A 144,179-nucleotide genomic window follows, 5' to 3' on the forward strand; every position below is an offset into this window, starting at 1 on the left:
ACATCTAGAATGTTATGGATTGACTTTTAGCTGTGTTATGTATAATAAATGCCGTCGACGTTTTAGATTGAAGTTTACTAGTTTTAATTTTTTCTTAGATGCTTCACGCTGCATAATGAGAGGGGTCTACGCTTATTGACCGTACTGTTATTTATTATATCAGCCTTGTAATTGAAGATAGCGGAATTTGAATTTAGATCTTTTCTTGATTATGACTCCCCGAAAATGTACTCTTTTAATTTTACGGTTATTGAGTAAAATTACGTTTAAAGTCCAAGATAATGCATATAGTTCATTCAACACTGTAGCTATATGAGACACAGTTTAGCGGTGTTTGCCCATAGGTGGGTCTCCCGCAACTAAAACGTGTACGTTAATTGCTTAGCAAGGAACATGTTTTATTATTATTACTTTTAACAGCTAGGCTGTATGAGACATGGACCTATATTTTATTATATTTGTGAACCACAGGAAGTAAGATGGGGGACCTCCACCGTGCTAAAACCGTATATGCTACCCCGAGGAAGCTTAATACTTTATAGATGATATCTCTTTTGGATGCATGTAAAATTAAATTTTATGGGGAGGAGCTTAAATGAAAGTAGAAATTGCGTAGAGCGAAATAGCAGATTTAATTTATTGGATGTCAGAAAATTTAGTGTGATACAAACGAATAGATTTATGACTTTTCAAAATAGCGTAATACAGGTAGCATTGACACTTAAGGAAATTGGATAGAGTGTATGAACTAAGGTAATTAGTTTCTTAAATGGGGAACCTCCAGTGTCTGAGACATAAGTTTCAAAGTTATGGCTATTTGAAACATGACCCTCCAACGGTATGATTATATGAGGCAGTTAATATATATACACCCGTATATTATTGAATTAGTAGCGCTGCTTTGTTTGGATTGAGATCCTGAAGGCTGTTAGTAATTTTAAAAATGGACGGCACACATGAATTTTAAAGTTTGGAGATTGGTAGAACAAATTTAAAGAATCCCCTTAACTTTGTTTACTGCACCATATTGTTTTAACATTTTCCCCCGGGAAAACTCACAGTTATAGGGATCTGGGGAATAATTCCGACTTTTGCAATTATAGTTGCTAGCTTATGAGGGAGACGGTGATGGTTTTGCTCCTTTAAAATAGATAGAACCCCTAAAAATCTATGGACATTGTTATGATGCCATAGCTTGCTTTCGAAGTAAGCACTCTACCACTGATTCCCCACAATTAAAGAAATATAGAAAATATTTTGGTATGAAGACAAATTGATCAATACTGAGGCTATATAAAGGAGGAGTTGTACTGATTTGCTATTTAGACTAATTACATTGTATTTTAGTTTGTAGGTTACATTTTTATTAAAAAGTAGTGATGATTACAGGGACCGTAGACACAATTTTAGATACAACAAATTATAGTACATATATTTTAGATAGTAAGCTTTTGTAATGCACTCTTGAATTTTGTTTGTTAGCGTACTATATGACTTTATTGAATTCAACTTGAAATTAGTATTCCCTGAAACTTAATTTTATTTCAGACTTATCAAATTAACTATTAGTTCCGTATTTGTGTAAAATAAGTTGAACGGTATACATAAATTGTCTTTTTCGCAGTCTTGTTTACAGTAATATTTGAATATTAGCGTACCCGATTTGTTTTGTATCTATTACCGTTTGATAATACAAATGAGAAATCGTTTAGGCGGACAAAAAAAATTTAAATGAAATTTGATAATTATCGATTAGAGTCTTTAGCTTCTTTAAAATATTTGACGCCAGCAAGAAAATGTTATAGCACTCGACCATACTTGTAAAGTTGATTAGCGGGATGTTCAGGAATACTCAGAAATAGATATAGAATTGGAATCAAGATTTTAGATTTCTAGGCTTCCTTGGATAATTACTTATTTGAGGACATGTTGAGACTTGTATATTTTGACATTTAAAATGCTTAGCGTACAGTAGGTTTAACTATACAGGGAAGAAATACATATAGTTTAGGGAACGATATCGAATATATTTAATAGAAAAGTGCCTGAAATGTTATGTAGACTAAATAAGCAGTTATGTAAGGCTGGGTTGCATACAACTAGGGATACTACCGTATCTCAACTTATTCTTTGAAATTTACTATTATAATGAGATGACATATTTTAGTTTAGCGTCCCGCAATTATGACTTTCGTAGAATACTCACCAATCTTCTTTCAAATGTAAGCCAAAGGGGTGGGGTCCCACCACATTTTATATAAGATTTAAAGTGTTATGAAAACACTTGACCGGACATGAACGCTTTAGCACCCCTAAAATTGGGACAGAGGGAATTTTGTATGCACTTGTTAAAGAATCAGTATCTTTTAGCTTACGGTGATCATGAGAAATGAATCTTTTATATTGACTAGCAGCGTTCACCCCGCTTCGCTGCGGTCACCCCGGAACGCAATAAACTTTGTTACTTAGATAATTTTTACTTTTTCGCTTTCAAGTGATATGATAAAAACCATAGAAGATTGCAGTAAATCTTAACATTATATCGCCTGTCATTTATGTTAACCCGCCCCGCTTCGCTGCGGTCATCCCGGTGCTGGCATATTGTAAAAGTGTCTGTAAAAATAAGCAAATCAATTAAAAAATTTTAAACAGAAGATTCAAGCTATTTTCCGCTGTATATCGCCTGTCATTTATGTTAACCCGCCGAGTGACACGGTCATGCGGGTTGCATATAAATACGTTTATTTTTACCTATGATGAACTAATAACAAAGGATTTGTACGTTATGGACACTTGAATGGTCAATTATCTCAAGACACTGGTAATTAAAAATTAAAGTGATATGATAAAAACCATCTAGGGTCCAAATCCTAATAACCCCCCAAAAATGAAAGAAATTGGTTCAGCCGTATTAGCGTGATGAGCGGGCAAAATTTTGTACGTTCTCTTTTATATATATAGATTTGCTTCTTTTATATTGATTTGCTTTACAAAGAAAGCTGATGAAAAAGTATATAGAAAGTGGAAGGAAACTCCGGGAAAGCTACGATTACGCTGTTTGTTTACCACAATTTATACAAAACACTTGCTTTTGTCATGAGAACGCTACAGGATTTGTTGAACCAAGAATTCCTAGCACCGGCCCCACAATTTTACTATTGAGTATGTCATGCATTCGAGTTAAATGGACGCAATTTTAACTATAAGTAGGATACGCATTTAGTTAGAAGATTTCAATATAAGCATTGACGGAAGAACTGCACGCTGTTAATATTTGTGAAAGTATAGGGAGTAGTCAATATGAATAATAGAAGCAGAAACAATTGTTTCAGTTCAATGTGAATACTATTGTTCAAGACACTGACACATGTAAAACTAAGAAAAACTGTTTCATTTAGTTTTCAACTTACATTTGCAGATTCTATTGAGAACAGTATTAGGGCCAAGTTATTGATATTGTCAGAAAATATAGCTGATACATTGTAAAGACTCATTTTCAAGCTTACCAATAATAATTATTAAATTTAGGCATGCCTTTTTTCTTATAAATAGTCACTAATTTAGTTCAATGTAGAATGCTTACCCTGGAACCCTACATTAGATAAATGTTTACCCAATGAGAGTCTACGTATATGGAAACTTATTGTATATGTAACAGAAAGTATTTAATTAAAAGTAAATCTGTATTAGCTGAGGCCGTTACATATGTATTTACCTTGTGTTCTTAAGTAACTAAGTTTTGAATTACAGATACTTTATATATGTAAAACACATGATCGTTGAAGCTACATGAACTCCTATTATTACTACTATTACTATTGCTACTCCGCTACTACTATTACTACTACTACTAATACTACTGCTAGTACCACCACTACAACAACAACTACTACCGACTACTAGTATTACCATTGTCACCAGCACTATTGCTACTAGTACTCTATTAGTACTACCACTGCTACTACCACTATTACTACTACTACCTCTACTACTACTATTACAGACTACTAGTATTACCACTGTCACCGCCACTACTGCTACTAGTATTCTACCAGTACTACCTCTGCTACTACTACTACTACTAATACTACTGCTAGTACCACCACTACAACAACAACTAATACTACTACTACTACCGACTATTAGCATTATTACTGTCACCATTACTATTGCTACTAGTACTCTATCAGTACTACAACTACTACTACTACTACTACCACCTCTACTACTAATATTACAGACTACTAGTATTACCAGTGTCACCGCCACTACTGCTACCAGTATTTTACCAGTACTACCTCTGCTACTACTACTACTACTAATACTACTGCTAGTACCATCACTACAACAACAACTAATACTACTACTATCGACTATTAGCATTATCACTGTCACCATTACTATTGCTACTAGTACTCTATCAGTACTACCACTGCTACTACTACTAATACTACTATTAGTACCACCACTACAACAAAAAACTAATATTGCTACTACCGACTATTACTATTATCACTGTCACCATTACTATTGTTACTAGTACTCTATCAGTACTACCACTGCTACTACTACTAATACTATTATTAGTACCACCACTACAACAAAAACTAATACTACTACTACCGACTATTAGCATTACCAGTGTCACCGCCACTACTGTTATTACTACTCTATCAGTACTACTTCTACTGCTACAATTACTACTAATACTACTGCTAGTACTACCACTACTACTACTACTACTACTACTACTATTGGTTGCATGTGAACTATCGAGTATCTGCTACTGCTTGTTGCTTTGCTGTTATTTCTTTTCTTCCGCTTGTAATCTAACCTTCTTTCTTCTACTACTATGTCTACCTTTGCATGTATGCCTCTCTCTCTCTCTCTCTCTCTCTCTTTCTCTCTCTCTCTCTCTCTCTCTATGTTTGTCTTTGCATGTATGCCCTGTTTCTAACCAAAATTTCTTTTCTTTGTGTTTCTTCTTAACTATTTTTACCTATTTGCTCTATGCTATTAGATTTCTATTTCACCTATTGTTCTATCTGCACCCATTTATTTATTTCTATTTCACTCCTTCATTGATCGGCTTCTAAATTGTCTCTTTCTTTCGTTGGTTTATTTCTATTGAATATTTCTCTTTTTTCTCTTGCATGTCTGTCTCTTTCTATAGAATAATATGATGAAGTAGGTAAAAACTAAGTAAAGTCCTTTTAACAAACCATCTCTTACAGATTAGTATCTTCTCTTGCATGTCTGTCTCTTTCTATAGAATAATATGATGAAGTAGGTAAAACTAAGTCCCTTTAACAAACCATCTCTTACAGATTAGTATCTTCTCTTGCTTGGGTCTGACGACTTTCTATGTAACCTGTCCTAACCTAAGCTATTCTAATTACCCTAATTTTGATGGCCTTCCAATTAAATTTTACATAAATTACGTCCTGATCCGCTCTTTCTTTGGTGTCTTTCCAACTATGCTTTAGCTAACATATTCTTGCTTCTCTTTGATTAACCCACCCACCTTTACTTGTTAGGTAATATATATCTGTCCTTCATTGTCTCCATGGTATGAATCGCTAAATATTTTCTTTCTGTTTGTCGTCCTACATGATTTCCTCTTTTACTTTGCCGCCACTTCTATTCCTGCTATTATTGTACTTCCTAATGTGAACTAAATTTAATTTATTGTATTTGTGCTTTGCCTCAGTCGTCAACCGCCAATGACCTATAATACTTATTAAACGCCAATACGGTCATGATCTGAATAATTTGTTTTGAAATAATTTAAACTTTTAAGATCTTGTCCGCTTGAAATGTTTCCTAAACTAAATGACTTGAGCTCATGTTCTGCTTTTACTCGCTAACTAATTAGTTTGTTACTTTTTAATTAATGCTAGACCAGTGTGGTGCTTTTAACTATTGCATACTCAAGTTTATGTTTCTATCCTGAACTAAGCTTAAGCTATTTGAAAGTTTTTTTCTGCCCCCTTGTTTGCTATTATATGTCTGTTACCAATTCTATTATTATTAGATGCCTCTTAGAATTTCTAATTGTGCGCCCCTTTGTAGATGTCTTTTAACACTGGTGTATGTGTTCTTTATTGTGCTGGCATTATATATTTCTTAACATGGTTGGTTGCTATTCTATTCTGTTTACTATATTCCTTACATGGTTTTGTAACGTATTATGGCTACTGCTATTTCTTAAGATGTTTGCCCGCTACTGCAATCTATTAGTATCCGCTGTACGTGGATTCTTATCCTTTTTGTCTGTATATCCTATGCCTTTTTATGTTTCTGTATGTGCTTGTAACTTATTTGATATTGGTCTGTATATCCTATGTCTTTTATGTTTCTGTATGTGCTATTGTTTCTTTTTATGCTCTTATAACCCGTTTCTTATGTTTTGTCATCTGTCTTTATGTATGCTATTGTTTCTTTCTATGCTCTTATAATCCGTTTCTTATGTTTGTCATCTGTCTTTATGTATGCTATTGTTTCTTTCTATGCTCTTATAATCCGTTTCTTATGTTTTGTCATATGCCTTTATGTATGCTATTGTTTCTTTCTATGCTCTTATAATCCGTTTCTTATGTTTTGTCATTTGTCTTTATGTATGTTATTGTTTCTTTCCATGCTCTTATAACCTGCTTCTTATGTTTTGTCATTTGTCTTTATCAATGCTTTTGTTTCTATGAATAATTGAAGTTTTTATGTATGTATGACTGCTTCTGACTTCTCTCTTAATATTGTTTTGAACTCTAGCCATGTTTTCTAAACTTCTATGAATGTTTCCTTTAGGTCTCACACTCGTAGGGTGTGAATTTACAAAATTTCATTGCCATCTAGTGTGCTTACTCACATATACATTATTCATCTTTTGACTGCCCAACTGTTTCAACCTTATTATCCCACTACTCCTATTTGAAAGCAGTGTGCGAATTGAAAAATTTTCCCAGGGGGGGATGAATGTCACCCATATGCGCAACCAGTCCTCCCACACACACAGACACACACACACACACACATATATATATATATATATATATATATATACTAGCAAGTACAAAACAGTTGAGATGTGAGATCTTTCATAAATTTTCACTCAAGTAATATTTAGGTTAGCTACGCAAAGTAAGAATTGTTCCTTTTTCTATCTTATCTTTATGCCAATTTAAAAATACTCCAGAGGGGGAAAAGTTATCCCTGCCAGGGATAAATTTTTTCTTCTCCAGGGTGGGAAAGATTTTTGTCAGGGGGGGAAATCCCTGGCATCCCCCCCGCCAATTCGCACCCTGTTTGAAAGTATCACAGATATATATTATGAAATAAACAACTTCATTCTAACCTTTACTTATATAGAACCAAATGTAACTACAGTCGCTTCCGAAATATATCTTTAGATAACTGCATGTCATAAATTAGCTAATATAATCTTAGTGCCTTTATATATACGCATTAAACATTATCTATATTTCAACAATATACATATGACAACATATTGTATACTAGATATCAAATATATATAGTACAAAATATCATTCTAACACATGTTATGTTATATTTTAGGTTACCCTTTGCAAACTGTCATAAGTGACCATCAGAAGTCTTAGAGGAACAGGATATTTTTCTGTTACCAAAGGTATTTTTTTTATTCCTTTGTACTTAAATAGAGCAACTATGTTGCTGCAAGAGTATTATTAAATATAATACGAAATAGTAAAATAAGAAATTTTTGTAAGTTTAGCTGCTCTTAGGAGTATGCTCTGGCATACGAACCAATAAAAATAAGAAGCGATCAAATTAAAGTTAACAATGAGTTTGCACACCAAACGAACAAATAAAATAATCACAGCGTAGCTGTTCTAGCGAGTATGCTTTGGCATACGATCTAATAAATAATTAAAAACGAGCTTAGTTAGTATTTTCGAAATTATTTGTAGGTTCACACTACAAGTGTTCTGAGATTTCATAGAAATCGAACCAATAAATAAGTTGGATTTGCTACGCAAATGAACCAATAAAATAAAATAACACGAACAAATAAAATAATCACACGAAGTGTTCGAGTAATTTATTACGAGAGGTTAAATAAGGAGTTTTCACAGAAAACAATTCGTCAAAGTTAAGAAAAGAACATTGAAAGACAAAGTAGAAATAGTTAAACATATAAGAAAGAATATTGAAAGACAAAGTAGAAATAGTTAAACATATAAGAAAGAATATTGAAAGACAAAGTAGAAATAGTTAAACATATAAGAAAGAATATTGAAAGACATAGTAGAAATAAAAAGGTTAGCTTAAGTTAGGTTGAGTTAGTTTGATTAAACATTCTAATATTCACAGCAATGTTGTTCCGACTAATTTACAAGTTCTCAAATGAAATTTGCTCTTTACAATTTTAAAAAACGAGTTTGTGTAACAGACGAGAGAATAAATAATTAATTTTCGGAACATCATTAGTATGCTCACATGAAATGTTCGAGTAATTTATTAGACGAGGTTAAATAATTAGTATGCTCACACAAAAAGCTCGACTAATTTATTAGGAAAAAATAAGAAACAATTCATAAAAACTATTAGGAAAATAAATTACAAGTGTTACTTAGTAATGTTTCTTTTGTTTCAGGGCAACTAATTGGAGATAACCTTCAATGCAAGCAGCTACTAAGTAGAAGTTGCAACGGAATTTAGAATTCCAAAGTATCAAAGTTCACAGAAGTAAAGTAAGTATCATTGACAACTTACATAATAGTTTGTGCTTAAGAATTTTTTTTCACATGCATTATTTTTTTTGTAACGAAGTTTGTAGCATGTACATTACTTTTGAAAGAATTATTTTTGCATCAGTTATTTCTTTGAAAACGCATTATTTTGTAGCAGTTTGTAGCATGCAGATTACTTTATGAAAGAATTATTTTTCCATTAGTTATTTCTTTGAAAGCGTGCATTTGTTTGCGCAACATAAACGCTGTAACATGTTTCCGTTTACAACATAAGGTTTTTTTGTCATGCAATTTGTTTTGTGCTTGTATTTTTCTTGCATAAATCTTTCTTTGAATTTATTTTTGTTCACAATATACATGTAAGTTTATTCAGCATGCAGTTTTTTTTGTTAACACCGCTTAAAAATTTTTTGTAAGATGCACCATAATTAAATGCTTGCAGAGTAATTTATACAGTTTAGTAATACACATTTTCAAATTTTTATACTGAAATATAATTTCATAAAAAGTAATATTGTCTTTTCTTTATTATTACAGCATTCAAGTGTTTCATCATCAACTGTGAATTTACCACACTCATATTTTATTCGTCATCTAAGAACATTTAGATAAGAATTTCCTGTCTTCCAGCGGCGGTAAGTGTTCATACACATTTTTTTGTCAAACTGTAAACTTGTTAATAAGCAGAAATAAAAATATGTTACTTACATAGATGAATTAATAAAACAAGATTTTATTCTAATAAAAAACAAATATAAAGAATATATAAGATGATTAATTACACAAAAATAACAATTATGAAGAATTGAATTTTACAATTAACAGAATTTCATGAACGTGTGCAGAAAAATTTTTTTCAAAACATTTTTTTTTATTTTTTCAAAGATACACTTTTAATTTCGCAAATTTGATTTTTAACTTTCCATTTTACATTTTGTGTTTTTGAAATTGCATTTTAGTTTTGACAACTTGCATTTTCATTTTGACAACTTGTATTTTTAATTTTGAAAGTTACAATTTTAATTTTGAAAGTTACAATTTTAATTTTGAAAGTTACAATTTTAATTTTGAAAGTTACAATTTCATTTTGACAAGTTGCATTTTAGTTTTGACAACTTGCATTTTTAATTTTGAAAGTTACAATTTCATTTTGAAAGTTACAATTTTAATTTTGAAAGTTACAATTTTATTTTGACAAGTTGCATTTTAGTTTTGACAACTTGCATTTTCATTTTGACAAGTTGCATTTTTAGTTTTGACAACTTGCATTTTCATTTTGTATAATGTAAATACATTCTTTATACTATAACAATTTCAAAGTATCGCTACAAGTAAATTAGAAATATGAAAAGTTTTACTAATACATGACATTCTTAATTTTATCAGCTAGAATATAAATGGCTATTAAAGTAGAAGATACAAATATCATTAACAGTTACTTAATGAAAACTAACATTACAAGTGAATAATATTTTTAGTAATAAATAAATCATGCGTTACAAAATACATTAAAACAGAATTTAAAAATTGTATTATAAAAAAAACTATATTATCACAAAAATATTTAATGTGTTTTACTTTGTTTACTTATACCTTTTATGCTAGTTTTACAATTTAAATTGGTACGCTTCCTATGAACTGAAATTCTGAACAATCTATGATTCTAATTATTTTATTCGTTCACATGTATAACATGTTCGAATAATATGTGAGTGTACTAAAATAAACCCTGACCAACTTTGTTGGGATCCAATAAATATTTCGTTTGCTACACAATCCTTGGTTATTTGTTTTTCGTACTATTTATTTTTATTGGATTATCTGTTTTGCAAATTCAAAACACTTAATGTGAACGTTTTAAAATAGTTGTTAAATGTTTCGAAACTTGTTAAAAGTTGTGAACTGCTACATAATTTGTTTAAAGTAACTATGCTTTTTTCCTAACCTTTCTTCTTTTTCTTATTTGGTTTCAAGTTCGTTTATTCTCTGCTATTTTTTCTATACTATTGCTATTCTATTAATTTCTTTGTTGTTGGTTGGCCTTTAACTTCGATTTGTAACAATTAACTATCTAAATGCTATCTTTTGCTATTCTTTGTTGAATAAAACTGCATTAACTATTTCTATGCTATCGTTTGTTTAATAATTGGCTTAATTAAATATACCTTTTCCTAACCTAACTTTACTAGATTTCTTTATTTCGATTAATTATGTATATTTCTTAATCTCTGCTATATTGTTTGTCTGATAAAGTTCTGATGCTTTGAGTCATAAGCTGTTCTGAACCTTTTTCTAACCTTTTATTTTTTTTCTTATTCGATTTTTGCTAAATTATTTCTTCTTTGATATGTTTTCTTTACTATGTTATTTTTATTAATTTGTGTTTCTATTTACTACTACTTTGTTCTTTTTATTGCGAATGTTATTTTGAAATGATTGTGATTTTATTCTTTGGAATGTTCACATCGGATATGTTCATTTTTCAAATATGAAATAATACTATCAGTAAAATTAAATATTCGGAAACATTCGGTTAAGTTCGGGAAACTTCGTGAATGTAGTAAGAAATCACCGCAATTTAATATAATTTAAATAATATATGATTTTAAAATAGTATTATTACTAATTACTTTATAAAATATTTTCCTTGATACATGATTTAATCCGACTGGGTACGAGACTTTGAACTAAGTGTGTTTGGGTTAGAGATTACATTTCCGAAAGTATAAATACGGCGCAGCAAGCCGCGGCGGTTCACTATAGGAGAAGGACTGCTGCAGTGAAGACGTTCCTGTTTGTACGCTGTGTGCTGCAATTGCAAAACAGTTAGATTAATATTACAGGATTTTGCCATTTAGTGTTATCGGAAACTAAGTGAATTTGACGATTCTGTAAACTCAAAACTTACTGAGTCAAAGTTATCAGGATTTGCCGATAAACATTTAATCATATTTTCATAAACAGTGCTAGTATAGGATTGCTATTTTAAAAAGTATCGAGAATCTTCGGCAAACTTCGTGTTGAATTCTTGGAATTGAATAGAATTCTCGGAATTTATAATAGTTACGTCTATATAAGAGTGGAAAATTGCACGGTCAGTTAGTAGTAAAAATCAATGAAAAAAGTGAAGACGTCCCTGATTGTAGTCATCGTGTTGTGATCAACAGTATTATTGCGGGACATTGCGAATTGTTGTTGGCGGAAAGTACTGACGGATTTGCCGATAAAGTTAAACATTGTGTTCGGTAAATTGAAAAATTAAGTTGCTGATTTGAAGCACGGAAACTTTTCATTATATCATTAGTGCAAAATTGTGTAAGAATATTTAGAAAGTTCTATCGAAAAACTAAAACTACGTATTTTATTTAAACAGTGCTTGAAGACTGAAAAAAAATGGAAGCGCGCAATGTTATTTCCACCATGCTGGCAGCCCAGGAAGCTCGCAGCTATGACAATGCCGAAGAAGTGTTTTTTACGTGGGAAGTGTTGACACAATGCCATGCTACGGGTGTGAGGGTAAACACTCTGTCATATGTAAAGTTATTGCAAGCGGTATTTGTGCACTTTGGCTGTGTGCCAGCTATTGTATTGAAGAGTTGCAAGTCCGCAAAGGATATTATTGATCTGTACTGTGTAGGCTTCTTTCGTCAAGACAATATGCTGAAAGCTACGTGTGAAAAAATTAGTGAATTTGTGTCTGTAGGGAAGACTACGGGCTTAACTGCTGATGATTCCGACGAGTTAATGGGTGTTTTTTTCGGGGTTAGTACGAGTTTTGCACCAGAACATAGTATATGTTCTACATTGTATGGTACAGGCACTCGGGATTACTTTCGCATTGTTAATAGTAGAACTAAGCACTATCCTTATTTTGGTCTGCGTGGAAAGGAAGTTACCATTGAATGTATGCACACTACTGGAATTGAAGACCCGCAAACATATGTTCGTTCATTATTCGAATTTGTACAAGAATATAGGATAAATGACGTCAATGATGATATTTTTATCGGTATTACTATTGAAAGTTCTGTCGAAAGTATTACTATTGAAAGTCGAAATTAAACAAACCGGTGTACATGACATGACATCCTAAAAAGGAATTGAAACCCGATGTATTGTTACATATAGTTGAAAATGTTTTAAATAGTAATGAACATTTTCTTTTTGGGAAGAAGGTAAATTTTAAGATCCATATTGCTAATCCACGTAAGGGAAGGGGTCGAACCCGTGGTTCGGTCAAATATGAAGATTATGCAGCGCTTCGGAAAAAGTGTTCCATCCCAATGGAGAAAAATGTCTATTGTCTTCCTAAGGCTATCATCCTCGGAATGGGTAGGGCTGATCAGCGTCGTAATTACGTGTACGAGCTAAAGAATCACCCTGAGCGATTGTTAAAGCAGGTCAAGGATTTGTGCGATGATGCTGATGTTACCATTGAGCATCAAAATGGGTGCACTATTACTGATGCGAAGAAGTTCCAAAACAAACTAAACCCCGAATATCAAATTGTCATTTATGAGAAGAACAAACTGACTCGGGAATATAATATAATATATCCGGGAATTCATGCAAGCAAACAAATCTTAATATTGTATACAGAAGGACATTATGAGCTGATTACCAATATTACTACACTTTTGGACAAGTACAATTATTGTCACTATTGTCTGCAAGGATATAATAATGTACAATGTCATAAGTGTGCATATAAGTGTCCTGCGTGTGAAAAATATCATGAGCCTTGTGGTGACGATATTAAACGCGAGTGTAATGATTGTTTACGACTGTTTCCTTCGCAAGAGTGTTTTGCCAATCATAAAAACGTAATTGCGCGCGGTAAGACAATGTGTGAATTAAAGAAAGTTTGTCCCAATTGTGGTGATATGTGCGATATGCGAAACAGGAAGTCTGAACACAAATGTGGTGAACATTTCTGCAAAGCATGCTACATGCATGTGGATGGTGACCATATTTGTTTTGTTCAAGCTGCCAAAGTTGAGCATGTCGACACATTTTTGTACATTGTTTTTGACGTGGAGACGATGCTATTACCCAAGAATGAACGGGGAGAACGAGAACATTGCGTGAATTTCGTGAACTGTATTAATATTTGCCATAAATGCAAAGACACAAAGTTGGATGATCCATGCTTTGTGTGTGGAGATAAAAATGGATCCCGTAAGTTTGATTTCCAGGATATTGACGGATTTATTAGTCACGTGCTAATAAGTCGGCCAATGTTCAAAAAGATCATAGTACTTTCTCATAATGGAAGTAACTATGATATGCAGTTCTGTGCAAGAACCTTAATAGAAAAACATGATCTTGTACCTGATGTAATAATGACGGGCCAAAAAATTGTAGAAATGAGACTTGGAAATAAAATCTATTTTCGTGACACATATTTGTATATGGGAGTCAAATTGTCCCGGCTCCCAGAAGCGTTAGGTTTATCTGGCAATTTGCGAAAGGGATATTTCCCCTACTTATTCAACACATCCGAAAATCAAAATTATGTAGGCAAAATTCCGTCTTTAGAGTATTTTGATGCAGACAGTCTCAGCCCAAAAGAACGGGGACAATTAATCGCCTGGCACCAAGAACGTGCTTTAAGCGGCGAGGAGTATGATCTCCAATACGAGATGATGGAATACTGTAGGAATGACGTTAAGATTCTTGCAGAGGCTGTGATTAAGTTTTCGAACTTAATCGAGGAAAAAACGAATGGTATCCAGTGTTTTATTTCCTCCCCTACAATTGCAAGTTTGGCAATTCTAACTTATCGGTCCTTATATTTACCAAATGAGGTCATTCCAATTATTCCGCCTTATGGGTTCGATCATCGTGACCGGCAAAGTCTAAAAGCTTTGTATTGGTTACGGTATTTAGAACGTACCAAAGGTAATAAAATTGAACATTCAGGGAATGGATTGGAAAGGCGTATTGGTAAATATAAAGTCGATGGTTATGATAGCAAAACAAATACAGTTTATGAATTTCATGGGTGTTTTTTCCACGGGTGTAACCGCTGTTTTACAACATTGCGCCACGTCAGTCTCGATTCTGCCTCTAAGGATAGTGCATCCCTACAAGACCGCTTCGAAAAGACCATCATAAAAGCTAATTACCTCAAGAAACGAGGTGTTAATCTCGTTGAAATGTGGGAATGTGATTGGGACCACATGGTGAAGAATAACAAGAGTTTGCAAGAGTTTATTAAAACTCAATGTAATGATCTTGTTGATCACCTTGTACCCAAGGACGGTTTTCATGGTGGTCGGACGGAGTGTTTCAATGCTTTGTACGAATGTACTTCCGATGAGTTCATTGCATATTATGATGTAACATCATTGTATCCTTGGGTAATGGCACGTAAACCAATGCCCGTAGGTAAACCAAAAATATACAAGGGGCCGGACTTCCCAGATGTGGGAAGTATCAATGGGCTAGTCAAATGCACCGTTTTGCCTCCAAATGATCTATTTTTTCCGGTGCTCCCATATACGTGTAACGGTCGACTTATGTTTGGCTTATGTCGCACGTGTATGGAAGAAGGTATCAATGATTGCACGCATTGCGACGCCGAGCGTGCCTTAACAGACACATATTGTACCCCAGAACTTCATAAAGCGTTAAAGGCCGGATATAAAATTCTGCAAATAATTGAAGTATGGGAATTCGAACTGTTCGGTTCTGAGGATGGTAATTCGTGTAGTTTGTTCCGCGACTACGTGAATTCTTTCCTCCAAATGAAGCAGGAATCTTCAGGATTTCCTGCTTGGTGCAAAACCAAAGGAGACAAACATAAATACATAGCAGATTATTATGCCCATGAAGGCATAGAGTTAATGGAGGATAATATTGGATTGAACCCTGGTCTGAGGTATATCTCCAAGATATTCCTCAACTCGCTTTATGGGAAATGGGGACAAAGAACGGACTTGTCGCAATCTGTAATTGTTAATACACCGGAAAAATTTTTGTATTATCTATGGGCACCACAATACGAAGTACAAAGCGTATTACCCGTTGGAGATAAACATCTTATTCTTACTTTTCATAATACGGAAAATAAGAATAAACCCTGGAAATTTTCAAACGTTGTTCTTGCGGCGTTCATTACGTCATGGGCGCGGTTAAAACTGTATGACTTGATGACAAGTGTAGGGCGTGATAAGGTGTTGTATTGTGATACTGATAGCATCATGTTTGTACAACGCCGTGATGAGAAATCTCCGCTTACATTAGGGCCTTATCTGGGTGAACTTACCGATGAAGTAAAAGACGGGTGGGAAATAGACAAATTTATAGGTCTGGGGCCAAAAAATTATGCGTATAGGTTGAAAGAAATTGGGACGGGAAATTTTGATTATGTGTATAAAATTCGGGGTATCACTTTGGATTATAGAACACGCGAAGAAATTAATTTTGAGCATTTCTATAACCTGGTTCGTGGAAAAATTGAAAGGAAAACAATAAACATCCCAGGTAGGATTACCCGTAAGCAGGGATTTGTCATCGTTTCGCGTCCTGAAACAAAGACCCATCAAATGGTATCCAACAAAAGACGTCGATTAAATCCTGACAGCATGACTGACTACAGGACATTACCCTTTGGGTACCGCGCATAATGGTTGGCAAATGTGTGAATGTGTGAGTGCATGAATGCGATGTAGATATTTGTATATATCTTGTTACTATGTAATAAAATGAACATATAAAAACTGTAAATAAAATAAATGAATGAATGAGGAAAATGTAAATAATGGTATAAATGAAAGGAAACACGTAACAATTATACACTGTATCATGTTATTCCCGGGTATGTTATGTTATCAAATTCTTTAAATCTTTCATGACCCCTCACGCCCTAAGATCTACGGCTTCAAGTGTAAATAATATTTTTCAAATAATTTATATTGTAAACAGTATTTATATATTAGGTATATCGTATTTTAAGTCATTTCTATCTTATTGTAAATAGTTTTCATATATTATGTTGTAAATAGTTTTTCATAATATGTATATTGTATATAGAATATTTCAAAGCTTAAATTATTTTGTTAATTCAAATCAAGTATAAACAAACCTATGTAAACAAATATAGATCAATATATAAATCTTGTATATATACCGCTTTCCCTATTTTCAAAATACTTTTTTATTTTTTTTCTTATTATATGTTTACAATTTTTTTATTTTTTTATCATATATACAATTTTTTTTAATCATCTTTTTTTTCTTAAATTTTCAATAAATTTTTTTTTTAAACTTACATCCCTGCATTTTATTTCTACATCCTATAAAATTAAAAAGGTACTTAATACAAATAGTATGTGTATTCTGTATAAGATAAAGGAAGAATACATATGCTTCATATACTATTATATAAACTTATTTACGTACATTAATAACATAAGTATGTGTATTCTGTATAAGATAAAGGAAGAATACATATACTTCTTATGCATAAAATAGAGTATCAGTTATCGTATTAAAAGCATGATATTCTGTTTAATTTTTAAATTATAATACCAAAATTATTACATTATTATTTTATTAAAAGTAACTGATATTCTATTACATCATAGTTTATCATCAAGCACAAAGATTCAACTCAGAATCTTTCCTATATCGTGTATGAAGTATTCGTCAAAGAAAAAATGAAACCAACCAATCAGGAAAACGAATTTTGGCGCCAAGAATAAATGTGAGTAAGGTAAGTAAGTAAACACCACTACAAGGTAATGACGTCACGTGTATGATCAGACGCGATTACATTAATTCTACGAAATCATATGTGATTGAATAAATTAATAGGTATTTGATTAAAGGGGTAATCATTTTAATAGGAGTTTAATTAAAGGGTTAATTTGATATAATTAAATAGTACTATAAGGTAATAACGGTACGTATATCATCATACGCGATTACATAAATTCTACGAAATCATATGTAATTGAATAAATTAATAGGTATTTGATTAAAGGGGTAATCATTTTGATAGGAGTTTAATTAAAGGGTTAATTTGATATAATTAAATAGTACTATAAGGTAATAGCGGTACATTGAATAAATTAATAGCAATTTGATTAAAGGGGTAATCATTTTGATAGGAGTTTGATTAAAGGGTTAATTTGATATAATTAAATAGTACTATAAGGTAATAGCGGTACATTGAATAAATTAATAGCAATTTGATTAAAGGGGTAATCATTTTGATAGGAGTTTGATTAAAGGGTTAATTAAATTGATATCAAAATTTAATTAAATTATATCTTACAATGTTGCCTGATTTACACTATAAATATGCAAAATATAGGGAATTTCAACCCTTTTAGAGCCTAATTTGGCAACACCGCGTCGCTAAAACCCCGTAATACAGCGTGATATCAGTTTAATTAAACGTCCGCCATCTTGTTTTCGTGACGTTAGGACATATAGCTACTCGTGCCAAGTTATAAATTCTGATCCGAGGATTCTGCGAATGTATCTGAACAGTTTTTTTTTTAAATGAGGTTGTTAACCTCGTACCAAATCCCAAGCTGGAGGGACACCCCTTGTCGCCTGTCCGCGACTGCTTACTCAGTATATTCGCAGCTAACCTCTGAGGCCTTCTCCTCGATTCAAAACCTGAGGACGCGCCATGGTGACAGGAAGATTACATTTCACGAAAATTAATATAGCTATATTTTAGAAATACAATAGGCACTGAAAATCCGAACACTGCTTTAAAGCACACAGGAACATTCACTATTCGCGGATATGTGGATGCATATTAAGACTGTGTAAGCTTGTGTGCTGTAAAAATCGTAAATTAGGAACAGTCTAGTGTCAATGTAGTATTTCATGAATGCATCATACGTTTGACTCAGGCTGTTCGAACTGTTCTTGATTTCTCACAATGTTTTATTTTATAGGTACGTAACTTGATACATATTTTCGTATGTGATTATACTCTTTACCTACGTGTTCTCTGACAATAGCAACTGTATGAATTTATAATAAAAACTGGTATACAGAAGAACAAAAAAGATTTAAAAAAAGTGATATTTCGCAGGCACCTTATGTAAAAGGCGCCTTGTACGCTTCACATGTTTTTTATAAGCAGCCACTATTTAAATTTATTATACAAACCTGGTATGCAGAACAACTAAAACAACTTATCTATAATGTTGGTGTTTCGCAGGGCGCTTTATGTAAAGGGCTCACTGTACCCTGGACGAGTTCTTTACCAACAGTAACTGTAAATATTTTTTGTACAGAACTGTGGTATACAGAAGAATAAGTAAACTCGTTCATCATTGATGTGGTTTCGCAAGGGCGCCTAATGTAAAGAGCGCACTGCACGTTTCATGGGTTCTCTACCAACAAAACTGTAAGTAGGGATGCGTTCGAGTCGAGTCGAGTCGAGATTTAAGCCTGTCTCGACTCGACTCGAGAAAATGTTGTCTCGACTCGTGTCTCGACTCGAAAATATGTTGCTGTCTCGACTCGTGTCTCGACTCGACAGTCTCTGTCTCGACTCGACTCGAATTCGAGTCGAGACGTCTCGAAATTCGAGTCGAGACAAAATATACGAGTTAAAATATACACACACATCAGCCAGACCGTTATGACTACCTACCTAATTGTTAGTATATCCACTTTTTGGCATGAATAACAACGGCAGCGCGTCTTGGCATGGTCGCAATGTTCCTCGGTGGGTCGCTGGAGAGAGTTGGCACCACATATGCACACACAGGTCATCTAATTCTCGTAAATTCCGGGTAGGGGGTGATGCACCCTCACGTCACATTCAATCACATCCCAGATGTGATCGATTGGGTTCAGATCCGGAGAGTTTGGGGGCCAGCACATCACTTGGAACTCGCTCCTGTGTTCCTCGAACCACTCCATCACACTCCTGGCCTTGCGACATGGTGCATTATCTTGTCGAAAAATGCCACTACCGATGGGAAACATGGCCGTCATGAAGGGGTGTACGTAGTCTGCAAGCAGCGTGCGATACCTCGGCCGTCACGGTGCCTTGCTCAAGCTCCACTAGACACATAGATGCTCACCTGAATGTTCCCCAGATAATAATTAAGCCGCAGCCAGTTTGTCTCTGTCCCGCAGTACAGATGTCAAGGAGCTGTTCCCTATGAACACTACGGATTCGCACCCTGACATCGTCATGATGAAGAAGATATCGGGATTCATCAGACAATGCAACGTTCTGCCATTGTGCCAAGGTCTAGTGGCGATGGTCACGTGTTCATTTTAGTTATAGTTGCCGATGTCGTGGTGTTAACATTCGCCATCGTTAGGAGTGTGTGTTCAGACTAGTGTTGTGAAGGCCTGTGAAAAAAACGGAAATTTTGGGTTTAAAAAACAGTTTTTTTTACTGTTTTTCCGAGCTGGGGAAAAAACGAAAAATTTGGGTACTATCAGAATCATCATTTAATCACAGAATCATTTTAGTTAATATGTTAAATCAAACATATATTTCATAGAGATATCTTGATTGTTCTATGTAAAATTCCGGAAATTTTGAAACCATTAGAAAAAATCGTTTGTTCGGAAATATTGGCAAAAACAGGAAAATGTAGTTTAAAAACTATTTGTTAGCCTGATGCTAGTAATCTTACTTGCTGTAACATGTCTGCAACATATGCAGTGGGAAGTCGAAAATCCGAACTAATTGGGACCACAGGTATTCGGATTTTCAAATTGTTCGGATTTTCGAAAATGACCAAGAAAATGCCATTTAGGCTTACATACTGTACGGTATGTTCTTCTATCGATACAGTGGTTATTCAGTACATACAGTAATTACAATACCGTACGTAAGGCTACTTACATTTAATGTTTCTGAAGAACTTGCTTGTACTCTAAATAACACTGTTCTTGTAAGTCACACTTAAAACTTATAGGCCTAAGAAAAAATAAAAATAAAAATACATGACAATTACATATAAATGAACTTTTGTAAAAACATTGACTTCACATAACGTCGATGGACACGCTATTGTTTGTTTATCGCTAGCGTTAAGACAAAATGTAAAAAGCTTCTAGGGACCGCATAAGGATTTTTGACGTTAGGATTATCGACGTCCTACTGTATATACAATGTATTTCGCTAACGGAAAAATACTTAAAGCAACAGGTTTTAATTCTACTTTACACACACATATACCGCACAAGTGAGTAAATTTGAGCAGCGAGAAATATATTAAATGAAACTTCCGTTAGTTATTATCACAGACTAGCAGAATATCCATTCTTCGCACGGGGAGAATACGTTTCATTTTGGACACAAAGGGCACCAAAACTGTCACTAATGAACTTGTGGAGCCCCAAAACTATGAATTTGACATTAATATCGATAATTTTCAATTATCTTTACATGCCACCATCCTCCTTAGAGTACTAATGGGGCTGAATTTGTGGATTTAAACGGCATCTTCTGCTCATCTCAGCGAGTATGGATTCGAGGCCATTTTCTATCATGTATATATATATATTTGGTCTAGGAATTAATTCGTGCGGGTGGACAAGAGATGGCGCAACGAACGGAGCGTCTCACAGTTCCGTGTATCCACACATGTGTTGCAAACCCCTGTCATCGCGTATCGTTCGTAGTATAGGGCAGTGGATTAAAGCGTCAACAACACCAGTTTGTAGTTAAGTGAACATGGCGCAATTTGTGCCTGATAAAGTGTTTTTGCGGGGTGTCCTGCTGCATTACTTTAACATGCAGAAAAGTGCGACTGAAAGTCATCGTATTTTGGTGGAAGTGTATGGTGACTATGCTCTAGCTGAGCGAACGTGTCAGAAGTGGTTTGCACGGTTTAGAAGTGGTGATTTCGGCTTGGCAGACCAAGAGCGAGCTGGACAGCCAAAAAAATTTCAAGACGAAGAATTGACAGCATTGCTCGAGCAGGATTCGTGTCAAACGCAGGAACAACTTGCAGCAGCATTAGGCGTTGATCAAACAACAGTCTCCAAACGCTTGAAAGCCATGGGAATGATTCAAAAGATGTCACATTGGGTTCCACATGAATTGAAAGACAGAGACGTTGAAAGACGAAAAACCATTTGCGAATTGCTGCTTCAACGACAGAGCAGAAAGGGGTTTCTGCATCGAATTATTACGGGTGATGAGAAGTGGATCCATTACGAGAACCCTAAACGAAAAAAGGCCTGGGTGAAATCAGCTGAACCAGGTCCATCACAACCAAAACGAGATATTCACTGTGCAAAGGTTATGCTGTGCATATGGTGGGATATGAAAGGTGTGGTGTACTATGAGCTGCTGCAACCGGGTGAAACTATGAATGGAGAACGTTATCGACAACAATTAATGCGTTTGAAGCAAGCTCTGGCCAGAACACGACCAGAATGGGAGAACAGACATGATAAACTTATTGTTCAACATAATAACGCTCGCCCACATGTCGCAAAACCGGTCAAAACCTATTTAGAAAATGTCGGATGGGAAGTTTTACCCCACCCGCCGTATTCACCAGACGTTGCTCCTTCGGACTACTACTTGTTCGATTGCATGAACAACGATTTGATTGGACAGCGGTTTACTTCTTCAGAAGATATCGAAACATGGGTCTCTGACTGGATCGCTTCCAAGGATGAGGACTTCTTTCGCCACAGAATCCGTACATTGCCTGACAGATGGGCGAAAGTGGTGGCTAGCGATGGACAATATTTTTCTTAAGGTATTTATGTATTTTGTGTTTGTACTACAGCTTCAATGTGTGCGTACCAACCGCACGAATTAATTCCTAGACCAAATATATATATATATATATATATATATATATATATATATATATATATATATATATATATATATATATATATATATACAGAGGCGGATCCAAGGGGGCTATAGCCCCCCCTTCACACTCAAGTATACACTGCATAAAATGGGCTTCAATCCTGCTTTACACTGGATAAAACTGCAAACTATGGTTTAGCCCCTCCGTTGATCATATCCTGAATCCGCCACTATATATATATATATATATATATATATATATATATATATATATATATATATATATACTGTATATAACGCTAAAAAAAATTAGGGGTTCACCTGAAATATCACACAAGACCTTAAGATAGTGTATGAATAAGCTTGTGTTTGACTCATATATATCATACAAGAAGGAATGCTTTAAGATACACTAGAAAAATGGGGCACATACTGGTGTTGGGGCACGGAAAACCTTGTTCACATGGCTCATGACACAAGACTGTTATGTGTGCATCTCTCGAACTGCCCATAAACAGGCAAAGCAACAACACTGATTGTTCCTTAATATGCCATATGATCACTTCGAATAGCCAACAGAGCCTCGCACCTGCGTGGCATGGATTCAATCAGATTATCGATGAGTTCTTGGGATGTTGTGCCACTCATCCAGAAGAGCGACTTCCAGCTCTGGAATGGTTGTTGGATTTACTGGCCTAGCGGCAATTCGTCTGCCAAACATATCCCAGACATGCTCAACTGGAACGAGATCCGGAGATCATGCTAGCCACTTCATCCGAGCGATACCCTCAGCATCTCATCCACTAACCGAGCTCTGTGAGGACAAGTATTGTCATCCATAAAAAGGAACGAATCACCAATGGCACCAGCATAAGGAAGAACAAGAGTTTTCATGATCTCATCCCTACATCTGAGAGCCGTCAAAGAGCCATTTCGGATGATGTGGAGCTCAGTACGCTCACCAATGCTGATTCCTGCCTACATCATCAGTCCACCACTATGATACTGGGATCTTTCTCGCACAAACATGGAATTGTGTCGTGTTCCACACTCTCTCCAGATGAAAACACGTCGATTATTAGGCTATACACTGAATCGAGACTCGTCAGAGAACAAAACATTGCCCCATTCGTTGCGTCCCCACCCACGATGTTCCTCCGCCTACGCTCTTCGATCAACACGGTGTCGTGCAGTTAATGGGACACACACCATAGGCCTACGTGCGTAGAGACCACCTTCTCGAAGGCGATTGCGGACCGTTTGAGTAGATATTATGCGTCCTGTTGTTGTTCGGTAGGCTCGCGGTAGCAGAGTTGTATTCTGGTTTCGACGGGCTGTTAACAACAGATAACGATCGTCTCTGGCTTTAGTTGCTAGTGGACGGCCCTGTCCTTGTCTTCTTCGAACACTTCCAGTTGTTTGAAATCGATTCCACAATCGGGAAATCACACTTTGTGCCACTCCTATGGCATGTGACACCTCCCGCCATGACTGACCAGCTTCCAACCTCATTGGGGGCCGCGGTGGCTCAGTGGTAGAGCGTTCACCTCTGGTGTTTGGGGTCCCGGGTTCGATTCCAGCCCCTGCCAAGTGAACTTTGTGGTGTACAAACACCGTGTGCGTGGGTTTTCTCGGGGTTGTCCTGTTTCCTCCCACTTTCTTCATTCCACCCTTTCACTCATCTCTCATCATCACCGTCTCCTTTAGCCTAACCGGCATAACCGTGGGACGTAGAAACTTAAAGACTTTTCCCGGTCCGCATACAATTATAGCTGAATTTGCATATCATCGCTAATGGAATTGTCACCATTGATTTCAGCGACTGCGAAAACTATGGATTTGACACTAATATCGGTCATTTGGGATTACTTTTACTTGTCTCGGTATCCGATCCCCCCGGTGACCCCCGGCCCGAATAGGGTGAATTTGTAAGTTAATGTGATCAGAGTTTTCAGCGACCGCGAAAACTACGAATTCGACAGTAATATCGGCCATTTTCTACCACTTTTACATGTCCCTGTAAGCGCCCCCTGAGACCTCCTGGTCCGAATTAAAAAAAAAAAAAGATTCGTCTTCATCTGGGGCCTGGGCCAGGATACCCCTGACTAGAATTTGGTAACTCTCGGTCCACTCGTCTGGTCCCCAGGCCGCATACAAACAGACAAACACAAACAAACTATTTATTTTATATATATTAGACTAGATAGATTCTTACAAATTATGCCAGATTTTCATATTATCTTTCCGAACTAATTTTAAAGACCCTCTCCTACTTATCTTTATATATATATATACGCAGTATCTCTATATTTATATCTATCTATATCTATATATGTATATAACAAACGTAGGAATTACACCTTCAATAACGCTCCTGGAGGACCCCTTTCTCAAAAAAAAAAAAAAATGCTGGGGAAACACTTGTAGAAACTTCATTTTTCGTGCCAGACGATTACCGAGACCTGGTGAACAAAAAAAAAAAAAAAAAAAAAAGCGATCGAATTAAAAAAATAGTTCTCCATAATAGTATTCACTGAGAATATTGTTATAAAATTTAAATTTGATGGGTAAATCAGTGGACTTTGAATACATCCACATCGTATCCACTGAGTTGCGAAATTGTGTACCTCCAGACATGGGCGGCCGAAGAAAATTTTCTAGGGGGGCATCTTCAATGTTTGCTATATTAGTCTGGCATTTAATGTGCATGATTTGTTATATTACGTGTACATTTTCGTGAGCCAGGGAGGTTTATTCTTATCAAACACGGAGATTATGAAGGAGCAGATCTACTGCACAAAATATAATAAAAACATCTCTTTCGGATTTCTATCATCCCGCAGTCCAACCCCGAGACGGAAACATAAGAGATAGGCTTTTTTTTTTTAATCAAGATAACGTGCCTAGCGAATGCTTTACATTGTGAAGATTATATTAGTGAAAATTAAACGAATATAATTTTACAACTTAATATACATATCACTAAATGTTGAGCTCCCCGTTGCTATGTGGTTAGCGTATGCGCCTTTCTCGAACGAGGTTTGATTCATGGTAGGAGCTCATGTGTTTCAAATCCGACATTAAACTGTACGTTCACGTCTTGTAGAGCTTTGCTCCTGAAAACGACGCTAAACTATAATCTAATTTAATATTACTAAATATTACAAAATAATGACTTACCAAGGTGACGTCAATTTGGCAGTCATCAAATCCATTTTATACTTTCACTTAATCCAGTGGATATTAATATAACAATTACAAGACACACGTCATCATCTTCTCATGTATCTGCATTATTTGATTCATCCATAGATTTGTTATTTGTACGCATCATTCATTTTTGCATTTTCGGGAGGGTTCAGGGTTCTTTCTTCATTTAAAGAATCGGTTCTCTGTATTGGAAAGAGAATCAGGGGAAGAAATATATACAAAACATGCCGCTTCCGACGCAGCACTGAAGCATTTCTTTTAGCGGTCATACCCCCCTCCCCTCTCAAGTTGTAAAGTGAGAAGGGACAGAAACATCCCAGACACTCAGGGTTCAGTTGACATAGTAAACATCTTGTACAGAGTCACGTTTTGCTTATTTTTGAACATTTCTGTGAATTCAACAATACAACAGCGGAAATACTAACTGGTTTTATTACTCCAACCATCGCTTCAACTAAGGGTAATTCCCAACGCTCAGTGAGCCATCTAAATTTTCGTTCTTTTTCTGTTCTCCAGGGGAAAGAATGAGATTTTGCCAAGATGCTAAAGTCAAGATGCTAGATGCTAGATGGGAGTGAATTATACTAGATCTAGCACCAAGATGCTAGATATGGCTTCACTGGCGGGCTTCGATATCTACAGAACTTTCTGCCAAAGCATACAAAAAAACACAAAGCACAATAGTTTCGATAACATCTGTGTGGTCCTTCGGTAGGCTACACATCCGGTAAGAAGCTCAATTCAAAGAGTAGTTTGCACTGCACCGTAGCCGGCTAACAAAAGACTCGTAGCCGGCTTGTATAGATAATTGAGTTCAAATTTTCAAGTTTCCATTTACTGAATGCCCATATCGTGTATGCATGCATTTGCATGCATTATTTAATAAGTAAATAAAGTACACACACAATTAATTATGTCAGTGATAAACGGTGTTTATTGAAAAAAAAAAAAAAAAAAAAAAACCTCTCCAACTCTCCAAACAATGAAGATTAATCTTAGACTGGAGAAATGGTTATCCTTCGTTTTCATTATCATTTGGCCATGAAACAAACGCTTGACAGATATACAACCCCTATATACAACTATGTGATGTTGGAATATATAACTCGTAGGGTATGATGCTTTACTTTTTCAAAAATTTCAGTACTTCTAGTGAAATGAAATCTTTAGTTTTACGTCCTACGGTTATGCCGGTTAGGCTAAAGGAGACGGTGATGATGAGAAATGAATGAAATGGTGGAATGAAGAAAGTGGGAGGAAACGGGAGAACCCCGAGAAAACCCACACGCATGGTGTTTGTCCACCACAAAGTCCACACGGCGCGATCTGGGATCAAACCAGGGACCCCATGCACCGGAGGTGAACGTCCTACCACTGAGCCACCGCGCCCCCACAATACTTCTTGTGTACCCCTATAAATGCAATAAAGAACTAATGGCCATGTTTTTTTTTTTTTTTTTTTTTTACAAAAATATTCAATTAGAACTGGACAATTTACATAAAATTTGGAATCGACAAATGAAAACGGCACGTTTCTAGCACTTCTGGGTTCGAGGTCTCATTGTTGAAAGGATTGGAGACAAACATATAAACTTTTCTGTGAATAGAAACATATACGCGTAAATCTAGTATTTTAATATATAGATAATAATTGGAATAATTTTATTTTCGAGTGCTATTTTTTAATATTCGCAATATTGAAATTTTTGAACTTAAATTTTTCCAGTGTTTGAAAACAAAAAGATATCATTACTAGTAAAATTAACCTAATACAAACATATTTATTTTTTTCAATTTTTCCAGAAAATCGAAAAAAAAACGTTTTAAAAAAAAACAGGTTCAAAATTTCCGGAAATTGACAAAACTAGTTCAGATACACTTGTACTTTGCCCGGCATTAAACTCTGATCTTAGTTCCGACGCAGTTCGCTGCCTGTTCTGTTTTACCAATCTGCCCAGACTAGAACGTTCGACATCTGTAATGAGGTGGGGGCACCCAACCCCTCGACATTTGGACGTCTTTTCCCCTTGGTTTCGCCACTTGCTGAAGACAATCACCACAGCACTCCTCGAACACCTGACAAGTCCTGCAGTTTCCGAAATACTCGTGCCGAGTGTTTCTGAGCGAGCACTTTCTTCAAAATAATATTAAAAATTATAGAAAAATTTTCGAGACATTCGAGTCGAGTCGAGATTTTTAGCAGCTGTCTCGACTCGACTCGAGTCTCGACTCGAAAATTCGAGTCGAGAAATACGTTTGTCTCGACTCGTCTCGAATTTTACAAAGTGTGTCTCGACTCGAATCTCGACTCGAATTCGAGTCGAGTCGAGTCGAGATTCGAGACATGTCTCGACTCGAGCGCATCCCTAACTGTAAGAATTTATTGTTAAAAGCTTCTACCTTTATTTATACTGTGATGTTTCGGAGGGCGCACCGGGACATGTCCCGGTATCCCAGTGGGCCAGCACGGGCCTGATGGTTAGTTGGTTACAGAGTAACTGAATTTTCATGTTTCACAAGGCTTTCAATGTTGCCAACAACCTTAAGCCTGCCATATTTTTTCATGAGAATACCAAGGATGTTATAAAATAGAGGATCTGCCCGTACATATCTTCATCCTATGAACTTAATGAAGCCAAAAAAACATCCGAGCATCGTTTGGGCCGGCACGTTTGATTGGCTTTCTCGTTTCCGCCATGATTGTTGGCTCGAAACGTTGCGATTTTAGTGGCGCGGAATGGGCAGAGTAGGTGTGGCAGAACTGTGACGTATGGCTTCACGATTTTGTTGTATGGATAGATCCTCTATTTTATAACATCCTTGAAGAATACGGTACACCTTCGAGCCCCACCCCACCCCTACCCTCAAACTTTCCAAAACAATCGGATAAACTCTAGTTCTGGTTATGAACAACAGTATGATAAGCGGATGTTCCGTCAGCTGCAGCTACTTTTCTATCTTCTTTCCCTGCAATTAATTGTACGGAGTGAAGGTATTTACAATGCAACTAGAGAATACGGTACACCTTAAAAACTCAAGATGATGTCTTATAAAAATGTTTTACGGTAAAACAATATGCAAATAATCTCTTTTCATCCAAATCAGAGATAAAATGCACCTTCAATTTTCTTCGCGCGTTTATTAATATTTATTTACGTGGCTGTAGCTATTTCCCAAAATTACGTTTGTCAGTTTAATCTGATTAAAACTTAGTTGATTTTTCTCCTTGCGTCGTGTGTGATTGTCAGGGCCGCATTTGCACATATCTGAACCCCTAACCAGTGGTGCTATTCAGCCGGTTCGCGAGAACCGGTTGTTAAAATTTTTCGAGTTCGCAGAGCCGTTTGTTATACCCAGACATAAACACACACACACACACACACACACACACACACACGCAAGACCTAGCCAAGAGTGAAAGAAAGAAGCCAAACGAATTTGTGGAAACACCTCCTTATTTTACCGCTTGCTTGCATTGTTATGAAAGGATGCAACTTTGAATTATTTCAATTATTGGCAGGCAGAAACTTGAATACGAATTCCGGAATTTCGTCCGGAATAGGCCTGTGACCTGTGAGTGCAATGAATGTGATACTTATATAATGCCTACTATGTGTGTTGCCTATTTGTTTTTCCGATATCTTCATCAGTTCCGGAGATATGTGTCATCGATGATCTTTTCATCGATATCTCGAAACGATTGCTTATCATGACACATACTGTCATTCCTGAAAACACGGTCTTTCCTGGTGGGATAGTATAAGTGCCTACAGAGCTAATTCACTTTTCCACGTAATCACCATGCTATTCCAAACACTTTTCGTAAAGCTGCACCATCTTTGGTAAACCCTCTGAATAGAAGTTTGCCGCCTGGGATTGGAACTAGCCTAGATGAAACGGCAGTCTTGAGATCCTCGTCGTTTTCAAACCAAGCCACCGTCTCAAATGCAACAAGAGGAAGTAATCATTGAGGTAACGTCGGGACTGTATGGAAGGTAGTCGAACAGGTCCTAACAAAAATATTGAATCCTATTCTCCACGATGGCAGTGGTATGAGGACGCGCGTTGTCGTGAACGAGGATGTTTCCGAAAGACAGTTTCCCGTGGCGTCGATTTTGAATCGCACGTCGCTGTTTGGAGAGCGTGTCGCAATACACGTCAGCTGTAACTGTTGTCCCTCGTTCCAAGAAATAAATCAACAGGACGCCCTTGTCGTCCCAAAAGACGGTATCCATCAGTTTGTGACTCGAGTGCGGCGATTGCTTAAATTTTTTTGGTTTGGGGAAACCTGAATGGCGCCACTAAATGGACTGTTGTTTGGATTTGCCGCTGGTGTACGAGATCTAAGTCTCGTCGCCCGTCACAATGTGGGAAAACAAATCATCTCCGCTGTTTTCATAGCGATCCAATAACTGTCGTCAGTTCATATTCGTTGCTCTTTATGCTGGTCTGTTAGCATTTTCGGCACTCACCTTGTACTGAACTTGTGATATTCAAGCGTTTCTGTGACAGTCCTGTAGATAATGGTTCGTGCAACGTGGGGAAAGTCATGAGCCAGAGCAATGATTGTCAATTACCGATCACTTCGCGGTTTTTGGTTCACTTGCTCCACAAGATCATCCGTCTGAACACTAGGGCTGCCACTCCGGTCTTCATCGTGCACGTTGGTGCGACCATTTTGAAACTCGCGACACCATTTGCGAACCTTTTCTGCACACATTACTGTAGGTTCATACACTAGGCACAATTCCCGATGTATATCAGCAGCAGAAGTTCCTTTTGCAAGCAAAAATCGTTTCACACCGCGCACTTCACTAGAAGAAACAATTCTGGCGGCCATTACGGCTGCCAAGCTCCTACTGACTCAAGACAACGATATGCAAATAATCCCGGCTGCATATCCTACTGGCTGCAGTGGCTTCGTCAGCAATCCGTCGTTGGCGCTGCATGCGTGAAATTGTGTTCCGGCCTACCTCCATTTCACTTTACTTCGACGGACCTTTCTTCTGGAATACCCCTCGTGTATATATATATATATATATATATATATATATATATATATATATATATATATAGAGAGAGAGAGAGAGAGAGAGAGAGAGAGAGAAGCGATTGTTAAAAAATAGAATAGCACCACTGCCCCTAACCAAAGCTCAATTCTACACCCCTAGCCTATTATTTATAATTTCTGTTAATTTCCACCGTATGCAGTGCAAATGGTGTCATGGAAATAACATGGCAAATGTCAGTCAACTTGATACTTCAACTTCGTTGCTTTAAGAAAACGTGCACTTCTGTTGAGGCATTCTCGTTGATACGATATTGGAACACTTCACTTGCAATGTAGGATTATTATCAACAATCGCTATGAAATCAGACGAGGGTGGTGTGATAACTTGCTCCAAGCTGTTACTGCATATCACAGCTTATTGTTCATTCACTAACAAAGTTTCCCCATCCAATGTCATTTTTTTTTTTTTTTAACTTTTCGCTAATGTTAAGAGCAGAAATGGGACGGGATCAAAATACGGGACATTTGCCTGCTTCAACTAAATTTACGGGGACGCGGGACACTCGGGTCCAAAATCGGAACTTTCCCGTTTTTTACGGAACGTATGGCAGGCTTAAACAACCTCTGAATAAAATAGGGTAGATGACCTTCAGAAGTAAGTTTTTTTTTTAACGCAAAAATGGCTAGATTTTGAACTGCTAACCTATAACCAAAATTGTGAATTTTAAAATACGGTACCTTTTTTTTTTGGGGGGGGGAGTATAAGTGAGTTATAATAAAATTGGAAATGTTGAATTTTATTTACTGAAGACTAACAAGTAACATACAAGACTTTAAATTACAATAACATCCATCAACAACTCATCTAATTTGTGAAAGTCAACAGCCATATTATCAGTTGAATTGAAATAGGTCATCATGAATGACATCGCAGCAAACCGAGACGCCACCATGATTAAATTGTGGATTGGTTGTATTTGTGTAGACTGCCAAGGTCTCACTTTTTAGAAGTATACTTCTTTCGGCAGGTCATAGTACTTACAAACACTTCTTATTTCTCCGTAAACCCACACGAATCATCATGACTGCACTGAAAATTTTCAAGCTACTTAGATATTCTATTTATTTCCTTTAATAGACACTTCCTTTAATAGACATAAAACAATCTCTGTGGCTTGAAGAACCGCACAGTTTACTAAATTTGTGTTAGGAAACTTTCGTCCTTGCACTGAGAAGCGAAAATTAAAATAATTAAAAAGTAGCAAAAAGGGTCGTTATGGGAACGACATTAAAATTCTTTCTGAGTCGATAAACACTGTTAAGTAGTTGTAAATCTGTGGGTGGGGAGAGAGAAGAAGAATGAAAAATAAGTGTTTGTTGTGTAATAATCCATCTGTTTAGAGAAATCAATTAATACGATAATATATAATGGCAAATAGGCTATTTAAAAAAAAAATAAATTACGCTTTATTTTCAAGGAAAGAGTATTTTTAGAATTAATTTAACGGCTAAAATAAAAAAGGCAAAAAGAGTTTCACTAAATAAGCTATATTTAAGGCTATAAGTATTTTGTAGATTTGTATGGCTAAATGCCTCTCCAAATAGGCTAGATTTAGCCAAAAATAGGCTAAAGTGGCATCACTGGAGGCTTTACTTTTCTAGATACACTGATTAACGTCTTTCAACTTCTTTTCCACTGGTGTTTGTTATTATTGCTGATTTCTAATGATTTCGTCCTGAATTTGTCCGCAGCCTTTATCTGGAAATTTGTTAAACGAATAACTAATAAATAAATGAAACAAATTAAAACTTTTGAAGGAATGATTTCATTAACGCTCCCACATGGATCCCTGAATTGAATTGGCGGGAAATATCAATGTGAGAATTACGTTATTTATATTGGAGGATAACACGAGACGAATAGGATACAGGATTTCATTCCGTACCAGACTTCGCTGAAATTGCAGAGCGTAACGCATCGCAGAGTGACGCAAAACATGTAAAAATCAATTGTAACTACTACGCATATTATTGCAACCTGAAACTCAAATTTTGTGTTACGTTGACCCATACGATATACACAAATGCATGTTGACTTGAATGGAAAGAAGCTCGCTAACGCTACTCTTCTAGTGACATTGAGAATGAACTTTGTGATCTTTCACCCTACTTATCTTAAATTAGCGTAACTTTTCATTGTAAGCTTCAAAACGAAAATAATAATAATAATAATAAAGTTAATTACAATATGACGTAATCTTTCTTTTACAAAGTTATAATATCTACTGCTTAGTTCCTTTCGTCTTTAGGAAATGAATGGACCTTGGACGATAATTGAAAAAAAGAAAAGAAAACTCAGCTACTACGTAGAAGACTTGATTAGGCTATTTGAAGACAAATTAATAACATAAGAATAAGACACAATAAACATTGCTCTTCATTTTGGCTATTAATTAATTACAGCAAATTTAGGGTTAGACCGAAGAATGTCGTAGTACCATATGCCTACAATTGTCTGTATATATTTCAAACTGGATTAAGTCAAACATTTTCGGATGATACAGTGGCAGATCTAGTTCGGGGCCAGGGGTCTTAGCCCCGTTTCCAGTGGCGGATCTAGGCCAGGGCCGGGGGGTCTAAGCCCCCCCAGTTTTTTCAGTGACAAAATAATTGAAGCTATTATTTATAAAATTTTGAAAGTTTTATATACCTATCATAGTTTGGGTACTGGCTGCCCCCAGTTTTTACCTTCTAGATCCGCCACTGCCTCATCCAGTTTCTTGAGTGACAAAAATAATTGAAGCTATTATTTACAAATTTTTGAAAGTTTATAGTAAACTCATGATATGCCTATCATAGTCTGGGTTTTGGCTGCTTCTCACCTTCCGAAGTATTTCTTGTTTTCTTACAAATAACGAAAAGGCTCTAGCTGTTCTGGCTGGTTGTTACTTAGATGATGTGTGGTCAGCACACCTGCTGCTCTCATTATCTCTTAGTCAATGTCCTTTTCTAAGCTCACACCTACTTATTGTTGAAATTTGGTGAATAACTGAAAGACAATATGAAACATATTACGAGCAGGGAAATAAGCCAGGCAATGCCGACATAATGCTATTAAATAAAACCGTTTCCAAACCTTTTCTTATAGACCAGAAATTTAGATGTGCAGTTTACGACGACATCCAAATTTATGTACTATACAGAGTCAGTGGCGTAGCCAGGGAGTTCACTCGGCTTAAGCCCCCCTCCCTTAGTGCAGTGACATTTGTTTGTGGATTGTGCTTACATGCAATAGGCTGTGTTCTATTTGTGATCCCGCATGTTAGGACTTCTTTTTAGCTCCCGGCAGAAGCATATGGGAGCTTAAAGTTCTGTATGTATGTGGTACCTTATTTCTCGGTAACTACTGGCCAGATCTGAACCAAATTTAATGGCGGTAAATAGCCAATCGTCTAACGCAGTGGTCTCCAAACTTAAGAAGATTCTGAGCTACCGTACCGTTTTAAGTTCCTACTGTGAGCTACCAACCAAAAGAACTACCAATTTTTTCTTATTTTTTTAAATCTTACATTAGAGTCAATCCATACGAAGTGGTCCAGAGCAGGTTTCTCGACCATCTCCCAAAATTATAAAAATTTTGAGTGTGATGAACCTTGTATATGAGAAGGTCAATAACACTACTCACGTTGTCGTAGGTATGATACAAGTGTGTCTGAATAGCGGCCATCTTTGTTGTGGGTGGAGTGCTAATTTTTGCATTTGCAAGCGTGTACGAAAACTACAGTTGCCCAGGACGTTCGAATCAGTCGAACACCAAACAAAAACGAATGTTTATAGGAGAGATTGATGTACATGGAGAATATATACTCTTACTTCTAAATAAATATGCAGGGTTGCAAACCAATGACATCACCAGAAAAAGTACAGAAAATTACAGTTTTAAAGGGGATGTATGTTGGAATAGTATAAAGTGGGGAGTTCATAAGTTTTGTGCTGAATACTATTGCATAAAAAGAGGCTGCAGAAATATCCACAGCTATGGTACTACTAGTGCCGTAAATTTATGGGGGTCCGAAAGTTGAAGTTTGTGATTTTGATGCTATATTTGGGGCGTAATGTCTCAGGAGGGCAAAGTGCTAAAAAAAAATTGCTGCCTAAGCCACAAAGTAATTTTGTATGTGAATAAAATATTGCAAAAATATCAGAACTGATATTAGATGGAGAAAAAAGTGAAGAAACTACGTGCGCGACGATGGTCGCAGCTGAGAAGAATTTAAACGTTTGCATATTTTTCATGTTAGATTACAAGAACTGCGCTTGGTTCAGCAACTATGCCCGCTTTCGTTTCTATTCAGTTGTGCAAAAGCTTGCTAGTGGCGTTTGCTAGGTCTTTCCAGCTCCATGATAATTATCATGTCTATATGGGAGAGGGATTTAGCTCCCCCTTGCACCCACGACACCCTTCGTCTAATTGGACCGCGGTATAATGGCAGTTAATGCATCAGCAAAGTATCATTGAAACCCAATCCCAGTTACGGAAGTTAATGTTCGAGTTGGATTTAACGTCCCTTTCAGCAGCGAGGCTATATGAGACGTGGACCTACTGATTAACGTGGAATCCGAACCACATGAGCTCCCGCCGGGACGGAAGTGAATGTGTTCACATGGTTGCGTTATATAGGATAGATGTAAAGCACTTCTATTTATATTTTCAGTAAAAATTATGGAACTAAATTGTTTTTATAAGAGAAATAGAAAGAGTACATATGAAGAGTAAAATCAAGTTTTCGTGCTACTTCAATCATTTCTCTGTTAAACAAGTACCACGTTCTGCAGAGTCGTTTTGACGTATGATTATCATGATACTAAAAGCCTGACTACTGCAGGAAACATATATTAGTAGAACTCTTTAGTATGGCACTAATCACGCTTCAGAACGACTCTGCATAAAGCCCTCTGGAAAACAACTTTAAACCTTATGAACTGAAATACACATATTCTTACATTCATTAACGATTTGCGTCAACACAACAGTAAACCTGCGTTTAGTTTGCGATAATAGACGTAATTAGAATTTATTTTTGCACATTTTGCGTTGTATTATTGACCGTAATTTTTTGCAAAGACTGGTACGTAATAAGGAATTCACATTACACACATGTTCGCAAAATTTTGTAAACCGCAGCGCAACGCACAAGCTGCAAGAGGTAATAGTAAGTATTACCTGACCAGGGTATCAGTGCGGTTTTTCGCGGAAGGCGCTGCTGTTGTGTTTACATCAGTTTCACGGTAAGCGCGATGGGACAGGGGAGCAGAGAGCGTCACTCTGCAGTGTATCCAACGATTTTTAGAAGTTGCAGTTTACATGTTATAAGTAGCCCAATCTGTTTCGCTTAATAAAGAACTCCATAAATTATATAGTTGTTATTGAATGCAGGAATGGTTATTCCTACAGTAATGCAGATGTATTGTGGATAATGACATATGCATGGAAATTAACAATTTAAGAACAACATAGCACGCAAGTGAGCTTCTACAGTGTATTAAGCAGATTGTATAAAAATGATTGTTTTATTCGATTTCATTATAAAACAGGAGCTACCTTTAAAACGTAGGAATGACGATGTCAATGACTGAAAAAATTAATTAAGGGTTGATAACTTAGATACTTGCGCAATACCTTGTAACTGTAAGTTTAAATCGATTAAGGCTCGCGATGCTTCAGTTTAAATGTGTGTTTATCGGTTGACAAATAAATTATTTTCTCGAGTTTTAACCAGGATAGAATTCCGATATGTTTCCGTTCAAGAACTGTATATAGAAGTCCTCTCCGTTGGTCTATTGGCTAGCGCATATGCCTTTGCTGTACGTGGTTCTGGGTTGAAATACCAGTGAGAGCCCAAAAATTAATTTTTCAATCCTTCAGTTTCACTAATCATCATTACCATAAAGAGCATAATCATGGGACATTAAACTAAAGAAATTTCATTTAATTTTTTTGATGAATGTGAACCCTTTGACGGAAAAGGAAGTGAAGAAGAAATTTTTCCTTCATTTTTTAGAGCTATGGGATTGGATAGCTTGCCTTTCGGAATTGACTTGTAAAATCTGATTAGAGTGCATCTTTCTTTTAGGATTATAATCGTAATCGAGTCGTGTTGGTAAATGTGGAATAAAATATTGATAAAACATCAGTGTATGGGTAATGTAAGCGTAAATTAAGTATCATTACTTTAACAAATAATAAATTCATAAGTTTTATTTATGATTACGAAAATTCCTCTTGAACTCCCTTTGAATTTCTTTCAGACTCTTGGTCTCAGGTGACAAAGAATTAATTCTACTATCTGTTCTTATACACAATGTAATTTTGAAAATTGGAAGCCTAGTGTCTGTAATACATAATCATTTGTCGATTGACCTCAGAGGACTGAGTTAGCCCGTAAGCACAAGTTACATATAATTCAAACATATCAGATGTACGGTCTTGTTTAATAAAACCTGCCCCTCCCCATTATTTATCTGAATAGCCCTGTATTGTTATCCACATATGAAATTCAAAGACAAAGGCAATCATCTTTAAGCAGCTGTATTTTTATTTCAAGTCTAAGTATTAAAATGTGCTACTTATGGCTGTAAGAGGTTGGGTGGCTTTTTTTTCGATAATACTGAACTTAGGTACCTAACATTGGCATTCATATTCTTCTTCATGAATCGATATAAGAAGCGACCGCGTGATTTCCGGCCAATTGTTTCATCACCGGTATCTTTGAGCAATGAGATAATAGTGGAAGACAAACTTCGTTCTTCTCAAACTTGATAGTTTGAAAAACTTACGCACGTGGTTTTATTATTCAAATACATGCATATTATGTATTCACTCTAATCAGTTTCAGAAGTAGCATTCATTTTATAATAACATGATGTAATAGTTACCCTGAAAATATGTTTTGTATTTCTTTTTTAATACGTAATTCAGTTTTTTTCCCTGAATTTCACTTGAGTTATAAGGAACCTTCAATTGTCAAGAACCCCACTTTAAACGTTATTCGCTCCCCTACCGCCCCCAATGTAACATTGTGTATATTTCTTTTAAATAAAATTTTCAAAATAAAACAGAAATACTTAATTTTTTATAATTACTAAAGCATGTTAAATAATGATAGATTAGACATCAGAGAATATTATCTTTATCTACCATCTCAATCAGGGGCGGATCCAAGTCTCCTTCGGAGGCAGTGAAAGATCTTTCTTACCGGGCTTTTGCAGCACATCCGAAAATGATCTCAATGCAAAATAATTTTGTTACTCAAGACACTGTTTAGACAATAGATCGGAGATCACATGATCCAACTTGGTCGCAATTTCGAAGACGTCTTATCTTAAAACTACATAATAGAACTTGCTTTAAACTATGAAAGCGAAGTTGTCAAAGTATAACTTTGATTCACGAAGGTGAACTTCGATGTTTTGTTAATAGAAGTAGGAATTCTTTACACTCGAATGCTACGAAGTTCTTAGTGCTTCTTTGTACAACACTGAGGTTAGTTTCTTCGCAAGTTATTGTCAAATGAATATAGAGGGTGTATGTACTCTTTTGCAATTCCTTAAGTGTTCTGAAAATAACTTTCATAACTTTTGAAACTGAGTTTGTCTTAACTTGCACATGTGCGTGAAGTGGTTTATTACGAACAGGACAAAAATAACTGTGATAGATTAATTACAAGTAATCCGGTTAGAAACACTGTTGTTTGTATTTTAGTTCCAAACCCGGCCTCCCGCACTCGTTCGCTGGTCAGGTAATACTATACCGCTTATCTCAAACTAAAATATATGTGTTGCATGGCGTTTACTCAAATCCATACTGAAAGAGACGCACGCTGAGAAAAGAACAGTTTTACAGTAAACAACGTATTTCCGTTTAGTATATTATTATATCAAGACTCTGCCACATTGCAAATTGGAAATATTGCGGGAGCCTAGCAGACGATAGATGTAGACAATTATGAATATATTATCATTAGATAACAGGCACTTGCAAAACGTAAACGTTAAGAAAGAAAATTTATTATTTAAGTTAGCAGATTTTGGGTAGAAGCTTGTTTTACACATCTACTGACGAAGTTAAGCTTGATTAAAATAACAAGTGAAGAGTGAATTCCGCTCAGTGTCACGTTGCTACACGCGCGCTCTTTATCAGCCGACGGAAAAAATTAAGGAGATTGGTTTGGATTGGGTAATGTAACGATGCTTAATGTATTTCCAAGGTCAAAGGATTTCCATGAGGCTACTGTCATGTCAGCGTGGTCCAGTTTTAGGAGGGAAGATGGTGAAAGACGTAGTGAATATTGTTTCTCAAGTGCCGAGTGCCGGAGTCTATACCAAAGGACACATTGGTAGTGTGGATTATGAAGTAGGTTGATTTTAATAATTGGTGAGGTGTTATCTATGATTTTACTTATCATTGCTAAGTTCACCGTAATCTAAGAGAATAATTTCATGTTAACAATGAAAGGTTTTCATAGGCCTAAGTTAAATTCAGCATGCAAGTTAAATAATAGACTTCGGTTTTTGCGATACTTCATAAGATCTGCAATCTGATTGCAATTGACGGAGTGTTACGTAACTTAAGATTGATATAATTGCCAGCACGTGAAAATGTGATAAAGTACAAACACAAAAGAAAATGTACATATACAGCCCTCATTAATGTGTATTTTCACCTTCACATCAGAAGTTTTATTTATAATCATCTTTGATAGACTTTGAACTGTTTTATTTTTTTTATAGCGTTTATGCGCAGAAATAGATTAGCATCTAATGAATTGAAATCAAAATCTAGCTTTTGTAAAATTTATAGAAAAATTTGGGCTAGTCTTTAATTTGCCCATTTCTTTGTCAAGAGCAGAACACAACCAACCCGTGCGGGGCTACTTACCCGTTCCTCCTCCTCCTCCTACTACTATTACTACTTGTACTATAGATCTGTATAGTAAAGCTTTTTCTTTCTTTCTTTCTTTTTTTTTTCTTTTTTACTATAAGATTCTTCTAAGGGAATAGAGTGCATTGATCATACAAAAATTAATAGAGACGATGTTTAGCAGAAGGGGCCCAGGTATTTTTTTCTATAAAAAAAAAAAGTTAAAATTTCGGTAGTTTCTGTTCACATTAGGTTAGTTTTGGTTGGGTTAAGCTAGTTCGTTAGATTATATTAGAGTAGGCATATTAAAAAAATAGAATTTCCCTTATTAATATTAGGCTAGTTTGTTAGTTTAGATTTGGTTAGGTTATGTTGGGTCTAAATCTTCCATTTCTCACATAAATTTTGATTTTTACGTGCTTCTGGACCATTCTGCTAAACATTTACCATTAATAGTGTATTTACTTTTTCTTCATGAGGGGCATGGTGGCTCAATGGTGCCGCTTACCTTTGGTGTGGTGTCCTTTGTTCGATTCCTGGCCAAGTAAGTTTGTGATGGACAGCATCGTGTCCATGGGTTTTCTCAGGGTACTCCCGTTTCATCCCACATAATCATTCCATCAGTGGCGGATCCAGAAGGACGATCGGGGCGATGCCCCCCCTCAGAAGAGGGAAGTTTTTTTTCTTTATTTTATATATAAATAAAACGCATTCCAGAGTTTGAAGCTCTTTAAAAGTAGCTCTAAGTAGCAGTATTACAACCCACCGCTCCTTCCCCCAGAAGTCCGTCCTGGATCCGCCCGTGTCTTCCATGATTGATTTGACTGAATCATCGTCTTCCTTAGCCTAAACGGCATAATCATGGGACATTGAACTGAAAAATTTCGTTTATTTATTCACTAAATGCGTTCTTAGTATCTTGAATAATGGAAATTATATTCCTGGGTACAGGTTTACTTCAGGAGGGCTTAACTGTTATGAATATTAAGAAAATTATTTTCCTTACGACTGTGTAGAAGATCACTTTGACTTATATTTAATTTTACACACAAAAGGGTTCGTATCTCGAGCCCACGTCGCGCGAAGCGTAGATAAGGGGTACCATGCGCCGAAGGTATCATATTTTCTTATAGATACTTGTGCAGAGCTTTCGACATTCGATGTACACAATGCGTGCAGACGAAAGGAAATAGAACAAACTGATTTTACCTTGTAATTCAATATTTTGTGCAGAATATACTTCACTACTTTCGGTATTTTATTTTATTTTGGAATCCCTTTCGGCATTGGTGCTGTATCGCTGGACCAATTTGAAAATAAAATTTTAAAAAGTACAAAAATGTACTGCATTCGGTTGTATTTGGTTGGATTGCATGAAGTTACGTTAGATTACGTTACATTAGGCGTGCAGTATTACTGTGCATATCCATAATATAAGTAGTAGTAGTAGCAGAAACGGGTTAGAAACTCCACAGGGATTGGTTGGGTTGTGTTCTCGATATGAAATGGGCATATTAAAGACTTGTCCAAATTTTTCTGTACATTGTACAATCTATGGATGTGTATAGTAAAACAAGTGTACCTCTCCGCGAAATAGTCCATCCACCTCCATATACAGTGCCGCTTACATCAAAAGCAACCAACAAATACAACCGCTTTCTTAACTTTTACTATTTCCCTTGCCTGACTTTCACTCATTCTTCCTCACAAACTTAAATCAATTCTCCAATTGACCCGGTAAATTTCCTAAAATTGCACCGGCGATACAGCACTTAACTCTCCCTTTCTCTCAAACACTACGATTGCACATCATGAGTGAACGCAGTGCCTTCACTTTGTATTGCGTGCCTTATAGTTGAATGAATACTTAAAGCCTCTCGGTTTTGTAATATATTTCTACGTTATTACGCGTGTCACCGGTAAGATTACCACACTTTTTATGAAAAATAATGCTACCCTAAACCACTGGTTCCCAATAAATTTTCCTAAAGGATCCCTTCATACCTTCGCCAAACTTTCGCGGACCCCGTAAAATCCCAAATCGATTTCAAGTCATAAATTAAAATTCTAATAACCACTTACTGAATTGAACATAATTATTTACTTCCCGAAATATTATCTATTTTTACTTTTATTAATTTAGTCTGGTCGTTTGTAAGGTGGCGGCAGTCACAAAATAAAACAGTAGTACCTAAAAATGAGCCTAAGAATGAATATCAATTTGACTGTTTTTCTTAATACATAACTACTGGAAGCTAGCTTAAGATAAAATCTAATTTCCCAACAATAAATCGTGGACCACTTGGTGACCTCCCGCGGACCACCTTTTGGGAACCATTGCCCTAAGCTTTACTGGCACCGAAAGTAGGTTTGAGAAACAAAATCTGGAGAGACATGGAGTCGCATGCTTAACGAAATTTTATGTTACTCTAATCTTTGCTTTGAAGAGGCGACCGTTTATTGTTGCAATTAACTTGATCGATGTAACTTCCCTATTGTATTATTCAGGGAATAACGCTAACGCTGTGTGTGGGGGTTTTCTGGGGGTTCTCCCGTTTCTTTTCACTCTCTTCGTTCTATCTTTTCATTCGTTATCATCGTTTTCCTTGGCCTCGATTCATAATCGTGGAACGTAAAAGAAATAACTCATGATAAAGTACAGCGCGATATAGTATTGTGTAAGAGTTTACTTGTGGTTAGCATTGGAGATCATGTTCAAATCTCACGTTAAGTTGTAGGTCCACGTATCACCTCCGCGATGCTGAAACGCTGAATTTCAAATAAACTAATTAACTGATATTGTTCGTTATTTGTTAAGTATCAAGAGTAATTTACTAAGAAATTTTCTTGTGTATTCTCTCCTGGCTATACTTTCAGCACGGAAGATGCGGTGCAATTCCCGGTGGAAAGTCATGTGGTTCAGATGCCACGTTAAGCTGTTTTTATAGCCTCAGTGCTGAAGGGAAACGTTCAACACCAAATCAATCAATAGGCGGTACAGATTAAGAGTATGGGGGCATTTTGAGTTACAGGTAAAACCTATAAAATGAGAAAAGATCTTAATTATGTAGAATGGGAGCATGAAAATAATAATAATAATAAACTTGCGAACAAGGAAACAGCTTTTAGAATGATAATGGTATGTAGCTGTAATGCAAAGCTAGCGTGTAACAGTTGGTGCACGTTTTCAGATTTTACGGCCAGCCGCATCCTCGCTTTACTACTCGAGTTTTCCAGCTTCGCGCTACACTGAACCTGGATAGATCCAATGCTAGTTGCAGTGACCACTTAGCACATGATGTTACTTTTTTTTTCTCCAGTAGTAGCTGGTTTGATGTCGTGTAAGTTTGTAGCCATATTATAAATCTGTTTACAGTTGGTGGGCATATGTTAATAAAATAACAATCTACAAGATATGATATAATTATTGAAGAATTTGAAATTTTTTAGACAATTATTTCTAGTGGCGCTCTTCAAATTTACCTTGATCGGGATGAACCGTGATATAGAAGGCATGGGGGTAATATTTCCTGGAAGAAATGTAAGTTTCAGTGTTGTAAATATTTGGTCTTTTTTAACGTCTTATCATTTTGCACCTAGGAAAAGAGAAATGGTGATAATGGTAAAATGATGAAAATAAGATGAAGCTGAACTCCGAGGACACCCACAAACCACAGTGTTTTTCTGCGAAGTCCACTTGGCGCGAGCTGGAGTTGAACCAGGGATTTCCGCGTCAGAAGAAAACTTTTTACGAGAAAGTTCCCTTTCGTAATCTTTAGTTGTGGGTCTTCGTATGAGGCTAAACCTCAAGTAACGACCGGGTTTGGCAGACGAAATGGCTCTCAGTTGGATGATGCGTGATAATAATACAAATGATTAAGTTAAGTCGGTCCTGGCCAGTGATGTATATTTTCCGGAAAATTTTGAAACGGAAGATTTTCTTAAAAATTTTCCGATTCATAAAAACATACTCCACTTATTCCTACATCGTTACACCGTCGTTTAGTCGTAAAATTTATTGGTAATAGATATCGTGTGAAAAAGTTTCATGAAATGAAAATTTAAGGAGTCTTTATTTGTACAAAAATGTTTCAAAAACTTCAATGTGTTCTTTCCTCAGAATTCACCTTTGATCTCACAAAATCATATTTCGTCAGTTTAATACGGGTAAGACGAAGTTTTCTTGTAGCTTTTCTGGATTTACATACTTGCAACATATATAAATAAGTAGAGATAATATAAAGTACATACCGTACTGTAAATTTTTGACTACCCAAAATTTCACTTTAAGTAACTCATGAAAACAAATACTAGACATTTTCTGGAAATAAACATTTATTTATTCATATATTCAGACGAGAAAGTAAAATGTAACTAATAAGCAAGGTGGCTTGTGTAGTTGTTCTTCCAATAATATAACAACAGAAATGTAAAAAGCTGCGCTATTAGTGTTGCGTTCTAAAAGCAACAAGTAATTTCATTTACAAAATTATATATATATATATATATATTTGTTCTATCGAATACATTTTTATACATAATAATGGTTGTTTTACAATACAAAATATCTGCTCTAAGATATTGATTATACAAAACTCCAATATTGGAGTTATAATTCACGAGTGTTAAACACAATAAAATCAAGATATTTCTTTTTATTTTCTGTTACAAACATAATTTTCATAAGGAACATTTTTGTAGTTATTTCATCACATAGACAGGCCTGTATATGAAGAAATAGTGGAATTTTCTGTTTTCGAAATAATTAATAAATTCACAAAGATTTCTTTTTGATTTCTTGTTGCATTTTAAACAATGGGATGAGATATTTGTACTCTGAACTCGATCTGTGTTCCCTCCACTTTACACACACACACACACACACACACACACACACACACGGAGCAATACTATGTGAACTTTTATTTGCCAACTCGAAATATTGGAGGGGGGCGCGGTGGCTCAGTGGTAGAGCGTTCATCTCCGGTGCTTGGGGTCCCTGGTTCGATCCCAGCTCGCGCCGTGTGGACTTTATGGTGGACAAACACCGTGCTCGTGGGTTTTCTCGGAGTTCTCCCGTTTCCTCCTACTTTCTTCATTCCACCATTTCACTCATTTCTCATTATCACCGTCTCCTTTGGCCTAACCGGCATAAGCGTGGAACGTTAAACTTAAAGATTTCATTTCATTTTTCGAAATCTCGGAAACTTTCCTCTGTAGGAATTCAGTTTTATTGCTCAATATGCAGTTAAATATAGCGAAAAATATTTCACCTAACATCACTATACGTAATATTCAAAATTGTCCTGCTTGTGAGTTTTTCCACTTGTTTTTACATCTTAATGAAAATTTTCCGATCCATGAAAATGCCTTTCACTTGTTCCTACAGAGCAATAAAACTTTCCAATTCACAAATAGTTGTTTTACTTTTTGCTTCCAAATGATGAAAATTTTTCGATTCATGAAAAATTTTCATTTGTTCGTACATAGTACTGGAAAAATTTTCTGAACCATGAAAATTTTCATATTTAAAAGATCTTTCACTTTTTAACATTTAATGAATTCAATCATTTTTATGGGGTAATGACGAATTGTTACTTGGTCACTGATACTTGTTTAGCGCGGAAAATTTTCCGGAAAAGTATAACTGAAATTTTTCCACCTCACATCACTAGTCCTGGCTTCGTTTCCCGAAAATTTTAGGTTTTAACGCAGCTTCAGGAGCTAATTAAAGAGCTCTTTAAATTTACGTACGGCAGACATCAGTGCAGAAAGCCAAAAATAATGTTAGAAGACAACGCGTTGACCACCTAGTGATTAATCCGGTCGGCTTATTTCTTCGTTAGGTGATACCACCGAGATTCAGTTTCTAATATTCAGTTATACCTAGGTAAATGTAAAGGGGTTACATTTTAAGCAGTATACTAATTCCAATAACAATGCACAAACACGAATGTTATTCAGTAACAGGAGTGAATTTTGTAGACAGTGGGGAGAAAATGACAAACAGTCATTAACTAATAATATTTTGTGGAATTATGGAATGAATTTCAGAAATGTAATACGAGCTAATCTGTCTGCGGAATAATTTTTCTTTATGCCGAAAACAGGATAAGAGAGTTGAAGCACTATACTATACTACTGTATTACACCAGGAATTATCCTTACGGTGTTTTGTGTACCAAAACTCGTTTATGTGTTTATCCTGTAGGTCCATGTGTCTGAGAATCAAAAACTCAAAAATATTTGATGAATCATTATCCATTTTGACTAGGATGTGGAGGATCAAAAGGTAGAAATATACTTCTTTGGCGGAAGTGATATTCAAATCAAAAGTGGTAGAAATCAATTTTTGGTTTTAATGATCACTATAAAGAAAAAAAAACCTGTAATACAGGGTGAGTCAAAAGTCCGTTACCACCCCTTATGAAGTTAAAGCGAATGTGAATAGCCGAAATTGCTTGAGTTGATTTTGAGTTTAACGTCCCTTTCAGCAGCGAGGCTATATGCGATGTGGAGCTATGGATTAACATGGAATCCGAATCACATGAGCTCCCGCCGGAAATCAAACCCGGGTCTCCCACGCCAAAGGTGTGCACACTAACCGCATAGCCACGAAGGAGCTCTAGCCGAAATTGGTAATTGTAGCGACACGTTAAGCCGAGGGGGGAATCTTTATGGTGCGTGTCTGGTGAACAGCCGCCATTTTGAATCTCGCTCAGAAAGTTTAAATGGGGAGAGGGTCATGTGATAACATGAAATCAACACTCGCTTCATTTTGTAAGGGACTTTTGACTCACCCTATAGATAGAGACATGCAGTTTTCTGCAATCTATTAAGCGTCCCAAGAATACATTTAGTCTCTATTCTGAACTTAGTAGTAAAACGGAAGTGATAGAAATCCATTACAATTTCCGGTTTAGATATTTGTCTACATACAAGGAAAACGATAAGATATACCAATCATTTTAAAAAAATTTATTTAGCTCTCTAAGAATAGATCTTTCTTTTATATCTGTATTAGAATCGAAAGTAGAATCAGTTAATCTTCCCAAGGATATATTCCATTTCTTCACTGAAATCGGAAGTGATAAAAACAGGTTTCGTTGAAAAACCAAGTCGGTTTCAGAGAAAACCAGAATGTCGGTTTTCTTACAAACAGTTTTTTTTTTTTAACAATTTTGACTATCCCTAGTTTAGAACTCGTTAGCAGTCAACCTAGTAAGTTCTACAAGATTATTCCCGGGATGGTACAGGGTGTCTAATATACAATGTAACCCGGAGTTTGGGATAGTAGAACTTTTGAACCTAAAGCGATACACAAATAATGGTTATACCAAAATGAAGCTTTGTTTATGCATATATTTTTTTAAACTAGAAAGCAACGATTGAAGTACACTAGAAACCACACAGTGTTGCCAGATGTAACCGAAGGTGTAAATCAATTTTTTTGTGAAACATGTAAATCGACTCATAACTCATACGTATGGATGTTCTGTCATTAATTTTCAGTTTGTTTCGTTGGAGTAGTTTAGAAACTATGGAGCAGAGAAAAGAATTTTTCATTTCCGCAGATAACTAATCGGATGAGGCCTCTGTAAGAGTAAACTAGGAAAATCGTAGTTTTCATAAATTAACACTTTGAATTGGAAACTCTGCTGATGTTTCAGTGCATTAAAAGATGTGTTACGTGTCTGTCTACATTATGCAATTCCTGTAAAGAACGAAAAAGAAACTTTGAAATTATCATGATAAAACTGTTACATGCACCCGGCAACACTTCTACTACCACGCAATGAGTTATCAGCTCAACAACAGATGCTGGAAGTCCCCCTGTTTTGATTCAAACACAGTTCACACGTTTCACCATGTTGAGAGCAACTTTACGAAGACTAGAAGTGTTAATGTTCTCAATACTACTGCGAATGTTCGTTTGCAGGTCTTGTATAGTTCGAGGATTGATCTTGTATACCTCTTGCTTTAAGTAGCCTCATAGAAATGAATAGCAGCGTTGCCGGGTGCATGTAAGTAGAAGTTTTTTCATGATAATTTCAAAGCTTCTTTTTCATTGTTTTCGGGAATTGCATAATGTAGACAGGTCCTTAACACGTCTTTTGATGCACTGAAACATCAGCAGAATTGCCAATTCAGTGTTAATTCATGAAAACTTACGATTTTTCTAGTTCACCCTTACAGAGGCCTCATCCGATTAGTTATCTGCGGAAATGAAAAATTCTTTTTTCCTGCTCCATAGTTTTCAAGCTACTCCAACTAAACAAACTGAAAATTTATGACAGAACATCCATACGTATGAGTTATGAGTCAATTTACATGATTCGCAAAAATTTGATTTACACCTTTGGTTGCATCTGGCAACATTGTGTGGTTCCTAATGTACTTCAATCGTTGCTTTCTAGTTTAAAAATATATGCATGAACAAGGCTTCATTTTGGTATAACCATTATTTGTGTATCGCTACAGAAGTTCAGAAGTTCTATCGGTTCAGAAGTTCTATCGGTTCAGAAGTTCTATCGGTTCAGAAGTTCTACCGGTTCAGAAGTTCTATCGGTTCAGAAGTTCTATCGGTTCAGAAGTTCTATCGGTTCAGAAGTTCTACTATCCCAGACTCCGGGTTGCATTGTATATTGGACACCCTGTACCTTTAGATGTAGCCTCTGCCTGATTAATTTCGCTCTCTCATTAATGTTATTTTTTATTAATAATTTCAGTGCAAGTTAGCTTCACAGGCAGTAGCGGGAAGTATTTCAAATACCGTAAACAAATATGAATATAGGCTTATTCATAAAAGTTGACTGGAGCGTGCATTTTTTTTTCACCAATGAAATTTTTCCACTGAGGAGAGTTTTTTTTTCTACTTAAAAAATTGTCTTGTTTTTAGGCTTCAGAAGGAGTACTACCTCAGTATTGTAAATCTTAAGTAGTTTTCTCTTGTTTCTAATCTTCAACATGTAGGTAGCATGGTTTCTTCTTATAACTGTTGTTGGCAAATGAATCGATAGATTAGTGCCATTAAGGCTTCCCATTCATATTCTTTACTGCAAGACCATTTCGTGGTTAAATCCAGACGTAATCAGGCGTCATTTTGTATTCGTCGCTTGTGCGAATCCTTTTCTCACTTCGGGAGCTTGCAGAAAATTTAGAACAAGTGAAGATCGGAAGGTGTTAAAGATATTAAAAGTCTTCTTTGTCTTTGTGGTTTGCAGGCCAAAAACGATTTTTCGGATGCACCATTGGTCGCTTTATTTGCGTTTCATCGCTGAGAACAAGAGGCGAGAGAATGTGAATGAATGAAATCAAAAATGAAATGAAAAGTTTTACGTCCCACGGTTATGCCGGCTAAGCTAAAGGAGACGGTGATGATGAGAAATACATAAAATGGTAGAATGAAGAAAGTGGGAGGAAATGGGAGAACCCCTTGAAAACCCACGCACACAGTGTTTACCACAAAGCTCACGTGGTGCGAGCTGGGATCGAACTAAGGACCCCACACACCAGAGGTGAACGCTCTACCAGTGAGCCACTGCGGCACCCTGTGAATATTTGAGTGTTTCGTGGAACTGATATCTCATCGTCATAAGTGTAGGAGAGAAAGAAGTCATGCTTTAGCGTTTTGGAGCTAATTGGCATGTTAAAACATAGTGTGTTATAAAACATAATGTGCGAATGACGATCTAGGGTAGATGCACATTTTTTTAATAGAATATTTTCACTTTCAAAAATAATGTTTATCATGTATTATTATAGAAATTAATAACATGCGTATATAATGATAACTGCATTAGAAGTCTGTATTACGATTTGTAATAGTATTTGGTTTCATAAATTATTTTTTTCTTAAAATTGACCACTTTGTAATGGGGAAAATAAAAATATTTCAGTTTAACATCCCATGATTATTGTGCCCTTTAGAGTAAGAAGGGAAACTGATCGGGGCAGATGAATGATGATGGAAGGAGTGGTAGAATGAGAATGCGGGAGGAAACGGGAATACCCCGAGAAAACTCACGGACCCGATGTTATCCATCATAAACTAACTTGGCCGGGGTTCGTACCAGAGGTAAGTGCTCAGCCACTGAGCCATCGGTTCCACGTACTTCGCAGTGCAGCCGATAGTGGTCAGCATTTATAGGTTCTACTATTTCTTTATCCTCATTAAATGTCTTTCAGTTCTTATTCTCTGTCGTACATATTTTCCGTCAGATATATTTGCATTTATTTATCATTCCAATACATTTTTCACACATTTCCATACTCTCGCTCTGTCTCTTCAATGATTGCTCACTAAGTCTTAATTCTGTTAGCTGTCCAATTGCATCATGATGCTGTATCAACATTATAAACAATGTGAGTTGCCAGTTGGTGTTGACTGTGGGACTACGTAGCATGGTAAGAATTTGTATACGCAGAAGTTAAAATAAAGAACTAGGAAAAAGTGTATGTCCAAAGTCAAAGACATTAGAACATTTTCCTGATAGATTATCTCTTCTGTAACGTAATGTCTGTTGTTATCGCTTTTTCTTTCAGTAATGCTGACCTTAGGCTTAGATTTTGATTTACTTTTTTTTTTTTTATCTGTTATGCACCGTTTTCTTTTCTTTACTTTACAAATTCCAGTTTCAAGACATTGACACATAATCTCAGTTATGCGGATAAAAGTTTTTTATGTATATATGTTTTTAATTTTATTTTTATTTATTTATTTATTTATTTAAATTTAAACAAGTTTAAAAATATTACTGTGAGTCTTTTAGTTCGCAGGATCCATATAGCGAGTCACTTTTTAAAAGTAAAAGTTACTTTTTTTTTTTTCAAGTTGGTCACTAAAAGTTACTTTTTTTGGGAGGTAAAGTGACTTTTTCGTAAAAAAAAAAAAAAAAAAAAAAAAAGAAATGAAATCTTTAAGTTTTACGTCCCACGTTATGCCGGTGAGGCTAAAGGAGACGGTGATAATGAGAGATGAATGAAAATGGTGGAATGAAGAAAGTGGGAGGAAACGGGAGAACCCCGAGAAAACCCACGAGCACGGTGTTTGTCCACCACAAAGTTCACCTGGCGGGGCTGGGATCGAACCCGGGACCCCAAGCACCAGAGGTGAACGCTCTACCACTGAGCCACCGCGCCCCCCGTGACTTTTTCGTGTGATTTATGTTTTGCATTGGCAGTTTTCTAAGAAAAATATAAAATTAAATGGAAAAAGGCAGAAACTTGTTACTCATTACTCTTCTGAAAGCTTCAGTACTTGCTGCCACATGGGAAACAGTCAGCTTTATTCTCACTTCAGCTTTTATTCTTTCTAAAGCACAGTGGATGGTTGGTGGATGCTTAAGCTCTCAAGGTGGGGTTGAAAACCCTTCTGTGTCTATTCTTTTATCATAATAGTCTTTTAGTTTTCTATCGTAATAGTTAACGCTTCGCTTCACGTTGTGTGTGTGGGGGGGAGGGGGGGGGTCATCATGTTCGTCTTGTGTTAGGCTTCTTGTATGTTGTTCTTAAGAGTAGGTGATGAATTTTAATATTTCATGGCTTTGAGAACTTTCAATGCAAAAGTTAAATATAATGTCTCGAATGAAGAAATTCGGAAATAGGCCAGAACTGGTTCCACTTACTCAGAAGCTTCTTACATCTGCTAAGTCTGCTTACCGTAACTACAAAGCATACTTAGAAAACTTAGGAAAGGAGGAAGCTCAAAAAGAAGTAAAGAAGAAACAAAACAAAACAACAAACAGAGAGAGATGATGGAGAAATTTACAAAGGGAAAAATAGGCATGATGAGATTTTGGTCACTTTTCAACTATTTACAAGAGACCAGATCACTACGAGCCCTGAGTTCGGCAAAATTCGTACTTTTTTAGATTGTTGGTGAGATGAGTGTTGCTTTCATACTTTACTAGTCTATTTTCAAGCCATTAGTATTGTGTCTTTAAGTTACATGTCCACATTCAAAGTGGTTCCCATATAAGGATACCTAAGGTTTCATTGATTAAATGAAGGTCAGAATAAAACAGTTACCTGTAGTGAGAGCGGCCCCTTTTTGATTGCAGGTCGTATGAGTTTGAGGTGGATGATGTCCCGCGACTATATATATATATATATATATATATATATATATCTTTCGAAGAGGACTAATGTTTCATTTAATGCCGTAGGAATTGGCTCCTGCGATTCGTCGGGAACGTAGTTAAAGACATGGATCTTTTCGGAATTTCATTCTAAAATAACACTAGTTTTTAAGGAATTTTCCTCATTTTCTTGTACTTTTTCATTCATGTAATGAATGAAACATAATCAACTTTCCCAATTGTCAAAGAAATGCCAAATTTTAAATTTGTAAAGCAGGCCAAATTGTTGCAACAAAATTATTTGTTCTATACTATAGATAGTTAACTTCGATCGATCTTTCAGAAAAAAATATAATTAAAAAGATTTTAAAAATAAAAAATAATATATATATATATATATATATATATATATATATATATATATATATATATATATATATATATATATATATATATATATATATATATATATATACTGGCCATTTATTTGAATTTTTAATTTTTGGTATTAATTATTAAGAATAATTATAATTATAGGCACAATTTTAATAATAATAACAAGTGCATTAATATCAGCAGGAGTCCCAGCAGTGAGGGAACCGACTGGATGTAGCCGATCTGACGGAAAAAGACCCGATGGTATGACATTAGTACCTTGGAAGAAAGGAAAGGCATTGATTTGGGACTTCACATGTTCAGACACCTATGCCCCCTCCAACCTACAATATGCCTCAGTACAAGCTGGACTCGTAGCTGCTCGAAGAGCGAAAGAAAAAAGGAATAAATATAGCAATCTACTCGATAACTATTGCTCTGTCGCAATAGCAATTGAGTCTAGCGGTTCTTGGGAAAAAGGAGGCCTCAAATTTATAAAAGAAATCGGCCACCGTCTATCAATTAAATCAGGAGATAATCGAGCAAAAAGTTTCCTGATTCAACGCATAAGCATAGCCATTCAACGTGGGAACGTGTCGGCTATAATGGGAACGTTACCCACTAGTAAAGAGCTAGAAGTCTTTCTTCTGTAATTGCGGAGAAGGGGGATTAGTAGTAAAAACAGACATCATTGGTGCATCAATTTATGTAGCAACCGAGCAAGGAGTATGGAGACAACTCAGCCCATTTTTTAAAAAATGTAATTAAATGTCTCCAAGTATGGGCATTTTTTTTTATTGCCATAAGCTTTACCTCAAAAGATAATAAAGGAACTGCAGCATTATATGATTTAATTTTGGAAATGAAAACGTGAAAGTTTAACACGGTGGTCCGTTCGTTTCATTAGTTTTCTTTTGAGGAAAGAATTGTAATTAGGCTTAATCTGAAATATTTTATTTATATATTAACAGAATATATAAATTCTGTAAATCACATTTTCCGTTAAAAGTAAAAAATAAAAATACATTGTATAATATTTTTATTTTCTCACAGAACGAATTATATATTACATATTTTGCAATACATAGTTAAGTACAATATTAAAGTATTATGGTAATTAAAAAAAAAATAATAATCTATATTCCTTGCGTACAATATCAAACAGAATTGAAGAATATCTTGTGTACTGGTATCTTAAAGTATTGTGAAGTAAAATATATGTGGCGACTGGGAATAAGAGTCTGTTCCTAGCTGAGAAGATTTTTTTTTTTGAAGACATTATAACTGTAGATTGCTCTGTATTTTTTTTTTTTTTTTTTTTTTTTTTTATCTTGAGAAAATCATGAACTCATATCTCTAAAGGTTGATAATAAATAAATGAAAATTTCAAATATTCATATAAAAGATGTCATACAAATATGTAACCAAATTATTATTAGAACTTTCTATTAGTTTTAGCGGAGGAATCGAAGAAAGTCAACATTTGCATGTATTTTAAGGGTACAACTAAAGTAAAAAACGATATATGCATTAATATGTCTTTCATACATGTTAGTGAATAAGTTAACGGAGTAATGCTTATAAATAATTTTTCATGTTTCATTAAAAAAAAAAAGTTTTCCCACTTTCTAGTTACTTCCTATTTTGTTTATTTAGGTAAGAAAGTTCGAGATACGTAATTAATCTATTTTGTTGGATATCACCAATAAAAAGAGGGAAAGAATATTTCGAGATTAAATTGTCAGGAAATTACTATTTGTTAGAATTAGTTTGGTGGAAATGAGAAAATAATTCGAACCCGAAATCTCCTTATTCCAAACGTTACTGTTCGTTTACTCTGATTCGATTAATTTGTTTCTGTACCTTTCGAGATGTACTTTACTAATGTATTAGGGACAATGTGGCTTCGTGGTAGAGCACCCATTTCTGGTGAGAAGGGTCTTTGGTTCGAACACAGGCTATGTAAATTGACGACATTGCGTCCGTGAGTTTTCTCGGGGTTCTTCCATTTCTTCCCACATTCCATCATTTTCTTTCATAATCCTTCACTTTCTAACTATAGTTTCTTCTATCATACAAAGTTTAACCGTAGTATATTAAATAACTAAAGTGTATTCCATTTATACATGTGCAGTTTGTATATATAGGATGCCGCTTTCTACGTGTGGGGGCAAGTGCCATAAATAAGTCATCGTTCGCGGGAACTTGTGGAAAACACCCCCGATAACTAAATGGCCAACCAGAACACTCATTTCTAGTATTTGACAACCGCTCGTCAACTCCACGTAGAGTAGTTAATTTAGTTGCCACAGTTCCAAACGTTGTCCTTTCAGTCAGTGATTAGAAGATTGTTGTTCAACATATATAGTTTTCTTATACATATATATTATACTCGATTATAGCAAAATGTGGAGGCCTAACATCTGTTTCAGATTAGCGATAGTATTGGGAGAGAAAGAGACACGAGACACAATAGGTGCTGCGACATTGCAACCTCGCAAATGCGGTCAAAAGAGGGGAGGAAGAGATACTGTTGTAAAATCCAGCAGGGGAAGTTCAAAGGATTTGCCGAACTGCCCATGTATAGAAGAAATACACTTTAATTTATTTGTTTATTTTTTTAAGTTTACATTTCTCTCTGTAGGATGCCGTGAGGACATTGAATTCATTACAAACGAATGCTTCAGTATTACAAGATGCGATATCTAAAGGTTGGCGAACACAAAGTAAAAACGTTGAGGATACTAGGAAATATTTATTAAGAGCAGGTGTGACTCTACAGGATTTGGATAAGCTTTCGATTGTCCATGTATCGGGAACAAAGGGCAAAGGTTCAACATGCGCTCTTTGTGAATCAATTCTTCGACATTGCGGTTACAGGACAGGATTTTATTCTTCGCCGCATCTTGTGGCTGTGCGGGAAAGAATCAGGATTAATGGAAATCCATTGAGCAAGCAGCAGTTCTCCAAGTATTTCTTTCAAGTGTATGATAAACTGAATACTTACAAGGTTAGTATACTGCATGCCATTTTCTAGTATACCTTTTACTTGATTATTCTGAACTAACTTACACATTCATTCTGTGACACATGTAGTAAGCAGACAATATTTGAAACATTGTTTATTGACCAGTAGATGGCACACGAAGCAATTAAAATATTACGTGTTTACTCAATATAACAGTGAGTTAAACCACTGTACTTGTAACCGGGCATACACAGTATCACAGGGGTCCGCGGTGGCTCAGTAGTAGAGCGTTCACCTCTGGTGCTTGGGATTCCGGGTTCAAACCCTGCTCCCGCTAAGTGAACTTTGTGGTGGACAAACACCGTATGCGTGGGTTTTCTCGGGGTTCTCCCGTTTCTTCCCACTTTCTTCATTCCACCATTTCATTCATTTCTCATAATCACCGTCTCCTTTAGCCTAACCGGCATAATCGTGGGACGTAAAACTGAAAGATTTTTACAGTATCACATACCTCATTTTACTCACTTTTCTTGTTTATATCGAGTGCATTGGTAGAAACAAATTAGAACTCTTTTAATCTGTGAGGGAACAGACCATTAGCTATGTCAATTTAGATTATTTGGGGAGACGATGAACGAAGAAGAAAAAGAATAGATAAAATAAAATATCAAGATAGACCTTGGAATAGCTATTACCAGCACCGTCGTCTCCAACAATGCCAAAATAATAATAATAATAATTATTATTATTTGTTTTGTACTGTTTATAAGAGCTGTTTGTCACGGATTCGAATTCCATTACTGGCATTGGTGTCATATATTGCCTTTCCACTCTTCATTTGCTTATTTCCTATCGTCTTTCTTAGTCTAAAGTACAGTACTGAGATTTAGAACTCAAAATAAACGGTGATAGTTTCTTTTTTCTTCAGTTATGTTCAAGCGTATTATATTGTCTCTCATTTCTTCACCAGTTCTCCATCCCAGCTTTTTTCCTCGTATTTTGCTACTTGAACATTTTTGTGCTGTTATACATTGCTGTAACTTTCTATCGAACGTGGTCTCGTCTGTCAAACATTTTCTCTTCTCTTGATGCATGTTCAGACTTTGAGCTAGTCACACGTTATTCCATGATAACGTCCTAGCACAGTATGCAATATTTAACATTGTCAGGACCAGATTTTTGTATCTTTTGTTTTCTATACTGAGGGCGAGACGTTCAATTTTGAATGCTCAGGTGCCTTTATTATTTACTTTGAATGCGGTCTTACTTATAACCATCTGTTATCAAAAGTAGAGATTTTTTTTTTTCACTGTTTTTACATTTTTCAGTATTACATTTTGTCCTTTCTTATATGGTAATATTGTCATGAAAATATTAAACGAAATTGCAAGCAACCAAAACGTACATTTTCCATACTTATTAGTGACATTTGTTCAAAACCTTGATTTCCTAAATACCAAGGTTGATTGATTTAAATCACGATGATTTAAATCAAATTTATTTTGCTTTAAACCGAAATAAAATGCGGTATTTGTGACCATTCGTGGACTAATCGAATGCCAGTTTGAAATTAGCATCTTAATTCGTACTGCATGGTGTTGAGATCTTACTAATGCAAGTTTAAACTAAATATCTAATTTTAGATTAAAGTTAATGATCCATGAATTGTTGACGATTTAATTAATGTAATCATTTCATGTTATACTGGATAGTTGAGGAGAAAGCCTGAAGCAATTTATTTATAACAGATCATTCTGATCACTAACATTGGTTGTTCCTGTTGCAAATAGTTTGCATTGTTTAGTATTGCGTGCTGTTAAGTACAAGGACGATTTGCGTTTGTTCGGATATGTTACCAAAAGGTATTATTTCATACTGTACAACTATTCTGGAACTACAGAGTACTTACATGTTCTCATATTTTATTTTATTTTTTGCATTTCTCGGTTAGGCTCTGTAGGGAAGTTAGTACGATGCCTCTTGTTGCTGCACTTACTGTTATAGAACGCTAGTTATGCATGCAAATGGCAGTAGGTAAACAATGAAAGCTCAAATATTTTGAGTTAAAAAAAAAATTCTGTATGTTCTAAAGGGATACAAGATTGAGTGCTTGAACCCCCCTTGATGTTACTCTGCGTGTGTCATTGACTAGTATATTATTTTTGCAAGACTCTAAAGTAGTGTGTCGCGATGTCGTGGTATCATTATTCTGTAAGTTTGGTCGTTTATGAATTGAAATGTTTGCAAACCAAATGTGGCCAACTTGCACTGGTTTCACGGTGCCGTATACTTTCTCTTTAATAGTTGAATAAGTATGAGATTTTTTTCAATAATCGATGCAAAAAATGTGCCACCGAATCGAGAATTCAGTCTGAATGTCTGAGGACGGACCTCAAATGTGGAAGTGTGCGGGTTGATCATGGAGTGAACGGGGTAGGATGGTGGTTAACGAAACGACATCGAGATCTGTGTTCGGTTTTCGGCCTATTTATGTTTTTTACTTTAAATAGTATTGAACACCATTGAATTTACATTTATAGACGACATGGTATGAGAAAATGGTCTTTTTTTTCTTCATATTATAAGTAAAGCTGAATATTAGTTCATTTGTATGTTTGTTCACTATTCAAATCGATACCGTTGGCTTGGGATGCTTTGTAGGTAACTGTAACGTACGAGGGTGGGCTGATAAGTTCTCGGCCCGACCCAGAAGGACTTGAGCTGCAGGCATGAAAGTGTGAGGCTATTCAACATAGTCCCCTCGAAGGTCAACACACTTGCCACTTCGATGCTGCAACTTTTCCAACCCCTTAAAAAAAATCTCAAGGTCTGCAAAACACTGTTCCGCAGCTGTTGTCACCTCTTCATCACTGTGAAATTTCTGTCCTTTCAGTGCTGTTTTGAGTAATCAGAAGGGGCAAGATCTGACGAGTAAGGTGGCTGGCCAATGCACTGAAACCCTAGGTCCCTCAGAAAATCCATTGTTCTGCCAGCCTTGTGGACGAGAGCATTGTCCTGCAAGAACATGACACCTCGTGTCAACTTTCCCCGGCGCTTTTCTTTAATAGTGTCCTTTATCTTAGCCAGCAGACTGCAGTAATACTCTGCAGTTATGGTTTGGCCCTTTGAAAGGTAGTCTGAGAGCAAAACACCATCCTTATCCCAGAATATTGAGGCAAGCAACTTCCCTGCGGACTTTTGTGCTTTGAATTTTTTGGGTCTTGGAAATCCTGAGTGTCGCCACTCGCATGACTGCTGTTTGGTTTCCGGATCAAAGTAATGCAACCACGTTTCATCCTGGGTAACAAACCGATTCAAAAAATCGTCCTTGGATTCGCAAAATGCCGTAAAATCACCTGCGATGATCTCACACGTTCGCGTTTCTGATCCGCGTTCAAATATCTCTGAATCCATTTCGCAGAAATCTTGCGCAAGTCCAACTGATCATGGATTATTGACCCAACACGTTCTTTGGATATGTGCACTTTGCCAGCTACACACCTGTCACCATCTTCTGTTGAAAATCCACCACGCTTGAAGTTCGCACACCATTTCTGCACAGTGGAGTATGAAGGGCACTGTCCACCCAATGTGTCTAGCATGCAACCATAGATTTCCTTGGGCGCCTTCTGTTGCAGGAAGAAGAACTTCATTACACCTCGAAATTCCCCTTTGGTGAATTTGATATCTGGCTCCGCCATGGTTCATTCAATTACCTGTAAAATAAAAACCGTTCATGGTAGAATCGTGAAATTTGGTACTTAAACATATAAAAGATCAACATTTCACATGACATCAATTACATCAGGGTAGTACATTCGGAAGGGGGTCGGGCCGAGAACTTATCAGCCGACCCTCGCATGTAGAATTTTAAAAATGCATTTCCTAATTGGGAAGGGCTGTGTGTCAAAGTTAATATCAAAATAAACTATTGAGCCATTTAAAATCAATGTTTAGAAATAGTTAGCACTTGGGATGATCATGATTTTTTCATTACACTAAATACATGTCGTAAGGAGGAATAGTGTTTAAATTTTTCACAGATAATGACTGTACCGCATCAAATGAATTTTCAAATGTAGTTAGTACTTAGTTCAAGCTGGGATTTTATAATTTCATTTTTGTTCAAATACTTATTCTAAAAAAGCTGAAATATTTTTCCATAAACTGGCTAAGAGCGGGTATTTTCAACTAATTTATCATATATTATTGTAACGACTCAGCATACACCTTATCATTGATATGATCCGTAACCTTATCGTAACACTACCAAGAATCCATATCTATTTGGTCTAGGAATTAATTCGTGCGGGTGGACAAGAGATGGCGCAACGAACGGAGCGTCCCACAGTTCCGTATATCCACACATGTGTTGCAAACCCCTGTCATCGCGTATCGTTCGTAGTATAGGGCAGTGGATTAAAGCGTCAACAACACCAGTTTGTAGTTAAGTGAACATGGCGCAATTTGTGCCTGATAAAGTGTTTTTGCGGGGTGTCCTGCTGCATTACTTTAACACGCAGAAAAGTGCGACTGAAAGTCATCGTATTTTGGTGGAAGTGTATGGTGACCATGCTCTAGCTGAGCGAACGTGTCAGAAGTGGTTTGCACGGTTTAGAAGTGGTGATTTCGGCTTGGCAGACCAAGAGCGAGCTGGACAGCCAAAAAAATTTCAAGACGAAGAATTGACAGCATTGCTCGAGCAGGATTCGTGTCAAACGCAGGAGCAACTCGCAGCAGCATTAGGCGTTGATCAAACAACAGTCTCCAAACGCTTGAAAGCCATGGGAATGATTCAAAAGATGTCACATTGGGTTCCACATGAATTGAAAGACAGAGACGTTGAAAGACGAAAAACCATTTGCGAATTGCTGCTTCAACGACAGAGCAGAAAGGGGTTTCTGCATCGAATTATTACGGGTGATGAGAAGTGGATCCATTACGAGAACCCTAAACGAAAAAAGGCCTGGGTGAAACCAGGTGAACCAGGTCCATCACAACCAAAACGAGATATTCACTGTGCAAAGGTTATGCTGTGCATATGGTGGGATGTGAAAGGTGTGGTGTACTATGAGCTGCTGCAACCGGGTGAAACTATGAATGGAGAACGTTATCGACGACAATTAATGCGTTTGAAGCAAGCTCTGGCCAGAACACGACCAGAATGGAAGAACAGACATAATAAACTTATTGTTCAACATGATAACGCTCGCCCACATGTCGCAAAATCGGTCAAAACCTATTTAGAAAATGTCGGATGGGAAGTTTTACTCCACCCGCCGTATTCACCAGACGTTGCTCCTTCGGACTACTACTTGTTCGATTGCATGAACAACGATTTGATTAAACAGCGGTTTACTTCTTCAGAAGATATCGAAACATGGGTCTCTGACTGGATCGCTTCCAAGGATGAGGACTTCTTTCGCCACGGAATCCGTACATTGCCTGACAGATGGACGAAATTGGTGGCTAGCGATGGACAATATTTTTCTTAAGGTATTTATGTATTTTGTGTTTGTACTACAGCTTCAATGTGTGCGTACCAACCGCACGAATTAATTCCTAGACCAAATATAACGTTATAAATAACCCACATTATCCTATACAACAGCCAGCAAATTCTACCTAGATAAACTGTTACGGAAACTCTTTGCTTCATTTCTGTGTTTTTATTTTGATAGGTTCAATACAGCCAATATTAAACATCAACAAGAAAGGAAAGAACAGAAAACAAATTCCGTTCTTTTTCTTTTCCAATTCTCGCAATGCATGTGTTTAATTCTTAGCACTTTCAGCCTCTAACCGTACAATTATATTTTTTTTTTTTTTTTAATTCATGAACGAGAAGTTTATCCTATAAAATGAATCTTTTTTGTGTTATTTACAGGAAAACAATGAAGATATGCCTCCATACTTCAAGTTTCTTACCGTTATGGCATTCAATGTGTTCTTGGCCGAAAATGTGGACGTTGCGATTGTGGAAGTTGGTTTAGGAGGTGCCTTTGATTGTACTAATGTTATTAGGTAAGCTACCAGGCCATTGCTTTTTTTCTAGACATATGAAAGTACTTAGTGTACTATAAGAAGTCGATTTTCTATGGATTTAAAAAAAAACTGAAAAATAAAAATACAAGAAAGTTCGGTCATTGTAGCGATCTAGTATTTAGAAATTAATCCTCAGTAACAATTAGTGTCACATGTACACCAAGTGTAAGAGTTTGGTTTGTATGGCTGTGATATTTTCTCAATGTTGAAACAGGAACTGGTAGTAGATTTCTATTTTAAAACTTCCGCTTTTAGTAGAGAGATTAGAGTGGAGTTGGAATATATTCTTGAGACGTTTCATTGATTGCAGAAAACCACTTATTGCTATCTATTATGGTTTTTACTTTATAGCGATAAACGTTAAAACCGGAAATGATTGGTTTCTACCACGTTTCAATATTGGTTCCACGTTCCAACTCCTCCATCAACGGACTCTAATTTTTGACCCTTTACATCTTGGCCAAAACCTTTTGTCGTCGCGAATTCTATCGAGAAATTTGAAGCTTAAAAGATATAAAACGATAATCATGTCTGTTGTGCTGTATGGTTGCTTACTCTGAGGGAAGAACGCAGGCTGAAAGTATTTGAAAATAAAATCCTGAGACGAATATTCAGACCCAAAAGGAACGGAAATGGAGAATGACGGAAACTGTCATGACTCGAAAAGTTAGAACATAAACCGACAGATAGCGTCAATATGCATAGTTAAGAACAGAAATGTCGGAGTACCATCATTGAATGTTAGTCGCACAAATTTATAGAAATCAACATAACATGCCGTTAATTCGCTGAATTCTGCATGTAGGTAACAAATGTCGCGACTCTTTTGATGAGACTACGCGAACCCAGGTTGGAAAGCTACTATAAAAGATCTGCTATCCAAAACTATACTCCGCTAGGCGTCGAATTTGTCTCATCCAAAGGTGAGACGCTTACAAGTAGGAAGCAAGCCATTTTGTTTCACAGTAACGTAATAATACTGTCTAGAAGGTGGAGCACAATTTTTTATATTATTGTACTTTTCCTTTATTTGAGATTATTATTATTATTGTAATGTATCCACCAATACCTTCTCTTCATATTTTGAGATCGTAATAGACTAGTGGTTAGTATTCTTGTTTCGAAATTGAGATATCCTGGATTTGAATTCTTTTGCCGCCTACCCTGTCTGAAAATTTCCCTCAATTCCGCAGGTGAATGACTGGATGGTATCTTTAATTAATTCCTTATCTACTGTTGTAGATTGTTAATAGTTCCAGGATAAATTTGGATTCCAGGCTTGTCTGGAGATTTAAGTAGGTAAGTAAGTAAGCAGATAAATAAATGGTTCCAAGTATTTTGTAAGTGAAGATCTATTCACAGATAATGGATATTTAAAGATCAATTCAAGAACACTAAACAGAAGTTGGCCTCGCTTGCTAAGGGGGGGGGGGAAGAAGAGGGTCGGAGTCAACTTTAAAATTTCAAATAGAAACTCCCTATATATATATATATATATATATATATATATATATATATATATATATATATATATATATATATATATAATATGTTGCAGATTCTTGATTCTACCAAAAATGCCTAACTTTTACTCGGAGCACTTTTTCGTAATCATCCTGGTTCTGCAATTAAATAAATAAGTAAAAACATCGTACTTCACCTGATGTTAATAATAAGCAAAAAGATATTTCAAGCACAAAGTGTACAGTGTATTGTCGTCTTTAAAACTTACAAAGAAATAAATATACGAATGGGTTAGCAATAATTTTCTAAAAAACGATAACTAAGACGATGGTTGAGAATTTAACAGATGTTGTTCTTTGCATAAAGCCAGGTACGAATTACAACAAGGTTGCCATTACTTTTAATCCAACCCTTGTAATATAAGGAAACAACTCAATAATCCTCCAAGTAATAATATTTTATCTTCTCAAATGATCATAATATAATTTGTTCTCAGTTTCGTTTTCTGTTAAACAGTTGCTTGTATTGTGCTTTCTTTTTTTCTCCTTAACCATCAGGCATCCAGCCGTAGTTGGAATAACGTCATTAGGTATTGACCATACAAAGATCTTGGGAGAAACGATCGAGGAAATAGCATGGCAAAAAGCAGGAATTATGAAAGCAGGAGTTCCCGCATTTACCGTACCTGGGCAACCAAAAGAAGCTATGAGCGTTCTCTTTCAACAGGCACAAGAAATTCAGGTAAGTTGAGGTCGAGTTTTCTGTTCTATATTAGCATACGTGTTTTTTCTAAATGGTATTTTGTGTAGCCCTTAAAATACAATAATTACCTGAGAGTTTTTAGTAATTTGCGCAAATCATACATAGAGGTAATTTTTCTAGTGTGTAATTACAAATAAACTTCCCGCTAGTAACAGTCAAGTCACGTGTAATGACACACACACACATGTAAAAGGGATTGCGGAAAAAAATCGCTCTTCGTTGATTTTATTTTAGCAAATCTTTATTATAAGTAGACACTTCATTTACAACATAGCCAATTAACCACCTGATTGAAGCGGAGCTCCGCCTTCCTCGTCTTAAACGTTCGTTTATTCGGATACTCTTCCGAGATGCCTAAACTGTCTTAACCATATTTAACATAGCCAATTAACCACCTGATTGAAGCGGAGCTCCTCCTTCCTCGTCTTAAACGTTCGTTTATCCGGATACTCTTCCGAGATGCCTAAACTGTCTTAACCATATTTAACATAGCCAATTAACCACCTGATTGAAGCGGAGCTCCTCCTTCCTCGTCTTAAACGTTCGTTTATCCGGATACTCTTCCGAGATGCCTAAACTGTCTTAACCATATTTAACATAGCCAATTAACCACCTGATTGAAGCGGAGCTTCGCTTTCCTCGTCTTAAACGTTCGTTTATCCGGATACTCTTCCGAGATGCCTAAACTGTCTTAACCATATTTAACATAGCCAATTAACCACCTGATTGAAGCGGAGCTCCTCCTTCCTCGTCTTAAACGTTCGTTTATCCGGATACTCTTCCGAGATGCCTAAACTGTCTTAACCATATTTAACATAGCCAATTAACCACCTGATTGAAGCAGAGCTCCGCCTTACTCGTCTTAAACGTTCGTTTATCCGGATACTCCTAAGAGATGCCTGAACTGTTTGTTCTTAACCAATTTGACATAGTGATTCCTCAGTGCCGTAAGGAGACGCATGTCCCGATCGGATTACCATTGAGGAATAATCACCAAAAGACGGGATGCTTATATTGGAAAAGCATTTGGCGTTGCAAATTCTCATTGTAAACAATGGAAAAATAGAATTTTGAACATTAGAAATAAGGCGAGGCTATTTTCGTTTTATTCTGCACACAGTTTTTTCAAAGCTATTATCCTTTTCGATGTTAACGCAAAATTCAACTATTTGCATGTTGTGTTCGTTCACAAAAACAATTGATGCAATAAAAAAAATCTGTGAATAATCAATAAAGGTAGCTAGTTTCGCTCCAAATTTGCAATTAATGCATACCTACTAATTTATGCTTCAAATTATATTTATAAACGGTAAACGTTTCAGTACGTCACGCTATGCTATATTATAAAATTAAAAGTGATTATATTTGTGACCCTTAATCTCTTGAACCACTGCACCGATCTCGATCAAATTTTTAACATAGATGTGGTTTTGGCCTGGGATGGATTTTATCAATTCATTTTGACGGAATATCGTAGGGGAGGAAGAGCAGAGGAAGATATATATTAAAATCAATCTATATAAAAATGGAAGTGACTGTATTTGTGACCAGGGGTGCAAATTTGTCAACATTGAGGGGGGGACAGATAAGATTTTTTTTTAAGGGATGTTCAAAATATTTATGAAGTTGAAGAACAATGCTGTGCTGGATGGTGAATTAGAAGAGCAGAGTTGTCTTCAAACATTGGAAGGCGGGCAAATTTGAGGCTTATTCTGGGGGTGGGAGACTCATTTTACGGTAGATGAATCTGATTTCTAAGATGAACCTGGTGATGTAGATAAAGTGGCAGTCGGACAGAAATTATAATTTCTTCCCAAGAAACACATTTCAAATCGGATTACTGGAGAACAGTCCCCCAGTTCCAAAGGTCCCCTTCATCGCGCAGAAATTTGCGCCAGTGTTGGTGACTTCATCACTCTTGAACCGCGCGACCGATTTCGATCAAGTTTTTTCAACATAAATGAGGTTCAGGCCTTGGATGGCTTTTATGATATAACTTTGACAGTGCAATTTAGGAAAGGGGCAAAGACATTTAAAAATGATCAAAAATGACCGATGTTAGTGCCGAATCTATAGTTTTCGGGGTCGCTGATATGAACAGACACTTGCGATCCTGTTTACATCCAAATGTAGCCCCGCAACTTGGAAGAGGGGCAGATACAGAAAAATTATCGAAAATGACCGATATCAGTGTCAAATCCATAGTTTTTGGGGTCGCTGAGATAACGCTTCCGATAGGACAGGGGCATATATAAAATCAGCGAAAATGACCGATATTGTTGCCGCATTCATAGTTTTCGGGGTCGCTGAGATGAACAGTGATATTTCCGATGTCGTTTAAATCCATGCCACTAAAAACAAAACAGCATATTTCAGGGCTTCCAAACACATGAGGTAAGACGTTGTGTATTTAAAATTTGTATTTTAACCCAGCGAAGAAGGTAATCAATGCTAGTTCCTAACAATCAACAGTCGCGTTAATAGATGACGCTAGCGTATAGATAATTTGCTGCTTTTTAAGTATTGTGATGATTTAATTGCAACTTAAAAACTATTTTTTTCAGTTTAATTATTTCAAAATGGTTAATGATATATACTGTGATGTATATTCACAGCCCATGCATGGTTTGGTTGTGAAGTTGACGTCCTTAATTGCACCTACCGTTTAGTTTCGTATATTCGCAAAGTTCTAATTCCTCTTTCGATCCATATCAACAATCACTTTTACCTCATCAGCTGCAAACTCCCAATCTACCTGTCCCAGAACACAATAGTACATTGGACCACAACTTATACGTACGAGGGTATTTTCAAATGTTTTCCCAACCTTACACTGAAATATCGCGCCACTGGCAATAAGCTGTTCATGGCATACTATGGAAGTGCCATCTATGGGAGAAATAATGTCAGTTTGAACTCTCAAGTTGTGTCAATTCGTCGGAGGTAGTCATTTGCATCAGTTGTTGTGTAGATCTCGCATACTGCATGACAGTACTCCAGCCCACACGGCTATTATTGCCAAAGCTGCAGTGCTAAACTTTGCGAAGTCACAACCTTACTGCACGTCTACTGATACAATATAAACCAATTCAATGTTATTTCATCACAGTCATTATTATTATTATTATTATTATTATTATTATTAATTGCGATATAGTCCATAATAGATTTAGAATCTGGATGATATGGTAAAGAAGATGCATGTAATACTAAGGATTATATAGTGTAGTAATGGACAGGAAGTATTCAAGAGAATGAACATAGCAGTGAAAATTACTATATCAGATGGATGTAAGGGATATACTGACGTGTTCATAATAGTGTATACAGGGTAACAGAGTGATGACTCCTTTGTCAATAACATTCCTTTGCTTGTCTTTGTGAGTACTATATACTCTCAAATTATACCTCATATTAAAAGTGTTGGGTATTTCTTTCTTATTTTTTTCTTTTTTCTTTCCTTTTTCTTTTTTTTTTGAAAGCCCATTGATTTATATGGGGAAGTAATCTTGTCTTCTTTTTCAAATGAAATGCGAGTTTTAACTAGGGATGAGCGAAACCAATTTCTAAAATTAAAAAAGCCAGAAGTAGTTGTTAGGTCGGAGATTTTTGCAAAGGTATTACTTTCATGTAATTCCCAGTGAATATCTAAACAACTTCCAGACTGCTTCAACCTTTTAATCTATCTATATATCTGCGGGTACATTAATATACGCTAGTACAACAACTAAGGTTCACAGATAACTACACTTCAATAACTTTTTGTCTTTTCTTTTACATAACAATTTTCTCAAATTGCTTCATTTATATGCCATACTCTACCTAAAGCGAACAACTAATATTGACAAGTACACAATACACTCAACCACTTTTGGCTCATATCCAATTTAACAATAACTTCAGTCATTTATGGCTCCTTTCTGACCATAAATACAAATACACACTATTTGTTACATAGTAACGCTATTCTTTTGTTCTTACAATTTTCCAGCACCTGGTCCGATTATTCATCATCAACACACTGTTTGATTAATGACATAACTCAACACCAGGAAAATTGAAAAACAGACATTTACATTTTTCACGAAAACCAGTTTTTGATAGAAAAACCTAACCGATTTTTGTGCCCACCACTACTTTTAACTGCTATTTTAACATAGTTAATTGTCCATTGGTTTGTCAAATGAACTTGTGTTATATAGGGTGTCAGGGTAATTCGGTTAATATCAGAGTAACAACAAAATGTAAGAGGGAAAAGCGTCTCCAAATATGTTTTCAATCTAAAGTGAAGGAATTTTTCAAATCGGACGAGCTGTTTGGGCTGTACACTTTTTATGCGCCCAATGTTACATAAAAATGCAACGTTGCCATTTACTTGGACCCACAACGTAAGTAAATGAAGTTACTGTTTGAAATGCGGGCTGGCTACCGACACGTTAGCATTAAAAACAGTAACTTTATTCACTTGTAGATCCAGGTAAATGGGAACGTTTCATTTTTATTTAACATTAGGTGCATAAAGAGTGTACAGCCCAAACGGCTCGTCCGATTTAAAGAATTCCTTCGCTTTAGATTGAATACATCATACTTGCAGATGGTTTTCCCTCTTACATTTTGTTGTAACTCTGATAATAAGTGACCCTTGTTAGGAGACTTTTGAGACATCCTATATATACATATAATATGACGTAAATTAACTTTGATTTATATATGTGTTATAAATTTTAAAATTATGTTGACACACAATCATAGTCATACGTCTTGCAAATAAAATCAGAAAAATAAACACATTGCTGAACAAGACTGCACTTATTTAATATAAAAAACATTTACACGTGACGTTTCGATCTTCTAGCCAAGATCCTCCTCAGACGTACACTGATTGATACAAAAAACTACTAAAGTGTATATACACAATTACTCTCACTATCTGCTCTCTCATTGGCCCGTTCAAACAGCCAATCAGAAGCGTGGAAATCTATCTGAACTGACCAATGGGAAAACATAACATTCTACCAGAAAGAAACAACAAGGAGCAAACAACCATTGAATACATTAATTCACATAATTTTTTCTGTATTTATCAATAATATTTCTCCATTCTTTATTAATGCTGATACCTTTGGTCCAATTCATTAAGTTTACGTCCCCCTCCTTTTCTATCCACCAGGCCTCCTCCACCTTCTCGGCCACAACATTTTTCCCTTTCCAGTACAATAACTTCTTCCCAGTTCACATCACGTTCTTTTTCTTTTACGTGTTTAAAGATTGCGTTAGTTTCTATGCCATATTTCACATACTTTTATGTTGTTTAATTCTTTCTTTCAATAATTTCCCCGTCTCCCAAATATATTTCATATCAGAATCCTTACAATTTATACAATAAATGACACCTTTCTGATCTCTTTTCTTTTTTCCTCCCTTTGTTTTTGACCATGTCCAACAACGTTATTCTACCTTTTCTATACACTTTGACCCCTTGTTTTCTTAACACATCTTTTTTAAAATCTTGGTGTCTTCTAGCCCTAAATGCCTTTCCATACCCCCTGATTTTTCTCCTCACTTTTACCTTTCCCAGAGACCACAGATGCTTTAATGATATCCCTTTTACTATAACCATTCTCATACAGCTGTTCTTTAAAGATTTCCACATTCTCTTCTACATTAAAATTAACTTCTGTGCTTCTATCTACATTACTTTTCTTACAATAAATACCAGCATTACATTCTTTTTGATACCATTGAGTCTTAATGCTCTTCCCTTCCTTACTCATTAAAATGTCAAGATAACATAATACACCTCCCTGCTCTGTCTCCAGTCCTAATTCTATTCCCTTTTCCTTTTCTTCAATACTACCAACGAACTCTATCAACTCTTCTTTTGATCCTTCCCATATCCCAAAACAATCATCAACGTATCTACATAAAAATCGAATCTTTTCTTTCCCCTTTTCTACCACATCCTTCTCCCATACATTCATAATGATACCAGATTTTACCGGACTTATCTTAGATCCTATACTTAAAACATCCTTAATGCTATATATGTCATTCTTAACTTTACAGAAACCAAACTCCCATATTAAGTTGAGGGCTTTTCTAACGTTTTCCCATTTCCAGCCTTTAACACATTCTCCCCCCATAACTCTCTTAATCGTATCAAGTATAGCACTTCTCTTTAGACTAGGGAACATGACTTTCACATCTAAACTAAACAAAATACAATCATTATTAATTTTAGCATTGCTGGTGTAGTTTATTACTTTTCTATAGTCTTTAACTGCCAAAGTCTCTTGTCTGTCTCTTACCCACTCTAACACTGGTTTCAATTCACTTTCTAGCGGTTCCAAATAATTATTCCTACAGTCCATAACTGGCCTAAGCTTTACTTCCTTTTTGTGTATTTTTGGAAAACCCTTTAACACCGGTACTCTTCCATCTTCATTCATCCATTTCTTAAGTCCCTTCCTTTTACATTCTTCTTTTAATTCTTCTATAAAATTATGTATAACAAAATTTCAATTTTTAAAAAGAAAGAAACATTTGAAGAAGAAACTAGTTGTCAAATAAATAAATAAATAAAAAGTTGAAAATGTGAGTGTAGATTATTTCGATTCTCACTGAAGTTTAGAAATATGCAAAAAACTAGGTAATGTATTATTGTCAGAACTTTCAGTGAGGGATCGAAATAATCTAGAATTAGATTTTCAACAGGATACAGAGGTTAGTACATTTTATTCGTTTATGCAGGCCCGCACTTAGCACAAAATTCTATTATTAATAAAAAAAAAAAAAAAAAAAATAGCTATTTGTAGGGGAATTTTTAATGACTTGGTCCCCCTAACATATTCATGCTCCCCTCCCAAACCTCTCTGGCTGGTTGCGGGCCTGCGTTTATGTAATACACGTATCCTATAATGTCCATTAGTAATTAATTCAGTGGAACTTTAAAGTTCCCGTTCATTGAAAAATAAAAATCATCCCCATATAAGTCAGTGGATTTAAGAATCTATATGGCGATTGTATTCAGCAGTCTTAAAGATAGAACAAGAATTTTAGAAATGATTAACAAAAAAGCATCAAATGATTTCAGTCTTGGCCAATAATAAGTTTTAGGATCACAGGCCACAAAACTTTTCAACGGACCCTAAATCGAGTTTTCGTACTTTTTACGGAACAAGCACATCATACTGAGTTAAGTGATAGTTTGGATTTGGCTACATTATATGTAGTTCCAGACATAAGGCGTACAAGAAAATTTTTGCCTGAAATATATTGGATCTTTTGATCCAAAAATATATTCTATGCATCGAAAATATTATCTACAGGTTGGGGAATCTTTACCTTAAAGGTGGGTGTTTAGTTTTTCTTCCTTTTATAAACATGATTATACTCTTTCTTAAACATGATAGTAAATATTAAATGATAGCACGTATTTTACTTTAGAATTAAGTGTTTTAAAAAAGAAATGTATAAAAGTTGCTTTTGTTTTTTAATGATAATGTAATGCGAAAGAAATTATATTTACAGTGTCAGCTGCACATCGCTCCTCCTCTGGACTTACAGCAATCGCCATCTCTAAGTTTTCCCGTCCAAGTACAACTACTTAATGCCTCTCTAGCTGTACAATTGGCGGATACTTGGATGAAGTATCGCTTAAATGGAAGAAGTATGTATGTTGAGGTTGCGTTATATTTCTTTCTTTGATCGCCATTAAAATTTCAATTGTAAAATTTTTCTGTACAATTTTGCAGACGTTCCTATATGCATGTGTGTGGTGTGGTAAAATATTTTCTGTGTAAACTCATAAAAATGCTCACATCAGGTGTTCGATTTTTAGATTTGTTGTTGTCGCCTAACTATAAACAGAGGATAGGTTTGAAGAATCACTTCAACAGATGTTTTTTTTTTCTTCTTGACAGAAGGCGAAGTCAGCATTTTATTTATATATATTTATTTATTTATTTATTTATTTATTTGTTTGATTAATTGATTGATTGATTGAACCTATATTTATTTAAATATATTTTCTGTCCTTTGTCGTGCTTCACATAAAGACAATAGGATCATGACTATCGAAGTTTTATTAGCACTCAGGTGTTTATTTGTCTGGTGGTCACAAAAGTGATGGTAGGGTGAGAATACTTCTGTGAAAGAACATTTTTGAGAAGTAAAGGGAAAGATATTTTCTTTTGTAGATCAAAAGTCACTTACTAAACATATTTTTATTCTAATGCTTTTCCGTCGAAGCACATTAGACGTAAACTTTGGTTTATATATTTTTATTTACCAAAAGTATATTTCCAAGGAAAGAAATGGGGAAAAATGATGACATCAGATACACAAAGTATTTTACGAAACATATATAGTAAAATTTCAGAACGCTGTAGGATAAGAAAAATATATATATTTTTTTTATACTGCAATGAGACCAAGCAAAAATATAGTAGAAATCAATCAAAATATCGGCATCGAATTAAGGAAAACAGGAAACGTATTTAGGCTAAAAGAGGGCAAAGATTATTACCTGTATCGTGTATCTTGATATTATTTTTCTATTACATTTCGCGAACCTCACTGTTTGCTTCATGCAGATTCACTACGTGAGATAATTTTTCATGCAGATGAAATGTTCCACTAATAATGATAGTTCAGGGCGTGTTGCTCTCTTAAACTGACCATACATATTTAATTATGTTTAAGTTTGGGGAATGAGCGGGCCATGGGATCAGTTGTACTTCATCTTGTTGCTCTTCAACCAACCAGACCCGTGATTATTGGCTCATGGTTATCTTTGAGCTCAAATATCAACCGCAGGAGGACGTTTGCTACCATCTAACGGCGAGTTATCAACCGCTGGATGACGTTTGCTGCCATCTAACGGCAAGATATGTAACTTCTACTACCTTTGCCAAAAAACATAATTCAAAAATCCGCTTTCGTTCAACAGTTAACCTGTGAAGTAACAGTCGTATGTGAGCCACCGTTACCTGTTAAGATGTCCATGGATTGACTCTGTTAACGAAGTTGGTCGAGATAATTACTCTAGTTATCTATTGGAAAATTCTCTTCCATTCAAGAGTTATCGTGAGGAGTAATGGGCGTACTAACATTACAATATTATGAGTTCCTCTTTCGTGATACTGGTAATACAACCAGCGGAACACCATGAAATTGTTATTCACGCCAGCACAAATTTGGCCCTGTGTTTAACGTTAGGGGGTCCAAAGCACAAGCCTATTTTGGTCTACGCCGTACGTAAATCTAGCCTGTTGTTGGAAACTAGGGGGAATATTACTCATCGGAGTATATTAGTCTCTAACAATCACCGGTGGTCCGTGTTTTATGGTCTCGGCACCATGTTTTTTTTGCGCTACCGCATTGTAGAGCTCTACACGGGCCGGAATTTTTAGCCCTGGCCCGGCGCAGCCCGAGTCCGAAATATTTTTTCGCCTTTAGGCCCGAATTACTGAATCGTAATAATTATTGCAAAATTGTATTTTTTATGAACAGGGGTTAATTTTGCAGTTGTGCTTTAAAAGTTCTCCATAAAGAACAGTTCGATAAATACCGTTGTATAGTATATTTGATAAGTTTGACCCGAGAAATATGGTTGTATATTTAAAAATTTATTGTTCAAGCCCGGCCTGAGCCCGAAGATATATATGCTTTGGAGGCCCGAGTCCACGGCCCGTGCAGACCTCTACTGCGTTAGGAACCATGATCAGAAGATTTAAAAGATCATGTAACCTCGACCGCGAATGTTAAGATTATACAGCTCTTGTGTTACTGAGATTGCAAAAAACAAGCCGTTCCAGATTCTGATTGATTTCTACAGTCAGTTGTGCCACATTGACCTGCACGGTTATTTGTAACAGTCCTCTTCAATGTGTAGCAATCTTCCTCATCTTGACTTAATTTCCGTCCAAATTTCCTTTTCTCTGAAGTCTTGACTCGAATTCTGTATACCATCATTATCTTAGGGACACTGTTCTCGATACACCGATATATTGGCATTGTTGGGTGCAATTGTTCCAATTTATCCATTTTAAAGTCTTCAAATTTATGTCACTAACGTCTGGCCTCTTACAAACTAAATCAAATTTTTCTTAGCAGTGGAACTGTTGAAAGGACATTAGACTAAGCACGAACTGTCAGCATGCCAGATGTTGCCACTATTACAAAGCATAACCTCTTGCTATTGTCTTCTAGAGGCACAAGAACACTGACATCCTTTTTCCTTGAATAATGTCAGCTACGGATCGTGACTTTGAAGGAGAAAGATTGGTTTGCTTTGTGCGCGAACTTTTAATGTTCACTATTATCCAAGACAACTCGTAACACGAGAAAATTGCAGTGCATGATTGTTTATTGGTACTAACAAAGATTACGTTGCACTACACACATTTTGATTATTTCAATAACTGTCTGTGTGTATATATGGTTTGATTATACTGTGTCATTTGATAACTCAGATTAAGCTTTTTTTTTCCAGGCGAAAGCAAAGACTTAACTACGTGGTTTCATATGACACCAAATGGATTAAACCAAACTAAATTCGTGGAACCTATCAAATTAACGCCAAAAATAGTATCTGGTTTGAAGAACTGTTCATGGCCAGGACGAACACAAATTATTCCTTCCGGTTCGATATGTTATTTTCTAGATGGTGCCCATACTGCTGAGAGTATAGAAGTCTGTGTGGAATGGTATAAGCAAGTAACTAGTGTCACAAGGAAGAGTGGAAAGTAAGTAATATAAAAATAATAGTGTTGTTTTAGGAACTATTAAGGGAGGCACGATGGCTCAGTTGTAGAGCTATCACCTCTGGTGCGAACAATTCCTGGTTGTATTTCAGGCTATGTGTTGTCCGTTTCTTCTTAGGGTTCTCCTATTTCCGGACATATTTTCATTCTCCCAGTTATTTCAAATAACTTCCATTAATCATCTATCTCTTTTAATCTAAACGGTTTTTCGTGGTACATGAAATTAAAGATTTCGTTACTACTTTGTTAGTAGCTATTAAGAGTAACTTAAGGGTATTAATTCTATTTCAATATTTTCGAAATATTTAAGGAAGTAAACAACATTTTTTTTTTTGTGTGTGTGGTATACAGAGGGTCATTACAATATAATGTATGGAAATAATTTAATGATCCGTAGTGTATAAAAATATGTTCCAGGTCAATATAATATCTTCATTAGTTGAGCTAAAAATGTCTTTGGTGTCATATTGTTTATGATGTCTTGGAGATATGATGTGACCAGTGACATTACATCGAAACAGTCAATACTAAATTTGGAGGGGCCGCAATGGCAAAGTAATAGAGCGTTCACTTCTGGTGCGTGGGGTCCCTGGTTCAATCCCAGTACGTGCCAAGTGGACTTTGTGGTGGACAAACACCGTGTGTGTGGCTTTTGTCTCTGTTCTCCCGTTTCCTCCCACTCTTCATTCCACCATTTCATTAATTTCTTATTATCACTCCTCCTTTAGCCTAGCCGGCATAATCGTGGGACGTAAAACTGAAAGACTTCATTTTTTTTTTTTTTAATTTGGAGTTCTCTCCGCTGGTTAGATTCAATTGCTGGTACACGATCACAAAAATATTTAATTTCAGAATCATTCATTTCTATTGATCATCCATCTCCTTTATCCTAAAGGCTATAAACGTGGGACGTTAAACTATTTTTTTAAACCACTAAATTGGTGAGGCAGCTTTACAAGTAGGATATGGTATAAACAGCTTAATTCAAAAACGCGAAACTCAGTGACTTTAGATTGTATGGTTATACTCAGAACGTAGAACATGAAGCAATTTGTCTGTAGTGCAAAAAAATAAAAATAAATAAATTTGATAAATAGCGCTTGTAAATAGTTACATCTAAGATTTTTACGTTATTTATAATTGTTACCTCCAAATTTTGGTGTGTGTACCAGATTACCAGTAATTAAAAAAAAAAGTGATTATATTGATATTAAGAGTTTTCTTTGAAAAAGATTAACATCTTTGTGAAGCCTGTGTTTTTCAATTAGTGTTTGGAGTCGATGGCAACTGGATTGGTTGATGAAATCACAATCCCTCCAGGTGAGTATGAAAGCATTCATACTTTTTCATACTTATTCGTACTTTTTATATTCATACTTAAAAGTTCGTTTTCCCTTTCAAAGTACTGCCCAGCTAATATTGTGCGGTAAACTCCCGATTATCCACTGCATTTGGTGGCGCAGCAACCACAGATAATTTGGAAAAGAGCTGGTCTAACTGACTATCTATAACTATAGTTATAGAATAAAATATCAAGGAGGGTAAATTCGCGGATGTTAGATGAATATAGAACCGTAGAAATGCCTTTTGTATTTCAGGAGTTCAGTTGCTATATTGGACTTTACACTATTCTGATTTTACTCCGGAGTAACCAGCCGCGTTGGCATGGAGAATGGTATAAGTGCTTCCACCGATGTTTTCAAAATCTGTGGTAGGTGACGTTGGATCTGAATATGCTCATTAAAAACTCTCCTTAGTTCTTGTTGTCATCGAAGAATTCTTGTCCAAATACACATGAAGTTTAATGGCGTTACTCTACGCACGGTAATCAGGTATACTGGCAGTAAACGTACATATATGCTTCCACCAACTGCTACTATAGAGCTTCCCCGTGGCTAAATGGTTAGCATACTAGTCTTTGGTGCAATAGTTGGGTTCTGTTCTGTGTGGGAACTCACGTGGCTCAGATTCCATGTTAAGCTATTGGTCCACATTTCGTATACCGTCGGTACCGAAAAGAAATGTTAAACTCCAAATCGTTCACTCACCAACTACTTTAGCTCGGTTGAATACGTTGTGGTTATGAAACTTCTAGAAAATTCTGATCTAAGATCGTAGTTCATTCTCGCACCAAAAGATGGAGTGAAGAATTTACTACTGTGAACTACGAGATGGCAGCCAGGCCTTATTGGATGCTAAAACATACGGTTTTGCAATGTAATATGCCGCTGATAGAAAGAGCAATACTGGAAAAATGTGGTTTATTACATTGTAGTTTTCTGTGTATGTGTGTGTGTTTGCAGATTGAAATTTATTAGTTTGGAAATAGACATTGCCAAATTTATTTCTTTAATTTTTTTTTTTTTTTTTAAGTGTTTGACAATCACATATTGCCATGTTTTACGGTATTATTGTTCAAATATGTACGTAATGGTATTGTACTGCCCCTTAATGATAGAACGTCCAAGCATTCGCCCTTCCGGTAGGACGATACCGTACCTCTGCTAGTGCGCGAGAAACATCGTGCCAGCAGGACTTGAGTATGGTTATATGTTACGATCATAATATTCTATTGTGTTATATTCCGTTATGACTCTGTTTTGTAAATGTATTTATTAGTCACAATATAGTAACACTACCAGTAGAAAAATTAATAAAGAATAAGAAACATCACATTACATTTTCAAAATATAATATTACCAATGTCTTTGCTGCGGATATATACTGTATTTGAGTACAAATAATAAAATATACTACACTTATTTATAAAGTAAATATAATAAAGTACACTCACTCACGTGTTCTAAAACAGACTTGGCATCAAAGCTAATAACGAAGGAACAATGACATGAAATTGCACCAATCAGATTCTCGCTAAAGGTTGTGTATGTCTGCTATATCGAAGCTCAATTACGTCCTGATGGCAGTACGAGAAATTTCACAATTTCAGTGCGTACTACCCGTAAGACGCTATGTCCTTCCGGTAGGACGCTCGGACGTTCTATCATTAATGTGAACGTTAGCTCGTTGGAGCCAATAGAAAGTAAATAAATAAAAATAAAAAAAAAATAATTTTATTATTTTCGTTCTGTCCGTAGGAGTGATGAAGTTTACAGTATTCTTGTCTTCAATTCGACCAGACAGAGAGACCCAGCACAACTCCTTGGTCCACTGATGACTTGTGGCTTCGATTTGGTGGCCTTTTGTCCGAATCTTGTGACCAGTACTGTGGATTCTCGATCAGGTTTTTGGGCTTTGCATGTTTTCACTGGTGGGATGAGGAGAATGTTATGTTGCTTTTATAACCATACTTAACAATTAATATCGAAACCGGAAGTGGTAGTAGATTTGTCACTTCCGGTTTCAGTAGAGAGTTAAGGATGAAGATGAAATAAATTGAGACGCTTAATCAATCACAGGAAACGCTTATCACTATCTATTACCGTTTTTTTATCTATAGTGATCAACGTTAAAACTTTTCTTCCACTTTCGGTTTAAATATCATGTCCATCAAACGAAAACTATTTCTAATTTACGACCCTCTACATTCTGGTCAAAATTGGAGATCCATTTGGTAGTTTTTGAGACTTTTTGTCTCCTTGACGAGTGGACACACGGACAGACAAGGTAAATACATGAAGTTCTAGTAAACCAAACTCTTTACGAATAAAAGAATACATGCAGTAAATTAAGAATGAAAGAAATGAATACATGCGTCTTTTTCAGTACCAGAGCTACGAGGCATGTCCGAAAAGTGAGTACTGTTTTGAAAAAAAAATACTAAAACTGGTTTGTTCAAACTAAATTTATATTTTTACATAACAGAGCACACCTTAAACTATTTTTCGATGTAGTTTCCACCAATGTTCAAACATTTGTTATGGCGGATTACGAGGTTTTGTGCTGACATTGTCGTTTAAAACTTCTGCTTTATGGGAGATCCTGTGTGCCGTCACTCCGTTGATTGTTGTTTCTATTCTGGGGTGACAATGCAAACCCACATTTCGTCACCAGTCACGATTTGGTTTAAAAGATCCTCTCCTTCCTCGCTGTAACGGGTAAGGAATGTCAAAGCACTTCCGAGTCGTTTGGTTTTGTGGTCGTCAGTGAGCATTTTCGTAATCCAGCTCAACCGTACTGGCATCAGTGGAGAGACAATTTATCAGTGAAACTAGCGCGCATACGCAGAGCGCTGACACTAGCCTGCAGCGGCGTTCAAACGAAACTGTGCGTACTTGCCAGACATTGGAGGATGTTTCGTTGAGGAAGGTTTGGACGAGTTGGTCACCCACTCTGACAAAGTGTTTGAACATTGGTGGAAACTGTTAGGTAGTCAAGAATTGAACTGTGCCAATGAAGATTTCATCCATTTATGAAGTATTAGGCATAACAACCATTACTTGATTAACCATGTATATTTATCTAAAATATAATGTAGAGTCGAAACATAATATATAGAAAACCTTACGTATTCTTGTAACATTATAATTATTGTATTTATAAGTAAAAACCATATAGAAATATAAACGAATAGACACAAATTATGACATTTACTTTACGAATAAGATCTGCTCATTGTAGCCCCATTGCTGTTTCACTTCCTCTTCTAATCTTCACCAGCATAGACAATACCTTTACTTAAGAAACATTTTTGATCAACCATCTATTTATTGCATTGCATTTCATCCTAACAGAAACTATGTCGAAAAATGTTTAGTGTGCTCTTTCATGTAAAAATAAATTTGGTGTTAACAAACCTGTTTTAGTGTTTTTGTTGTTGTTGTTAAAATGGTACTTACTATCCGAACACGCCTCGTATAATTTTTAAAACGTTTCAGATAAATATTTTAATTTATTTATTTCTGTCAGTTGGTGCAGGTAATTGAAAATCCATATTCTACTACACGACAGCCGAATTGACTTGCTTAAGCTTTCGGTGAAAATTAATCATGCGAGATATGTTGACAAGGTTCTGATTTTAGTAACAAGTTGTAGCACATGTTATGTTATAATAACACAATAATAAGAAATATTTGTATATTCGATTGTATACAAGGGGCCGCGGTGGCTCAGTGGTAGAGCGTTCACCTCTGGTGCTTAGGGTCCCGGGTTCGATCCCAGCCCCCGCCAAATGAACTTTGTGGTGGACAAACACCGTGTGCGTGGGTGTTCTCGGGGTTCTCCCGTTTCCTCCCACTTTCTTCATATATTCCACCATTTCATTCATTACTCATCATCACCGTCTACTTTAGCCTCACCGACATAACCATGGGACGTAAAATTCAAAGACTTTATTTAATTTCATCCGATTGTATCCATTTTGTGTTCCTGTATGTTATTTGTAGTTTCCATAATTCACCATGAATTGACATATTTCAATGCTGCTTTGCTGTGGCTTAAGTAGAGCGAGATTCTTTGTGCAAGAATATCCAAATTTATCTATTAACCATGGGATTTGTTATTGTGAAGTAAAAAGTTTACTAGGATTGGCATACATTTTGAACCATCTGTATCTTGAAGAATTATTCAGTATTGCACTTTTTTTTTTCTTTTTTTTTTTACCCTGTCTAAATCTGGGAAATTTGTCAAATTCAGGAATAGAGGAGGAATATCAGACATCGTTCCAATTTATCTTGTGGTTTCTTATTACCTTCACGAAGATCATTTGATGTATTAGTATTTATTACTTAAGGTTACTGTGCCCACCCCCTTGTCCAAGCACTTCGCCTTTTCGCCACCAGATGCTCACTTTTTCATTTAGCAATCACTACTGGAACCTCTACTGGGAAGAACTGAAAGATCGTACCGCTCAGTTTGAATGTGTTTAGGATACCCACACTTGAAGTGGGCGGGGAGAGGAATCCAACAGTTTTTTTTTTTCCTTCGTGCACCTGCAGTCAGTCAGAGTCTATTTTTACAAGCCGTGTTGTTCAGCCGTAGGGCAAAATCTCAACCATTGACGGGTAACAGAAATCTTTTCTTTTTGCAGGTAGGAATAGAGTTTTTGTACGAAAAACGTGAATTAGGTTGCAGAGAACATCATTCGCATCGCGTTCACAATGTTCTTTTCTTTTTTTTTTCGATTATTACCAGAATATGAGATAAAAAACCTAAATGGTTCTTTGTATACAGAAAACAAACAATACCAATATTATCTTACATTTCAGTATTATATGATTTTTTTTCCTGAAGTGTATGATGCTTGAAAAATGGATAGAATGAATTTTGATTTTTCTATTTGTCCCTATCCTGAGTAGAGAGAATGCTGTGGCGCAACTAAAGGGCCTCAGAGCCCGCAACATTGAGAAGCCCATTTCAGTTTCGAAGTTAAACTTTATAATGTTAGGATGTTAAAAATTATGTGATGTTCCAACTATATCTCATTTTTACCTGTGAAGACGGTAACACCTGAGCGATTATTTAGTAAATTAAATGCCAACAAAACTTATACTGACCAGCGAAAACATCATGACCACTCGCTACTTTTTGAACGAAATCATTGTGCAGAGATAAGAGCTACAAGGCATAACACAACCGCGCGCCAAACGTGACAAGAATCTCACTCGATTAGTCAGTGTGGTGCTTGTGCCTTGAAAGGACGACGATATATTAGGGTGAGTAAATGGCTGGGAGCTTCATTTCGGAAACAGCACGACTTGTCGAGTTTTCGCGATCTGCCGTGCTTATGTATTTCAAAGGTGGGAAAAGAACAGTGAAACCAGCATAGAACCAAACAACAAAAAGTGGGGCAACTACACCTCATTAAAAATGTCGGATGTCGTAGACTCTCGAGGTTGGTACAGCAGAATAGACGAAAACTATAGCACAATAATAATAATAATAATAATAATAATAATAATAATAATAATAATAATAATAATAATAATAATAATATAATATAATAATAATAATATAATAAAATAATAATAATAATAATGTGCATTTTTTTTGCATATGAGCAAGTTGTGACTCACTAGATAGAACATAGAAAGTCAAAACTGTTCTCTGTAAATTTTACGTGACTCATGGATGTGGATAGAGGGGGTCCGTTTAACATTTTTGCGGGCAGGCCCATTCGTCCTTACTTACGCTACTGAGAGGTAAGGTAAAATAATAACACCAACATATATATAAACTCCTGGCGCAACAGTCCCTTGTGATCTGAGTCTGCAGCGGGCTTATGTTAGTGGTCAGCACAACTACACCCAACGTAGCCGGCTGTCTAGATTGAAGTCCGCTATCTTTTAGTTTCCCAACTTTTCTCTCGATGTTTGGTCAACACAGCAATGTTTGAGTGCCACACCGGGAATTAAACCCTGAACGACGCACACCGTATCACTTTCGCTAATCTTTTGGTAAAATTCAGGTTAGGGTGGTACTGAATTAATTTTGGAATATGCCATTTCTCATAAGGCAAAGTTCAAAAGTATTGTGACATAATTAAAAAGCTCATTATCAACCACATGTTCTTGCCTCTAATATCACTAAAAGTTTTCGAGATATGTGTCAAAAATGGTTGAAACACTTGAAGTTAGTTTAGTAACTTGAAGAAGATAGTGGCCTTATACATACATAATTGCTCCAATTTTTATTTTTATTCTTCTTTCTCGTAAAGAAATACAAAATCATAATTTCAACCATTTTGGTACATTTTTCATAATTTGAAGGGCGAACAGCTGGTTTCTTTCCTTACGTTTTGAACTTGGGATTTATATTCTTCTTGTCACTTATCGTGAAAGTCATATAATGACATGGGTCCCAAAGCTAGAATATATTATGCGACAGATGTAATGACAATTTCATCTCTCAAGATCTATTAAATTTGACATTTATTGAACGATAGCGGTTTTATAATAGGAATAAATTTTTCGCAATAAGGTGCATATAGTGGTCGTAAGAAATGACAAAAGCTACCATTGACCTTTGTAGTTTGACTGATGTTTTTTCAATCATGGTCTTCCCCTTATATTTTGTAAAGGACAGTATAATTTTAATTATCTTGACCTAATTTCCTAAAGCCTCTCATTCGTACGCTAAAAGAAAGATTTTTATTTTTTATATATAAGAATTCAAGGAATGCAAATTTATTCAAAATTCGTTTACAATTAAAGTCGGCTAAACAGATATTCCTTCGAGATTTCTGTATTTTGAAAACAAATTCACGATTTCAGTTCTTTGTCTTTACTTGTTTCCATGTTTTTTTTTTTTTTTTTTTTTAAATATCAATACTGTATGATCAATTCCAAGAATTATTTTAGTTCCCCGGTAAATCCATTTATAACAAGCTCCAAATACTGCTACAATTTTAATGTGGTTTCAGGAGAATCTGCATATCTCATCCTTTTGTTACTCTCTATATATTCATCTACCATGTAAACAAACATCAGTGAAAGAAAGAGGCTGAGAGCTAACACGTGCTTCGTGAGGAACGTTGTCATTCCTTTCACTGATATATCTAGAGAGTCTAGTGTTGCCACGAGACAAGACGAGATTTCTGGCTGTGTCGTCTCGTCTAGAAAAGATCTGCCCGTCTCGTCTCGTATCGAATGGTTCTGTCTCGTCTCGTACCAACACCAGAAAGGCTGAGGTCCACAAAAAGAGCTGTTATACCAAGTGGTTAAAATTACAACTTTTAACCAAGTTTTGTTTGGTAGCACAACACACAACACGACTGCAATCTTCCAGCAACGACTGCTTAGATTCGACTGAACAGTAATTACTTCGATAAGAACATTTGTCAATACCGTCAGTACAGTCGAAAGGCAAGATTTCCCCATTTATTCTGATATACTTTTTTCAGAACCCCTGGCGCCACTTCAACAAATAAGGAGGCCTATGTAACTTTCCCATTTAAAAAATGGTTTAGCTTCGAATAACATCATAAAACAATAAAAAAGATAAATAATGTTGTCAAATCAGCATCTTTTCAAAACTCAGTATCGAGAAAGGCTGACACGTTTCTGTCTTGGTTCGGAACGAGATAGACCATGAAACAATAGTTAGTTACTGATAAAATTGCCACTTCTACGCGTACTTCTATAACAGGATTTTTATACGTAGATATCTCCACCAGCCCCGGAATAAAATCTTCTGAAACACTGACCTCAATGAACGCTTTACATTTGTGTTTGAATCTGGAGCACTATCACAAAATAATTAAACTTGAATCGATTGAAAAATGGAAGTGAAAGCTGTTTGTAAGAATCATTTTTAAAAAATTCTTTAGGTATTCCTATTCTTTGTAGGATTTGAAACATTGAATTATTTCGATCATTTGAAATAATAAAAGATGGTATACATTTCGAAGGCAAATAATTTATTCCGAGTCAATAAATTTTTAAGCAAATTCAGAAACTGTGTTTGTATTTTTCGAGACACGAAACGAGACATTTCACAAAACGTTTCGTATTGTATCGTGTCCCGCTTCAAAGAGTCGAGTCCCGTCTCGTTGGAACACTAAGAGAGTCTTACGCATTCTCTTTCCAAGAAAGTGAAAGTTGAAAAGCACATTCAGTCAATTGTTATCATAGAATATACTATGGGCATAGCCACTGATGTGTAGAAAGTGACACAGGAGGAATTTGTTCTTATTGAGCCCTTGGCGAGTTGGAGCTGTGGGGCTCTATTATTTGGATTGGAAACATTGGTTCAAAATATTTTACATTTAGCATACATATATACACACACACACACACACATATATATATATATATATATATATATATATATATATATATATATATATATACACGTACATGTGTGTTACATATACTTTAATTAATGTGTGGACCTGCGGACAAGGTATAGTTCGCCCGCCCAAAAAAAAAACGCCTCTGGGGGGTGGGTTCGAAGCGCACTCCTGAAACATAGAATTATGCTAATCGTAATCTTCTGAGATAGACTACCCCCCGAGGAATAAGTAAATAAATAAATAAAAATAGTTTCGTAATGTTTATCTTCCGTATACGAGTAATTGAAAAATTTTACTGCCTCAACAATGAGAGCTGTATACAGGTGATTCTGCGTTCCTGGCGGAACTTCCCTAGTTCCGGCCCAAACTTTCACACTATACCCTCTTTCGGCTCTCTCTCCCACGGTAGTTTTAAGAATTTTTATCTATTATCTATTCCCTTGGAGTAACTGTTGCTCTGTATTTTCACGGGCTTGCAACCGTCGGAATGAATATCCTGGCTGCTTATTCAGCATGCAATAGATACATGCAATAACAATCAAATCTCACACAAACTACTCTAGCCATCAAATATTTTAACATGGAAAGTTCTTTTACGCAACGTATTTCGTTTGTTTAAAAAATGAAATCTTTGAGTTTTACGTCCCACGGTTATGCCGGTTAGGCTAAAGGAGACGGTGAGGATGAGAGATGAGTGAAATGGTGGAATGAAGAAAGTGGGAGGAAACGGGAGAACCCCGAGAAAACCCACGAGCACGGTGTTTGTCCACTGTCGTTTGTTTAAAATGAAATAGACCTAAATACAACTTTTTTTAAATGTTCTTCTGGAAATTCGATAGCGACATCGCTCACATCAAAAAATGAGAGAATTAGTGCTCTGACAATCTGGTAGAAATACAACATGCCATATATACACATTACTGTGATATATTGCTATTTATTCAATGATTATTTTGCTTTGAGCTTTTTTTACTCTCCAGGGTACTCTTCAAGGGTATATAATTACTCTTCACTTATGTCGCGAAAAAATATTCAGCTTGCAAATTTATTTCGAGAATTTCTCATTCCCTAATACATGTTTATTCTCTGAATTTGTACGTACAGCTGGCAAACTTACATAGAATCTCAACAGAGTTCAAATGTGAGGTGTCTGCTGGGAAGCACAGGTCAGTTGTATGGGAGGGGCTTTCAGAGTGCAATTCTAGGAACACTGTGGGCTTTTAGAGTGTAATTCTAGGAACGCTGTAGGGGGCCATCTCGCTCCACCTGAGACCAAAAAAAAATCTGGAGGCACACAACTAGTTCACACTGGTTATAAAACAGGCGCAACAAAGTTCTGACTGAAATATGTTTATTATTATTATTATTATTATTATTATTATTATTATTATTATTATTATTATTTACTATTCCATTTTCCGAACAATAACATTTACCGACGACCTGTTAGCCCCTCCACCACAGCCACCATGAAAACAAATTCAATCGGAATTTGTCCAGCTCGTTTGATCACGAATAATTATCGTTTGATCCCAACGCATACTGATGTATTACACACAATTTGGCTAGAGCTTGTTAGCCCTTGATAATCGACATGTATCATTCCATAGATATTTCAATCGTAAATAGGTAAGCAAAGTTTGCTTAGTTTCTGGTAGCAAGTATGGAAAATAGTTTACTGTTTATTTAAAAATGGAGGCCTCCAACAATGAAACTAACAACAATATGAGAAATCGACATGTACCATTCTCTAGATATCTGAATCGTAAATATGTCAAGTTTGGTCAGCTTCTGGTAAAAAGTATGGAAAATAAAGTGAATCGTTTAACAATGGTAGTCTCCAACAACGTAACTAAAACAATATGTGAAATCGACATGAACCATAGGATAGATATTTCAATCTTACATAGGTACGCAAAGTTTGGTCAGTTTCTGGTAGAAAGTATGACAGATAAAGTTTATTGTTTATTTAACAATGGTGGCCTCTAACAATGAAACTAACAAATGAAATGAAAATGAAATCTTTAAGTTTTACGTAACACGATTATGCCGGTTAGGCTAAAGGAGACGGTGATGATGAGAGATGAGTGAAATGGTGGAATGAAGAAAGTGGGAGGAAACGGGAGAACCCCGAGAAAACCCACGAGCACGGTGTTTGTCCACCACAAAGTTCACTTGGCGGAGGCTGGGATCGAACCCGGGACCCCAAGCACCAGAGGTGAACGCTCTACCACTGAGCCACCGCGCCCCCCTTGAAACTAACAACAACAAGTGAAATCGACAAGTACCATTTCATAGATATCTAAATCGTAAAGGAGTGTGCTAAGTTTGGTTAATCTGTGGTAAAAAGTATGGCAGATAAAGTTGATTGTTTATTTAACAATGGAGAAATTCAACAATTATTTATTGAACAATGGTGGCTTAAAACGATAAAACTAACAATAATATGTGAAATCGACAAGTACCATTCCCTAGATATCTCAGTGGTAATCCGATTGGTGTGCCAAGTTTGGTCATTTTCTGGTACAAAATATAGCAAATAAAGTTGATTCTTTATTTAACAATAGTGGCCTCCAACAATGAAACTAAGAACAATATGTGAAATCAACACGTATTATTTCCTACATATTTCAATCTTAAATGGGTGTGCAAAGTTTGGTTAGTCTGTGGTAGAAAGTATGGCAGATAAAGTTAATCGTTTATTTCACAATGTAGAAATCCAACGCTTGTGTATTGTGGTCTTCAACAATGAAACTAACAACAATATGAGAAATCGACACATACCTTTCCCTAGATATTTCAATCTTAAATGAGTGTGGAAGGTTTGGTCAGTTTCTGCTAGAAAGTATGGCAGATAAAGTTGATTCTTTATTTAATAATGGTGGCCTCTAACAATGAAATTAACAACAATAAGTGAAATCGACACGTACCGTTCCATAGATGTCTCAATTGTAAATGAGTGCGCCAAATTTGGTTAGTTGTAGTAGAAAGAGTGTAAGATAAAGTTGATTGTTTAGGTAACAATTTAGAAATTCAACGATTGTTTATTTAACAATGGTGGCCTTCAACAATGAAAGTAACAACAATAAGTGAAATCGACACGTACCATTCCATAGATATCTCAATCGTAAATGAGTGTGCCAAGTTTGGTTAGTTTGTGATTGAAAGTATGGCAGATAAAGTTGATTGTTTATTTAACCATGGAGAAATCCAACGATTGTTTATTTAATATTGGTGGCCTCGAACAATGAAACTAAAAACAATATGTGAAATCGACTTGTACCATTAAGTAGATATCTCTGTGCAAATCCGATGGGTGTGTCAAATTTGGTCAGTTTGTTTTAGAAAGTATGGCAGATAAAGTTGATTGTTTATTTAAGAATAGTGGCCTTCAACAATGAAACTAACAACAATATGTGGAATCCACACGTACCATTCCCTAGATACTGCAATCTTAAATGGATGTGCAAAGTTTCTTCATTTTCTCGTAGAAAGTACGGCAGATAAAGTTGATTGTTTACTTAACAACGGTGGCCTCTAACAATGAAACTAACAACAATATGTGAAATCGGCACGAACCATTCCATTGATATCTCAATCGTAAATAAGTGCTATACGTTTGGTTAGTTTGTGGTAGAAAATATGGCAGACAAAAGTTGACTGTGTACTTAACACTGGAGAAATCCAACGATTCTGTATTTAACAATGGTGGCCATCAATAATGAAACTAACAACAACATGTGAAATCGACACATAGCATTCCGTAGATATTTCAACTTTCAAGGGGTATGCAAAATTTGGTCAGTTTCTGGTAGAAAGTATGGCAGATATAGTTGATTGTTTATTTGAAAATGGTGGTCTCTAACAATAAAACTAACAACAATAAATAAAATCGACACATACCATTCCATAGATATCTCAATCGTAAATAAGTATGCCACGTTTGGTTAGTTTGTAGTATAAAGTATGGCAGATAAAGTTGATTGTTTATTTAATAATGGAGAAATCCAACGATTGTTTTAAAATGGTGGCCTCGAACAGTGAAACTAACATGTGAAATCGATTGGTACCATTCAGTAGATATCTCTGTGGTAATCCGATGGGTGTGCCAAGTTTGATCAGTTGATCCCTAAATATTTCAACCTTAAATGCGTGTGTATAGTTTGGTCAGTTTCTGGTAGAACGTATGGCCATTAATGTTGATTGTTTGTTTAACAATGGTGGCCTCTAACAATGAAACAAACAACAATATGTGAAATCGACCCATACCATTCCATAGATATCTTAATCGTAAATGATTCTGCAAATTTTGGTTAGTTTGTGGTAGAAAGTGTGGCAGAAAAACTTGATTGTTTATTTAACAATGGTGGCATCTAACAATGAAAGAACAACAATATATAAAATTGACACGTACCATTCCCTAGATATTTCAATCTTAAATGCGTGTGCAAAGTTTGGCCAGTTTCTTTTAGAAAGTGTGGCAGATAAAGTTGATTGTTTTTTTAACAATGGTGGCCTCTAAGAATGAAACTAACAACAATAAGTGAAACCGGCACGTACCGTTCCATCGACATCTCAATCGTAAATGATTGTGCAAGTTTGGTCAGTTTGTGGTAGAAAGTATGGCAGATAAAGTTGATTGTTTATTTAATAATGGAGAAATCCAACGATTGTTTAACAATGGTGGCCTCGAAGAATGAAGCCAGGGGCGGATCCAGAACCGACTTATGGGGGGGCGGTGGGTTGTCATACTGCTACTTTTAAGGGCTCCAAACTTTGGGATGGGTTTTATTTATATATAAAAAATAAGAAAATTTCCTCTTCTGGGGGGGGGCGATCGCCCCCCCCCCCTGGATCCGCCCCTGAATGAAGCTAACAACAATATGAGAAATTGATTGGTACCATTCAGTATATATACCTGTGGTAATCAGATGGGTGCGACAAGTTTGGTCAGTTTGTGTTAGAAAGTATGGCAGATGAAGATGATCGTTTATTTAACAATGTAGAAAACCAACGCTTGTGTATTTAACAATGATGGTCTTGAACAATGAAACTAACAACAATATGAGAAATCGACACATATCTTTCCCTAGATATTTCAATCTTAAATGAGTGCGCAAGGTTTTGTCAGTTTCTGGTAGAAAGTATGGCAGATAAAGTTGATTCTTTATTTAACAATGATGTCCTCTAACAATGAAACTAACAACAATAAGTGAAATAGACACGTGCGGTTCCATAGATGTCTCAATTGTAAATGAGTATGCCAAGTTTGGTTAGTTTGTAGTATAAAGTATGGCAGATAAAATTAATTGTTTATTTAAGAATGGAAAAATCCAGCAATTGTTTGTTTAACAATGGTTTCCTCGAACAATGAAACTAACTACAATATGTGACATCGACAGGTACCATTCGCTAGATGTCTCTGCTAATCGGATGGGTGTGCCAAGTTTGGTCAGTTTGTTTTAGAAAGTGTGGCCCATAAAGTTGATTGTTTATTTAACAATGGCGGTCTTCAACAATGAAACTAACAACAATATGTGAAATCGACACGTACCATTCCCTAGATATTTCAATCTTAAATAAGTGTGTAAAGTTTGGTCAGTTTCTGGTAGAAAGTACGGCAGATAAAGTTGATTGTTTACTTAACAATGGTGGCCTCTAACAATGAAACAAACAACAATATGTGAAATCGACCCATACCATTCCATAGATATCTTAATCGTAAATGATTCTGCAAATTTTGGTTAGTTTGTGGTAGAAAGTGTGGCAGAAAAACTTGATTGTTTATTTAACAATGGTGGCATCTAACAATGAAAGAACAACAATATATAAAATTGACACGTACCATTCCCTAGATATTTCAATCTTAAATGCGTGTGCAAAGTTTGGCCAGTTTCTTTTAGAAAGTGTGGCAGATAAAGTTGATTGTTTTTTTTAACAATGGTGGCCTCTAAGAATGAAACTAACAACAATAAGTGAAACCGGCACGTACCGTTCCATCGACATCTCAATCGTAAATGATTGTGCAAGTTTGGTCAGTTTGTGGTAGAAAGTATGGCAGATAAAGTTGATTGTTTATTTAATAATGGAGAAATCCAACGATTGTTTAACAATGGTGGCCTCGAAGAATGAAGCCAGGGGCGGATCCAGAACCGACTTATGGGGGGGCGGTGGGTTGTCATACTGCTACTTTTAAGGGCTCCAAACTTTGGGATGGGTTTTATTTATATATAAAAAATAAGAAAATTTCCTCTTCTGGGGGGGGGGCGATCGCCCCCCCCCTGGATCCGCCCCTGAATGAAGCTAACAACAATATGAGAAATTGATTGGTACCATTCAGTATATATACCTGTGGTAATCAGATGGGTGCGACAAGTTTGGTCAGTTTGTGTTAGAAAGTATGGCAGATGAAGATGATCGTTTATTTAACAATGTAGAAAACCAACGCTTGTGTATTTAACAATGATGGTCTTGAACAATGAAACTAACAACAATATGAGAAATCGATACATATCTTTCCCTAGATATTTCAATCTTAAATGAGTGCGCAAGGTTTTGTCAGTTTCTGGTAGAAAGTATGGCAGATAAAGTTGATTCTTTATTTAACAATGATGTCCTCTAACAATGAAACTAACAACAATAAGTGAAATAGACACGTGCGGTTCCATAGATGTCTCAATTGTAAATGAGTATGCCAAGTTTGGTTAGTTTGTAGTATAAAGTATGGCAGATAAAATTAATTGTTTATTTAAGAATGGAAAAATCCAGCAATTGTTTGTTTAACAATGGTTTCCTCGAACAATGAAACTAACTACAATATGTGAAATCGACAGGTACCATTCGCTAGATGTCTCTGCTAATCGGATGGGTGTGCCAAGTTTGGTCAGTTTGTTTTAGAAAGTGTGGCCCATAAAGTTGATTGTTTATGTAACAATGGCGGTCTTCAACAATGAAACTAACAACAATATGTGAAATCGACACGTACCATTCCCTAGATATTTCAATCTTAAATAAGTGTGTAAAGTTTGGTCAGTTTCTGGTAGAAAGTACGGCAGATAAAGTTGATTGTTTACTTAACAATGGTGGCCTCTAACAATGAAACTAATAACAATAAGTGAAATCGACACGTACCATTCCCTAGATTTTGTAACGTCCATTAACCAGATTATATCCGTTTTTGCTTAATTTTTGAATTGTTCATTTTATTTTTGATTGTTTTAATTTTATTAGTTGCATATGTTAACATTGGTGACGGTGGCGCCATCTACCGTTTTAGACACAAACTATTTGGACGTAATGAATAACCTTAAGAAAAGGCATTCATAATGATTATAATAATGCAATAATGATTATAATAATACTTTTTAAAGTTGAAATCAATTATTATCTTAGCTTGATCAAGTCCAGTACACTACCTAATACGGATATTTCTTACATTAATTTTATATACGAGTTTGCTTCAAAATAATGATTGCTAACTTCGGAATTTTTCATTGTGACTTTTTAATTTTTCTAAGTAAAATATTTTATATGCACTCATTTATTTATTTTTTTTAAAGTTAGTTTTGGATAAAAATAATTGTATACATTGTTCTTAAAAATAATATCTGACAAAATCAACAACTTTTAAAGAAGAATTGTTTGTCAAAACTCCTTTTTATATATTTATCGTGCCTGTCCGTGTGTCCGTCCTTTCAAAAGACAAAATTTCTCCAGAACTACTTGATGGATTACCATCAATTTTGAACAGGATGTAGAGGGGTGAAAAGTTAGGAATCGAGTCCGTGGATAGACGTGATATTTTAAGTTGTCGAAATCAACTGTTCCTGGTTTTAATATAGGTCACTGTAAAGCGAAAATGATAATAGATAGTGAGGAGTAGTCCTCTTCAATCAATTAAGCATCCCAAGAAAACATTTTATATCCATCTTTAACTTTCAACTAAAACCGGAAGTGATATAAATTCACTACAACTTCCGGTTTGAATATTGATCTACATAGATCAAAAATTATGCAAGATAGCGAGAAGTGTTTTGTTGGAATCGATTTAACGTTCTAAGAATAAGTAACAGGTTATCTCTTAATCCTCTGTTTAAACCGAAAGAGGCAGAGATCAACTACTTCCGGTTTTAATGTCTGTCGGTGTAGAGTAAAAACGGTAATAGATAGCTAGAAGCGGTTTTCTGCAATGAAGTAATCATCCCAAGAATATATTTCATTTCCACACTCTCCATTAAAATCGGAAGCTTTAAAGGGCTTCTAATTTCAATATTAGTCCAGAAGATATCGCGCTATACCAATTAAATTGGTTTACGTGGAGAGGACGTGAGACGATTATTTGTTCGAGCTACACGCAGTTCTATAGCTGGAATGAACGTTATACAAATGTTTTTTTTTTCTATCGTCTTAAATATTGATAAACGATATATCGAAGTATATTCTTTTTTTTTTTTATTACAAGTAGAATAAAATGCTTAAATTAAAAAAAATAAATATCCATCGATGTACGAGGTGATGTATGATAAGTTCCCAAACTTCTCTCTCCCAATTTTTTTTTAATTATATTTGTCTTGTATTTTTTTTTTTTTTTTTTGTTTGTTTGTTCGAATTTTCCATTACACCGCCAACCTAATTTTGTGTCTCCATTAAAATGCCGATCTAACTCAATAAAACTTCTTAAATCTCTGTCACCGATCACTCGCAACCTAGTTAATGAAGTGTCGAAACCCAAATATTTCATAACATACAAAGAGTGAAAAAGTGATTGACTGGACCGGGACTGGAACCCGAGATCTCCGGCATACCGTGCCGATTGCGTTAACCACTACACCACCCAGTCCACTTCCCACAACAACCAAACACACTCTCATTCTTGTAGTCGGTGTTCTCCACTCAGACCACACTAAATGTAATACAAGCCATGTGATCTGAGTGGAGAACACAGACTACAGGAGTGAGTGTGTGTGTTTGGTTGTTGTGGGAAGTGGACTGGGTGGCGTAGTGGTTAACGCAATCGGCACGTATGCCGGAGATCTCGGGTTCCAGTCCCGATCCAGTCACACACTTCATTCTGTATGCTATTGAATTTGCACCTACAGAGGATTTGGTCGTAAAGATAAGTTTAAATCGGTTCTTATCTCCTTCCATTAATATACCAAATATTTCATTCGTTCTGACATACAGTACAATCATCGATACCAGTGGCGTAGAGTGCTATGAGACACTGAGACACTGTCTACCCTTTCAAATTAAAAGAACATAATTTTAGAATTTCTTAATTAATAAGAATCAATATACATTTCATGTTGTAGAAAAATATAAAAATAATAGGGTCCGTGATAGGTTGGTTAATAGCAATAGTGGTAGAATCTAATTTGTAAATAATTTTATTTTTCAAAACTGGGAAATTAAAGTTCTGTCTCCGTCAAACAGGCCACAGAGAGACATCAGGAAGTCTGTCTCAACGTGGCTGAACAAGTCAGTGGAGCTCCTACTTGAAAGTTGCGCGCGCATGTGGCTGTGTGAGGTTCTCGCTCGCTGAAAGAACCTGGGAATGAGACATGTTTCAGCTGCAGTGATACCACACTCAGCGCAATTGTACTATTGAAAATCCAACACACTTTTTCCTTTTTTTTTTTTTTTTTTTTTTTTTTTTTTTAAGATATTCAATCATATTTCAGAGAAAATTTCAAGAAGTAGAAGAAGAAGAAAAAAAACAAATTAATAACTACCGGAACAATTTGCTGAAAGTTTTATGAATACCAGTAATTCATATAAATCTTCCACGATTTAGCTTCGGCTTCTTTTTAATCACAATATCAGTGTATCAACACTGCGAAAGGCAAAAGCGAACGCAAGATGTTTTATAGTATGCTATTCTGTTGTTGCTTTTAAAATCGTTAGCTAACTTTGTGTGAATTTGGATACGTGTGTTAATTATGTATTATGTGAAAACTAAATGATTAGATATAGATTTATTGCACCAGTTGTTATTAAATAGCATGCTAAGTTGTCGTATGAAAACTAGTATCAAGTTAAATCAGCCAATTTCTAAGCTTACTTTTTGAATCAGAGATCACACTTTACAAAGCCTAAGCAAATAAGAAGATATTACATAGGAAGTAAATTATTAATTCAATTTAACATATCCAGTGTATATACTGAGATTCTTCAGAATGAATAAATATCGGTATGCCTGTTTGATTTAATCGTTGAGGGCTTTGTTGATCAAAATTAAGTCTCCATATGTTATATACAGTAGTGCAACCTCGCAAAAATTACTTTATAACGAAATTTGGTTAGGAGTTTCATATTCCTTTGCATCACCGAAGCTGTATGAGACATGACTCTACAACTTAATTTTGGTTCCGAACTCGAGAAGAAATAATAATATCTACCAGGCACGCACCCAATGTTTTGTTGGGAGGGCGGAGTTGCCCCCAACTTTTTTACAAAAAATAAAATGTATACCTATATGCTAACTCCACATTTGTGTAGAAAGTGTTCTACAGGTCCGACACTGACCAAAAAGTCTGCCCGAGCAGACAATACCTAACTCCATTCATGGCGGAGGGGTGCAGGGTTTGGGGGATCCAAGCAGCGCCCCCTAACTTAGAGTTTTCTGGGCGGCAAGCACTAATACGCGTATTTGGGTCCCCTAGAAAAGTTATTTTTCTAATTCTTGGGCCCCTTCTTTCCAACTTTCTCTTACTCTTTATGACCCCCCTGGAGCCTGTGGGCCCTCAAGTACGACAAGGTCTGCGGGGCCGTTAGTTACACCTCTGGGCTCGTTCCATACATGACAAATTAATTAAGGGAACAATATTGACAAATCTCAAAGCCATACGAATAAATATTATCTCTAGGACCCCTAATAGCAGACTTTTTTTTTACTAAAATGGGCCCACGACTCTTTTGTTTTATTTCCTTTTGTGTGCTGTTTTATTTATGTAATGTAGCGAATCTGTTTGAAGCTTCATTTATAATTTCATGTTCGTATCGTATATAGAGTAAGAAAATTTTGTCTTAAAATGGGTCTCCCTCGAACGTCGGGGAGCTTCTTTGGGAGCTTCTCTGGGACAATTGGTCCCAGCCCCCCACAAGTTACGGCCCTGGATCCAAGTCACTACGTCTATGTAGTATTGAACGGATGTTATTCTGCACTCGACAAGACAAGTAACTGTAAAATTCTTTCATCTACGTATATTTTCAGAAAAAAATATGAAACTACATTGTTTTTATAAGAGAAATAGTACAGATGATATGTAAGATCAAATTTTCATTCTACATCAATAATTTCTCTACTAAACAAGCATAGTTTTATTAAGAAAATTAATAAAAGTATATTGACTTAAGAAGTTTTGGGGATGTCGGAACCCGGCTGCCTCCCCCCCCCCCCCCGTCGTGGGTGCGCCTGTGCTGTCTCCCCTTTGCGAAAGTTAACGCTACGCTACTGATCGATACAAAGGCAAACTGAACCAGCAGATTCAGGAAGTAATCTTGTTTTTTAAACTATCTTATCAGCTATTATTTTAATGTAGGTTTAGTGCAACTTAGCATGTATGAGTCGTTAATATCAATGCTTGTTACACATGTTTAGAGATTTTTTACTTGTACGTTGCATGCTACTGACATACTACATGAAAAACTTATTTGTTAAATTTTTGGATTGATTTTGAGGGTGTTTCGTAATCAAGAGTACGATTATCTGTACACTTAACACTTGTTTTTGTGTGAACAGTAACTGCAGTGGGGTTCATTACCAGATTTTTAAAAGAATAAGAGAGGAATGCATTAAACTTGCACCATTTAGTGCTATGTATAAAATAGATGATAAAAACTATTGAAAAAGAGTTTACAATATCTACGTTCCTTTTTCTGTTCATTCAAATATTTTAATTTTTCTTTCATTATGACCTCAACTATTTTAAAAAAGTACATATCCACTAAAAAGTACATATCCAATAATGTCTTGTAAAAATATTTTATAATATCTGCGTTCCTTTCTCTGTTGAATCAAATGTTAACAGAACTTTCTTTCTACATAACTTTTTGTTTTTATTTTTCTTAACTACTGTCTGTTCCAAACTGGTTAAAGGAGCAGTAGGAAACTGTTTCTGAAATAACATATTTGATACTGCAGAGAAGCGGACAAAAAAATATTTTTATTTTTAGCTTTATTATTTTAAACGATGATTATTCCTTTTTCTCGTTTCTTTTCTTTCATCCTTCCTTAATTTTTTAAATTTCTGGTCTCGAGGGGGGGATCCGGACGCCCCCTTGGCTACGTGCCTGCTTCTCCCAAAATTTTTCCTTATTTTACGGCAATATTTAAACAATCTTTCGAATTTTTTTATTTCTTAGTTTGTTTTACGTGGGTTGCAAGGTATAAATATTAAACTTTTCTATTCTTTTTTTAAATACGTTCTTATAGTTTTAACAAGACCTGAAAATCAGGGGGAAAATTGGAAGGAGCTTTTAACGGAAATTAAAAATTACTTAGGACAGTTTATATAGCAGTGGAGTTTATCAGGTTTCTTTCTCTGTGAGGAAATATGGAGAGATTACAAAAAAGAAACAGATGAATCAGATTTAAAGAATGTATGAGGATTGCAAAGAAAGGATCTATAAGATTTTATTTTGGTCATTGCAAAATAGTTCTCAAAATGATTTTTGACAGTTTCTTTTATGTGTGAAACCCAACTAACTGCTTGCAGTAAGGTGGAAAAAGCATGTTTATTTTTGAGGGAAGCATATATACAGTATATATAGTAATAGGTATATGCACTTTCTAAATTATGTTGTTCATGCGTATAAAAAATTTGGAAGAGATTACGAGGGTCATCCAGAAAGTAAGGACTATTGGGGTGTAGTAAGATTGGTGAGTGAAACAATTTATTGTCCGTACAGAAGTACACCATAGTTTAATTCCTACATTTAAGCATTTGTTATATCTATCCATGAGAGTGATAATTCTTATCTTATACTTGACGGGCGCAGTCCATTGAGCTGGATGTTCTTTTTTTTTTTCTTTCTTTTTTTTCGTTTTTTTTTAACTTGTCACTACGAAAACGTTGTGAGCCTAGGAACTCTCGGAGCTTAATGAACTCATGAAACTAGCTAATAGTAAGGTCTGGACCATATGATGCATGAATAAACACTTGTCATCCAAATCGATCCAGTTGGTTACGGGTTTCAGCGTCTGTGTGCGGACGGGCGTTGTCATGAATCATCAAAAAATCCCCTGACAGCTTTTCACGCCACCGATTTTCGATGAGGTGAAGTTTTTACGGTGTCTCACAGTATCGATCAGAATTGATCGTAATGCCTTGTGGCATAAAAGTCGTTAAGAAAACACTTTGAAGATCCCAAATCACTGTCACTGCGAGTTTTCGAGTTAATAGTCTATTTGAATTTGCGCAGCTTTCTTGGATGATGTCATTTGAGTGATTGGTCCTTTCTGTTTGGGGTAGTGCAGAATACCCAAATCTCGTTGCTAGTGACAATACAATCAAGGAAAACTGCTCAGTCTCTGTGATACTGTGTCAGGCATATCAGTGTTGCGCCCATTGTCTGCATTTTGTGGTACTCGCTCAGTTACCGGGGAACTCATCGCAAATTTTGTGATATTCAAAATGTTCTGACATAGTTTTAACAAACAAGGAACATGAAATGTTCGAAAAGAAACTGCAACTCATCGAAGTTACAAGTTTGTTTTGCACAACCTTTATTGCTCTTTTTCTTTAAATTATTTGTGATTAGTAAACTTCGGATTTTGCGTATTTTTTCTAATGTGATATCGATATGTGTTGTTGTAATATTTATCCGTTACAACTGATTCTCAGATGAAATAACAGTTTCATTAGTGCATGTAATACATATTTGAGAGGTTGGAGCGTATTTCTACCATTATTGCATTAGACACATAACTCAGAGAATTATTACGTTTGCTTATTTGTACAATTTGATTCACTAAAATCAGTTCATGCAAGAAAGAATTTTGAATCTATAAGTAGTGAATTACCTGGTTTAGAAGTTTAAATTACTTCTTTATTAATTGAAATATTTCTGTGGAATTTCCGGAGTATATGAAGAGGAAAAGGCTTTATTAATCTATATTCAGTCTACACTTGTTACTGGTTTGTCGGCGGGCATGACTCATGTCCACAGCAGCGATAGTTTTCAATCACGTGTTTGAGATCGTGATGCAAAGACTGAAGTCTTTCAAATTATTTCCTTTCAAGCAATGGATTCTTGGTGTGTAAAAAATGTATTCTGTAAAGCGTGTGCTAAACAAGTAGAACATACGTATACTCAGCGCTAAGACACATACCCCCTTCCTAATGGATGAGTCAAGAAGTAAGTTCGTCACTTCGGGGGAAAACAAAATGCAAGACCTTAAAAGTTGCAATTTCGGGTAGAAACAGTATGGCTGCTAGGTAAAGAAAATATAGGCCAGTATATAATTCACATTTAGTTTCATGCAGTACGTTTACTTACCTTCCATGCCTTTGAACTCTTTATTCTGTTTCAGAGCTCTCTTGTGGCTAAGCGGTTAGCGTACGCGCCTTCGTCATAAGAGATCGGGGTTCGATTCTCGGCGCAAGCTGATGTGGTTCGAATTCCACACGTTAAGCTGTAGGTCCACATATCATATAACTTCGCTGCTGAAATGGACGCTATAATCAAATAAAAAAATCTTTATTCTGTTTCTTGCTTCGGAAATTGAAACAAAAACAAGTGCCAGTGTCAAGAGTACACAACGTAAAGGAGTTGGGTTTGCTTTGTTGGTAACCAAATCCTTAAGCTAAATTGTATCAAGCTGTAGGCTTAAATATAGCAGTTCTCCTCAAATTGAGTAAAAATACTTAAAAATGAATGAATATTTGAAAAGAAAAAAAATATTTTCCTCTGATTTGTTGAGTAGAAAGTAAATTAGTTTCATTTCAGCGTTGTGTTCCACGGACAAATTTGTATTTTGCACCTGAGTATTATGCTAATCCGCTAATCTCATCAGCACTGCAAAATTGTGTATTAAGGAAGGATGATATCCAAAATTAGTCCCACAGGAATACAGAGGGAACTAATTTTTGACTTCCATATCTGGGATAGGGTGCCCATTCCCGCCAAGCGCTTGGGAGCAATCCCTTCAGATTTATCATTCTTCTCCTCTCCTCCCCCCAAAAAAAAGTATAGATAAAGCCAGAATTGGTAGAGACAAAAGCAAAATAACTTGCTTTGTAGACTAAATTTTATTCAATTTGGGAACTTTCTGAAGTTCTTAGAATCATTTAGTAAACTATATATAAACTATAATAGTTATTAATAACTATTATGTACAAATTTCAATCAAAAAATCTTACGAACACAACTTGCACCCTAAAATCCACCTGTGGATATCTCTGTCTTGGGATCAACTGTATCGATCACATCTTATTCCTAACTTTCCACCCTCTACATCGTGTGACCCCGCGTAGCATAATCGCTAAGGCTCTCGCCTTCGGTGCGAGCGGTCCCGGGTTCGATTCCTGGTGGAGTCACTTGGTCGAAAAAGTGTAACACGCCTTTTCAGGTCAGCCACCCTGAATGAGGTTTTCCTGGGTTTTCCTTATTCACAACAGGTAATGCCGGGGTGGTACCTACCTTATAGGTTCCAGGCCGCTTTCCCCGGATTGTGTGCTCGCCGAGGGACGTCATCCGTCAAACGTAACAGGCTAAATTTCAGGGCTCATAGCGAGTCACTTTTTTTTAAAAAAAAAAAACTAAAAGTTACTTTTTTTCTTTAATTTGTCACTAAAAGTTACTTTTTTGGGAGGTAAAGTGACTTTTTCGTGTGATTTATCGTGTAATTGCACGATTTGATTCACACATTCTATACTTTTGTTTATTTCCGTTGTGCTTCTCTTTCCCACATACTACACATAAAATATTTCTTGCTTTCTTGTTTGAAGATGGTGATTGTCGGGCTGGAATATCTATTCTCATTGGAATATCTATTGGTATATCTATTCTGGAATATCTATTGGCTCAGATTGAGATTTTATTGAACTTTGATCCAGTTCTGCAGTTTCACTACTTTCTCTTTTCCTTTTCTTTCGTAACAACACATTCTTGTTTGTATATAACTTGTAACATGCGTTATTACAATGATACACAAATTCTGCATATCGCTGAAGATCCTTAAGTCTTTTCAGAACATCATCCTTGCGAATTTGAGCCGCAGCTATAATAGCTTCTCTCCCTCAGAAAGACGATGTCTTATCGGAAGATTTGTCACAATTCTGGCAAATGATGCAGGCATTTACGTCTAACATGGATACAGAGGAAGGGAACTCCCGGGATAGGGAGATGCCAAACAGGTTTTCTGTAGTCATTTTTTAGGAGATTAGTGGCAACTATGAATTTTTATTATTCCACTGGCCACATCAGAGTCTGTAAAATAAAACAGAATAATAATTACGTGAGCTACATACTATATGAACAAACATGTAAATAATAATACTTGATAAATGCAATAACATTTATTATTTCATTTCCCCCAACACAGTAACCTATTACCTTTAATTTACCGATAAAATGAATGGACTATTTTAATTTGTTGAAAAGTAATAGCTTCGAAAGTTTTGCGCGGAGTGAGTGTTTTTCCCGTAATTTGTTAAGCAGTCCAAAAACGCTACACCCTGCGCCACTTCAACTTAATTAGCTGAGTCATTTTTTAAGATGTACTAAAGATATTAGTAACGATAGAAAGCTAAGATTATGCTCCTTTAATTATTTTGGTTTGCGTTTTCATGTTTGTAATAGCTTCATAGCTATTTGTAATGAAATGAAGAGAAAGAAGCGGGAAAAACTGATTTTTGGCCCAAATGACCGCTATTTTTAAATATTGCGGCAACATGTAAACAATATACCCAGGTTTCTTACTTCTATTCATTTTCTTTAATGTGATACAAGAACAAAGTTTCTAGCTTGTTTCTGTGAGAAGATATCCCAGTTTAAATATAATTTGGTACTTGGCGCGCGGGCGCCATCTTGAATATCGAATTTCGCAATGAAGGCCCCGGTTGCGGAAGTGTTACCTTCGATTTTTTTTTTTATTGTTTAATCACCATCTAACAGGTTCTGAAGAGATCTGCTGTCATCCTTGATTTTTCTACAGCTCTTATGGACAAAACCTGGATTATTTCTCTCATAATAGTTAACGCTCCGCGCAACGTTGTGTGTGTGTTTGTGTGGTTCATCATGTTCGTCTTGTGTTATACTTCTTGTATGTTCTTCTTAAGAGTAGGTGATGAATTTGAATATTTCACGGCGTTGAGAACTCTCAATGCTAAGTTAAATATAACGTCTGGGATGAAGAAATTCAGAAATAGGCCAGAACTGGTTCCACTTACTCATAAGCTTCTTACCGGTATATCTGCTAAATTTGCTTATCGTAACTACAAAGCATACTTAGAAAACCTAAGAAAAGAGGAAGCTCAAAAAGAAGTAGTAAAGAAGAAAAGATGAAACAAAACAACAGAGATAGAGGTGATGGAGAAATTGACAAAGGAAAAAAGGAGCATGATGAGACTGGTCACTTTTTCGTGTTCTTTTGGTCACTTTTCAACTATTTACAAGAGACCAGACCACTATGAGCCCTGAAATGGCCTTAGATGCCGAAAGCCCAGCAGTCTAAATCCTAAATCCCACCCTCCACATCCTGACCAAAATTGCTGGTGATCGATCCATCAAGTAATTCTTAGATTTTCTCTTTTCTGACGGGTACACTGACAGATAAAGTAAATACCTCTCCCTAAAGGAGGTTCGGGTAATCCAACCATTGTTGAGGCAGGGTGTAGGACACTTCGGATCCAAAATATATGCGCATCTCAGAGGTTAAAAATTTCTTGAGGGTCAAGGGTCAATAGTTTTGGCCATAATGTATCGTTCCCCTCAAATGTGGCCCCGCGTAGAGTGGTCGTTAACCTCTCGCCTTTAGTGCGAGCGGTCCCGGGTTCGATTCTCGGAGGACTCTTGGTCGAAAAAGTGTAAAAGCTTTTGCAGGCCAGCCATCCTGAGAGGTTTTCCTGGGTTTTCTCATTCACACCAGGCAAGTGCCGGGATGGTTCCTGACATATAGATACCAGGCCATTTTTCCTTCCCTTTCCTCGTATAGTGTGATCGCCAAGGAACGTCATCCTTCATACGTGACGAGCCAACATGGTCATATATGCCGAAAGCCCAGAAATCTAATTCCTAACCTAATTTTCCCTTCAAATTTTTGGAATGTAAAAAGTCATTACCTAAAATCATGCATATATATATACCCATATGTTAATGTACCACCTATTAAATTCCAAGGGGAGTCCATTTTAAGACCACTTGTAACCCGTACATTTCGGGAGGGGTGCATTTGCCTATGGAACTACTACTACTAGCGAATAACACAATTGAAAAAATACGAACTTCATTGCATTAGAACTGTTTCGACTAGTTAAAAACGAATCCCTCCAGGTGCAGTTGGAAAGCTTTTATTCAAAAGGTAGACAATTTGTGCAAAACCATAAGGGTGTAAAATATGTATAAGGTGTAAATCAAACGCTTCAAGGAAAAATAAATATTCTGATTTCTCAGCAAGTGACATTTCGTCATTAAAACATTGCCTCCTAAGAGCTTGTCAGACAAACATTTTCTGCGTATAAAAATGTGTTAAGCGACAGGAAATATTATAAACATATTCGTTTTTTTGCAACTCAAGTCAAGTAAATATTGAAATCCAATCCTTATTTTAGCATAAACTAAGGCAAAGCCCTTCCTATTTCTTCTACATACACACCAGTTTCTTGTACTGTAAGTTGAACATGCTTATTTATATTAGATGTAATAAATAATTAGCTCAATAGAAAATAGAATAGGATTATTGAATATTTACCACTGTGCTGAATATTTGAGTCCATATTTTCAGTTTTTAATGCATAGTTGCATTCATATTGCGACGCTTTTTAAATTTTTTTTATTGCATATCAATCCGAAGTCCAGTGATGAGTGATGGGCCTCTGAATTCTGTTATCATGCACATTTCTTTCGTTCATTAGTGTATTAACATACACGTTCTACACACGTGGTACATACTGTATACCACACTCGGTAGGATTTTCTATGAAAACTTTTTCTTTTTTTTTTTTGTAACGTACAGCAAAGTATAATAGCAAGTGATACAGAATATACCACAGGATGAAAATATTAAGGGGACAGACTACTAAATATTTTTGAAAACTAATAATTTTTCTTTTGCCCGTTTTTCGTAAGTGGAAAGAGGCAATAAAATATAACTTACCACAATAATAGATAATGTTGTTCTACACCCGAAAATACGAATTGGAAGAATTTTCAGTTTGCCATCCATAGAAATTACAGTGTGACCAGAATTTGAATTACTCAAAAATCTAGGTAAAGGCAGCGACTAGAAAAATGAACTCAACGGTAATTGATGACTTATCATGCTGTCTATGTTTCTTGTTTACTACTTTTTAAATGATTTTTCTATTTATTTTGTAATAATTTATGTAAGTTTTATAAAATAAATAGAAACATTAGTAAACAAGAAACATAGACAGCATGATAAGTCATCAATTACCGGTGAGTTCATTTTTCTAGTCGCTCCCTTAACCTAGATTTTTGAGTAATTCAAATTCTGATCACACTGTAATTTCTATGGATGGCAACACTGAAAATTCTTTTGATTCGTATTTTTGGGTGTAGAATAACATTATCTATTATTGTGGTAAGTTACATTTTATTACCTCTTTCCACTTACAAAAAACGGGCAAAAGTAAAAAATATTAGTTTTTCAAAAAATATTTAGTTGTCTGCCGCCTTAATCACAACACTCAGAACACTGACCAAAAACGTTGGAGAAACCTGTTGAATGTAGCGGGTGTGTAATCTGCCTTGCTGGAATGACACACCGGTTCCTTTGTGGATAACCCTTGTAATTATGATGGTGATTAGTGGTATATTTCTTATTGAAGATTGAGAGATGCTGTCAAATATATAAAATATTGTATTTGTAATAAATTGTGAGGAGAATTAATATCGAGCATTATATTTTGCAGATCGTGCTAATTTCACGGAAACTACCGACGATCAACTGTGCAGAATAGCAAGACACAAGGAAACGCTGATGAAAATATTAACCACTTCGAAAAGTGAAGCTCCAACAACTATAATGGAATTCCCATGCATTCTAGACGCACTGGCATTTGTGACCCAGGGACGAGATCACAGAATTCCTCTTGATCGTACGCGATCATTGTCAGCTCCTGAAGCTCTCTGTCGTGCACAAAATATCCATATTTTAGTTACTGGTTCTCTCCATCTCGTGGGTAATGTCTTAAGTTTAATAGACCCTGATTTGTCAATATCAAATCCAACTGCGCTTGAGAACGGTGTCTGTGATATGTCTGAGCTACGAAATGGTGAACAGCAAGTGTTGTATACTTGATAGTGTATTTGTTTGGTTTAGCTATGTTAAACAAAAGTAATTATTGATTTTACTTTTCCCGCTACTTGCCAGAAACTTTAATGGATTACCATGTTTGTTTCTCTTCTATCCTTGTAATTCGTATATATACACAGTATAATTTTTTATCAGCAGTTTTTAAAACTAATGCAATTCTTTGCGTGGTCTTTGCCTATAAAAAGCCGTAAACAACAAATCCACTTGGAGCGGATACACTCGGATTGATTGCTAATCTACTGACTAATGTACTCCACCGCAAAATATTGGTTGATCATTATAGAATTCGTAATATACAACGTGTCTACGAACAAGTCAATTTTGAAGTGATCAACAATTTTATAAGTGAATTCACATTAAATTTGCGCTTGAATGAAATTTTAAAATTCATCTGCGTTGCTGTCTAATAAGCGCCATCTTGAAGTTAATTTCCCTTCCCTGTAGTGGTACGGGGATGCTGCAAATAAACAAGAAACAAGTATTTTCAGTCGGTGTATTCACTGATAAATTATATTTCAACATATTCTAGTAAGTTTTGATTTTACTTCAATCAGTTAAGGAGCGTTTTTGCGTACACGCTGTAAAATTACTGTATAGAACCATCTAATAGTACTGCAATCAAGTATGATTTGTAAAATAATACAAGTATTGTATGTAAACATGCTTTGAGATAATTGCGAAGCAGATTCTTTTATGATGTCAAGTTTTGATTATCTGCTTTCAAATCGGTAAAAATGCGGACTGATCCTCGTTTCACGAGTGCTGTAACAAAGCAATTGATAAATGTTTACGGAATGGTGAAAAGTAACTTGTACAAAGTGTGTTGGTTACTGGAATCATTGATTGCGATCAAAGAAAGAAAAAGTGTTTTTTTTTTTTTTTTTCTGCATCTTCTGTATTTGACCGTAACTTGTCAAAAAGCACTGTATAATTTGCTTCTTCGTTCTTCCGTTGTAAGGTTGGGAGCGATTCATCACTCCATATAGCTTATTAAATGAAGGAAGAATTCAAATATCTTTGTTTTATGTTGCCATTTAAACGTAAGACGGAACAGAGAATGATTATTGTGTATGTGTGTAATCGCCAGTAAAAGTACATACCAATACTTTATACATTGGGTTGCCAACTCAAATACTATACGGGAGCTCCTGTATTTGGCATGGTTTGTAAACTTCTCTCTGATTTGATTTAAACGGGGATCTGACGTATTAAGGAACAAGAAAGCAAAATAGCAAGTCAATGATGAACATGCAGGTAAAATATCTCTTCTTTAAACTTATTTGGCTTTTACATAAGCAATCTTTTAGAAACATGAGATCACCTCGAGATTTTCTGCAGTCTCTGCATAGTCTGCTATCATTGGATCAAAAGATCCAATATATTTCAGGCAAAAATGTTCTTGTAGACCTTATATCTGGAGAACTACATATAGTGTAGCCAAACCAAAACTACCACTTAACTCAGGATGATGTGCTTATTCCACAAAAAATAAGAAAACTTGAATTTTTGGCCGTTCAAAAATGTTGTGGTCCCTGATCAATATATATATATATAGATAGATAGATAGATAGATATAGATATATCGATATATATTAATTCATTCAATCAAACAAACATTTTCTTGTACGCCTCATGTCTCGAAAACAACATATAGTGTAGCTAAGCCTAAACCATCACTGAATTCAGTATGATGTTCTTATTCCGTAATAAAAATACGAAAACTCGATTAGGAGCCGTTCCAAAATTTTGTGGCCCCTGACTTAAAATCTATTGGCCAAGATCGCAACCATTTGATTCATTTTTTGGATCATTCTTGGTTTATAATAGATTTGTATATAATAGCTTCGCATCAAATTCAAACGTGTTTTATTCGTTCATAATAGCTGTAAACAAAATCTCTTGTTAAAAAAAAAAAAAAAAAAAAAAGTTTACATCCCTTTATACATACTCATTTATCGATAACTTGGGAACAGAAAGAACCAGTTAAAAGAGTAAGTTTTTATAATTACTTAACGAACATAAGGAACACTATTTAAATTACTTCCATTGTCTTGAGATTCATGAGTGTGTGAGCATCAAACTTTTCTCTTATAAAGAAATAAATTAAAAAGAAAAAGAAAATGTACTTTATTCCACAAGATGTTACAGGCAGCTAAAAATGTGTGTAAAGCTACTGGAACTGACTCGAAGAAACATGGTTCATAAATTTAGTTTGAGTACATATTTCCCCGTGGCGTAGAGAGAGAACATAATTATGAATTTGGTAACGGAAACAAATCGTAGCAATCTAAAAAATTCATTCAGTCAATCCGATGTTAAAAGAACATTATGAGGCAGTATGTAGTTTCGCGGGCGAATACACGTATGCTTATTGCTATTTCAAAGATCCTTAAGAACTACATTCAGTACGTGATATAGTGTTTCAACAGCAAGTGTCGTGTTAATGTGTTGCCTGCCGGTTTCATTTGAAAGAGAGTTGGTAATTAACTATCTGAAAGGTAGGTTTCCACCTCTACTTCTTGTTCCAGTGTATATTGTTGGTTAAGTTTTTGATTATACGTATTTCATAAATAATGAACACTGTAGTGTTTATCGAAATTTTTATTTTTGATGATTTGCATAGGTAAAGCTAACGAAACCGTACAAGCAAACTGAATTTCAAATGTTTATTCCAAGTACCTAAAATATGGGATTATAGGTCCAGAAGAAGGCCCATTTAAATAACATGGGGTATTTCTTTATCGCCTCTTTGGACTCCCTGAAAATTAAAAATATTCACTTTTGGCCATTTTCCTGTGGGTTAGTCCCGAAAAGCTACAATCATGTCAAAATTAATCATTGTAGCCCTACAGGAAGTTCCCAATAATTTTGCGGTGTAAAAGGTGTCCTATATAAATAACATGCGGAAGAATTTTCAGTTCCCCATAAAACCACTCTAAAGTTGAAAATTATTTTTAGTGATTTACGTAGGTAACGCTGACGAAGACGTACAATCATACCGAATTTCAAGTTTTTATTCCAATTCTAAGTACCTAAAACATAAAATTATAGGTCCAAAAAAGACCTATTTAAATTAAACGAGGAATTTCATCCCACTTTTAGACCCCCCCCCAAATTAAAAATATTCACTTTTGGCAATTTTCCTGTCGGTTAGTTCTGGAAAGCTACGATCATGCCAAATTTCAACTTTCTACGTCAACCGGAAGTACTCGTTATATATATATAAAATTACGCCAATTCCTTACGTTTATTGTTGATTTTTGTGTCATATTTCTTGATCGTGTCATATCTATGATTGCATTATCGGCTAGTAATGTAGGATTACTTAACTGCACATATTGTGTACGTTGATTCCTTGATTGAGTTAGTGTTCTGAAACACTTGGTTTTCAAGGTCCCTGTTAATATGGATGTCTTTCATATGAATCTAGATACAAAAATGTACTAAGTACTTACGCAGTTGAAGTTGCCGGTTTAACCTTTAGGACACGAAGTAACTACTTATTGATACCTTGCAGTTTGCCCACTAAACCTAATTGTTTTTTAACTTTCTGGGTATCACATATATGCACTTGAATGAGTTTTATTCAGGAGACATACTAGGCAACTGCAGAAATTGGCGCCGTATCCCAGGCTTTATTTTTTAAAAAGGCTCCGTAATTAAAAGGTTAACCTCTTGAAATTTTCAAAGTACTCACACGTTGCTCATTAGACTTAGGACCTCCCAAAAACTCTGTTTCCAGTCATTACCCAATTCAGTTTACTTTGATTTCTCCACACTGAGAGAAACTTTTGTCAGTTCTGGGGTACGTTGTACCATGTAATTTTCGAGGGTAATTGGTACGTGATTCGTTGTTAATTTTAACAAGTATACTTCAAGTAGAAGTTTATTTAGATATGTTTAATTTCCCACGTGCATAAAGGGAATGCTGAGCCGAAATCTTTATTGTAGAGTAAATGAACTTTTAAGTGTACATATAGATAAAAGTTGTTACAAATAAATCGTGAATAAAAGAGTTCTTTATATTAAATGGGAAACATATTTTTGTAGAAATATTTGCTATAGTAGAAAAAGAGTATTAAATGGAACTATGGAATATATTAATGACGTTATGTTTATGGGTTAGTTTTTCCAAAGAAAGTATAGAGTATTATATATTTGGTTTGTTACTGTCATGATGAAAGGGAAATCTAATAGAAACAGATCTTGATGCCTCTTTCCTCTCTTCTTCAGGTAACTGAATTTCAGATTAGGTTTCATTTTCTCTTCAATGTTCATAAACAAGGCTTTTTAATATTAAATCTGAGGTTTAGAATTAAACATATAAATAACCCATTGGATTCGTCTTGACTCAGGAAAACATCACAGTAATTTGCTCTCCCTCATTTGCTTTTTTTTTTCCTCATGTTTTTGTGGGACATTAAATTCAATTTTATTTTGCCTTTATAATCACACACATTGCACCAATTTGTGCGTATGAATAAGACCGACAAATGATATAGATACATGTACAGAATGTTATGAATGCCACGTCATAAATTTAGGAGGTAATTCCGCACACCAAAATATGAAAAAAAAAAAAAAAAATCATAAACATACGTATTAAACCACATAGTTTCAGAGCGAGAGGCAGCCGAAAACAAGAGAAAGCCAAACATGCTTAATGATTGTGGAAAGAATTCCCACAAATCCCTGAAGTAAGTGTGGGTCGAAATTAGTATGGAAGAAAGAGAACATTACTAGGAATCAGAAATTTGTTGGTGGTAAGTGGATATTGCATTCGGATTCAATATAGCAGAAAAGTTTTAAATGTTATGCATGATTACATGTCCATAGAGGATAGCTCACTATGTAGACGTGCAGCGAATCTCGCAGTAAGGTTAATTTTTAAGGCACGGTATAGCTGGAAAAGTGGCTTGGGATTTGTGGCGTATGCCTGCCATAAGGTGGAGGTAAGACATCTCTAAAAATAAGTTCTAAAGTGATTTTTCCCTTATTTTAAGCAACCCCTCGCTAGGAAAGTATGCTGCTTAGGACATATCCTTATGTGAGCATTTTTTTTTTTTTTTTTTTTTTTTTTTTTTTTTCGTGTTTTGGTGTGGAGAATTACATTCCAAATGTATGACACGGCATTCATTAATACCCTGTGTAGTTGTAACACACACATACATAGTTGTATTTTAGAATACTAAGCGAAGTCTACTATATAAGAAGTAAAACATAAAAATACTAATTTTCGATACTATAAGAAATTATACTAGTTTACATACCTAGAAATTTATTCACTGACTAAGAATAGCTTTTAGTTGTCAACCTTTTGAATATTCGGGTTTGTCTTGCCCTTCGAATATATGAGAGAGAGTATTTCTGTTATGTAAGATAGTACCTATGTTGCTTGGATTATTTTGTCCAACGTTGTGTAATGTTGTTTACTGGTGATTTAATCGTTGCGCTTGGTTTCATATTTATGTTCTGTTGATGTGATAAACAATGTTGGTCTTAACAAAGAGTAACATACGAAATATATAGATAGGCTATATTTTTATTTCTTCAAAATAAGCTACACGATTCATTTATTTCATAGCTTTTTGCAGTACTACTATTCTCCAGTTATTACTGACCCAGTTATTATTACTATTATAACTTTTTTAAAAAACGCATTCCATGAAGGCTTTGATTATTAACTATTCTACTGAGTCAAGCGATTATTTGTATGTGAAACGTTCTCTCAAAAAATAACTTTATAAATAAATAATTTTACAAATACTTCGGTGACCTGAAAAATAATTGCTCAATTTAACAAACTTTGAATTATCAAATTGATGTATTTAATGTATACAGCATTTTATTTAATTATTAAAAGTGTGTGACATATTGTTAATCAAACAATCAAAGATTAGTTTAACGAGTTTCCAGAATCATACTATTAAACTTTACGTTAACCGAGAGTGGAAATAGAGAAACTTTGCTTTATACTGACAGAATCATACTTTTTACTTCGCCGTAGCTGAACAGATATATAAACAGACAATATAAGATACAAGATGCACCCGTAAAGTAACCGAACTTTTACAAAAACAGTTAACTCCCTTAAAAATGTTACCGTAGTACGACAGAAAAATTTTGTCTGAGCTTCCTTTAAGTGCTTGTTTAAACTGGTTTTGATGTAGTTTGTGTATGGGAAAGCCTACAACAAGAGCGTATAGTGTGAAGTAGGAAACACGCGCATCGAAATAGAACAACGTTCTAACATAAAGCTTTGTTGCAAATTGGATGAATCTTTTACCGAAACATTGCGGGTGGTGAGAATTCTGTATAGTAATGTAGCATTATGAACAACCCAGATGTATCAGTGGTACAACAGTTTCAAAATTGACGGGAAAATGTTGACGAAAATCCAAGGTCAGAACCCCTCTTGAACCTCAAGCAATGAGGATGCATAAGTTTCGTGCTTTGATGAGAGCTGATAGAATGTAACGACGCAGCAACTGTCAGCTTTGCTTAGTTTAGGTTAATTTGAATCTAGGATCTGAAATGAGGAAAGTGTTTGCTTGTTTTGTAATGCATTGCAATCTTGGCAGGACAGTAAGAAGCCAATAATAGAGAGTACTGTGAGGATTTGGTGGCTTCTGCAGTACGGGATAACTTCCTGAAGTGCCTCGTGGCGAGTGATGAAACCTGGTGTTCAACAATTTCGTAAGACGATTTAACATTACATGCATTTGTCGCATGGTTACCCAGATACAAATTACATCAAACCAGTTTAAACAAGCACTAACAGGAAGTTTAAACAAAGATGTTTCCAGTGTTGTTATACTACAGTAACATTGTTAAGGTAGTTGATTGTTTTTTTTATAAGTTGGGCTTTTTAATGGGTGCATCTCGTATGTCATATGTATGTATCACAACTACACTGGTGGAAACTAATTTAAAAAAGCTTGTATACATCGCCAGATTCAACCGAAATTCGCACCACGGAATGTATATCTGTATATGAAATATTGATCTTAGGTTAAAAGTACACCTATAGCATCTATAGAGAACATACGCTAGTAAATTGTATCGTGGCATTTGAAGGCGGCGCTCCAATTTCCCTTTAAATGCTGCTAGTAAATGAGAGTCCAGCGGTATTGCCACATTTATTTTGTACACATCCACGTCTATCCTCTGTCACCTGATCGCGCTGTAGTTCGTCTGCTTAGCCATAGCCACACCCTTTAGCACTCGGCAACATCGTGTCAGAGCTTGCGTTTTATTCGTTTAGCTGAAATGCCAAAATGTTTATCACAGGCTTTAGTTTGAATATCGTAGTACACCATAACAAATGTGGTTGTATGGGGTGTCAATCTATAGCAATCCCAGGACCACGCCAGCTAACAGCAATCGTACGAGGGCCGTTCATTATATTCTAAGTCTAAAAGTGGCGCAACAATCGTAGAGTGACGAAACTAGGCAAAACGATTGTATCCTTGAACACACAAACAAAAGTAGGAGGAACTGGAGAATAGAAGGGACGGGGGAATGGAATCCACACTGTTGAATAACAGTGTTGAAATCGACTCGTTGGTTAACTTAGAGATCCTGGTTCACTCATAGATATCACCGGGTGTCAACCGATTCCGAACCTTACTAAAGCAGAACGATAAACTTCTACTTCTTTTGTTGAAGTATTACGCATTAATTTTACAGAGTTTCGTCATTATCCTATGATTGTTGCATCATCTTTAGGTTTAGAATATAATGAACGCTCCTCGTACACGTAAGTGACCTAGAGCATGGTCGTACAGTAAAGCTGCGAGAAGTCTAGTGTCTTTCCAGAGTTGCCGCTCGTGGAGTTGACGTGTTAGTGATGTACACGATGGAAAACTGAGGCTTCCCACAGTATATGTCCACCGAGCACTCTCTATTCTTCCCTTTGGACAGCCCCAATTGTCAGGTTTGCATCCCTCAGGTAAGTGCACGAATACTAAATAATATTGGAAGGAAGTACGGGTTTTCGGGTTTCTCTCATATGTTTTCTGATTCCTGCTCATCTCTGAGAACATGAAAGATTGTAATGATAGGGCCATTGGATGGTAATGGCATTCAGCGGTGAATTTCTTTTCTATCTTGGACACAGTGATGGTTTCGTAGATGTTCAGGTGAATGGAGAAATCTAATGTGTTCGCACTCACAGTACAGGACCCAACATCTGGCATTCAGGAAAATATGACTATTGCTTCGTACATTCGTAATATCAATTATGCCCTCTTACTTTATCTGAACACTTTGTGGACCTATCTTCCAATAGGATAACAAACGCCCTCATACTTCCAGGGTAACACAATGTGCTTTACACTTTGTGTCTTCTACGCTGGCCTGCTAGGTTAATAGATCTAAGCCTTATCGAGAAATTGTGGGCGGACCCTATCTTCCAGCAAGATAATGCACGTCCTTATACTTGAAGGGTAACACAGCGTGCTATACCCAGTATATGCCTTCTACCTTGCCCTGTCAGGTACACTAAGCCTTATCGAAAACTTGTGGAATGTGGTGACGGCACGTTACCGCTAGCCTCGCTCGTGAGGTTACCATTGCCCAGCTACTCTTAACATTAAGATTAACAGCGAGTGGCTGTACGCGTGAACGGCTGCTTATGTGGCCACTCAGGATGGATGAGCATGTATATTTTAGAACACTGTGTGTATAACATGTTCGGCGTCACGTCCAACATTTTCGGAGCTGTACTATCTACCATCCTCGTGAGTATCGCCTTTAAAAGAATTATTTAGGTTTGTCGGGTTGTTAATTTTAGTTGGGTACTGGAAATCTACACATCAACTTCGGGTCGGATTCGTGAATTCGTGTTGGGTGTCGTAAGACGCATTTCCACCAGTGTAAAGTGAGATATTTGTACATTATAAGGAAGTGTTCGCACTCTTTCGTCATAACATTGTACTCAACTATAATTATTTCTGTAATTTGAACATATATGCACACTTTATAATAAGACTATATCACTATTAAGTGATGTGGTGTAGTAATAATATTGTACATTTTCTACTTGTTTTTACAACTAGTAACTTCAGTGTGATATATTTATGAATTGCTTTACTTAAATTGACAAAATTTACTAAGATGTGATAGTAAATGTATGATAAGTCGCTTGTGACAGTGTTGATTGGTTTATTATATTTTTATTACCTATCATTTTTACCTATGTATTAAGCAACAAATCATAAACAAGTGCAAGGAATGATTTTAAAGCTGGGAAAATTATGGGACTTAGCTAATTCTCGGCACCTTTCCCGGTTTATGGTAGTTTTAATTTTAAGAGATTTTTGTACATCTTGTCCTTTCGCTTATTTTGATAATTATTTCCATATGTTATTGTTTAGACTATTGATCAGAGCTTTAAATTGGCCTTAGAAATGAACTATTTTTGATGTTCCATGAAATATATATATATATTTTTTAAATGTACCCTTTCGTAAAATTGTATACAGCCGGACTGTATGTATTGACGGTAGTTTTTACACATCAAAATAAATCTATTTTACGCCTATTGTTTGTAATTTTACTGTTGTAATCTATATATAACCTTATATTTCTTATTGTTCACTTTTTTTGACAGTACAAGAGGAGATCGAAACGTAATGTACACTAATTTTTCTCACTTTGTAGGATCTAGGTAGTAAGCTTCAAGTTGGGAGGCAGCTAATTTAAGGTTCATATGCTGCAGGGGCGGATCTAGGACCGACTTCTGGGGGGGGGGACGGTGGGTTGTCATACTGCTACTTTTAAGGGCTCCAAACTTTGGGATGCGTTTTATTTATATATATAAAATAAGAAAGACTCCTCTTCTGGAAGGGGGGCCATTGCTTCCCCCTGGATCCGCCCCTGATATGCTGAAGATAATTATACAAACAGTGTTCAATAAGTTTTGCATAGATGAGTATAATATTTTTATTAGTTGCAATATGATGAACATAATTTGATCCTTTGGCTACAAAATGGTATTGTTCACAGGTAAACCATACTGTAGTAGATATGAGGACCCGACAATGGTCCGTAATGGAATTTCTGTTCAAACCTGTGATGAATCAGCCATATTAATTCAGAGTAAGTTGCTTCCAGTTTATGGGGATCACACATTGGACCGCGCCAGTATCCAACGTTGGTTGCAGCGGTTTAGAAACCTAGATATTTCCAGATCAGGACAGAAAATTATGGCCTCCTTTTTCTGGGATCAGTGCGGTATCATTTTCATAGATTTGTTGGTACATGGCTCCACAATTAACAAGGAGCGTTATTGTTTGTCACTGGATAAGGTACAACGTGCTTTCGAGACCAAGAGACCGAAGCTGCAAGGTAAGATTAAATTCCATTATGACAATGCCAAATCTCACACAGCCATGACGACACAGCAGAAAATCATCAAAATAGGATTAGAAGTCGTCCTTCAGCCTCCCTATAATTCGGACTTGACTCCTAATTTATTCCTGTTCGGTCATATCAAGGCCACATTCCTTGTATGAAACAATGGTGTAAAAGTCCTGGCTACCTGAATTTTACTGAAGTGCATTCAAGCCATGGAAAGAACGTGAAACAAGATACGTCACAGCAGATAGAGTGACATGGTCTTGTAGCCAAAAGATTAAAATATGTTCACCTAAAATTTCATCATATTGCAACTAATAACGATATTATAACCATTTGTGCAAAAGTTATTGAATACATTTTGTGCTTGCATTGTTCGTGCCCCAGATGGTAGAAGTTTGGTCAGCATCACAAAAATGTAGTACTCCATACTAGTCTGGTGGTTAGTGCGCGCGCCTTTTGTGCACGTGGTTCCAGGTGCGATTCCTGGTGAGAGAACGTGAATACATTACGATCGTTTGAATTCTACTTTCAACTGTAGGTCTGTGCTGAAAATTGGCGCTAAACTTCAGTAAACAAACGTCACAGAAATGTTGCGGAATTTAGTGTCGTTTGCAAAACAAGAACAAGGAGGTAAAATCCGATTTCTGTGCGCTAAGTGGAAAACTTATTCAAATTTCCAAACAAATGATGTTAGAGTAGTGTTGAATACGTGGATTGTAGCAGCATCGGTGGATGGTGCAAGTTCTTTGAAGAGATCCGCTAATAGTTTCTGTAGGATACATAGTGTTAACTAAAATATGAAGATCTTACCATGTATTGCGTCAATTAAAAATCTTTCGAACGCTTTCGATGTTCGTTAACATCTTCATCAATGATTTCTGTTGGGTGCTAATCTGAAAACTGGGGATTGCTGAACCGGAAAAGGCAAGTCCATATCTGCTTTAAACAATCAATAAAAAAGCTGACCAACTTTGTAACGTATTGTTTCAAGAAGCCAAATGCCACATAGTTTGAGAAGTAATTATTTTCGTTCTCTCTTCCCCTCTCACATACACAGAAGAGACCCAGAAGGAGGCAGGAATCTGCCCATATGTCTCCAATTTAGTAGATTGGAATCCATTGATAAAAATAGATACCGTGTGTATAGTCTTCCAAGTCATTGATAAAAATATCAGCGAACATCGAAACAATTTGAAAAAGATTGTCAATTCTTCGGAAACAGAATAAGATCTTTTGTATTTGTCTTACCAACTCACATTGTTCTGATCTACTTGTAACCGACAGAATATTATGCATGACAAATTTGGTTTTCGCAGACTCAGTGCACAATTAGTGCCCAAGAATCTGACAGATAAACAGAAGAGCCAGAAAATAATGTGTCACTCTGGACTACATGGTATGGTAGCACACAAGGACATACTTTCAGGTAGCTGGAGTCGGGTCCTAAGAGTTTCTCTACATCTCCGACACAGAGCGCAAAATATGAAAACACCTCTCTGCCTCCTAAGAAATTCAGAGTAGCCCAGTTTGTTTTTTTAATAATGACTGTTCGGGAAGGGGAGTTCGACAAGGATGCTGCCTCTCGCCAACACTATTTAATGTCTGTCTAGAAGAGATAGTGAAGAAGAGTCTACATGATGATGGCATTTCGGTAGGAGGTAGAATGATTAGATGCATAAGATTTGCAGACGATATGGCGCTTGTTGCAGAATCTGAAAAGAAAATCAATAAAATGTTAGAAAAATGAGAAAGGGCTTTGAAGAATATGGGATGAAAATAAATGTTAGAAAGACAAAAGCCATGGTGATTGGAGCGAAGGGGTCTGTGTCAAATATAAAAGTAGGAGGGGAGAAAATAGAACAAGTGAATAGTTTTCGATACCTGGGTAGTAGTCTTAGTAATGACATGAAATGCGAACGTGAAATGAAAGCAAGGATAGGAATGGTGAAAGAAGCCTTTAAAAGAAAGAAAAGTCTGTTTTGTGGGACCTTGAACAAAGAGTTGAGAAAAAGACTCATAAAATGCTTCGTGTGGAGTGTTGTACTGTATGGGGCGGTTCGTGAGTTCTGAGCTGCTGGGAGTGCAGCTCTAGTAAATCCTATCTAAGAGACAAGGAAAACGTAATACAGTGCGGCTGGTGAAGATTTTGGTTTCAATGCTAAAGCATAGGGCAATCTGTGCACAGCTCTTGCAATATTATTAAGCTTCAGAAAGTGTTTCCAGTAATACTACGATATGTAGCATATCCAGCAGTACAATTTCAGGACACCGTTAGACCAAATATCATCATTACATGTTATTACCTTGAATAAATTAAACACAATTCAACTCAATTGAAAATACATTTATGCCACTAAAATAGCTGGTAGTTCTGCAGCTCTGCAGCACTTATAGGCAAGCCGCCCCTGATGCATACGCTTTAAAAATGTTTCTGCTTTCGAAATTTGCCAGCTTTTCCACTGAAATAAAAATTTTTGTGTCAATAACAAATCTATTTAACACTTGAAAACTAATTCAAGCTATACTATCCATATAGATGCTGAGGAACAAGCAAAAACATTTTGCGGTCCGGTTTTGTCCGACTTTCCCCTACACCTTACTCATTCTAAAAAAACTATTATTATTATTATTATTATTTATAATATAGTAGTAGTCGTCTTTTATTCTTAGTTTACTGTATATATTCAAAAATGAGCAGTAAAGACCAGATATGAATATGCATTTTCTCCGAGTTGTTTTGAGCGAAACGCAAAATCTGGAAAGCAATTTTTATATTGTATAAAACGAAATGAAGCCTTCTACATTTGGAAAAATATGTATATTTTATATTTAGCTGTGGTTTTGTGCATACAGTAGGTACTCTATAGGCCTATATAAAATTTAAATTCGTAGTTTTGGATTTTTTTTAAGTCAGTATAAAGCAAAGAATTACGTATGTAGACTCATGTATGTTTTAAATGCCAACTACTGACAGCAATAATTACACATACTTAGAATACATTCCTTTAACAAAAGTTCCAAGAATTTCGTATGTGGTTTTGAGTCGATTTTAAAATTCTCTCCAACGTTCGATTCTAACGGGAGCAAGGGGGAGCGGTGGCTCAGTGGTAGAGCATTCACCTCCGGTGCTTGGGGTCCCTGGTTCGATTCCAGCTTGCACCGCGTGGCCTTTGTGGTGGACAAACACCGCGCTCGTGGGTTTTCTCGGGGTTCTCCTGTTTCCTCCCAGTTTTTTCATTCCACCATTTCATTCATTTCTCATCTTCGCAGTCTCCTTTAGCCTAACCGGCATAACCGTGGGATGTAAAGATTTCATTTCATTCTAACGGGAGCAAAAATAATTCAGGGGGTCATGTCCTATCTGGCCACGGGCCTGCTGTAATTATATCCTTATTAGACTGTTGTCAATCTGTATACTCTTAATCCCTAAAAGATAAATAATGGAAAGTAAAGCTAAATAATAAACAAATAATCACGAATACAGTTATATTTATTTGTTATATTCACTTTATATTAAAGTAAATCGTCAATAGATGGCAGCACATTAGGGCTAACATTTATTGGCAAGGACTGAGATACAAAGAGCAATTACAGTAAAAATGATTATTTTAGAATTAAAAATCTTGCTTACAATAGTATTTATTTACAATGTCACTATACAATAACTGATATATTTAGAATATCCATTCCTAATACAAAGGAGAATTGCAAATAGCATTCAATTTTCTGCTAATTGTGTAATAGTTTTACAAGTTTTATTAATATTTTTTTGGAGAAGCGAGAGTGAATATTTACTCAAGAAGTGGATATTCGCAACCTTGCTTTCTTATTTGTGTAGCGTAAGTAAGTATAATAAGTAAAAATTTTTAAGAGTACGACAGCATTGCTAGGTCGATAGATTTTTCAAAGCAATACGGAGAACAAAATTTCTAGTGTGTTTACATATTTTGTGTGTGTGTGTTATTGTAACATTAATGCCATTTATTACAATAAGGAATTTTTTGGAGGACTAAATCAATTGCTTATTGGACTGGAATGAACAAGATCAAACGTCGAATTCCACCTGACAAAGGACCGGAAATGGCTACATTTGCCGAATGGTAAAGACACCAATTACTGCGTATGTTATTAAGATTTGTGATGTCACTTAATAATGCAAAAATAAATTATTTGCTTTGTTCCAGCATTATCTATTAACCCTTTAGCGGGCAGCTTTGTATATATGCTAAGTTTACTTTGAAATTGTATTGCACCATGTAGTTTCTAGTTCGGATATAGGGGCCGCGGTGGCTCAGTGGTAGAGTGTTCACCTCTAGTGCTTGGGGTCCCGGGTTCGATCCCAGTCCCCGCCAAGTGAACTTTACGGTGGACAACCATGTGCGTGGGTTTTCTCGGGTTCTCCCGTTTCCTCCCACTTTCTTCATTTCATTCATTTCTCATAATAACTGTCTCCTTTAGCCTAACCGGCATAACCGTGGGACGTAAAACTCAAAGATTTCATTTTTAGTTCGGACATAGAAAAGCAGCTTTGTGTCTCAGCTAAGACGCCCTTTTGCTAATGAGGTTCTGAATTTCCCGCTAGATGTCATAGTAAGCCAGTGTTGGTCTCTTTGTATGGTAGCGTGTTGTTTGCCACGGTATTGTTTCCCACGACTCGATTTTTGTGTTGTTTACCTCGACTTTGCCATAGTCTTTGCATTCCGATCTTATCAAATCTGATTATCGTGGAGATACACACACACTTGGAATGAAAGGAAGGGTTGCCAGGCACTTTTGTTTTTGATTCCCTGGGACAAGTGGTAAGTGTTCTCGCCTATGGAACGAGAGAGATCTCATTAGACTCGCGCTGCTGAAAGAGAACATTAAGCTCCAATCAAATGAACACAAAACATCATTAATATCACAACAGCTTAGAAAATTGATAGCCCTATAATTGCATTTTCTCTTTTTACGGATTTCTTAATATCATCTCCTATTACATAATGTTCTGTTTGTTAAGAATACATATTAAGCCGGATTTATTATCATTATTATTGGTCAAGTCAAGGATGGACCAAAGAACACCTCAGATGTTTCGCTACTATCTCTCTCTCCTTTGTATTACTTGCTGCATTCGGAGTTGTCATCTTGTCATCTTTGAACTTTCTTTGCACGTTTAGGTGGACACGTTTTGAACTGTTGATTTTTTTCTATGTTAGACAGAAGTATAATGAGTGCAAAAGTGCAAGTACGCTGACACTCGTCGCGTTTCTATCTTGTTTTAGTGGACTTTGCAGATGTCAACGCGCAACTTTGCATAGACCCTATATGCAAACACCATTAAATATTTCATAGACCACATATTATTTGCATTAATTGTTTTTAAATAATTCCCTTGTTTCCTACACAAAAACTAGTGGTTGGCACAAAAACAGGTTTTTCGTTTTTTCAAAAACCGGTTCGGTTTTTCACCGAAACTGGTTTCGGTTTTCTTCAAAATCGGTTATCTGTTTTCTCCAAAACCGGTTCCGTTTTTTTTTTAAATTTGTTCTATTTCTGACCAGAATAGTGTTTCTGACCGTTTCCACAGAAATAGTTCTATGTGTTTTCCAAAAGTTCACCGAAACCAGTTTCAGTGAAAACCGAACCAGTTTGGAAGAAAACCGACACCAGTTTCGGTGAAAAAACGAACCGGTTTTGGAGAAAACCGAAACCGGTTTCGGCGAAAAACCGAACCGGTGTTTGGAGAAAACCGAATTGTCGGTTTTTCGGGTTTCGGTTTTTCTAGGATCCGGTTTTTATAAAACCGGTTTTGCCCATCCCTAACAAAAACCACTCCAAAATTGAAAAAAATCAGTTTGATTGGAAAAATGGCGCTTTAAAGGGTTAAATAAGTCTTTGTGTTAGCAAACAGTGTCAATTACTCGCTTCGCAAAAGTTAAAATAGGAAAAATTAATAATAAGTTCCGTTAGTCAGTCACTTTTTACTATTACTGAAACTCTCTGATAGATCTTTGATAGACGATGACTTTTGTCTTAAATATTAAATATTACTATTGTGGGCTGAATTTGAATTTTAAACGGCATCGCAAGTGTCACCGTTCATCTCAACGACCTCGAAAACTATGGATTCGACACTAATATCGATCATTTTCGATTATTTAAAAAAATCTCTCCTCACTCCTCCTCCCCTAAGTTGCATCGTCACAAAGTAAAATGATAAAAAACCATCACAGGCCCAAACCTCATATATGTTGAAAATTTGATAGAGATCGGTCGGGTAGTTCAAAATGTATGAAGTCACAAAATATAATCACATTCATATATTTTATATATATACATATAATACTATATAGTATATCTGTATATTTGTTCACATATTTTAAGAAAAATATGAATTTTTGCAAGTATTTTAGGTAGATCTACAGATATTTTTTTTTCTTTCCGCCTAGCAACGTTGGAGTACAATTAAATTTAAAAGGAAAACAAGAAGCTTGTTAATGGTGTGCAGGCCCGTAGCCAGCCCCAAAATTTAGGGGGGGCCCGACCCAACCATATTATACTTCATCACCATATTATAGTTCATTTGCAAGCCTAACGTGAAACTTTCTTGGAGGCCAGCCAAAGTTTAGGGGGGGCAGGCCCCCTAGCCCCCCGTGGATACGGGCCTGATGGTGTGCAATGGATAAACTTATAAGTTTTGTGCACATAGTAGTGACTTAGGCTTTGAATCAAAAAAAATTAGATAGTTTTTCTCAATCGGAAAAACCAAGCCAAACACACTTTTTTTTTTTTTTTTTTTTTTTTTTTTTAATGGCTGAGAGCGCCTTTGCCTATTATTATGCCTGCCCTTCGTGTTGCAAAAGTAAAGAACAAACGGGGTTTCCTTTGAGAATAGGGATGGCACTAAACTAAATATAGAGGGTTAAAGCTCCCTAGGAGGGTTAGTTTGTGCATACAGTAGAGCACGGATTAACCGACGTGGTCGCAAATGAAACATAGGAAAAAGAATTAAAAGAAATGCTGGAGCGAACGATTCATATTTTAAATGACTTTTCTTGTAAAGTGCAAGCAGAGGTCGAGGCGACGAGGTAATTGGTATATATTAAAAATAAGAAAAAAAGGGGGGGATTTAGGATTAAGATTTCTGGGCTTTCTGCATCTATGGACATGTTAGTCTCTCATATTTTAGGGATGACATTCCTGGGCGAGCACGCTATCCGGGAAAGGCAAGAAAGAATTAGAGAAGAAATGTAGCGGCCTGGGATCTATATTTTAGGTACCATCCCGGCATTTGCCTGGTGTGAATGAGAAAAACCTCATTCAGGATTGCTGGCCTGAAAATGCTTTATACTTTTTCGACCGAGTGCCCACACCGGGAATCGAACTCGGAATCGCTCGCACCGAAGGCGAGAACGATAAGAAAAAACTCCAAAGGAAATCGAGAAGGTTCGACAATCTGGATTCGGGATCACTTCGCATAAAAGTCTAACACGCACTACTATCGAACTACTCTCACTGTTGTATTTGAAAAATCGAGTACTTTTTTCACTATTTTTTTTGTCCCTTATAAACCTTTACGCTCATGCACGTATATTGGAACAGCAACGCAATTATGTGTATACTGCTGTCAACAATCATCTTCTGTACTTTAGGACTGCTTTCGGATGTAATTTTGTAGAAGAAAATGTGCTATGAGTTTTTCACATGTTCAATTTTATGTTTTATTTATTTGATACTTTTAACTTACACTAGAATTATTGAAGATGCTGCAGAACAATTAATACAAACCTATTTAATTATTATACTGTACCTCACGCCAGGGGCGGATCCAGGGGGGGGGCGATCGGGCGATCGCCCCCCCCAGAAGAGGGAACTTTTTTATTTTTTATATATAAATAAAACCCACCCCAAAGTTTGGAGCCCTTAAAAGTACCAGTATGACAACCCACCGCCCCCCCCCCAGAAGTCGGTCCTGGATCCGCCCCTGCCTCACGCTTTTACTACTGTACGTACAGTATTGCCCTTCATTTTGCAGAAAGTCTGTATTATTATCCATGGAGTTATCCCGATTATCCAAGGTTGGTTAGACACTCATTAGCTTAGATAATCGTTGCTCTACTGTAACTTGATGTAAGCTATTGTTAATCTGCATTGATTGTAAATACCGGGAAATACTCAAATATTAATTTAATTCACTAAGAAAATGAGAAAAAAATTAGTTTAATTTGAAATTTTATCAAAACACATTTGAAAATCAAAGTAAGTGGCGTTTTGAAATCCAGGAGTGCTCTTCGCTTTACTAATAGGAGCTTGAATATTTGCTACTATTCCCTCCCTCAGAGCTACGAAAGTCACCTCGCGGAAGTCACCTCTCCAATCATGCTCAAACATAGGTTATTGATACCGTGAGAGACATTCCGTATGTGGAGCAGTTGCCCTAGATTCCACGCAGGAAGAGGATAGATTTTGTCGTTCAGTAAAAGTAATAAGTTCACATTCATTCTTGGGGTTTAAATCAAGAATGAAAAATTTCACGTTTTTCATTGATAAGTTATCCCACTGAATAAGATATATTCAAATCTCAAACCCAAATCTCCACCATACCTGGATGGAGCCCCAAATAACCCACTGTTTAGAGATGGTAAACCATCATTTTGTCGAACCTTTTTACGAGTGTGTACTATGAATGTGACTAAGTATACTCCTAGTAGGATATCATTGATATAAAAGAAGTTAATATGACCAAAAAATCAGTGGTGGTTTTAGCGGGTAGGCTAGGTAGGCACGGGTCTACCCCAAAATTTTGAAAAATATATAAACGCTAAAAGATACAATAAAGAATAAGTAAGTTTTTCCATTATTTTTATTAATTGTAGATAATTATTTTACAAATAACATCTACTACCAGGGGCAGATCCAGGGGGGCGCGATCGGGGCGATCGCCCCCCCCAGAAGAGAAAACTTTCTGATTTTATATATATATATATATATATATATATATATATATATATATATATATATATATATATATATATATATATATAAGTAAAATCCATCCCAAAGTTTGGAGCCCTTAAAAGTAGCAGTATGACAACCCATCGCCCCCCAGAAGTCGGTCCTGGATCCGCCCCTGTCTACTACTACGGTAAAAATAATTTTCTACTGTCATTAATCAATCAAATGTGTATATGTATGTATCCATAAACAAGGGAGCGGGCCTACCCAAAATTAAAATTCCAAAGCCCCCCTGCGCAAAATAATTTATTCATGCTGGGTTTAGAATTCGCACTTACATTATTGGCTCCGCAATTTAATTACATTATCCCCAGGCCGCACAACTCCACGGGATAGCTACAGTAAAATTCACTACACCAGTGAATTTCCGAGTAAATTATACATTAATTTGATGCATCACTTGCACTTATTTCCATTTGAAACGCCGAAAGTTGAATAAATCCAATATGGCGGGTTCAAGATTGCGACCGGGGTGGGTAACATGTGTCAGAAAAGCAGTAGTTACTTGATCCGATTTGTTTTGCATATGTCCACATTCATGTCCAGTTACATCTAAAGAAACTGGCCGTGTCCAAAAGTGCATAGTGCAAACTTCGAGGATGCACACTCAGGCCCGTATCCAGAGGGGTCTAGGGGGGCTGGCCCCCCTAAATTTTTTCGGGCCCCCTCTAAAATTTTCACGGTAGGCTTGCAAATGAACTATAATATTGTGATGAACTATAAAATGGTTGGATCGGGCCCCCCCCCCTACATTTTTGGGGCTGGCTACCGGCCTGTGCACACTTGAAGTCTACAAATGGAGTGCACACTAAATGGTGTACACTTCGTCAAATTAGCTTTTGATCCACACTTGTTTACAGCGCCTCATCGTGGTGGAATATGGAACATTGATAACAAAAGAAGGAAGAATTTCGCGTACTAGAATAAATTAACATGCTTTTTGTTTTTTCTTTCTTTTCTTTTACTTTTTTTTTTTTTTTTTTTTTTTAAGATGAATGACTTTTCAGTTATATTAAATATATCGTACAGCTCGACAACATGTGGCAACCATAAAATGACTTAAGAGTTTCTTTCATGTATGCCAACAGCTTCAGCTTTGCCGTATCTGCAAATATTTATCAGTATAAAAACCACTAAACTATTGGCGATGTTCTTGTGTCCGAGCGCTAGAGTAGTGTATGCTTGAATTCTGGATATATGAAGGACCATAAATATCCAAATTACTGGTATGGACCGCTAAAATTAGTACAATACACACTGGGCCACACAGAGAACTTTGCACTTTATTCAATTTTACACGAATTCGAGGGGATACTTCACGAACCATTCATCAGATTACAACCTGGAATAACAGTTTTAATTTTCCTTTTTTCTTCTTTTTCTTGTATTTTTAAATAACAGAACTTAGAAACTTAAGGAAAGCAAGAAAATATTGGAGAATTAAATCTAGAAAATATCGTTTGTGCTTGGAAATTTAATTGAAATTGTCGATTTACTTAAATTTCAAAGTAGGTACTACAGATCCCTTTTTTTCGCCTTACGGGGACACATAAATACAATATTGAAAACATATTATAATACACTAGTATGTCTAATAGGAATTTCGGCTTCATTTTTCACATTCACGACACCATTTAGGTTACAAATGGTCTCAAAATAGTAGGAAAGTAGCTCAAGAGATGGCAGCATATATTATTACATGGCAATCTGAGATTAGTTCTTGTACTGTTGTTTCTACAATAAAAATAAGACTTTACATATAAATGTTACTTTTAAATTAGTCTGAAACGCATATTTATTTTAAAATTATTGCTTTAATTTGTTGAAATAGAATACATTTTGCTCAAAACTCACAGGAAATAATTTGCAAATTTGTACCTATATTTGCAAATGCTGGCATTTCTGTTAACTCTGGTTTCCCTTCGAATCGTATAAATCTTTCGCCTTTTACTAAAGATTTCCGTGGAGGGGAACAAAAGATGAGTCTATAATAAATTTTTTATGTGGCTCAGTTAGTACTGAGCCCTAAAATATAATTAAACCAAGTCTTTGAATTTTCGAAGTGTGGTATTCACATTAACTCTGTTTTCTCTTCAAATCATATTGCCTTGTAGTAAAGAGTGTACAACAATTTTTTGTGTGGTATAGTTACCACCGAACCCTATTATAAAAAAAATTCCACCAACGTTAAGTGAAAGAGTTAATGGGTCTTAGGCAGAGTCGATTTGAAGTATGATTAGCTTCATACTAAAGACATGACTAATGCAGGAAACATGTTAGTCGAATTCTTTAGTATAGCACTAATCACGTATCAGAACGACTCTACATAAGTCCCAATATAGTGTCGGCGCACCACATTAAAATTAGGGTCAACCTAGAAGTAATTGGTATAAAGCTTACTTTAGTCTCATTTGATGCAGAATCCATCCAAGACTGACACATTAAAAGCCCACCGCTATCCAAGTTGGGATAATGTATACAGGGTGGTCCCAAGTTCCTGAAATTGCCATATAAAGTTCATAAAATGGTAGTGTATAGAATAACTTCGTTTAAAAAAAAATGACTCATATGAGGAATTTAATCCTTTCAAAGTGGAAGACTGCACAGTTATACATATATACATCCTCTTTTCGTCACACGGCTATGCGCACATACAGGGTGGTACAAAATGTTACTGTTCCTTCACTAAAACAAGAAAAGATGTAGCAAAATACATCCTGCTAAAGATGTAAAATGATTCTAAACATTATCATTTCGGTGAAATATCATTTTCGAAATATTTTGCAGTATGAAAGAAATACACACTTCTCAATGTATAATTATACGTAAGAGGGCATTTAGTCCGAAATTAGGCGTCCGCTTTTGCTACGATTTTTCGCTGTTATTTCCTTTCCACATTTTTTTGCAATTTGTTATTAGGTTCATTAATCCATGCTCTTCACATTCTTTTAAAAGAATTTGCTCGTTATCAACGTATTGCTTCACAAACATTAAAACTGTTACTTCATTGCCCTTGTACATTCGCCATGTTGATAACATAAATGCTCGTTACTTTCCCACAATGCAACTGTTCTGTTACCTTGCGCCAAGAAGTTCCCTCCGCTCACCGTATAGTCACATGTTTATAACCGCTTATATATAACAAATAAACATATTTTTCGAGACTCTTATATATATTATCAAGCACACAAACGATTAAATTATCTATATCTTTCCTGTAAATTTTAAAAATTTTCATGGAAACGGACGCCCAACTTTGGAACTTAACCCCGTAAGAGATCTACCATGCCTCAAGATGGGATAAGAGCGGTGGAAAATGAATACGGTCATAGAGAAGACGGGTTGGGTGGGGGAGCTGGATACGAAAGGCTAAACGAAATGCATGGCGTTCGAGTATTGCTAGCTTTCGATAGTAGTTAGGAGGAGTTGGCAACCAAGCTGTGTAACCATAAGTTAAGACCGGGCGCATGAAAACTTTGTAAGTGCTTAGGAGGAGACGTGAATGCGCATTCCACGTGGTACCAACTAGTCGTTTGAGTAAGTTAAGTCTTTTTGGCTCTCTCGATGACAGTAAGAAGGTGCGGTGTCCAAGTAAGCTTAGAATCGAACATAATGCCTAGATAGTTAAGAGTGTTATGGATGGTGACTGGCGAGTTATCAACATGAAGTAATAAATTAGGATTTCGGTGTACTCGAGATCGACGTCCAGATGGTAAGAAGACGATAGCTTTCGTTTTATTAGCATTGATTGCCAAACGCCAAACGTTGCACAAGTCAAGAAAAGTGTCAATTGCCTGTTGAAGGCGATGTTGGATACCAGTAATTGTCCGTCCGACAACGATAAATGCAGTACCGTCAGCGAATTGGAAAACTTGTATACCAGGAGTGGTTGGTAAGTCGGAGATATATAGCAAATACAACAGGGGAGAGAGAGAGATCCTTGAGGAACACCAGAATTCAGGAAAATTGGAAATGACAGAGCCTCATTGATCGATATGTAAGCAAGTCGGGCTGTGAGAAAGGAGTGTATATGTAAGAGTATAACTCAAGGAGGCGTATGTAAGGAGTGTATAAGAGTTCGTATGTAAGAGAGAGGAAGTTGGAAAGAGTATAACTTGTATATAAGACCCTGGTGCCAAACTTTATCGAATGCCTTTTCAAGATCGAATGCAACCAGGTACTGAGACGTAACAGGGGGTCCAGAATGCTGAAATTGGGGCGAATTCCAGCCTGATGCAATGGAAGAAGAGTGTTAGTCTGTAAGTGATCGTGCAGACGCACTAATATACGTTCAAATATTTTGCTGAACTTGGACGTCAGTTGTATAGGTCAATAAGAGGTAACGTCAGAGGGTGGTTTATTAGGTTTAGGAAAGAGTAATACTTTTGAGTACTTCCAAGTAATGGGGAAAAACCAGTGCGGAGTATAGATGTATAAATAAAGCTTAGGATGGTGAAGACAACAGGAGGAGCGTTTTTAATGAGAGTATAGGTAAGCCCATCAAAACCTGGTTCTGTATTTCGTTTCTTAAGGAGAGTAGCCTGGATGTCTGGCGGTTGGATGGATACTGTGAGTGCATTATTTAGTTCCAGAGCGTAACTATGATGTGGTTGCAAATGTGTTAAGTTAGGATCAGATAACCGATCGATTTCTGTAAGTAAACGTTGTGGAGTATGCCAGCCAGGTAAGGGAATAAAGATATTTTGGAAGTGTGCGGCAAAGGTATTGGCCTTGTCCTGATCAGAAGAGAGTGCTTGCTGGTTTACAACTTGTGGGTATGGTATCCTTTGAAATTTGCCAACGAGTTGATTGAACTGTCGCCAATATTTGGTAGGATGGGATGTTTCGTTGAGTTTATTACAAGTTCTGGTCCAGTGAAGGCGTTTGTATGCGAATATGTATTTATGAGTGATGCGAAGATATTGTCTATGGAGTCGAAGTGCTTCTAAATTACGGCTGCTGGTGTATTCTCTGTAGGCACGTCAAGCTGCAGTTATGAGAGAAAGGTATCGTGGAGGAAGTTTCGGTTTGTGCGGAGAAATGTAAATGGTTGGAATGTGTTGATCAGCAGCCGTTTGTAAGGTCTGAGTGAGATGGTGAACGGCAGTGTCTAGGTCATGTTGTGATGTTAGCTCTATAGTATGAGAAAGTGCTGAGGTGATGGTCGCTTGGTAGGCTGGCCAGTTGGCCTGATGATACACACACACTTTTCTTTTTGGTATGGTATGGTGTGGAGAAGTGTTGGTAGCAAGAGACAGCTTGATTGGAATGTGATCGCTCCCCAAAGAATCTAAAACGTCAATATTTATGTGAGAGTTGAGTGTTGTAAAGGATATAACGATATCAGATGTGGTATTGCTAGAGGGGCGAGTTGGCCGAGGAAGTACATGGAAGTGGCTGGTCGTATTAAGAGTGAGGAAATACAAAAATCGTTGTTTTGCGTGTTGAGGCCGACTGTGAAAATCAATGTCTCCCATGATAATGAATTTACGATAGGTGTCAGAGAGGTATTGAAAAAACTGATATGGTATATCCTATCTCGGCCTGACATAGATGGTTGCAAAAGCAATAGTATGATCTTTTAGATATAAGAGAACAACATTGTATTCGGGCAACTGAAAAGGAGGAGTTAGGGTAATAGACCGATGTGGAATGCGATATTGCAGGCCAATAGCTGTTCGGTCCATGATGTCTGTGGAGGACGTATCTAGAAATATAGCAAGGTATATAGGGAGCCAGGAACGTTTCGTTGAGAGCAAAAGCGGTTATGCTTTCCTCCAAAAGAAGTTGAAACAGTACTTGATGTGTGAGAAGAGATCGTATGTTTAAATATAACAAATTGTAAGTCATAATGGTGTGGACCAAAAGTATGGAAATAGCACTGATACTACTGAACATGTTCAAATAATCGTTTCAATGGATTGAATTTGGAAATGAGCGTTTGATCCACTGTATGTGGCGTGTAATATGAGATTGTAAAGAAGTTTAGCGGAGTGAATGATTTGATTGAGGACGTGCTGGCGTTGAAATGGCAGGATGTTCTGGAAAGTAAGAGTTATGAATCGTAAGAGGTCTTCTACTGTGACAGGGTGTGTCAGTGAGTTTGCAGGTGGGGTGCTGTCATCAGAAGTTTTGATGGGTGCTACTAATTCTGGCTTATCAGGTGCAGGTGTGGTCTTGGCACGACAGCGATAACTGTATGTAGGGTTCTTTTCAGGGCAAGTGGTGCATTGAGGAGGTGCGCTTGAATTGAGACAATTACGGGTCAGATGATTGCCACTACAGTACCCGCATTTGACGGTGTTTGTATAATTATGGGTGTAATGATAGCTATATGTTTGGCATTTCTCGCATCGTATTGGGAGAGGTGGAGGCGTGCGAGAAAGCCCTACCTTGTAGCGGCGGCGATATACGTAGGCGCCGTTAGCCAAAAGATGATCAATTGTTTGCTGCTGGTCGGTCAGAACACGCACAAGGTAGGTAGGGCCACTGTTATTACGAATTCTAATACATTTCTTGATTTCTAGGCTCTCGTATCGCAGCTCATCAAAGATCTCATCGTCAGTGAGTTCGGGTTCAATGCCTTGGATAACTACTGATAGAAGTGATGGACGACGAGGTGGCGGAGGTGTTTTCCGTTCGTTCGGATTGAGAGGTGTCAACACAGCCTGCGGCCCAAAAAATTCAAAGGTAGCTTTGTTTCTAACATTAATGTGAAAGTTAGGATTAGGAGATTTCAAGATGATTCCATCCCTAGTAGGTATGATTTGGTGGACATCAGCGCGCGGAACATATTTGATTTGCATGAAGATGGCGCGTGCAGTCCGGTACTTAGTATCGAAGTTCTTTAAGATGAAATTGTACATAGTTTCTCGGTTAGCTGGCAAAGTAGGAGAGGATGGCGCATTAGCCCAATCCATCTCGCTGTTCCTCGCAGTCATTGAGGCATTGGAACATTCTCCATCAGAGCTATAGTGCCTTGGTTTCTTAGCGTCTGATTCCTTGGAGTGCCTAATTGGAGATCGTGAGCGAGATCGAGATTCAGTCTGCTTCGAGGTATCGGCTTTGGTGGTCTTCGTGCCAGCAGAGTGACTTGATTTCGTGGCTGTACCTTTCGCTCCCGTCGGGGAAAGGGGCGTGGTGATGATTTAACCTACCAGAGTATGCAACTCAAATGAAAGTGTTGTGTATGAAAGAGGTGCTAGGGGAAGCCCACTGTGGCTCCTACTTGAGGCAGCAATACGTCCTCGCGGAGATATCAGTCAGTCAAGCACTGTCCCTCCACAAAAATATGTGAAGAAACGACTAGATGATGATGGCCACGGGCTCCCACTTGAGTCAGCAATACGGACTGCAAGGGGATGTCAATTGTCTGTAGTAGAACAATTCTCCCTAAATAAACAAAAATAGTATTAGTTGCTCGCAGAGCGTTAGTAATCGTTCTCAGACCTATGAATCGATGATCGATTCTGAGTTCGGCATAAAAACATTTTGTTCGTCGTCCCGTTTAAAGGGTTGTGCCCTTTCTTCGGGTAAGTGCTGTAATGTAGATCAACTGTCTCTATGAAAATGTAGTTGGTCTAAGGGTTGTCAGGTTTATTATTTCTTTCTTCATCATATTTATATTAAACATACGTGGATTGAAATGATTCCAGGAGAAAAATATATATATAATACAAGCAGTAATAGGTTAATGGCTAGAAGTGAATATTGGCAGTTATTATATAAACATAAATTATGAGAGGAAAAAGTTGAGAGCTGCAGTAAGAAAATGAACAAATGTAATGAATGGATGAAATGCAGTGCTTTGGATGTCACATCACAAGGTTATGTTCGTTCTGACGGATGAAGTTATCTTCTGTTCTTGGGGCGATTCAGGAAATGATGAAGACGGAGAAGGCTCTTGTTAATAGGTATTACTGTGCATATGATGGATAGATATGAGATAAAAGTTCATGCGGTCGGTAGATTGTATAGATTTCGGGGTCCACTATGTCATCATCTAACTGTAAATGATATAATGTCATGAAGTGTTAGAGAGGGGTGTCAATGAAAGTTGGTGGTGCATTGTTGTCACGGTCGTAGCGGAGTGTATCAAGTATCATAGGATGGGGCTGTGCCATACGTTTGCTGATGTAGCGTATACGAAGTTGTTCGAGGTGCGTTAATAATGGCGGAAAGTCGATCATCTCATAAAGTAAACGTGTTGGATGCGGTATGCTAGGCGTATAGCATGGCGATCTAGTATAGCAAGTTTTTGATAGAATTATAGGGGCGCAGATGCCTAGGCTGTATGTCCATAGGTTAATGTACTCCGCATGAAGATTTTATATGTATTGAGAATGGTATGTGCCCTTAATCCCCAGGTTGTGCCCACTAATCTTTTGAGAAGATTAAGTCGATTTTGCGCTTGACCTATGAGTTTGGTGCGAAATGGAGTCCAGGTAAGATGAGTGTCAAAAATGACACCGAGATACGTAATAATACTTGAAACTGGAATAGGCGTAAGATCAACCTGAAGGCGAAGTAGATTCGGGTTTCGATGCACTCGTGAACGGCGTCGACGTGGTAAGAAAACTATGGTTTGTGTTTTGGAAGAGTTAATATTTAACCTCCAAACATGACACCATCGCAGAAATGCATCAATGGCTACCTGCATGGTTTTATTAAGAGATTGTACGGTGCGGCCAGATGTGAAGAAAGCAGTGTCGTCAGCAAACTGAAATATTGTGGTGTTATTAGGAATAACAAGGTCAGCGACTACAGTAAGTATAATAAAGGAGATAATGATGAGCCTTGTGGTACACCAGATTGCAGCAAGATAGGATGAAATAGCGTTTCATTGATTGAGATATAAGCTAGTCGTCCTATTAAGGAGGAGTGTATGAAGCGGATGCATGAAGTTGGCAGGAGATAGTTACGAAGTTTATATAGTAAGCCAGGGTGCCAAACTTTGTCAAAAACCTTTTCCAAATCAAATGTTACAAGGCAAGAAGGAAAACCTGTATTATATTGATCCGACACAAAGACACCGCTTTCCGAACATATAAAAAATAACTAGTTACTAACTGAGAGAATTTGTATTGGTGTTTATCGTTTAATATGAGCAAAGGTTTGTGAAATATCTTTGGCACTTCAGCCAAGTAACGAATAATGTTCTGTTTTCAGCAATCGGTCACAATAATATTGTTGTAAACCTATGAATCGTCTGACAACAGTAACACAGTCAACAGTTCTGACATCTTATGTTCATATATGCTAAGACACAATAATAACAGATAAAGAAAACAGCTGGAAGCACAGCTAGCTGTGTAACTGTTGTCAGGTGATTCATAAGTTTACAACAATTTTATTGTGATCGATTATTGAAAACATAGACCATTATTCGTTACTTGGCAGAAGTGCCAAAGATATTTCGGAAAGCTTTGCTCATATTAAACGATAAATACCAATGCAAATTCTCTCAGGTAGTAAATAGTTATTTGATATGCTCGGAAGGCAATGTCTTTGTGCTGAATTGACACACAGCACGCTAAAGTGGTAGTCATTTTGTGTTATTTCAACACCTCATTATTTGCTGTGTAGGCGTCTTCCTAGGACGGAATCATTTAGGGGCGGAATGGTGGGATTTTTTTTTAACATGCCGCTTATCAACATTTGCCAAAACGTACGTGCACCAGCGCCCTCACATTTAGGAAAAGGGAGTTAATGAAAAGTGAGATAACTGAAGATCGATTACTGCTCACGTATATGAAGCGGGGGAACATCTGGTCATAGTACGTTTCCGTGTTCCCACTGTTCATTCTATGATTAAGAAGACCTTCTGCATTATCTTAATATCCAGACTCCAGATGCTCGCAGAAATGTCACTGGTGTAAAGTTTCTACATAAGGTAGTAAATGGAAACTTAAATTTTAAAGCACTACTTCAATAATTATCCCTTCACATTCCTAACTGTGTAGCACCAAATATCTACCTCTTACACCTTTCCCGCCCTAGACTTCGATTATTTAAAGGTCCTTCTTTCACAGAGCACCAAATTTATACAATCAGATAACTGACATAGACTATTTTTTTTAAAAAAGCTACTCAGCTAACATAATAATTACACAAATTCGAAATAACTAAAAATAAATTAAGAAACTTCATCTTTACTTTGTCTTAACAATCTTTTGTTTTATATTTACAATGGACATCAACATGGTTTACATACAATAAAACGTAAAATTTCATTCCAAAACCCACAGTAATAAAATGTTTTTTTTTTAAATAATTAGCTTATAGATTACTTATTAATACCATAGAGAGAGGCATTGGGAGTAAGGGGCCGCGGTGGCTCAGTGGAGGCCGGTGGGTGTAGCCGAGCGGTCTGAGGCGTTAGGCTGATGGTCGTGAGGTGAAGCCCATTGGGGGTTCGAGTCCCTCTGAAGAGCAAGGGTGGAATTTTAACGGTCCTCGATGTTTTTGTGTTCGTGTTCCTGTCGTGTCTAGTAGTCCTGAAAAGTGGTTGAAGTAGAAAACAAGTCAGGAAATTTTAAAAAATGTTGGAAAAGCACAAATAAAAAAAAGTGGTAGAGTGTTCACCTCTGGAGCTTGGGGTCCCGGGTTCGATCCCAGCCCCGCCAAGTGAACCTTGTGGTGGACAAACACCGTGTGCGTGGGTTTTCTCGGGGTTCTCCCGTTTCCTCCCACTTTCTTCATTCCACCATTTCATTCATTACTCATCATCATCGTCTCCTTTAGCCTAACTGGCATAACCGTGGGACGTAAAACTCAAAGATTTCATTTGCATTGGGAGTAAGTTTTATTTTATTTAATGCTTAAACAAATGGTAACAGTGCGTAGTAGTCCAGACACCTTTCAAACCTGGCCTAAACCGCAAAATTCGATATTATCACAAATATGAAAGACCTTACACATTTAATAAGGAAAGATGTAAGATTTGCAAAAATAGGTAGATTTTCGTGCAGCTCCTAAGGGTTGGGGTACTTTGTACTAGTCAATTCGGTGGACGTTTCTTTCTCAAGGAAACGATTCAGATGTTGCCTTTTGGTGTCCTTGTTTCCTTCTACGTTACGCAGAACTTGTAGAAGCCTCCTTCGTGTTGTAAGACATTTCGAGAATAACAAGGAAAAACAGTCATTAGTCTAAATGCTACTCTCAAAAAATATTACCCTACTCACATACAAATATGCCTTTTAAACCAGATCGGGCAAAAACGACAACTTCCGTAACCTTTCATAAACAACAAAATTCAGCTAAAAAAGCAATGCATGGAAGATAAAGGAAAGGGACAACAGAGGGATGTGGCAACGTTGATTTTCAGGAAACGGGTGGCATAAATTTATAACAAATGTCGTCAAGAACAGGACGAAGAGTTTTGAGGACTTCTCAGATTAAAAAAAAAGTATCTTTAAATATGCCTGCTAAAGATATACCACATTGGCTTGACACCTAGTCTTCCGTTGCAGGCGCTGCTATCGGCTGAAGAAATTCCACTCCCTTTCGCCAAAACTATCTCGCTTAGCAACAGCTGGACCCTTATTAACTCAACGCGTGGGTGTGTCGAGGGTGTGAGCTTTAATTCGCATTTTTGCCACGGCTAAAGACATTTTGGCAGCACTATAGTAGGCCCTATACTATCACATCCAACACATAATAGAACTGGACTCGGCTGAACTCAAAATAAAGCTCTAGATACGTGAAATTCAATATCAATTGTACCAATTTTGGTTTTCGATCTAATTTTATTTATCCCCATATATTAGAGTTCTATGTATATGTCCTTTACGATGAATGTATAACAATGTTCTGCATAATCATTGTTGATCCTAATAACGAAACATTATTTTGTTTTCACATCATGGATTTTGCTACTGGGGTAGATACATGGCCTTTTTCCACTGACTTTATTCTTTCACATTGCTACTAACAACTGTAGGCCCAACCCTTAGGAGCTGCACGAAAAGCTACCTATTTCTGCGAATCTTTCATCTTTCCTTATTAAATGTGTAAGGTCTTTCATATTTGTGAGGTTTTGGCTAGGTTTGAAGGGTGTCTGGACCATTGTGCAGTATAGTGAAAATGTCAGGAGTGAGAAGGCTTCACTTTGGTTTTGGTTTGGTGGAGAAGGAGATTATGGGGGCGCAGGCATGTTTTTCGCCTAGGGTATAAAATATTCTAGAGCCGCCACCCCTGCGTGCACCCCCTCCCCTTCGTTGTAAATATAATTAAGTATCAGTCGAATGAGTATTGTCGATTTGTTTCCAAAATGAAACATAATTAAAAATAATCAGTGTTCAGATTAGTAGGCTGTAAATCTAATGCCTCCTCAGCAGTGTTGCCAACAACCTCTGAAGAAAATAGGCTAGATGGCCTTCAGAAATAAGTTGTTTTATGCAAAAAATGGATAGATTTTGAACTGCTAACCTATAACCCACATTGTAGATTTTAAACCCCTTTTTTGTGTGTAGGATTACAAGTGAGTTATAGTAAAATTTAAAATGTAGAAATTTATTCACTGAAGACTTTAAATTACAATAAAATCCAACAACAACTCATCTGATTTGTGAAGGTCAACAGCTATTTTATCAGTTGAATTGAAATAAGTCATCATCGATGACGTCGCAGCTAGTCGAGGCACTGGAACTGGATGCACCATCGTTGGATTGTGGATTGGTTGTGTTTGTGTAGACTTCCATTCTCCCAATTTTCAGTAGTACTTTCGGCAGGTCATAGTCCTTACAAACACTTGTTATTTCTCCGTACATCCACATGAATCATTATGATTGCATTAGGAGTTTTCAAGCTAATTAGATTCCTTTAATAAACGAAAACAATCTCTGTAGCTTGAAGAACCGAACAGTTTACTAAATTTGTATTAGAAAACTTTCATTCTTGCAATAAATGCGAAAATTAAAATAATTAAAAGGTAGCAAACGGGGCTGTTACTGGAGCGACTTTAAAAATCTTTCTGAGTCTATAAGTATTGTTAAGTTGTTGTAAACGGGTGGGAAGAGAAAAAGTGTTGCGTAACAAAACACCCTCTCTCTAGAGAAATCAATTAATACGATAATATATAATGACAAATAAGCTATAAAAACACTTTATTTTCAAAGAAAAAGTATTTTTAGAATTAATTTACCCTTATCCGGGCAAGCGGGGCCTCCCAGACCCAGTAGCTTATTTTTTTTCGAATTTCTCAATAACCATTGTGACGATACGGACTTATATTAAGTTTTAAATCAACCCTCGTATTTCCCAATGCCAGTTCTTGGAAGCAATACGTAGCTAGCTAGCATTCGCAGAAGAGCGAAGCATAAGAATTTTTTACTCAAAAGTGCCTCACTTTTCCAGACAGCCCTGCTTCTCCCATCAGACCAAACAAGGCGAGAGCTCTCCCGTGGCTAAGCGGTTAGCATACGCGCATTTGGCGTGGGAGACCCGGGTTCGATTCCCGGAGGGAGCTCATGTGGTTCGGATTCCACGTTAATCAGTAGGTCCACGTCTCATATAGCCTCGCTGCTGAAAGGGACGCTAAACTAAAATCAATCAATCAAATAAGGCGAGGAATTTGCTACTCTCCTCACCAACACGAACGCAAAATAAACTTAAGCAACTACAACAAATTCTACGTGACAATATAGTTTTATTCATAATCATTAACTTTTTCACATTAATGAGCGCATCAATATCTCCGAAATTGTTGTCGTTTCTATGCTCATTGAAAAATCCAGTGGTACAGAGAATAGAGAATACCAACCTAAGAAGATTTTAACCTACGCTGATCGAATAAATAAACCTGTTAACACTGAATTTGGTATTTTTTACCGAATGTAATAGCTTTTCAGATGAAAGTTCAGAGTTCGAATCCAAGTGTGACTATGCATCTTCATAGTGTTCCGTAATTAATAATTTGGTTCTAGAAAAGAATAAATTAGAACAAGAGTGGATCTGTGTTTTAAACGAACGAGACCAAGCGTGTTTGCAGTTGAGAAAAGAGTCTATAAAGATTTTAGAATAAAGGATCTAAATATAAATCAAGCTGTAGAAGAAAAATTTTTACTCGAGTATTATGGTTTACAAATATCGGATATTGATAATGAAATTCAAAATTCTCATGGTAATGTTCAAAACAAACAGGAAAGTTGTGAGAATAAGGTATCAAAGAATGACATTGTTTTTGAAAATGTGTGTGCTGTATCAACAATTGATGAAATTAGGGAAAAAATACATGAATGTGATCATTTTAGTAAGGAAGAAAAACAGCAGTTGTTTGATTTGTTAGTAAAACATCGCAATATATTCACGGATTATCCAGGTAGATGTAACCAATACGAATATTCTATAGATGTCATTACTACTGACCCTATTGTGAAAAGACAATATACTCTACCCTATCATTTTAAAGAAAGTATTGATAAGCAAATTCATGAATGGTTAAAAGTAGGTGTTATCGAACCAGCAGTTTCGATACATAGCCACCCTATTTTCTGTATTCCTAAGAAAAATACAACTAAACCTAGGGTAGTAGTTGATCTGACTGAATTAAATAAACATGTTAAATTAAAACAACTTAAAGTGAACAGAATCGATGATTTACTGTTAAAATTTCAGTGTGCTAAATACGTAAGCTCAATTGACCTTGTGCTATCGTACTCACAAATTGTTGTTTCTGAGAAATCTCGTGATTTTATTGCCTTTTCATGGAATGGACATATGTACAGATTTACAGTTATCCCATTCGGATACATAAATGGTTCTGTTGCTTTAATAGATGCATTACAAAAGGTGTTAGGTTATGCATTGTATAACAAACTTGTTTTTTATATTGACGATTTGAGTATTCCAACTTTTTCTTTTGAAGAACAATTGAACTTACTAGACCAGTTGTTTACCAAGCTAAGTGAAGCTAACATGACTGTTAACCTTTAAAAATCTTCATTTTGTAAAACTACATTTAATTTTTTGGGTTTTGTTGTAACACCTGAAGGTATTTGTAAAGATCCTTCTTACGTAAAAGTTATTCGTCAACTACCTCGTCCAACCAATATGAAACAATTGCAAAGAGTACTAGGCTTTTTTGAATGGTGTTCAAAATTTGTATATAAGTTTGCTGAATTAGCTTCTGCTTTATTTGAACCTATTAAGAAAGGAAAAAAATGGATTTGGACTCCAGAATGTGAACATAGTTTTCAGTCCCTTAAGGGCAGTTTGGTTCAAGACGTTCTGCTTACTCATCCAAAGCTCGATTCTGATTTTTCATTGATCACTGATAGTTCACAGGTGGCGGTAGCAGGCATACGCTTTCAAGAAATTGATGGTAAACGTAATATTATTGCATTTTGCAGTAAAACTTTAAATAAAGCTCAACGCGCGTATACTACAACTGAACAGGAAGCGTTAGCGATAGTGATTTCTATTCGTAAATGGGGATATTTATTGTATGGCAAACGTGTTAAAGTGTATACAGATCATAACTCTTTAGTGTACCTACATAAAATCAGAAATTGGAATTCTCGTTTAGCTCGTTGGAGTCTTGAATTACAAAGTTTTGATCTGGAAATCATTCATATTCGTGGAATTGACAATAAAGCCAGTGACGCGTTGTCGCGCATTATTTTAGCTCCTGAAACTGAAATTCATACGGTAAATAACCTCGAAACAATACCATCGTTTCTCGGAACTATGACCATACAGGAATTAATTGAAAAACAACGTGAGCATCCAGAATATAATTCAATTATGCAATTCCTTCAAAACCCTAACGGCCCATATTCTAAGGTAAAAAACAGAAATCTTGAAAATTTTTTATAAACTTGAGAATGGTGTACTTTTGCACAAAAATTTTCATTTCCCAGATTCCTGTAGAATTTGTATTCCACCTTCATTAACCCATGTTGTAAAGCATATGCATTGTCAGCGAGGTCAATTTGGATTTGAAAAAACTTTTGGTTTTGTGAACGAAATTTGTTATTGGAAATCCATGAGAAAGGATAATTAGTAATTTTATTAATGACTGTATAGTATGCAAAGAAACAAAGGTAGAAACGTCACTTCCGGCAAGACCAATGAAAAGTATTACTGTTAATGGTCCTCGTGTACTTATTTTCATTGACATTTTAGGGCCGTATGTTTTTTCTTCATCAGGTTATAAATATGCATTGTTAATTATGGATGTTTTCACTAGATATTATACTTTGTATCCTATGCGAAATGCAACCACTAAATGTTTAGGCAAAATGCCTATTCTCTAACATTAAAAATATGATCAAAAACAACGTTTTAAAGTTTATATGGGGCGTTATAGTTTCGATTTAAGCGAATTTTATTTTGCCTATTTTGCCTATTTCGACCTTTACTGCCTAAATAATTGCTTTAGTGCCTAATATTGCCTATTCTATGCATTTTCTTCAAAATAAGCCTTCATTGGGAAAATATATAATTTATGTAATATAATGCACACATATTTACTTATATTATGTGTTTGTAAACACGGATGAACTTCAAAGATGTTCACATACTTCGGGAGGTGATTCGTGACATGAAAAGAAGATAAAAGTCCTCTTGAATGTCACGAATCATCTCCTGAAGTATGTGCGCAACTTTATGTCCCGTTCCGATTGTCAGGATTCGATTTATGATTCCAAGTTGGTACTCCTGTCACTCGAACACGACGCAGAATTCGACAACATGCAACAGAACTTTTTGTCTTCTTTTCATGTCCCGAATCACCTCCCGAAGTATATGCACATCTTTCAGATTCACCCAGTATGTAGAATGCGTAACATGCCTCGTTTTTGTATATACAGTAAAAGAAGATATTCTTTAACAAACAAATATATTTCTATATTCTTTGAACATTATCTATGACTTGAATTTATTTTTTAATTGTGTTGAGTATTTATCTTCATTATTTCGAGTTACATTTTAGTGCCTATTTTACTGCCTATTTTTTAAATTTTAAGTGCCCATTTGCCTGCCTATTTTGCAGGTTTTTAGTGCCTAAATATCCGGTCTCTAGTCATTATATTTTTTGCATTTAGTTATTCCTAGTGCTATTCTTGTTGATAATGGTAGCTGTTTCATTTCTCGAAAATTTAAAGAAAAAATGTCAGAATACGGAATTAAAATACATTATGTAACACCATACCACGCTTCTTCTAATCCAGTTGAAAGAATTCATCGTCAGACTAATCGTTTATTTAAATTGTTTTGTACTGAAGATCACACCACTTGGGAAAAATTCATTCCTCAAATTGTAATTTTGTTAAATTATTCAATTTCGAATAGCTTGGGAGTAAGCCCTGCTAGCTTGCACTTAAATGTGAAACCCTCTGAATCAGTATTTAAACATTTTGGTATTGCTGTTACTGAAAAGGATGAAGATGAATATAAATTGTGGGATAAAAAATTAGTTATGGCAGACTTAAAAAGAAACGAAATCATCCGTAAAAGAAATGTTAAGCATAACCAAAAACAAGAAACCAAGTACAAGGTAAAGGAAAATGATTTAGTTTTCTTAAAGCAAACGAATTTGAGTTCAGCTATTGATAAAAGAATTTCAAAATTTCTTTACCTGTATAAAGGCCCCTTGTTGTGTTCTAAAAAGGTCTCAGAGAAGGTTTTCGAATTAACGGATCCACTCACTAGTAAGTGTTTAGGATTACATTCTGTTGATAGGTTAAAAGTTTGGAAGCCAACGAAAGAAACTAAAAATATTTGGCTTAATTTGGCTATTAAACATTGTGGAAGCAAAAGTGATGAAATTCTAAAAGAACAAAGTGAAAGCTCAGAGTTGAATAGTTGTATTGAAAAAGTAACGTATGACTCTATCAATGCCGTAATTGTAAATCTTTCTAATCAATGTAATTCAAAAATTAATTCAAACAGAATTTATAAGGTCCTTCACGAAATTTTGGAATTAGATTTATATTTAAAATATCTCACTGAATCATCATGGTGTAATGTACATAACTTAGAATTTGCATTGATAAATTTTATTAATCCTCTTCTTTTGTTTGATTAGCATTCAGGTAAGATCACAGTGATCAACTTAGGATGACTAACTCCTACTTATGTGGTGGGCTACCGCAGCCTTGTTTTCTAACTAAACACGCCCACGTGGTGAACCACTGAGTCACAAACGGAGGAATAATAAAAAAATAATGAATGAGAAACGATGAGATAAATAAATCAAGGAATCAGTATTAAAATGCTGATATCAGTCTAGTAAAAGTGAAACTCATGTGTTAATTGTGAGCACTTATTGTTCCATTTATCGTGTATTAATCTTTTCGTTTAATACGAAAACATTTCAAGTTAAACTTGAAAACATAGAAGCAAAGTTAACCTCCAAGATTATGGGTTATTCATATTTTTTAACGCGTTGGCAACGCAATTTTCTTATTAGTCCCCTCTATATTATTTTTAAATTTTAACCTTATATTCTATCCTTTCCACTTTGCTTCGGGGATGGAGACAAATTAACAAATAGTTGGGGTAGGGTCTTGAACACTTAATGCAGGCATATATACTTCGAGCGTGACGAGCTCGCGTCCGCCCAGTCTATTTCATTTTTTAAGTAAATGAAATATTTTTTCAGTGTTATATTTACCTATATGTTTTAGTATATAATTTTTATGAATCATGAAATAATTACGTGAACTATATCTTATGCTTTAGTTGTATTGAATTACTTTGAATATTTTAATAAATATTTTGTATTAAGAACGTAAGTGAATACACGGTGCTGAATTTTTATGGATAATGTTTATGTTTTCAATGTAGTGAATTTTCTTGTGCGCTTAATAGTAAGGAATATTTTTTCATGCAAACTGAAATTAAGACAATTTGAATCATTTATTGCTATATTTGCTATTTTTAAATAATGTTATGTGTTTTATTTTAGAATTAAGAAGTATTATTGCAAAATGTTAAATCGAATATTAGTATTTTAAATTTATTATAATATGTTTAGCTTGTGTTACTTATATTTTATTGTGCATTGTTAAAATGGCATTGAATAAGATACTTTATCGAACATAATATTTTATTGAATATGATATTTCATTGAATATATTAATATGTTCGTATAATTTGGTTTGAAGTTTGAAAAATATTGAAAAATACAATGTTGAATAACATGTCAAGTCATAAGTAACTATTGATTTATATTCAAGCATTGAAATTGTGTTTGTGTTCACATTTCAAGGAATGATTAAAATAAAAGAAAGATACGAACCTACAATAATAATAAAATGGAACTTGAAAAACATTTACGAAATGACCCACGCGTTGTCGTAAATGACCAACGCGTTCGATATTCTTCGAATTTTCGTGACTACGTGTGTCCGAGTGAACCTATGAATGGTTACTTTCAATGTAAACAAACTTAAAATAACATTAACCCTTTATGGACTGATGGAGTGTTGTGGTTGTGCTGTTATGCTGCAGTGTGATTATGAAGAATTGAATTCCAGGGTTCTTGCCCACATTTGTTGCACTACTAGTGGACAGTCCGTTCGGCGTCATTTGTGACGATATGGACTTATGTAAAGTTTTAAATCAACCCTCGTATTTCCCAATGCCAGTTCTTGGAAGCAATACGTAGCTAGCTAACATTCGCAGAAGAGCGAAGCACAAGAATTTTTTACCCAAAAGGTGCCTCACTTTTCCAGACAGCCCTGCTTCTCCCGTCAGACCAAACAAGGTGAGGAATTTGCTACTCTCCCCACTAACACCAACGCAAAATAAACTTAAGCAACTACAACAAATTCTACGTGACAATATAGTTTTATTCATAATCATTAACTTTTTCAGATTAATGAGCGCATCAATATCTTCTATACAAGTTCAATTGAGAAACAATTAATTCATTATTCCTTAGCAGTGGAACATGGAAGTGAAAATTAAGTGTTTTCCACTTTGTTTTGGTAGTGTATTCTTGCGCCGCTAAACAGACAAGCAAGTGACGCTCACGAAACGCGCGTCAGAGTGTTTCTCTAAGGACCCCATGACAGCACGACGTATTATGGCTATACTCTCCAACATGCATTAGTAGAAAAATAAGTCGCATAGAATTTTAGTGTTCAAATAATTAAACATATCTATTTAAACATCGAAGTATAAAATGGTGCAAGAAAATGCAAGTTTGCTTCTAACATTTTATTGTGTTAAAACGACAATGATGAGCCCACAATAGTTTCGTCTGCCTATAAGTGACGGCGAATTTGAAGAAGACGTACTTGAAATTTGTACCACGAAGATCCTGATATTCAAATACGCCAAATAAAATCTTCCCTGTATCACGATGGAAGTGAAGTGTCCGTAGTGAACTCCATAATCACCATTCGATTCGTCATATTCGTTCAGTCGTGAAAATCGTGCGCGTTAACGGTATCGTCCCGTGATCCTATAATACTAATGGGCCAGTTTGATTACAAGTGAAATGGTGATCATAATTCAAAAGTGTTGTTGTGCTGCTGCATATCTGTAAATGTTCTATTTTCATGGAAATTAAA

The 144,179-nt window shown here is 36.1% G+C and overlaps 1 protein-coding gene, 1 long non-coding RNA gene and 1 other non-coding gene across 5 annotated transcripts in view; all 3 read left to right on the top strand.

The window, feature by feature from the left end:
* Positions 1-9,365, top strand: part of LOC145688868 (uncharacterized) — a 10,592-nt gene extending 1,227 nt beyond the window's left edge. Inside the window, exons 2-4 of the long non-coding RNA XR_014132006.1 lie at positions 7,573-7,645; positions 8,633-8,729; positions 9,267-9,365. This is a non-coding gene — a long non-coding RNA (uncharacterized LOC145688868). The remainder of the gene's footprint in view (positions 1-7,572; positions 7,646-8,632; positions 8,730-9,266) is intronic.
* Positions 9,366-38,726: 29,361 nt separating this feature from the next.
* On the top strand, positions 38,727-112,839 carry LOC145690060 (folylpolyglutamate synthase, mitochondrial-like). 3 transcript variants are annotated; one of them, XM_081764573.1, is made up of 8 exons: positions 38,729-39,140; positions 54,747-55,112; positions 60,958-61,094; positions 63,137-63,320; positions 70,872-71,010; positions 73,837-74,089; positions 77,206-77,351; positions 103,895-112,839. In XM_081764573.1, exons 1-8 carry the CDS (start codon positions 38,982-38,984, stop codon positions 104,281-104,283), a joined length of 1,773 nt encoding a protein of 590 aa, XP_081620699.1. In that variant the 5' UTR covers positions 38,729-38,981; the 3' UTR covers positions 104,284-112,839. The 3 variants fall into 3 exon arrangements, with proteins under 3 accessions (XP_081620700.1, XP_081620701.1, XP_081620699.1); XM_081764574.1 differs by lacking the exon at positions 54,747-55,112 and having other exon boundaries at positions 38,727-39,140; XM_081764575.1 differs by lacking the exon at positions 77,206-77,351 and having other exon boundaries at positions 38,727-39,140; positions 103,895-104,037.
* Positions 112,840-125,563: 12,724 nt separating this feature from the next.
* Positions 125,564-125,683, top strand: LOC145691195 (U5 spliceosomal RNA). Its single transcript, XR_014132398.1, has one exon. It is a non-coding gene; the product is annotated as a U5 spliceosomal RNA (small nuclear RNA).
* The last annotated feature ends 18,496 nt before the right edge of the window (positions 125,684-144,179 follow it).

Source organism: Thermobia domestica, chromosome 7 (assembly GCF_964235325.1).
Source record: "Thermobia domestica chromosome 7, izTheDome1.hap1.1, whole genome shotgun sequence".
NCBI lineage: Eukaryota > Metazoa > Arthropoda > Insecta > Zygentoma > Lepismatidae > Thermobia > Thermobia domestica.

Excerpts from the sequence above, each read along its gene's own strand:
- LOC145690060 (XM_081764573.1), top strand. The coding sequence starts at position 38,982 with ATGTATTTCCAAGGTCAAAGGATTTCCATGAGGCTACTGTCATGTCAG. Across the intron at positions 55,113-60,957 it reads ATAAACTGAATACTTACAAG|GAAAACAATGAAGATATGCC; the intron begins GTTAGTATACTG and ends TGTTATTTACAG. Across the intron at positions 61,095-63,136 it reads GATTGTACTAATGTTATTAG|GCATCCAGCCGTAGTTGGAA; the intron begins GTAAGCTACCAG and ends CTTAACCATCAG.